The sequence below is a fragment of the Panthera tigris genome, chromosome F3 (assembly GCF_018350195.1).
Source record: "Panthera tigris isolate Pti1 chromosome F3, P.tigris_Pti1_mat1.1, whole genome shotgun sequence".
In the NCBI taxonomy this organism is placed as follows: domain Eukaryota; kingdom Metazoa; phylum Chordata; class Mammalia; order Carnivora; family Felidae; genus Panthera; species Panthera tigris.
This window is the reverse complement of record NC_056678.1, coordinates 49,100,638-49,244,816: the sequence shown is the minus strand read 5'-3', so window position 1 is coordinate 49,244,816 and position 144,179 is coordinate 49,100,638. Positions and strand designations below refer to the sequence as shown.

General features: G+C 34.6%; 1 protein-coding gene, 1 long non-coding RNA gene and 1 other non-coding gene across 4 annotated transcripts; 1 reads left to right on the top strand and 2 right to left on the bottom strand.

Annotated features, from left to right (window-relative positions):
• Window positions 1–35,077: 35,077 nt before the first annotated feature.
• Window positions 35,078–77,340, bottom strand: LOC122235780. Its single transcript, XR_006213818.1, has 2 exons — window positions 77,202–77,340; window positions 35,078–35,343 (listed from the first exon to the last, which is right to left on the bottom strand). It is a non-coding gene; the product is annotated as an uncharacterized LOC122235780 (long non-coding RNA).
• Window positions 77,341–77,617: 277 nt separating this feature from the next.
• On the top strand, window positions 77,618–118,855 carry RGS18 (regulator of G protein signaling 18). Of its 2 annotated transcripts, XM_042975808.1 has the most exons (6): window positions 77,618–77,681; window positions 96,552–96,679; window positions 97,144–97,245; window positions 98,317–98,378; window positions 115,769–115,935; window positions 117,401–118,855. In XM_042975808.1, exons 2-6 carry the CDS (start codon window positions 96,561–96,563, stop codon window positions 117,656–117,658), a joined length of 708 nt encoding a protein of 235 aa, XP_042831742.1. In that variant the 5' UTR covers window positions 77,618–77,681; window positions 96,552–96,560; the 3' UTR covers window positions 117,659–118,855. The 2 variants fall into 2 exon arrangements, with proteins under 2 accessions (XP_042831742.1, XP_007072890.1); XM_007072828.3 differs by lacking the exon at window positions 77,618–77,681 and having other exon boundaries at window positions 96,298–96,679.
• LOC122236084 lies at window positions 91,640–91,746 on the bottom strand. The gene has a single exon (XR_006214283.1). It is a non-coding gene; the product is annotated as a U6 spliceosomal RNA (small nuclear RNA).
• Window positions 118,856–144,179: the final 25,324 nt, after the last annotated feature.

The window sequence follows — 144,179 nt, the reverse complement described above, 5'->3', positions numbered from 1 at the left end:
CTAATATGTGGAATTTAAAAAACAAAACAAACTTAAGGGGGGGGGCAAACCAAAAAACATACTCATAGAGAACAAACTGAGGGTTACCAGAGGGAAGGTGGATGAAGGGAATGAGTTAGATAGGTGATGATGATTAAGAAAGGCACTTGTGATGAGCACCAGGTGTTGTATGTAAGTGTTGAATCACTAAATTCTACAATGTTGTACAATGTTGTACAATGGCAAAATAATTTTAGAACTACAGGCAACAGATAAGTAGGAGACTAGGAGTTCCCCTAAAATAACAGGGGTGGGTGTTGGAGAATGACAGTGAGTAACTGGTACTTGTGGTCTATGTAAATACTTCAAGAAGATCACTTTCACTATTTTGTGTTCTAGATACTATATTTCCATATTAGATTTCATTTGAAGAAATATTTTGTTGGTTAACATTTCAAGACTACTTGAATTCAGCATATCCAATATATGACGTAACTTGGCTGGTAATAGTAAACATATTTGAAGATCTGTATGTTTATATTATATAGTGACATCTTGATTATCACAGAAATGAGTTTGATAATGTAATATTGTTAGTAATCAATAGGCATAGATTTTGTTTGAAACTCTCTTTCTAACTTAGCTTGAGATGATAGTTAATGATTATTTGAGGAAGATAGTATGGCATTGATGTATAGCTTCTCTCCAGCCAGGAGATAAACTCAACTTCAGCATTGATGTTTTCAATTCAAAAACCAAATTCTTCTCAAGTCAGCTAACATACACTGATGTACTAAATATTTTACCCTAAGCTGACCATATACCCCAATGCTACATTTCTTAAACACAGTATAATACATATACATGTATCTTTACATCCTGTCCTTATATCCTTAACCTGTTATCTCAAAAGGTAGGTAGCAATCCATCCCAATGTATCCATCATGTACTATATACATAGTATGCTTTTTGTTACTGTCTTATTCCATTATTTAATCACTTCACTTAGGTATAATTCCTATAACATACAGAGAACAAGTACCTATACATGACCCAACAATCAGTGTCCATATGCACAAAAGTGTCTGAACAGATACTAATATTATGTGTATTTCCTCTGAAAGTACTATTAAACACTACAAACATAAAAGTTTGTTAAGAGGAAGCTGGGTGCCTCAGTTGGTTGAGCATCTGACTTCAGCTCAGGTCATGATATCACAGTTCATGAGTTTGAGCCTCTCAATGGGCTCATTGCTGTCAGTGCAGAGCACGCTTTGGATTCTCTGTTCCCCTTTCTCTGCCCCACACCAGCTCATGCACTCTCTCCCTCAAAAAACATTAAAAAAAGAAATTTAGGGGTGCTTGGGTGGCTCAGTCAGTTAAGCATCCAACACTTGGTTTCAGCTCAGGTCATGATCTCACGGTTTTGTGAGCTGAGGCCCCTTGTCAGGCTCTGTGCTGGCAGCACAGAGCCTGTTTGGGATTCTCTCTCTCCCTCTCTCTCCCTCTGCCCCTCCCACACTTGCACTGTCTCTGTCTCTCTCAAAATAAATAAATAAACTTAAAATAAAAGAAATGTATATTTAAAAAGGTGTTTTGTTAAGCCTGGTGTTTTTTGCAATGACATAAACATAAAAGAGTGGAGTGTTTGTTTCTAGCACAATATTATCAGTATGGAAAATAAAGCTAACCCTAAATTTTTAACTAAGCCATTTGATTTTGTTTATAATGATTAAGAAAATATGCTGTAAAAAGCATTGTGAATATCTTACTATTACAATAATATTTTTTAAATCTTCTTAAATAAATTTAGGACTCAGAAGATGTCACACTAGTACTTTTAGGTTTTCTCCCTGCAACAGATGACACAGGAAGCAAAAATTTTAAGACTAGTTGTGAAGTATAATCACATAAAAGATTAGCATTGTAGTTTACTTTTTCTCCATGGATGCTGACATTTTTCATAGTTTAACCTATTAGACTCTTTCCTTTTTTGGCTTGAAAAATGTATTCTGTGTTTTAAAGAAAAGTTCTATAATGATAATCTATTTGGAATCTTTTACGGTTCCCCTCCTAGTAAAAACTGTAATCATCTAGAATAAGTCCATATTGATCACTCCCTTCTCTGACCATATACTTCAGGCTGTGATGACTCTTAGCTTGAATATCTTGATGAACATCCTTTATGGAAATTAGATACAACCCTCAAATTTGTTTCTTCCCTGTTGTTAGAGCAACTTGAACCAGAGTCCTGGAGAACCTGTCAAGAATACCTTAAGGAGGGCTATCAACTTAGCATATCCCCATCATAACTCTTGCCAACTCCTGCTTTACATACTTTTTGATATTTTCTTTTACATCTTCCTCACTCTCTTTGTGACTCTTTCCCTAGTTATAGATTACTGCTTAGTGCTGGTTAGCTACCTGTTACCCAATTTACTGGTATTCTTATCATTCTGCAAGCACGTATTTATATCCCTAATAATACCCATATAAATATTTGTGAGTATAGATTGGGAGATGACACTGGAGTTAATTATATTCATCAGGGACTGAAAACCTGTTTTTATTTCACTTGTAATCTTCTAGCATGAAAATACAGTAGAGAATGTCTCAGCTGTATTCATAGGTGATCAATTTACAATAACCAAACTTGTAATAGAAAAATTCATTAACAAGCTATACAGTAAGAGCCCTTGTTAATAAGAAAGGAAAAGAAAGAAAGAAAGAAAGAAAGAAAGAAAGAAAGAAAGAAAGAAAGAAAGAAAGAAGAAAGAAAGAACATCTCTCAGAATACTAAGCATCTCCTTTTGTTTAGTAATTATAAAATTAGGAGAGAAAATCAATCCAGAAATGTATTGTATCAGAATAAATGAAGTTGATGATGTTGTACAATGTGGGAATATTAGCTTAATGAATTATCCTTCTCTATTTCAGGGATATTCCTACATTGTGGAGTAGTGATTAGCAAAAGCAGTAATACCCCAGTTTTGAGTAAAGAACACCTCTGAGTTGTTTGTCATTCTTTTGTTTTCCTTTTTACTAAACTCTAATGTAACTCCCAACCTTCCCTTAATATGATTTTGACATTTTGCAGTTACCAGTTAACTCCCATCAGCTATGTTTTGACTCATTTTTGAGAACTGGCAGAGACTTTGTCTGCATAAGCATAACATTTATCAAGTTAATTTTTGTTGTCATTTTTATCTTACTCATTTTATGTTGATTTTTCATCAATTTACATTATGGAGAATGACTTTTAGTGAGCTTACAAAATCTGAAATTGTAGCTTGTTTAGAGCCAGTAGCTCTCTATTCACAGATTATGGTGACAAATTAAGTTTTTTGTACGTTTAAAATGCCTCCCTCTGCTTTGCCTAGAAATACCACCTTAGGAAAGTTTGCCTAAGATAGGTATCATGGAGGTGAGTAATAGGATACCGATGATGTAAGATTGTCTGTGCAATCCCAATACTTGTCTGAAACATAAAACCATTTCTTTTTTTCTTTTGTAAATGTTCTCAAAGTGAAAAGTGATATTTGGGCAAGCAAATTATTAACTTTGAAAACAGAACTTTAAAAATAAACAAAATTAAGGACCTTGATGTTTATTGCTTCAACTTTAAATATTATCATGAGAGAAATGATTGGCTTTGAGGATAAATGTTAAATGGAAATAGTTTATTTTTAAGCATTATAAAGTTGCAAATTATCTCCAATAAAATATATTGAATTTCATAATGTTTACATTTTTAAGTGAGAGAAGAAACCAAATTGGCATAGCATAAATTAAAACTTAAAATATAACCATATTATTAAAAAAATAAACTAAACTCCTAGAGTTGATAATCTAACAACAAAGCATTTTTGCATATGTTTATACTTCTTTCAATTCCAAGAACAGAGTCAGCACCCTAAAACAATTCAAAAGCCCTTAAACAAATCTTTTAGATTCTCAGCATTTAAATTTTGGACTCAACGTATTGCTACAAGGCTTTGCTGTTTATCTCTTAATCCTTTATTGTTTAATAATCTTTCTTCACAGATGGTGACATGCAAATTATATTTTCCCAATGTAAATAGTGCTGGGAATGCAGATTTAAACCTGAATAAATCAGATTTGTCTTAGGTGGCATTGACAATGAAGAGAAGGACACATGGAGGTGCCAAACAAACTTCTTGTTTCATTCCATTCCTTATGGCCTTTTGATTCCTAAGCAGGTGGGAAATCATCCAAACAGATTGTATCTCAGTATTAACTCAATCTTATCAACTGTTTACATTGAATTAAGAGTGAGTACTTGTCAATTCATATAATTACTTGAAGATGTTTGTGCCTGCATTGCCATCAGTGAAAGGAAAACTGTCTGAACTTTGGCACAGTTATATCCTGTGTTCAATAAAACCCCTCTTTATGAACTGTCAGCCCCTTTCCACTTCCAGGTGACAAATGTGATTCCCCACCATAATCTGGAATTCCTCCTCCTAAGTGATAGTACCACCAAAGAAAGCTATTCTCATTTAATTCAGTGGTCATATCCAAATTAAGCATATAATGCAATGCTAGGATACTAAATACCAATTTAAAAAATTCAGAAATAAGAGGAGATTTTGGTAAACCCTTACAACCAATGCCATTATTAAAACAAAACAAAACTTCTGAAAGCAGTTACTGTGTAAATAGCCTAAACAGTATTTAAAAAGAATAGACTTGGCACTTCAACTCACATTTCCATTCAGCTGACTCTTTCAAATATGGTTTTGGCTTACTGAGCATTGGCAGGTGATTTTAAAGCTGATTTGGATGTGTGTTATGAGTGAGAAGCAGAAAACTATTTTTTCCCTTAATTTCCCAAACATATTTTCTGCATAATGATGATGATACTTTTTCTCCACAGTATCTTTGGTTTTCAAGGAGCACAGGGTAAATATAAGCAAAAAGAGGTCCAGATAAAATATTTGACGCTGGTTTCCAAGACAGCTTAACATTCAAAGAATTTGTTTTCTGTAGAATCAGCAGGTGTCAAACCAGGAAACCACCAGCAATAGAACCTCAGTGATTCCAGTTAGCTGGGCATAGGCAGAATAAAACCAACAGGTATGAAGACTCAGTAATTAGAAAGAAAGACATAGGCTACAATTTGCCTAGGTCTGCAACAGCTATAACTTAAGTAAATAATTATCAACAAACAGGCAGAATGGCAGAAGTCAGAGATAGAACAAATTTGTATACAGAGAATAGAAGAAAAAGGGATATGATATCAGATCAACATTCAAAGCCATGATACTAAAATCTGTCTTCAATTTAGTACATTTGGCAAAAGAGAGAGGTCATTTGAAAGATACCAGCTCTTAAATTTAACTACTGTAGATTTTGATTAACTGTTCCAGGGCAGTCTTGGATTTTGGTATGTTTTTGAAGATGCTTGGGTGATTTAAATTGCAGCCAGAGTTAAAAAGCACTTGTCTAGAAAAACATAATAAGCAAATCTGAATGAAAAATAGCCAAAATTGTATGCAGATTGGCTATGGCTTTTTACATAAAAAGACACTAATGGATCCTTACTGAGATATTTAAGATCTTTCCTGGCAGTCCAACTTGTTGGAGTCTGTGTATTGTAAATCTTAATAAGAAATATGAATTTTGTCTCCAAATATGTATTTTGCTCAGAGTTCTTAAAACGCTTGGAATTACCTAAGGGATAAGAGTGATAAAGTTATCTTTTGTTATTCATAACAAGCCCCTTTCAACCATATCAGAGTTAATTGTTAACTTTTGGAAAGCCCCTAAAGATAGAGGCTGGTTGCCAGGGAAACCAATGGACCATTAGAGGCCTGGAACTTTCAGCCTTACTCTACTCTCACCAGATCTCTGGGAAGAGGAGAGGGACTGGAGATTGAAACAGTCATCAATAGCCATTGATGTAGTCAATCATGCATATGTAATGAAAACCTCCAAAAGGAGGGGATTTGGACAGTTTTGGGATTGGTAATATGAAAGTAAGCAGATTAGGCCCACAATGGAGTCGCTCATTGCTAAGCCCTTATCAGCACACCAAAATTTACCTGAGTTTCTGTGCTTTGCTTTCCAAGAAAAAGAAGCTCTGGTTCAACCAGTCAGTGCTTGCCGACTCAGGACAGGCCACCTGACCCAGTTCCAAGACTTTCTTTTGCTCCATATGAAGAAGGCAACCTTGTTTTAACAAGTCAGCAATTGCTCAGTATAACTTTCTTGTTCCCACTCACTTTAATCTGTAAAACTCTCTTTCTTGCATTGTATAGCTCTTCGGACCTCCTTTCTGCTAGATTAGATGCTACTTGATTCATGAATTGCCAAATAAAAACTTAGATTAGTAAATTGTCTGTGGGAAAAGAAATTTAACAGTGAACACGTAGAGGTGCTGGGAAGGTGGTATGCCTAGAAAGGAAATGGAAGCTCGGTACTCCTCCCTCATATCTTGCCCTGTGCTTGTCTTCCATCTGGCTATTTCTGAGTTATTTTCTGTTATAATAAGCCAATAGTCTAATTAAAGTAACTGTTTCCTGAGTCCTGTGAGCCACTCTAGAAAATTTATTGAATATAAGGAGGAGGGTCTTAGGGAATCTCTGATTTGTAGCCAGTTGGTCAGAAGTATAGGCAATAACTGGTACTTTTGATTAACATCTGAAGTGGTAGTGGGAGGGGACAGGTTTGTGGAATTGAGTCTTTAACCTGTGGGGAATGACAGTATTTCCAGGCAGGTAGTCTGAGAACTAAATTGTAAGATACTAGTTGTTGTCCACAGAGTTGGGGAATTGCTTGGTATTAGGGAAAAACCGACACACATCTGATCACAGAGGTGTAAGAAGTGAAGTATTGAGAATGAATAAGAAACACAGAAGTGTTTTTCCTTTACAGGGTTCCTAAAATTATACACTCTCTTTTTCTCCCCTGTCTGCCACACCCATTTCAGGTTCTCCCAATTAGGCCTACGGGTGAGAGGATGTACATCATCAAACTTGGAGTCCCCTTAAGGAACTGGGTTTTGTTTGTTTGTTTGTTTTTTAATGTTTTTATTAAGTTTATTTATTTATTTTGAGAGAGAGAGAGGCAGACAGAGAGAATCCTAAGCAGTCTCCCTCCACACCCAAAGTGAGGAGCCTGACACAGGGTTGAACCGCGAACCGTGAGATCATGACATGAGCCAAAACCAAGAGTCACGCTTAACCAACTGAACCACCCAGGTGCCCCCCTCTTAAGGAACTGTTAACCAGTGTTGACCAATGATTGTGGCTTTTGAGTTCTTTATGGAATCATTGAATTCTTCTAGTATTTCAGCTATACTCTAATGTTATACAAAATGTTTGATGTTTATTAATGAAATCAAATTTATATATGTGAGAGGCACAGATCTTAATTCTATAAACAGTTTGAAGAGATATGATGAATGTACATACCAGTGATCATCAACCCAATCAATATATAGCACATTTCCATAATCTCAGATTTGATCACCTTATATCAACTTCTATTTAGTCAACATGCTCCAGGTGCAGCTCACCTATTTCTATCCCCATAGATTAGTTTTGCTTTTTCTTTAAGACTACATAACAGCAACTATACAGTGTATGCTCAATGTCTGACTTCTTTCACTCACCTTCATGGTTTTCAAAATCATCCTTGTTGTGTGGGTATCAGTAGTTCTTTCTTTCTGTAACTGAGTAATGTTTCATTGTATGAATATACCACAGTGTATTCATCCATTGTCTTATTGATGGACCTTTGACTAGTTTACAGTTTGGGGCTATTAGGAACAAAGCTGGTATAAACATTCTTGGAAAAGTCATGTTGGGGAAGTGTGTTTAAAATTCTCTTGAGTAAAGGGAAAAAGAGTGAAATTGCTGAGTATGGGTAGGTGTATGTTGAACTAAATAAGAAATTTCCAAATATTTTTCCAAAGAGTTTTACCACTTGGTACCCAGTGATGGTGGAGAAGGATCCTAGTTGCTCCATATCATCATTAGCGTTTGCTGCTATCAGTCTTTTTAAATTTTTTTTGATGTTTTATTTTATTTTTGAGACAGAGAGAGACAGAGCATGAACGGGGGAGAGTCAGAGAGAGGGAGACACAGAATCTGAAGCAGGCTACAGGCTCCAAGCTGTCAGCACAGAGCCCGACGCGGGGCTCGAGATCACAGACTATGAAATCATGAACTGAGCCGAAGTCGGATGCTTAACAGACTGAGCCACCCAGGTGCCCTGGTGCTATCAGTCTTTTTAATTTTAGCCATTCTCGTCAGTGAATATAGTATTTAATTGTGGTTTGAATTTGTTTTTCCTTGATGACCAATGATGAAGAGCAGAGCTTCTGAAAATATGGTTTCTGGACAAGCAGCATCATTAGGAAAGTTGCTGGAAATGCAAAATGTGTACCCCACCCTAGGCTTAATGAATCAGAAACCCTAAAGTTGGAGCTTAGCAATCTGTGTTTTAACAAGCCCTGATTCATGATTAAATGAACTCACTTAATCATGTGATTTTTCATCTCTTAAATTCTATAGCAAAAAATATAGGTAAAAGTTAGATATCATAATTTGTATTTAATAGGGATTATTTTGCACAATAGAAAATAATTATGCTTATATAGATAATTTTCTTGGTTATTCCTACAAACAAAACTAGAACTCAACCAAAATGCAGACACACACACACACACACACAACACACACAACACACATACACAACACCCAAGCAAACAAAAGCAAACAAACAAAAAAATAAAATAAACTAGAACTCAGCCAATTTGAATGTCTTCAAACATTTAGTGCCCATATATGTAGGTACCTGTTTGACTTTCTGAACAGTAAAGCTTAAATAATTCCTTTGAATCAAGGAATAAATTAAGAATGAGATTTTAAGGAAGAATACTATAGCATCTCAGACATGTAGAGCCCTGTAAATACTATTATTTCCTCCAATTTAATATTATTATCCCCAATTAAAACCATATTATGCTATACAACATGTAGCAACCTTTCAATTAGCACCTACATTAATGTTCAACGTTTCTAATATATATGAGAACATGGCACAATAGTGGGCATATTACAATCTTTATCATTAATTTAAAACACTGTTAATCATCATAGAGAAAGTTTCCCTTGTACTTTAAGATTTTAATAAAAGTAGGAAAAAGTTATTTAACTCGGGTTTGTGCAAAGTCACATTTCTTTACAGTTTTCCAAAATTCACACGGTCTTAGGTACTTAATGTTCAGTGGTATTCCAGATTATTTTATCCACCCTATTTTTGATTTCACTTTTGTCCTTCATATTCTCCTCACCTTACACACATGCCAATCCACTTATAGAATTCATTTAACTCTGAATTTCCTAAAAAATATTTACAGTTGGGATTTATGTGTATGACAAGTTTAGAGTAACATTGTAGTAATGAGTTGATCTTTCAACAAAGTATCATAGTCGTCCTAGATAATAGACATTCTCATTCTTGGAAGTCTTTCACCCATGCCCAAACCGGAAATTTCTCAGCAACTACAGTTCTCCACAAAATCCAGTCTTTCATTTTGTTCCTTGGACTTTGGTTCCCCTTTTCACCTTTTCCAACAAATCTCCCACTCATATTATCTCCTTTTCTCTCCCCTACTCTTCAATTTCTCAGTATTCTTTACTGTCACAGTATAGCCATGTTTTTATTCCATTGTTCTGTTCAACCCATGCCTTTGAAGATCACAGATGTCAACCCCAAAGAGCATGTGAAACTATCAAACTGCTTTAGAAACCACCTACAAAATAAATGTTATATCAGCTATTAAAGTTTATATGTATCTGTACAATATATAATTACATATATGTATATATGTAAGTATTGAATGTGGTACATTAGCAGCTTATTCTTATTTGACAGATGAGGAAACTAAGGATTAGAGAAGTAAAATCATTTGTCTAAAATTTTCATACAGTAAGTAGCAAAGCTAGAATTTGAACCCCGAACCCCCTACGTTCTATTACAGCAAACTGCACTTCCAAAGATGGTGGTAGGTAGCCTAGATGGAAATTGCCCCCTCCACCAACACCAAACACACTCACCCATAGGACCAGCTACATAATTGGCAAGACTTAGTGCTAGATGAAATGAGGGACCCTTGTTCAAAAATGAACAATTTCAAGAAAACAAAAGTAGATCATCAAATGAAGTGCAGGCTCTTCTTAGCATGGAATCTTATGTAACTGAAGTTGGTCCTGCTCTCACATTATCCATTTAGTAATCCACTCATTTTCTACTATAGGATACCAGTTTTCCATGCAATTTCAACTCCCTCGTTAGACATTTTCCATTTCCTTATGTTAGTTTCTCTTATTTACTAATTTTCTATGTGCTTCCTGTGTTAGGTTCAGCACAGGGTTCTGTTAAGTTGATATAATTTCCTATCTTGTTTGCCTCATGAATTCCCAATAATATTCTCTCTTTTTTCAAATAACCATATATTTGAAGTCCTCACAGCCCACTACTTCAAGAAAATAAATTTTTTAGCTTGGCTGTGTTTCACATAAAGTGAACTGGGCCCATCCAACTCTGGAGCTATTACACAAGACTTGCTCCATGTAATGGATCCATATAAAACTATACATTAAAATGCAAATAGTAGTTTATTGCAAACTCCTGCTAATTCTGTGGAATGTATCTCTCAATAACTTCATGTAAATTTAATAAGAGTTTTTCTGAGGGGGGGAAACACTTTTTTTTCATTTTTGGCAATCAGTAATTACATACATTTTAATCATATGATGATATACTACTTTTCCCTTTTACCATCACAATGGAAATTTAAACCTAAGACATTTTAACATTTTAGAACTTAAGCATTCAGCTATATCACTATGAGGCTCAGTGGTTTTGCATTGCATAATTTTGAAAAGCGGCTTTTCATAAAGTGCATGCATGATATTGAATAGTTTAGCTGCTTTAGGATTGACTGTATAATTCTGAGGCATAAAAATAAAAATAGGGTTTTATCTGAATTTCCTCCTTAGCTAAATTTATAGTTTCATGCTTTTTCCTTTAATTTACATTGTTAAAATCTTTAAGGAGATCTCCAATAAATAGCACTCCTTTTCCCTGCCTGAGTTCTGATCCAATTGAGAAAAAAGAGAATATATGTTTTTAAATGTTTATTTATTTATTTTTGAGAGGGAGAGCACAAGTTGGGGAGGGGGAGAGAGAGAGGGACACAGAGAATCCCAAGCAGGCTCTGTGCTGTGAGTGCAGAGCCTGATGCAGAGCTCAAATTTATGAACTGCAAGATCATGACCTGAGCTGAAACTAAGAGTCAGATGCTTAACCAACTGAGCCACCTAGGCTCCCCAAGAATATTTTTAAAATGGGACACAAGATAACCCTTTATAATGGAAAAAGTGTAGGCTACAGCATATGACTTACAATTCTAAATCTCAGATTTATACAGATTACTCAATGCATCTCCAGGGCAGCCTCTGTCATGGAGGTTTTTAGTTATCTAATGCTATACAAGAATGTTACACCCAAAACTTTGTAAAGTAAAACAATCAATTAGTATGGTCAGAAATAATGGGAGACAGATTTGGCTCTCGTAACCTAACAGACCTATTCATCTAGAGCTGGGCTGTACACTCCCACGATCTGGGGAAGGAGATAAACAGTTTTGTTGCAAAGTCCTGTACCGATGTTATGACTAGCTCCTCAATGCCAATCTTTTGTTTTTCTTTGGGATTCTCCTGAGACTACTGATGGACAAATCACATTTACTGTTAGAAATCTCTGAAATAAGTCGGAATAGAATTAAAAAAAAATACAAAACTCCAAACCACCATATTTTATTACTTATTCCACATTTTGATATTATGTCTAGTCCAATATAATCTAGCATACATTCTGCAGTGAAATCAAATGGCAAGATCAAAATACTCCAATAATAAAATATCACCCTGATAGAGATGATCAAAATTTACATATAAACCTACTTTCATTATCAAATTCCATTATCTCTAATTTTTGCCTTTCCTAGCCCTTACTTTGTCCTAGAGGTGGAGAAAGGAAAATCCACCAATCAAACTTCTTTATAAGTTGGATTCTAAAATAATTAGTAAAATCAAAATCCCTTTCCCCCATGAGTTAAGTGTCCAAAGAAATTAAAGCCAACAATACTCTCTTCAAATTCATACGTTGTTCAAACTTAGCCAGAAGACTCTCAATGCTTGTGTAGATTTTTTAGGCTACCTCTCACTGGAATAAGATTTATTATGAAATTTTTATGGCCTCACAAATGGAATTAATTTCATGTCAAGTTTCTGATGTTCGTCACTTTTAAAGAACACTTAAAGATGATAACATATGCAAAATTAATGTAGAATTAGTCCCACGCTCACCAAATTTAAAAGCGAGCCAACGTTTCCCAAAAGCGGTTCCTCAGGCAAAATTATGTTCCTATAATCTGGTACTTAGTGTTGCCAAAAACAATGGCAGAAACTCAGTTGTTTCTGAGGAAAAGAGGCTTGGAAGAATAAGTATCAGATCAATCCTCCAGGATGTTTTCAGACTATAATACTTGTGAACATAAATTCAACAGAGAGAAATATCCTAGCAGAATTTTAATTTTGCCAATATGCAATAACCATTTCTGGGAGAAAACTCTAATCTGCATAATGTTTAAAGTCTTCTCTCCAAATGATTGAGTATTGCTGACTTCTTGCAAAGTTTAAAAATATAGAGTAATGGAAGTCTGTGTTGTCAGGTCTTAGGTCAGTTTCCCTGTAACCAGAGCCTGTGGATTCTTGTTCCAGGGATTTATTGAGGGTATGCTTTCTGGTAAAACCTATACAGAAATGAAGACAGCAGAATAAATCAAGAGATGATGCTAGACAAAGTTGTGGGTTTACCTGAAGTTTAGATTTAGCTTGACCCAGTGGAGAGCTCTGTAGAGTAATGGCACAGAGGATACAACTGGGAGTTATAATAGGACTCTCAGCAGCAAGGGAATCTGACAAAAGAGATCTGCATGAGGCGCCAAAAGCATCCACTAACAAAGGGTAAATAAAAGTAGTAAGTTTGAAAGAACAGAGTTTCTTCTGATTATTAAAGCCATATTCCATAAACAATTATCCCTGAAGTGGGTGATAATTTTGAGTTTGCAAATCTGTGAAAAGCTGTCACTGAACACCTTAAAAATTTGATACCATATTTTGAATTTTATTTTCAATCAAATGAAGATACATGAATAGGAAATTAATGAATCCAGAATCTATTTCTTCTGCCAGGAGATAATTTAAATGTAACAATAACTTTACAGAACAAATTGTTGGACCTGGCTACTAGAAAAGGTTTGGACATGAATTTTGAAAGTATAACATATCTTGGTTCTTTCTGAATAAGACCTAAAATGAATATTCAAGCTTTCAGAAACTGCTTTAAAATTTTTTCTCTTGTTCCTATTAACTACTTTTGTCAGACTGAGATCTACACTGTCGGAGTCGAAAGCAAAGAGAATGAAAAACAAAATAAAACATTGAATCAGTTTAGATATCATTTTCCCGTATAAGTAGCATTCATTCAACCTATATTAAATAAGTTAACAAGCAAAGAGAAAAAGAAGTTCATTTGTCACTATAAAACTTTTTAATACCAATGTATATAGAGTTGCTCCAAGAGTGACATCAGGTGCCTAACTTAGGGAATCACCACTTCATGTGTGAGTTCTGTTGAATCACAACTGAGGGACAAGTTATGACCATAAGAGAGATTCTTTATGTTAATCATGTGTACAAGTAATTTCAAAGGATGTCTTAAAATTTGTGTGTAATTCTTTATTTTTTCACTGTTTTATGTTCTGGTTATAGCTATTGGAGAATGTATATATTTTGTTATCTGTTGAATAGAATGACAAGAACACCGAGGCTTATATCTTTGTATGAATTTCCATTCATTTTTTTAAATAATTAATCAATATTATATTTTACAACAGTATTGGTCCAAGATGAATTTAAAGTTTAAAAAAATAACAGAATAAAATAATTTCTTTCACCAAAGCTAGTTTGAGAAGCACTGCTCTATAGGGTATGTGAGAATCAACCACCTTGAAGTTAAAAAACTAGCTCCTTGCTCTACCTGTGCCTATAAAGTTCAAGACTGAGCAGCAGCAAACTTGTACTCTGGAGCTGTCCAAACCTGACTAAAATAAAATAAAATAAAATAAAATAAAATAAAATAAAATAAAACTATGCTTTTGCTAGGTCAGCGCCCCAGGCTAAGCACCTCCCACTCCTTGTGGTAAGCAATCAGATAAGGTGCATCCAACACTACTGCCAAGGTCTATACCTTTCCTGATGCCTCATTGACCTTTAAGCTTCTGCTAAGACAACAGTTCACAGGGTCAGTACTGAGAATGGTGTAATCTTTTCTGAGGAGAATGTTTTTCCTTTTCCTCTCATCTCAAATGCCCACTCCTCACCCTAAAATCGTTATCTTACTTTCTTTTTCTTAGGAAAAAAAAATTAAAGAATCAGGAAAGAACATCTTTATTTCATCTACTACATATCCAAAAACCCAACTTTTTTATTTCAAAAAGGATGGATTCTCTCTGAGACTGGCTCTCCTTGTATGTACAAAAATTCTATCCCTTCTCTCCTCAACAACAAAATGTTTTATGATTATTCTTTTTTTCTCGTCTCTTTGATTTTCCTCTTTCTACTGAATTATTTACAAATATGATATCATACTTCACTCCTTAATATGGCTCATCTCCTCCAGCAAATGCACTATTTTTCTGTTCAGTTTTCTCTAAAACCAGGTTAGATCCATCTATTCCCCCCATCATTCCAAAGTCTTTGCTTCTGTTGAGGTTACCGATGGCCTTCATTGAACCAAATCCACTGGTTTACTCTCATCTTATCTGACCTGAGAGACTATTGATTCTTTTTTTTTTCTTTCTTTCTTGAAACATTTAGTTTTTTTGGAATTCAGGACTTGATGACCTACCAATTTTCCTTCTACCTCATTGACAAGTCCTTCTTAGATTCCTTTGTCCAATTCTCCAGACTACTTTCTAAATGTTGGAATGCCCTAGATTTCTGACCTTGGCCCCTTTCTCTTCCCTGGATGTATGCAATGCCTGAGTGAATTCATCTGGTCCTGTAGCTTTACACCTTCTATTTTTTGATATCTCCTAAATTTATATCACCAATACTGGCATTAACACTAAAATTTTCAACCAACTATCTAATTAACATCTCCACTTGAATGTCTTTAAGCATCTGTCACCTTAATATGTGCAAACTGAACACTTGGATCCTCACTCTCCAGACTCTCAGCCAGTGTTTCCCATTTCACTAAATGGTGCCAGGATTTGCACAGTGGTTCAAGACAAGAACTTTGGCATTACATTTAACTGCTCCCTTTGTCTCACAACCCGGAGAAATGTAGGTAGAAGCCATTGACATTACCTGCAGGTCTAGACCATTAAAAACAGCAGCAGATTTCCATTCTCTTTCTCTTTTACCTTCTTAGCTAAGCTGGAGGCAAAGTGTACTGAGGCCTTAGAGGGTAACAGAGACAACATTTGCAGGCACCTGGATCCGTGAATCATCAGATTGGAGAAAAATCTTCCATGTGGGTCATCCAGTAAAACAAACATTAGACTCTTGTGTAAATGAAAAATGAGCATTTGTCAGGTTAAACTACTGAAATTTTAGAGTTGTTTGTCAGAGCAGTGTGGCCTGTCCTTACTAATATAAAAGTTCCTACTCAGAAGGATGGTATTACTTTTCAACAAAAACAAAATTGATCATGTGCTATTGGTTTTGTGGTGACACAGCAGGAGGCAAAGGAACTGAAAAAAAATAATAAGCTTGAAGGCTGGTGAGCCATATTATTTTGTGGCAAAATATTTAATAGAAATTTACCTGCAATAACTTGAAATGAACACTATATACTTACTGAGCCTATAATCTTATAACAGTGCCTAGAAAGTGCCAGAATGATATTATCCATCAGCTATTATGAGTTCCTTTTTAGAAGTCCTTATAAAAGAGAGAGCTGCCCACAAAAGAAGTAGCTCATTTTCAGGGAAAGATCAAAGGGAATGGAGAAATTTCACCAATCAAGGGTATTAAAGTTTTGGAAAAATCACTACTCTGGACCCTAAATAGTTCAGAGATAAGACAAAACAGGAAAAAAGAAAAAGAAAAAAAGCTTTGAGCAACAAAAATCCAAGAAAGCTTTTAAACTAGGTGACTTAGTTTTGCAGGCAAAGTCAGATCAAGAATATTACTCAAGACCCTTAGTCTCTATAGCCTCAAGGTGGCTGTCATTAATCAGAGAGGAGGTAGGTGGAGATAATAAAGGAAAAAGTCAAGCATGGGAAATAATTTTAGGTACAAATTTGTGTTTATTGCCAAATAGATCTGTCTGGAAGCCAATAGATAAAAAGCTTCCTAAGTTTTCAAGAAAATTGTATTACCAAAGAAACTGCAAGCCTAGTTTAAAAAAAATAGTCTATGGCTGTCTACTATGTTCTAAACCTCTACTGTAATAACCTAACAGTAACCTGACAAGCAGGTGCCACATCTGTGTTTCTCTAAAGAAGACATACTTCCCATCATCTCTGTTAGCTGTGGCCATGGTGAATAGTAGACAAAAATAAAATAAAAAAATAAAAAGAAATTTAAAAAAAGTACTTTCTAAAGAGAGAGGAAGGAACCATGAAAAATATTGTTTTACGGGAATGTTATCAGAGAACAAAACCAGAATCTACATGACATTTTCCTTACCCCAGGTTAGGTTTTCATAATGCACATCCAGCAGATTCTGATAACTTTTGTGAAGCTATGACTGCTCTGAATAGCCCATTCTGCCCATTCTGAGCCAATTTTATTATAGTTGTTCCATCCTCAGTCTATCATTATATATTGGGTATGGAGATGCATATATTTTTAAATAACATACATTATCAGTTCATAACACAAACAATATCTAGGCCAAATAAAAATAACTGCTCATCACCTGGAGAACATGGGCTAGTAGTTAAATGGAGTTATTAGAATGGGGTCAACTAGTAGCTAGATAAGATTTTTTAGTTACCTCACATAGGAAGGAGGTGATGTGTCCTGTGTATTGGGCAATGGTGAAATGAATATTTGGTGGCCAAATGCATATTGTGGCAGAGACTGGCTAGATTTGAAATATTTTACCTTTTTCTTCTGCACACATAACTTGACTATATTTCATAGTTTTGCGTGCTGGAGTGATGAGATAGAGTACTGACCAATGGAATAATGGTGGAAGGTATCTACAGTTGACCATTGACCAACACAAGTTCGAGCTACTTGGGTCCACTTATAATGGATAATTTTCAATAATTATATATACTTACAATATTGATACAGTAGAGTACTAAGTATATTTTCTTTTCCTTATGACTTTCTTAATAACAGTTTCTTTTCTCTAGCTTATTTTATTATAAGAACACAGTACATGTACAAAAATATGTCTTAATTGACTGTTTACATTATCAGTAAGGCTTTGGTCAACAGTAAAATTATTAGTAGTTAAGTTTTGGGGGAGTCAAAATTATATGCCCATTTTTTTACTGCATAGGAGGTTGGTATGCCTAACATTTGCATTGTTCTAGGGTCAGCTGTATAATCTACTAAGCCAGACTCAAATAAACAAACAAACAGACAAACAACCCTATGAGATCCTCCATTCTTTCTTTCTCTGATAGGGATTGTTTTGACAGAGTCAAAAGAAGCAAGAAGCCTAAAATACTGCTTGACAAATAGAAAAGGAAGCAAAAAAGCTGTACATATCCAGGAGACTTGCCTAACTAGAAACTGGGCTAGTATTGGAATGATAAATAACGTTTTATTATGTTTGCCCTGAAAATGCTTTATTTGTTATAGTTATCTTTTTCTGCTAATAGAGTAGGTGGTATTATTTATGTTATTATTATTTTATACTTTTTAAATTATATTTTCAACCAATAGTTGACCAGGAGTTACTTGAGGGCAAGACAAAGCCTTAGTTTTTATTTTAATCGCTTATTAAAATATCTTTCAAAAACATTCACTGGCATGTAACCTGTTCAAATAATAGTATATGCTATACCCCATTACACTGTAGTGCTAACTTCAGAAGCATTAGAAGGTTAATATGAGGTATCTCATTTATTAATATCTAAATATATATTAACATATATTAGTATAAGATGCTATATATCATATGAGATATATTAACGAGATATGATATGGGAGAACATGTATTTCTATACAGATTTTTGAAATGTGCTAAAATAAATACTACCTGTCCAATATTTGGGCAAAACTTACTAGCTTTGGTGTGATAAAACCTGGAAAAAAAACCCTCAAGCTCAAGATAATATTAATTCAAGTGAAACAGAGATAAAACTACCCTGAAATTGATTTCATTGAAATCTTCAGCAAAATTCTTATTCCACTAAGGAAAAAAAACCACACTAAGTCCTAATTATAAACCCTGGATTTAGCTGTTAAGACTAAAATTAAAGTTAAATTCTCCAATGATAACATTCACTGCAGTAATCCTTATTTTTAGTGCCATAAGATACATGACAGAGTCCTATGTGTCACACCCAATCATGAATATATTTTGGATTAAGGTATCTAATTCCTATAGAAGAAGACAAATAGTAATTTACCTCTATGTTTAAAGGACTATCCTATATTTTCCAAACCTACATACCCATTAAAATTTTGTGTTATTTCTTAAAATATCCTGTCCTCTGCAGTTTTTTTTTTTTTTTTTGGTAACAATCTGCAGGTTTAAGTCAGCCTATTAAATATCTTCTATGAAAAAAAATTTCAGTTTATTTCAAATGATTTACCACTAATAATACATATACTTTAACCCAAACTTACCTAGAATAATGTAATATTTTATTGAAGTAGAAATAGAAGCTTGAAAACAAAGGGCAATTCCTGAGTCCATTTTTCTGAACTATAAGCTTTCTTTTCAGTGTTTCTTATAATTTTTCATTTATCACAAGTGTCTGATAAGATAATTTTCAAATTCTTTCATGTCATTTACTTCTATAAGGTGAGTTTTGGTGATAGATAATGCAGGTGATCTTTGTTTAAGTTTGGTTTGAAAAATAAGTGTCTAGAAATGTAGTGGGCAGATTTTGAAGGCAGCAGAGATGTAGTCTATGTGGTCACTGAAACTGGTGACTGTTATGAGGAAGATGTCTACACAGGCCACTTGAGATCATGTCATTCAGCTCCCATAATGTCTAATTCTCACCGAGACAATTGGGAAGCAATGAGCTTCATTTCACATATACTTCCTCTGGCCTCTCTAAGACCCTCTGAAAATTGGAAGCTGGTCAAATTCTTATTCTGAAAAGTAGATAATGGGAGAAAACTGTCAGTTATAAGAAAGTCAAGTAGAATTGTAGGTATAAGTTTTCTGTCTCTTAAAATAACTTAAAAATTTGAATCGATAAAGTCAGTATCTACCTTGAAGAACCCAATGACTGACTTTGAGGGTTTTATTCTATTCTACTGGCAGCTATGGCCATTCAAATCTGGTTTAAAAATTTTTTTTAACGTTTTATTTATTTTTGAGACAGAGAGAGACAGAGCATGAACGGGGGAGGGGCAGAGAGAGAGGGAGACACAGAATCAGAAGCAGGCTCCAGGCTCTGAGCCATCAGCCCAGAGCCCGACGCGGGGCTCAAACTCACGGACCGCGAGATCGTGACCTGAGCTGAAGTCGGACACTTAACCGACTGAGCCACCCAGGCGCCCCCAAATCTGGTTTTAAAAACTAAGAAATAAGAAATAAATGCACTGTTTAATTTATCCAGGCACAGGAGATGCTGGGCATGGTCAGAAACAATAGCCAAAAATCAACTCTGAGAGCAGAGCCCAGTTCTGCTTCATCTTTATGTTCCCAGCGCATTATAAATTGTAAATATTCCTGTGAATATATTAAGAAAAAAGAATTGGTATATTGGTCTAAAGGAGAAAGATGCACAGATGGAACATTTAGGGTTGGACTTTCAATGACAGTCTCACTCTGGTGGGAAGTTCACATTGATCTTCAAAAGACCTCTCCTGATAGCCGAATTTTGGTTTTAATGGAGTAGAATCTATACTTCATTCTCTGAAACCCAGTGTTTATTTATTATGGAAAAATAAAGTTATCATGGGTCAGAGGAAGTATTTACATTTAAGGAAAATAATGCCATGTAATGTTTTAAATAAAGATGTGACAAAGCCAAAGTAGTAATTACACAAGGGATTTACAGGAATAACACAGAAAGCAATGTTTCCATAACCCCTGGCTCCTCTTTCTCCCTCTTGCTGAACTTGAACTTGTGTCTGTGTATAAACATGTTTGCTTCTTTGTTGTACAGAAGATTGGGTGAGAAAATAAAGCAAACTTTATTAACTCAACTAAAAAGATAGGTGGGTCTGTCCAGGAAACAAGTTTGGATTATTGTCTGGAGGTAAATTTTCTTAAGGGAATCTACAAATAAATTATGCTAACGTTGAAATTCTTTAAATGTATTTTTTTTCCTGCAGAATCTTTAAAGGATATATCAGGTAAGAAACAAGTAAGGGAGACAAATAATAAAACAGTCTTTATGATGCATAAAAATTACCTGATTATGCTAAGGTAATACTAAATAAATTTAGTAAAATATGAACTGAATTTATAGACAAAAAATTACATTCACAAAAGCAAACAAAATGTCTCCCATGATAAAATATGTGTTTTTCTTTGAAGAATGAGTTATGGGATAGTAGTATAGGATAGTAGGTTATCATGTATCATAGGATAGTAGTATATAGTAGGATGTAGTATAGTAGTATATTGTTACATGATAAGCTAAAATGGAAAAGATAGTAGTAAGTTGAATAAAAAATTATTGAAGTTACATTGGAACCAGCCATATAGAAGATTGATGTGCAGTGGATGAATATCATCTAATTCATTATCAGGTCCACAAGAAAAAATAAATCAGTCCATTTATGTATTTATAATTTATTAATTTTAAATAAAATGATGCTTTAAGTTAAGCAATTTAATTGAAACATCTTATACCTTTATAAATTTAATTAATTAGTTAATTAATTTTTATTTAAAAGATTGATCTAATAATCCTGTACAATCACAACAGCAAAATGCAGTCTAAACTGTACTTTCTACTCCAAATAATGTACAATAAAACCAAATAAAATGAGAGAACAGATAGCCAATAATTATTATAAGGACTATTCTTCTGTCACATGTGCACACATATAGCAATATTATTTAGTATCATCCTTTGAAAATATAAACCATTAAATAAATTTTGTTACTTTAATCTAGTTTGCTAAATAAACATTGCCTGGTAGTCAATGTATAATTCACTTTCCAAAAACTTCTCAAACTGATGTTTAAGCCACATCTTCAATTCCAACTAAAGTAAAGTGAGCTTAAAGTTGCCCTTTGTTTTTTACCTAGTTAAAACTGGAATAAAATTAGTAGGTAAATTAAAGCAACAAATAGTTGCTGAGATATATTTTTTATTAGTAGAAGCGGAAGATGAATAGACATTCCTGGGTGGCTCAGTTGGTTAAGTGTCCAACTTCAATTCAGGTCATGATCTCATGGTTCGTGGGCTTGAGCCCCCCATCAGTCTCTGTGCTGACAACTCAAAGTCTGGAGCCTGCTTTGGATTCTGTGTCTCCCTCCCTGTCTCTCTGCCCCTCCCATACTTGAACGCGCTCTCCCTCTCTCTCTCCCTCTCTCAAAAATAAACAAACATTAAAAAAATTTTTTTAAAAAGATGCATGGACATTTCTAAATTCAGAGCTAACAAAATTAAATTTTAAAAATTAACTTTGCTTAATTCTTGCATATTTACCTGGGTAAGTAGAATTTTCATCTTTGAAAATATACTTTTATGGTTTATATAAATGTAGCAAAATATCTGGATGAAGAGTAAAAAATAGTATGGCCAATCATCCACTTATTCTAGTTACTCACATAAATCATACTATATGCTAAAATTCATGTATTAAAAAAAACAAGGTAGACATAAGAGCATTCTAATGTTTTATAGTAGCTGCATCAAACATTTAGTTTCAGATACATAGATTTGTAAATTTCAAAATGGAATTCCTTCCTTTCCTCCAGTATTTAGACATTAGTTGAAATTTATGAATTCTGAAAAACACATAACAAGATAATCTATAAAGTCAGAAATTTTCCTCCTCATTAGTGAAAACGGCCTTACTGTATAAAAGTATTATTATTTCTCTCTTTCAGAAAACATTCTGAAGTTTTAATTTGTTTGCTGTTTATTAAACAAGCTCTCTCAGCTTCCATTATATCATAGTCTTTTTCCTTGTATGCTACTTTTTGTTGCATTGCCTGTTTTTTCTCTGCTTAATTTGTTTTTCCTCACATTTTACTCATGACCACATGTTTTTCTCCCACTGTACGTCATTCAGTAAGTCATTCCCGATATACATGGTACATTTTGGAAATTTTCTGGAGTATTATTGGTTATCACGATCAGGAGCATGTTTAGTGGGAAGGGAATAATTAATTATGCTGGATGTCCTGCTCTCTGTGGGATAATTTTATGAAATGAGAAGTGACTCACAGCCTGAACAACTTTAAAAAGTTTCACCAGACATTCATGGTAGTAAACGTGATGAAATATTTCGAAGTGAGCATCTAACTCCAATTCACATGAAATTCAATTGATGTTTAACCAAGGGTACTATTGTAATTTTTTTTCTATTTGGCCTTTACCAATTACCAAGTCTAGCTTCCTTTGACCTAAAATGCCTAAAGTCTCCTTACCTCTCCTCTTTGCTCCCAGCAATTCAGTTCTGACACTACCCAGAGTTGGGACAAACTTTACAAGATAAGGGCATAGGCCTCCAAAAAACTGTCCTCACTTTAGATACCAACCTTGAGCCCAGGAGTTCCCATGACACCAGCCCTCTTGACAAACTGGCAACATACTTGGGGGTTTCCACTACTCCCTCAGTTTGAATAATTCACTGGAAAAAGTCACAGGACTCAGGAAATGTGCTATACTTACAGGGTTTTTGTTGTTGTTATTTTTGTTTTTGTTTTTAATAGAAGAAAAGGATACAAAACAGGACCAAAGAAGAGATGACTAGGGTGAGACCTGGGGGGGGGTTCTGAATGCTAAGTTCTTCATCAAGTCAAGATACATCACTCTCCTGTCACACTGTTGTGTAACAATACACACAGAATGCTGTTAACCAGGGAAGCTCACCCAAGCCTCCGTGTCTAGAGATTTATTGGGATATCATTACACAAGCTAATTGATTGAATCATTGGTCTGGCAGTTGAACTCAATCTTTTGGCCCCCTGTCCTCTCCAAAAGTCAGTCAGATACCAATTGGATCAAAGCCCCAACCCTCTAATGACATGGTTGGTCTTTCTGGTGTAGCCAGCCCTGATCCTGGTTTTCCTCATCAGCAGAAACCCAGCTATGGTCACAGGGGACTACCTTGCATAACAACGGTACACCTGTCACTTATGAAATTTCAAGGATTTGGAAGCTGCCTCCTAGGAACCAGGGATAAAAGCCAGCCAAATTCTTTATTACACAACACTCCCTATTACCTTTCCTTATTTCAGATTCTCATCATCTTTCCAAAGACTTGTGTTATCATCTAAGTTATGTTCCTACTTCCTACAATGGTTCTGCTTCAGATCCATTGTCTGTAATCTTATAGGAATAATCTAGCTAAAATGCAATTTGAGCAATCTCAGTCCTTTGTTTGAGTCCTTTAGCAATGCTCTGAATTAAGCAAATCTAGGTTCCTTAGCATAATGTACAACTCTCCGAAAGCTTCACCTGCCTAGTTCTCTAGTCATATTCATACCCCAAATTACCTTTTTCCATTTGAAAAAAAAAACATAGTTGTATATCCCTCCTAAAGTGACTGATATTTCTCTTTTGGGTGCGATTGCTCATTCTAATTTCTTTTTTAGAAGACCTTTCCCTCCCATAACTGCATAACTCTTTATAATTCAAGATTCAGATTAGGCAAAATTGAATCTTTCTTGCTCTACTCAGGTTGGGTGGGGTTCCATTTTTTGTGTGTGTGTTCTTTTGGTACTCTGTACACTATTTTTGGGAAGTCATTTATTTTCTATTAAAAATTTTATTTATGTAAATGTCTACATTGTAAAATTATCCCTGATACTTGTTTTCTTCTTTTTAATTTGTAAGAGAGACCCAAGTTTTTATATGGCTCTTAAGATTTCCCACAAGAAAGACTACATTTTCCAGCTTACATCATGGGTAGTGTGTCATGTGATTAAGTTCTGATTTAAGGGATATAAGTGTGATGTAAGACTTCCAAGAAGTGCCCTAAAAGGGAAGAATTGGTCCTGTCTTTTATGTTTTTTTCTGCGTGCTAAAGTGAAAATATTCAGAATGGAATCATATAGTGCCATAAGGTGGAAGCCATGTGTATTGGAAGCTGGTACGAACTGTTTCCTGAATAATTGTTGTCTTTATCATTCTTAGACTATCTTGATTTTTTTTTCCACAAGAGAGGAATAATGTCTGTCTTATTTAAGTAGCTATTGTCTTGGTCACTCTGGCCGAAATCCAGTACTGATTGCTATTCTTCTCACAAAGTGTAAGCTCTTATTATCTTCTTAATTTCCAAGAACAAGAACAATAGCTAGAACTGTATGTACTCAGTCATTGTTCACTGAATTGAAATAAAATATAGATGAAAGAGCAATTGATTTCTATTTATAAGGAGATAACGAAGTATTTGTTCAATAGTTTTAATAGATTTATTCCACTGAAATAGGTTTTTGGATAATGATAATTTAAAGTTTTAAATATATGAAATAATTACATGAAATTGGTCAAGTGAGTAAATATCTGTTAGATAAAAGAGACACATTTTGGAAAGACACATTTGGCCAAATTACCCAAATGGCAAAATCTATTATAAAAATAGATTGTATATTTCAAATAGATTGTATATTTCAATATTATAAATTGCTTATTTACTTTAGTATTGAAAAGCTTAAGGTAAAAACATAATTATCAATATACAAATTAATGGGAAAATATTTTGGTTTATTTATTTGGTTTGCTTTCAACAGAGTATATCTTTATCAATGTCAAACACAATGTTCCCACTTTTGGGCTTTTATTACATCACTTCTTCCTTGTTTTCCTCTACTTCATACTTTCCTCTCTTCTTAGGCTTATTGGCTGACTCTTCTATTTCTGTTCAAACCCTATGTGTTGCAGTAGCCCAGGTCCTGTCTATCAGCCCCTCTCTCCCTGGGAATCTCATTGAATCCATAGCTTTAGTTACCATCTATAAGCCTGTATATCCCAAATCTGTGTTTTCTGTCTGTACCTCTCCTTGAAATCTCGATTTGTATATCCAAATATTTACTTAAACTTTACATTTTGATGCCCAGTAGTCATCTAAGACAACATATTCAAAACAGAATTATTGAAATACCACATAAACTACCTTCCCAAAAACAAACCTGCTTTTTTTTAAAGCAGTTTTTTAACATTTATTTATTTTTCAGACAGAGAGAGACAGACTGTGAGTGGGGAAGGGGCAGGGAGAGAGAGAGGGAGACATAGAATCCTAAGCAGGCTCCAGGTTACGAGCTGTCAGCACAGAGGCCAATGCGAGCTCAAGCTCACAAGCGGTGAGATCGTGACCTGAGCTGAAGTCAGACACCCAACCGACTGAGCCACCCAGGCGCCCCAACAAACCTGCTTTTATACCTGTCTCCTATCAATGAAGTCCATTCAGTAGCTCGTATCAAAACCTTAGATCATGTTTTTGATGTGCCTTATTTATCATATCCATTTGTATTCAATGACAGATTCAACTCTAAAAGATATCCACATCTCTTGGAATATATCCAACTCTTTCTATCAAATCTACAACTCTCCTATATCAAACATCCATCTCATTCATTTGAATCACTACCATAAGATCTTAGATAGTCTCCTCTTTTTGTCTTGTTCCTGGGCTCCTAGTTTCCCTCAGAAACTATTCTCCACATATAGAGAAAGTCCTTTTACATGTAAGAAGGAACATGCCATTTCTCTACTTAAAATAAGACATTTAATATATGTTTCAAAAGAGTAAACACATTCTTATAAATGGATTGATTATTCTAGTCTTAATAATAGGAAGATGATACTTCTAATACAATTGAGTTAAAAAACACTAAAAGTCCCTTATACAAGATGTGGAATAGAATAATATTCAGCCATAAAAAAAAGAACGAAATCTAGCCATTTGCAACAATGTGGATGGATCTAGAGGGTATTATACTAAGTGAAATATATCAGGGAAAGGAAAATACTGTGTAATTTGTCATATACGTGGAATCTAAAAAACAAAACAAAACAGAAACAGACTCAAAAAATACAGAGAACAAACTGGTGCTTCCCAGGGGGGATGGAGTGGGAGGGATGGGTAAAATAGGTAAATGAAATTAACAGATTCAAACTTTAGGTTGTAAAATAAATGTCATGGGGATGTAAAATACAACACAGAGAATATAGTCAATAATATTGGAAAAACTTTATATGGTGATAGATGATAACTATACTTAGTGGTGAGCATTTTGTAATATATGTAGATATTGAATCATTATGTTGTACACCTAAAACTAATATAACATTGTATGTCAACTACACTTCAATTTAAAAAATTCCTTTATGTGTCATTCACCTATATATCTATAAAATACTATTTCAATGTCAGCAGTAAAGTCATATGTTTTACAATCTGTAGAGTAAAGTTGGTGAATTGTGGTACATTATCATACACAAATGATCCATCACATAAAGGTGTATTAACAGAACAATAATAATTTGAATCATATGCTAAAAATAAATGAAATTGGTGATTTGGTTTCTTGTTTATTGTTTCCTTATTAACATTTCTTATTCAAATCTGGTGATAGAAATTACTCTACTTGGATTGTTTTCCAGTGAAAAGATGGAATAAATAAAAAGAATTTCTTAAATACAGAACAATGAAAATTTTATTTTCATTTTGTTTCATTTTGTTTTAGAGATCAGCTTCCCCTAGAGGCAAAGTGTTTTCCCTTCCCATATTATCACATTATACCTTGATCAAAGTATCTCAGTAAACAAAGTTATCTAGCCCTCTATTACTAGGTAAACTCCCTATTACTGAATTTTCTTTTGTTCCCCACTGAATTAGTGTCCATTTGCTACTGTAACTTTTTATCACAAACTTATTGGCTTACAATAACAGAATTTTTTTTCTTTTTTTGCATGTAACAGTAGTTCATTCCTTTATATTTATTTTTTCAAGTTTTTATTTAAATTACAGTTAATATAATGTTACAGTATAACATTAGTTTCAGATGTAGAGTCTAGTGATTGATCACTTACATACAATACCCAGTGCTCATCACAGCAAGTGCCCTCCTTAATGTGATCATTCTGTAGCTCAAACGTTTAAAACCATCTTATTGGGCTAAAAACAAGGTGTCAGCATGGCTGCATTACTTCTGCAAACTACAGGGGTCTGTTTGCTTGCCTTTTCCAGCTCTGAGAACACCTGCTTCCCTTGGGTCAGGACCATCATTTTTTATCTTCAAAGCCAGTACTGTCCAGTCAAGAGCTTCTAAGGCTGCCACCTTCCTGGTTCTCTCTTGTGTTTCCCCCTTTCACTTTTAAGAACCCTGTGATTGTATTGAGCCTGTCTTAGTCTGTTTAGGCTGCTGAAACAAAATATCAGAGTGAGTAGCTTATAAACAACAGTAGTCTATTTCTCACAGTTCTGGAGACTTGGGAAGTCCAATATCAAGGCACTGGTGGACCTGTGAACTTCTCACTGTTAATTTCACATGGCAGAAGGGGAAGGGAGCTCTTTTGGGCACCAATCCCAATTAAAAGGACTTTGCCCTTATGCCCTAATTACATCCCAAAAGCTCCACCTTGAACACTATCACAGTGAGCATTAGGATTCAACATATAGGGGTGCTTGGTGGCTCAGTCATTTGTATCCAACTCTTGATTTCAGCTCATGTCATGATCTCATGTTTCATGAGTTCAAGCCCCATATCAGGCTCTACGCTGACAGTGTGGAGCCTGCTTGGGATTCTGTCTCTCAAAATAAATAAATAAACTTTTTTAAAAAAGGAATCAACATATAAATTTGGAGGGAGTATTACAAACATTCAGTCCACAGCAGGGAACAATAGTAATAACCCAAGATAATCACTGTATTGTAAGGTCAGCTGAATGGCAATTTTAATTCCATCTGTAACCTAATTCCCCATTTTAATGTAAGCGAACATGTTCACAGGTTTCTGGAACTGGGCCTTGAACATCTTTGAAGAATTATTACACTTACCGCCATCACCAACTGGTGGACTACTCCCGTTGAGTTGTCAGGGGATGGAGAGATATATTTTAGAACTCAAAAAGTGCAAATGATGTGTTGAAAATTAAATTTTCCATTCTCAGATTAAACACATTTTTATTCATCCAACCACATCTTCAGTAAAACATTTATTAGACATTTACTCTACCTACAACACTGAGGATCCCCTTGGAAACAGACACACCACCCATTCTGATGAAATTTATAATTCATTGGGGGAACAGGCACACTGGAATTGGTGTGAATGTTACAGAGATACACCCAAAATTATGGGATTTGTTACAGGTCCCCAGATAGTCAGTGGTAGCTAGTTCATTAAGAGAAGTGGGAAATTATTTCACCTAAAAGAATTATTTCCCACTAGTAAATATTAGACATTGAGGCAGATGGAGAAGTTATCCAGAGCCTTTCAGTATAGTTCAGATCACATCATGTAAAAGTCTGGCCTGATCTTAGCACTTTTTGAGATAAAATTCAGTTTCTTAAAAAATGACTGGAATGTTTGTTTTAACCATAGCAGGTAAACACTCCGATTGTTACACTAGTGATCAGATTGTTATCAGACACATCAAAGACAGGAAGAAAAGAGTAATGGTGGTTTTTACTACAATAACATAGCAGTATAGTGTATAGGCAATCTAGAGAGAACATTAAGCTCTGTGGGAGCAGTGCTAGAGTATGAAGCCATTTTCTTTGTTACCATAGAAACAGCAAAATGTCAACTATTTTTAGAGCTTTGTTCCAAGATTCAAGCATCCATGCTAGTTATCAGTATGTTTAAAGATGCCAGAAACATATGCCAAGTAATATAGCTAGAAATTTAAGTTTGTAAGGTAATTTATTTCCTCTAGGACATTTTAATAATATGCATGTCCCCCACATTTAGTGGTATTTATGCAAATAAATGTCCACACTTTATAAAAGATTATATAAACAAGTATTATTTTATATACACATACTTAATAAAATAAGTTACTTCCACACATGGTTTTTCAAGGGTGAGTATAACATTATAGTGTTCATAGCTATAAACACTATAATTAACTTGGTACACAGACACTCAATTAGTTGGCCTCTGTTATCACTTAGCTAATTTCTTTCACCTTCAATAAACATCTACTGAAAGCCAGGCACCCCACTAGGTACTGCAAATATAAGGATGACAAAAGTGCCATATTTTTCCCCAAGTACATATTTTCAAACATGAGCTTGACCTTAAGATGCGTTATATTATAAAACCTGACAAAAATTTTAGGACAAACAAATGTTAATTAAGGTGCCTTTCTCCAAAAATAAAATGCTGGTTCTTAATTTTTGCCAAGAAGCAAAAATGAAGAATGGATTCATGTTTAACTGTAATTTTCTTTGTGTTTGATGCTTAATGAAGATCCTCTGGCAAATAAGAATGTAAAATCCATCTGTGCAGAATGCTTTACATATTTGTATATAATGGAAAATTAGTAACTTTTATGTTTTTATGGGTAAGACATAAACCATGCAATTAGGAAGAATGATGCAGTTATCAAAATTTTGAATTACCAAAAGTACTGTTCTCTCATTACTATGTATATATAACATGTTTATAATTCATGACCTTCATCTTCTTTTTTTATATTTTAACTTAAAATGTGTATTTGGGGGTTTATAGACAAATGTAATTATTGAAAGCAATTTGAGAAGAAAGTGATCTGGCAAAATATTCTCACACTAAGATTTACTTTCTTAGATTACCACTGATGCCTCCTGAATTCTGTAGATAGAGACAACTAATTGAGAATAACATGGTCAGAAGACCTTTTGCAGGAAAACTATCCTCTCATTTGGAGTGACTTAAATACTGTTGTTACACAGTCTTTAGTAGCAAGTTATTAGGCAAATTTGTCTAACTTAAATGGATCAAAAGTCCATATTTAAAATTAAGAAAACAAACTTGTATGGATTCCTTCAATAGGATTGGTGTTTATTGGTTAAGAGGTAATAGGCAAGCCTTGATAGCAAAAAAAGAAAAAAAGTGGGGGAGCATGGCTGCAATAAGCTAAAGTTGCCATCTCTTTAACATGTGGAAAACATTTTACAATATTCCAAAAATACACATACAGATATCTGCATATTTTTTAAATGGCATTTGATGGTACTTTAATGACTCACATATCCTGAGATAAAAAGTTAATACAATTATCTAGATAATTGCACGTCAAATTATTTAGATATCTCCAGCAGAGAAAAAAAATAAAGATTTTACTCTAATTGCCAATTTTCATTTCCTTTTGTGCTAGAAAATATGTCTTTGCATAGTCTGTTCCTTCCTAAAGGTGAAAGCACGAACACATTATTCTTTAGATTGACTCTGCAGTTTGCTGTAGTCATAACTTGACCACTAAATGACCTCATGTAGTGCATGCTACTTAGGTTTGCCTTTTGGACTGAGAACTCATCTTCCAAACTGATAGAAGTGTTGACTGCATTCTCTCTAAGAATTGCCCTCGGTGGAAATCTGTTGTCTCGCCCCAGGCTTCATGCATTCATTGGGGCAAATAGCATCCAATGATGGAGGATATATGAAAGTCTGGTCTTTATTATTTTCTCAATCAATATCCCATATATTTCAAATGATACCTAATATTGATTTACATGACCATCCCAGGTTCAAAGCTCTCTGTGAGATTAATTGATGCTTCTTTTAAAACAAGTCACAGTTCGACTTCTCCCTCTACTGAATCTTGGTCCCTCATGCCCCTATAGGAAACTTTTCTTAGAGCTCTCCCGAATAAACCTCTTGCACTCAAATCACCATATTAGAGTCTGTTTCCAGGGAATTCCAATAAATACCTTAAAGATGTGTTTGGAGGACTAAACATCAGCTATATAACAAAACAAGCAGAGGGTTGAAAAAAGTAGGTTTTTACTATTTATTTACCTGTTATTGGTTAACACTTGTAGATCTCACATACTACCTGATTGCTTTATTAATAATTATCTATGAAAATGAATAAGTTCTTTTGCATACTTATTGCTACTATATTAGGTAATGTATAGGCAACTTCACATTCATTAGAGCTTATTTTTCTGCATTTATAATCTATGTAGGTGACACCATTGGTAATGCCTTAATTGGTAGTCTTTTCTTTTTGGTAATGTAAAAAGTATATATAACATAATTTGTATATTCTAGGGCCAAGAATTCCTCTCAGGAAATAATTCACATTTTTCCTTTAATAAAAAAATCTGATTATAAAAATGAGTTAAAGATGTATATGCTATCCTTATTGTGTAATTCTTATTATCTTCCTCTTAATAAACCATGTATTTCTGATCATCCTACACCTCTTTATTACCTAGCACAAAGTACATTTACAATAAATGAATTAATTATGAATAAAATAATTGATTCTTACACTGAGCTGCCATATTCATCAAGAACAGGCAAATAGCACAAGTTAAGGTCAACTAACATTTATATGTTAACTTCCTTGTGCTTTTCTTATGATGTAGGTTAAGCAGGTTGGTTAGTGTATAAGAAAGAACCTATTTGGAAGGTTAGATCAAGCTGAGTTCATACTTCAATTTTGCCATTTATTTGTATGACCATTGCAAGTTAGTAAACCACCTCATTTATTTTTATCTTCTTGGTTTGTCTTCATTCTTTCTTTACTCTCTTCCTTCACTTCTCTTTTTTTTCCTTCCTTAACAAAAATTAATTATAGTCCATCTGCTGTGGACTGAGTGCTATGTGGGTGTTTACAAACAGGATTGTGCACAAAATAAGTTTATATGCTTAACTTTCTTACTATTTTAAGTAGTAAATAAGAAGAAAATAAAAGGGTGGTGGTGGTGGTGATATTTAACTCAGTCTAGAGTTTTTAGGAAAGGTTTCCCAGAATATATATTGACAAAGATGGATTCAGATACAAGATTTTGGTAAGATGTAGAGATAGTGACTGAAGAGGAAGGAGAGGATCATTGACAGAGGTTATAAGCAAAGGAATATGTGGAAGTGTGGAGGCAAGAGAGCAGAGTGTAATGGGAACTTTGTGTATTTTAATTTTGGGGACTTATTTTACTATGAGCGAAAGAAATGCTCTTAGCTCTAACCAAGAAAGAAGAGGGACATGTAATAAGAATCCAGGAGTGTCTGTAGGTCCTTTGAATGGCTGCAGTCTGTCATACGCAAGCCATCATGATCTGATCCTTTGGACCACATGGTGTTTTATGTCTGCTGCATTCAGCATCTCTGTTTCAGTCATCCCTGTGTTTCTATTTTGCTCTAACTTTTTTTTCTTCTTTTTGTGTATAATGGAAACATCACTTTCCCAATCCCACATCTACATCACTGCTCATTTCAGAGACCAGCAGAATCTTGATAAGGAGCCCTATCTCCCCAATACAGTTTACTGCAAGTGAAAATTCCCATGGGATCATATGTCTTCCTGATATCCAACCTTACTCTAAATGGATTAGAAAGATGGTATGGTTTGGACATTGTGGGCCAACTTGAGAGCTCATTTCTGTAGAAAATGATTACTAAAGGAGGATTGCCCTTCTGGGACTGGGTCATAGAGTGGTTGGGGTAGAGGAGGGAGAGATAAAATATTTATTGCCTTGCAAGTTATAATAAGGACTTTGGACTTTATGCCAGAGGTATGAAAAATAGAGATTTGTAAGTGACATGACAGGATTTTCTTTTTTAGAAAGTGTACCTCATGTGTCAGTGCAGAAAATTTATTTGAATGGGTCAATATTCAGTGTAGGGAGACTTGTGTAGCCCAACTGAAATACAATTCACTAGTGGCAAAAGATTAATAGTTCGTAGAGACTGGAAATAAAACCAGGTCACAATGAAAACTGCAAGGAGCCTGCAGGATTACATTGTCCTCAAGGTTACTATTAGGATTTCTATCAGGAGCAGATCCAGGATTTGGTAATCCAAAACACTGACAATTTGGGAATATTCTTTAAGGAAAAGAATACATTATAAAAATAAAATTTGGAATAAGTGCAGATATTTATTTGTATCAGAAAGGAGATAACAGTGAATTTAAATGTGTTTCCAACTCAACTTCCCCTTTCACAATTTCACGAATGCTTAAGATACCCCATTGTCACCCAACATGAGGGGAAGCATGGCAGAGAAGAAGCCAAAGTGGAAATACACAATGGTCCTGACTGAATGCAGTAAAAGTTACTGAATTTTTGAAAAATTTAGCATACATATGATCATATGAACATATTGCTTAGGTCCCTTCTAGAGACATTAAAGGTTAAAGGCTATTGCAGCTTAGGCTTTATTAGTTTCATTATAAATCTACCTCCAGTTATTAAATATGACAGATCAAATTCTTCCAGGAAAGCTGAAAATTCCAGTGTCCCCACAAAGCTATAAATATGTTTGAATCAATCTAATATGTCAGGAAGAGAGTAATGTTATTCCACAAGACCTCAGATGTAACTTAAGGCTATATTCAATGACTATTCTTCTTGTATGTATAGTAAATAGAGCAATATTTTAAATGCTTACATGTGCCCAGTAGTCAATGCTCTGAAAATGAAAAATACATTGTTTTTTGGAACTATATGTTGTTTGAAATTTTTAGGGTTCAGGTTTACTTAGGATAATCTATTTACTTCTAAGTTACTTTTAATTTTTTAATATTTAATATCCTGAGTATACTTTGAGAAATATTCTCTTTCATTGTCTGCAGATGACTGAAATGAGTGAAGGAGTCACAGTTCACTGGTTGTATTCATGCTCCCCTAAAGGGGTAGCATCCAGGTTTAAGAATAATTATCCTAAAGTATTTATTGTCCTTTGAAAAGTGATTTTTAAATAGATATGCCAGGAATCCTTGTCTTACAAGAGTACTCGAAATAGGCAACTTTTAAAAACAAGTTCAAAGTTTATTTCCACTGAGTGGATAGGGAGTTCTTTATGGTCAAATGAGAAATAAGAGCCTAATTTCTTGGACTTAGAAAATATTACACTATAATACATTTTATAAAGGGATTTTAAACTTAAAAATTGATAGATTTTATATCTACATAACTTTTTATTCATCTGGTTAACCAGAAAGTTTCCTGTATGTATTTCTGAGCAAGATAACATTATTACTTGGTTTTTATAAAATACCTCCATGTAGAGCATGTCGTTTTACTTTTTGTAATTTGTGAATGTTTGATGCTCATGAAAAATGTCAGATTGACATCCCTAGATACCAGAGTCCTCAATTTGTGATTTATATAAGCCTTGGGGAAGCACAGCCTTCTCAATGATCCTAGCCAACATAGTTACAACAGAGCAGTTTAAGCAATAACTGGATGGCTCGGGGCTTGGCCTCTTTGCTGAATCTGTCAGCCAATGTACCAATTAACTCAAATACAATTTTTATGATGTGTACCAATTTCATTGGAAAAGTGAATACATGGCTGTAGGTTTTACAGTTGCCTCAAGAAACAAAGAGCCTAAACTAATTGCAAAAGCTGTCACTATTGTCATTGAGCCACTGAGTTGAAAAGTTTACTGAGCAATCTCTCACAGTTTGCTTTGTACCTACAGTCATGCTTTTACCTAAATTATATTATTTGCCTTGGAGGCAAACACAAAACAAGGAGAAATTAATTAAATAATCATATAAAGGCAGAATGTATTTTATTTACATGGTCATAAATTTCATTGTATATATTGAAAAATCTCATTCTTCTCAATTATAATGCTTACCAAATCTATTGCTAAAACTTCTTATCAAGGAACATTTGGCCTTCATAAAAATGTTGTTTTTAAAATGTGTAAACATATTCTATATAAGATCTGTTTCTGTGACTTGCTGATGATTCCTAAAAAGACGAAATGTGTGGATGACTTCTCTCTTGATTATGAAAATCAGACAATCTTGTGGATCTGTGAAATTAAAATAAAAATGAGACACTTCTAAGGAAACAGAAGAGTTTGATCTGAGGTTAATATTGGGTAGAAGGGAGGAGGGTCTGTGGACAGTTAAGAGTTAAGGAGAGTCTGGTTCCTTGTGGAGAGTTTAGGCTGAGGGAAAATGTACTTGTTCCTTTTTTTACTTCCATAATGCCATGGGTGGGTTATTGCTTTAAAAATGGCCACTGGAGTCAGAATAGCAACAGTGTCAACCCAGATCTGACTGGAATCAGAGACTATACTGTCTAGAATAAGAATTAATAAAATATGCCTAGAGAGACAAGACAGAAACTTTTTCCACCCCATCACCTCACAGGTTGGGCTAGAAGATCATAATTTGGGAATTAGAAACTTCTGGAAAAGAACAATACCCAAGCATGAAGCGTGGAGAATGTCCTGAAGGATAAGGTCACCTGCAAGATTAGGCTGAATGTTCAACTATACAGGTCTCCTTGCCCTGGAGCATATTTTTAAACCCCCTCCCTTAAATTCCAAGGACAGATGCTAAAACCAGACTTTTAGCCTTTCTTCCCTCCCTAACTATCTAAGGTAGCTGAAAGAGAGCTTATGGGGGTGGAGGGAATAATAAGAAATCTAAGGAACCAAAATGCATACAAAAATAAGACTACAAATTGAATGATTTATACTACACAAAACAGAATTAATGTAACTGTGAAATAAAAATAATAAATAGGTCTAAAATACCCCAGGGGCGCCTGGGTGGCTCATTTGGTTGAGTGTCTGACTTCGGCTTAGGTCATGATCTCGCAGTCTGTGAGTTCCAGCCCCATGTTGGGTTCTGTGCTGACAGCTCGGAGCCTGGAGCCTGCTTCGGATTCTGTGTCTCCCTCTCTCTCTCTGCCCCTCCCCTGCTCATGTTCTGTCTGTCTCTCTGTCAAAAATAAATAAACATTAAAAAAAATAATAATAAAAAAATAAAATACCCCAAAGCATTAAGTAAAAATAACAATAATATTAAGCAAAAACAACTAGAAACATCTATGGAATAGACAGTATTTAAATTTTAAAAAAATGGTAGCTTGGAAGAAAGGCAGAATGTATACAGCAGAAAATCATCTTAAGAAACTCTTTTAAAGAAGATAAAATGATGGGGCGCCTGGGTGGCTCAGTCAGTTAAGTGTCTGACTTCAGCTCAGGTCATGATCTCGTGGTTTGTGAGTTCCAGCCCACGTTAGGGCTCTGTACTGACAGCTCAGAGCCTGCTTCGGATTCTGTGTCTCCCTCTCTCTTTGCTTTTCCCCCACTCATGTTCTGTCTCTCTCTCTCTCTCTCAAAAATAAACAAACATTAAAAAAAATTTAAAGAAGATAAAAATGAATAAAAGTTTGGCAGTTCATGGCACTGTAAATAAAAATTAAGATATGTGGAGTCTAGTAATAGGCATATCAACATCCTTATATCTGAAGTTCTGGGCACAAAAAATGTAGACAGGGGAGAAAAATACTGAAAAGATAATGACTAAGAACATAGACTAACAACAACCTAATCTCAAGACCAACTTAAATTAAAAATTTTTGATAATGAGGGGCGCCTGGGTGGCTCAGTCGGTTAAGCGGCCGACTTCAGCTCGGGTCATGATCTCGCAGTCCGTGAGTTCAAGCCCTGCGTCGGGCACTGTGCTGACAGCTCAGAGCCTGGAGCCTGTTTCAGATTCTGTGTCTCCCTCTCTCTGACCCTCCCCCGTTCATGCTCTGTCTCTCCCTGTCTCAAAAATAAATAAACGTTAAAAAAAAATTAAAAAAAAATTTTTTTTTGATAATGAAATATAAAAAGAAAATTCTAAAGCTTCCTAAGAAAGATAGTATATTCTACAAAGAAACTAATGAAATTGACACTGAACTCCAACACTGGATGGGAAGTTTTTAAAGTGCTACTGGCAAAGTCCAAAGCTAGAATTTAAACTTAGCCAAATTACCATTTCAGTGGAAGGGTAAGGGGTGCCTGGGTGGCTCAGGTCATGATTCTCAGATCATGGGGCCTAGCCCTGCATTGGACTCCACACTCAGCCTGGAGCCTGCTTGAGATTCTCTCTCTCTCTCTCTCTCTCTCTCTCTCTCTCTCTCTGCCCCACCCCTACTTGGCTGCTCTCTCTCCCTCTCAATAAATAAATAAATAAATAAATAAATAAATAAATAAATAAGATGTTTTCTAGTGCTTCTCTATCTATAGATCTTCTTGCTTAGTAATTATATGTGAATATTGACTACCATGTTGGTAAGAGCAGTCCTAGATACTTCCATTCCACACAAAGACCATCTTCAGATTTATTCTTCCAGGAACTACTCTGGCAAGAAAATAAATCAAGGAGGATTCTATGAGATATACTACAAGTGTAAGTAAATTAATAGTTTAGGGTAGCTTATTGTTATTTAGAAAAGTAAAACAAAACCAACAAACGAAACATACATCTATTACAATCAGAACTAAATTACAAATAATGTCAACATATTTGGATAAAGAAAGAAGTGAATAAGATATAAGGAGATGAGCACCCTATATTCAAGGAAAAAAGATTTGTGAGCTTAACAAATTGAAACAGAAAAGGATGAAATATGTATGTATATAAATGTAAAATGTGTAACTTTTAAAATAGCATAAAATGTTGATCCATCTAATGGAAGCCAAGAAAAAGCCAGGAAGCCAGGAAGAAAAGAAAAGAAAGAACTGTGATAAATAGAAAATAGAAATTTCAAAAATAAGTTCTAATTTAACAATATTTTCTCATGAATTAAAAACACAGATTCTTAGATCCATGATAAAAGGCAAATCAGCAATGTTTTGCCCTAGAAGAGATATATTAAAAACTATATATGTATAGTTTTTAATGTTTATTTTTGAGAGAGAGAGAGAGAGCACAAGCAGGGGAGGGGCAAAAAGAGAGGGAGACAGAATCTGAAACAGGCTCCAGGTTCCAAGCTGTCAGTGCAGGGCCTGATACGGGGTCCGAACCCAGAAACCATGAGATCATGACATGAGCAGAAGATAGACGCTTAACCGACTGAGCCACCCAGGCATCCCAAAAAACTATATTATATTTAAAAATGAATAAAAATATGAGAAAATAAAGCTTCAAATAGAAGGGAATTCATGTGTAAAACAAAGAAAAAGAGAGATGACATCAAGTAGATAAAAGAAACAAAACAGATCTAATAAACAAAGGAATGTCAAAATATATAAAACAGCTGAAAGAATTATAGGAAAAATATCTCAAAATACCTTACGATATTCTTATATTTATTTGAAAAATGTATCAAACTAGCAGGAAAAATAACTGAAGTTATAAAAATTTGAACATAAGTATTAACTTTGAAATATATGCATATGTATATATGTGTATATACATACATATACTTTACATTTCAAAAAATACATATTCACACTTAGCATGTGAAAAACAAAACTGTGCACATAATATACAAAAGCAAATCTCAATAAATTTGATAGAATCAACAACTTAGAAATGATGTTTGTTGATGACAATGAAATAAAACTTTAAATTACTAAATATGAGTAAACCATAAAATCATATAAAAATTATGTAAAGATAAAGTATAAACATATTTGTATGTGTATGTGCATATACTCTTACTAAATATGTTTTATTTTTTATAAATAAAGTTATAAAGATCAGTTAAAAATACTTAGAAAAAAAGAAAATGAAAACACTACATTTCAAAAGTGTAAGGAGTAGCTGATAAAGTAGAACTAAAAAGGAAATAAATAATTTTATGTATATTTAAACAGAAACAAGATGAATTCTAAAAAAAATACCTGATTTTAAAAGTTAGCAAAAGATCAAGAGAGCAAACCCAAGGGAAACGGAAAAAATAATAACCGTAAAACTAGAGGTCAGTAACATAAACAATAACAACCAGAAGAAAAATCAATAAAGAAGATAAACAAAATTAAAAAACAGCAACAACTGTGTTTTAAGGAAGAACAATAATTTTGCCAAATCTCTGCAAAGAGGGATAAAATAAATGAGAACATGCAAATACAATTCTGAATGTAAAAAAGAAATAATTGCAAACACAACAGAAGATTAAGAGCTTAATAAAAGAACATAGTGAACAAATATACACCAATGAATTTGGAAACTCATGGAACTTAAGAGAAAACAAATAGCCTTTTATCGTCTTATATTTTCTATCTTTTCATTTACTTCCAGGGACTTTTCGTTTACCTCATAGTGCATAATTTTAAGATTGGCTTTAAAGTCTTTATCTGATCATTTCAACATCTGGGACATCTTGCTGCTGACATCTTTTTATTGTCTTTTTTTTTTTAGAATAAAACATTTTTCTGATTTGTTTGATGTTGAGTAATTTTTATTTTCATCTTGTGAAAATATAATATATATACTCTGGGTTATGTTGTAAAGCTGCTGCAAAATATTTCAGTCTTTGTTTGAGGAGACAGTCAATCCTGTTAGTCTTACACAGTAGTTCTGTGTTGCTTTTTATTGGAGTTGATTGTAATCTGAGTTCAGTTCTTCAAGACTTTGCTGAGCTTGTTTGAGTCTGACCCATGCATGTATAGATCAGAGGTTAGTCTGGAACTTGTAAGGGTTCATGCACAAAATTAAGGATTCTCCTTCTCTGGTTCACTACCTCTGTATCCTCTCTTCATTTTCCAACCTGTATAGGCTCCCTTTCCTGTTTCCTTTGGCCCAGAGTATATTATGATTTCTGTCAGCATTTTACCACTGGCATGGTATAGCTTCTGGACTGGGATATACTTATGGAGCATGACCTTAAGAAAAATAAAACATTTTTTTTTTTACTCTCCTCCATAATCCACCTGCTTTTGTTCACGTTTTCAAGCTCTCGGGTATTTGTTTCTGTGTTTTGCAGAGTTGGTAGTTGTAATCAGTGGGAGAGACAGACTGAAGCCATCACCATAGGAGACTCTCCTTTGGGTTTTATATTCATATTTCTGAATACTAGGTAACTAAAGAGTATACTGCTTTAATTCCCACCCCTTTTAAGATCTTGGAGATATTCACTGCATTTTGATTTTAAGCAGTGTGCCTTTATGGAGAAATTACCATCTGCTAATAAGCACAGGAAGATAGGGTTGAAAGATGCAGCACCCAATCTCAAGAACTTTGAAAATCAAGAATAAAGACAGTTTAGTCTTTAAAAAAAATAAGTATGATAAGGATAACAATAGAGACATGTACAGGATTCTATGAGAATTCAGAAAAAGAGCTGTTAACATAGCCTGTTAACTCTTCCTAGAAGAGGATATTTCTGAACTGAACCTTGAAGATGTGTAGTAATCACCTAAGTGAAGAAGTGAGGGATAGGGGAAGAAGTCCTAGGCATGAACAAACAAATCAAAAAATAACATATTGACTGGTATAGGGAGGCTGGTGAAAACTTTAGTGAAATCACATAAATCAGTATTAATACCACAGCAGGTATGCCAAGGTATTGATGGAGAGATTAGTAAGATTGTATAAATGCTAGGGGAGAGACTTGCTCTTTATGACATTGTAGAAACAAGTGGAAAGGCATGCTATGGGGAAAACTAAATGGCCTGGTAGGCTATGGTGGTGAACCCGATGGGGCTAGAGGGAAATATTCCCTGAATTAAGGCAAAGAAGGTAGAAATGGAAAGAAGTGAATGGAGTAGATTCAGGGAGATTATGGAACTGATGTGAGAGGGCTTGGTAGTGGACTGGATGCTCCAAGTATGGGAGAAGTCCCAGGATATTTCCAATTCTTGCTTGTTTTATAAGGAAAGTGGTTCCATCAAGGATCAATTTAAGAATTATGGGTTGAATCTTGAAAAAAGAGACTGTTTGGTTTAGATTATGTTGCAATTTGAGATGCCCATAATTTTCTCAAGTGAAGACACCAAATCGGCACTTAGATGAATGCAACTGGAATACTATCTATCTATCTATCTATCTATCTATCTATCTATCTATCTATCTATATGTTAGAGCTGCATGTAAATCTTTGTCATAGCATTATAGATGTTAGAGATAGAAGGGACGTTGGACATTTAGTTGATTTCTGTTATTTTTCAGAGAAAATTCTCCAAATAGAGAGTTAAAGTGATTTGTTCAGTTGGTAATTTCAGGCAAACTAGGAATCAAATACGGGTATGTTGTATTTATATCACACATATTAATACCATGCTGCCCTGCACTACTGTTCTATCTTTGTGGGGTAATACTGTTCTAGAAATTAAAAATCACACGCTCAGATGCAGGTACATGAGTGACAGCTTGATTTTATTTCATAGAATTTCAAAAGAGTAGATTTCATTCCTGCTCACAATTTATGTCTAAATTTCCAATGACAAAAGCAATGGACAGAACAAAATGGGAAAACTAGTGGAAATGAAGAAATAGAGTTTGAGTTTGACTGAACTTGAATAATTTGAAAAATAAGTACTTGAACTAGCTAACAATGGAGGGTGTATATATATATATATATATATATATATATATATATATATAGTGTCTAGAAGACAATCTGGCACAATAATAAGCTCCCACTCAAGCAATTGTAGCGTTATTAGTTTGAAAACACAGCCACTGAGGTTATTCCTACAGTGTTCATTAAATTGTGAAAGACTATTCTGAAACTAATGGTCTAGAAGAGCTAAAGCACTGAGCAATCCAAGGGAGACAAGAACTACTGAGGTGTGTAGTTATCACCTGAGGATAACTTTCTTGTTCAACAAGTTTCTTCTTGCAAATGAAACAAAATATAACCACTCATGAATTCACTCTTTGCTCCAAAAGCATGTGTATAATACTTGATATAGTTGGAATTTTCCTACAACTATTAGAAAACCAGCTTCTGGATCCAAACCAGATATATTTTTGCTGTCATAGCCAAGGTAATGTAGAAAACTTCAAGATTAGGGGATTCATTCTCACTTGTCGATGGAATTGACTCTGTCTTTGTCCTCCAACCTTTGACTAATATAAATGCCATGACTATTCAAGAGGATCTTGAATAGTTTATTCAAGCAGTTTATTATAGCAACTGTGAGATGGAGGGAAGTGGTTAAGTCAAACCTCCTTTTATTATGATTTCAATAGATCTACATTAAACCTATAGTGATCAAAACCAAAGATCTGTGAAAAGCAGTAGTGAAGCATAAAAGTGTAGCTAAACCATCGGAGTCACTCTGTTCCATACTTGGAGGCCTGTCCCGTGAAGCTCTGCTCCACTGCCAGGCTTGGCTAACTGACAGACTAGCCTGGAATGTTTCTATAATTGTGATATATTAAGGAAAGTCTGTGCTCATTTAAAAACAATAAGAACAATAATGAAAACAAAAACAGAAACAAAACAATGACAGGCCCCAATCTGGTAATTACCAGGTTCCGATAACGCGAGTGTGAATTTGTTTTCTTAAGTTCTATGAACAAGTAGGAGTTTGGATTAGATGGCTTTGAAGGATTCACTTCCACTGTAAGAATCTGTGATGCTGTGGTTTGTTTAGTGATACATAAAGATTCCTCTCTGGCCCTTCAGAAAACCCTTATCCCCAAGATACTGTTAAAATCTCTTGATCTAGTTAAGCAGAAATATTTTATCTTTCCAGACCTTATAAACATGTACTTAACAAAGTATATAGTTTCTTTACACTGACTGAGAATATGAAAAAAAAATGAAACTCTGGCTGACAAACTCACTTTGAGGAGATCTTTGAGGATTGTTATTTCTTTATGATCATGACTCTTAAACTCCTTTTTATTCCTTTAGCAGCTAAGACCATGTTTGGCACGTGTGATCCGTATCGAAACATATTATCACATATTAATCACAGTACTGAATTACAAGCAACACCAACCCTAGCTGATTTTAACAAGAATGAAAAGTATTGATTACATTTTAAGTCAGAGAATGTCTGGGAGAGCTGGAAAGTCAGGACACCAAGAAAGGGAAGCAATGCAGCCAGAACCTCAGCCAACATCATGTCAAACAGTGTCAGTCCTGGGTTGGCACTGCTTCCTGCTGCCATCACTGTGCACACTGGCACTTGAAGCTGGTGTCACTGTCACTGTTGGCACTAACCCCAGGATTCCTGTCATTGCTAGTCTTGCAACACATGGAAATGGACGTTGCTGCCTCTCCAGTTACTGCCAAAAGAAATTCTCTGTATTCATTTGAGTCCATTTCTTCGGGTTCAAAATCTCAAGAGACACATCTCATCAGCCACCCTTAGGTCTTGTGCATATGCCTCAGCTCCCAGGCAAATGTATGGCGTTCCTCTTAAACACACAAATGAAAGACTTTCTCAGAAGTAGACAGCCAAAAGAATTACAAATGTCTATAATAAAGGGGCCGAAGAAATAGCTGCTAAAATGAACAGATGAATAAAAAAGTGAACATAGTCACCTTGCATAAAAAATGCACTTCAAATAGACAACGATTTATACTGCAATGGAGAGATCAAAGAAGCCTGTCATAAATAGTAAATTTTATTTTTTTAATAAGATATCCACAATGAGCATCTTACTGTGCAATGTAAAAAATAACAAGAATGGTTAGTAGAATACTAAGGAGAAGAAAAGAGAAGAGAGACAAGGGTATTAAGTATTAAGTATTAGTATTAAGAAAAGTACATTGTATCCATGCCCTGCTCTGGTCTATATGCTTCAGAAATTTTAGACCAAGTTGAGAAACAAAACCGCAATCAGTAGCTGGGTTACTGATAAAGCCAGGTTAGGAGATGCCACTTGGAGCTGGAGTCAAAATGGATCTAATAATTCCCTGCAATATCTATGTTCTGGTGAAAGAGAAAGAAGAGAGAGAACTGAACACCTCACATCAAGGTCATTTGTGTGATTAGTCAACTAACTCACTTTACTTCTAAAGAGAAGAGTAAGAAGTAGGGCAAGAAATTCGGGTTATTTAAGGAAACATAGCATAGAATCAAGAGAAATTCTTAAAGGGTTTACCATATATTATTCTTAAACTTCATTTCGTAAAACTTCAGACTTCACTATTAACCCTAAGGACTAACCAGGGTATAACCATTTCACCTGTTAGTTGAATTGTTTTCCCCCAAAATTCATATGATGAAATCCTAACCCCCAATACCTCAGAACATGACACTATTTGCAAATAGGGTCATTGCAGATATGGTTAGTTAAGGTGACATAAACTGAAGTACATTGGGCCCCTAATCTAATATGACAACTGTCCTTATAAAAAGGGGAAATTGGAACACAGAAGCACACACAAGGAGAACGCCATGTGGAGAAAAAGGCAGAAATGTGAAATGATTCTTCTGCACAACAAGAAATGCAAAGATTGCTAGCAAACAACCAGAAGCTAGGGGGAAGACGTGGGACAGATTTTTCCTCACTACCCTCAAAAGGAACCAGTCCTGACAAAACCTCGGTCTCAGGCTTGTGGCTTCCAGAACTGAGAGATAAAAAATTTCTGTTATTAAGCCACTCAGTCTGCAGACCTAGCAAATTCCTACACAGTTCTAGGGAGATCGACAGAAGTCAGGACAGTCACGTTTCCTGTTTGCCAAAAACACTGCCCATTTATAACCACAGATCCTTTGAGGCTTCTATTTAGTCTAAATTGTCCTTCCTTCTACTTCCTTATTTCTCCCACTCTTCAGAGCCAACTTCCTTCAAAGAAGTATACACTTGCTGTTTCTACTCTCATTATATTCCCACTCCTCAAACGAGAGCAATCTAACTTGTTACTCTTACTCACCAGTTCACCGAAATTGCCTCCTTGAAAGTCATGAATGACTCCTAGTTTAAGATTTGTTACATGATGTTCAGAACTGTTTAAATCATTCCCTTCTCCAGCCTTATTGATTTTTTTAAATCTCTACTGACTATTATGACATACTCTTCAGCTATTTTGTTTAGCTCTTAGCGATTAAAGACCATTCTCATTTTTCTTTTCTTCTCCTTCTGTGAACTCACCTGTAAATGATCTTATGGACACTACCTCTATATTGATTACATTAGAATCGATATCTTTAACTGTGACATCTCTCATGAGCTCAACTATGTCTTTTCAAAGTTTTGGTGGACATCTCCACCTGATTATCCATATATTATATTGTGTATATACATATATATGTATGTGTGTGTGTATGTATATATATATATATGTATACACACGCACATATATATATGCGTTTGTATATGTGTGTGTGTATACATATATATACGTATATATATATATATATATATGTATACACACGCACACACACACACATATATCTTTTAAGACTGAACTTACCATGTTTGTTGCTCCCATCACCTGCTCCTCCACAAGCTCCTCCATAGGTAATTTTTTTCAAAACCCACTCAAAAACCTAGGTGTCATTCTAGATTCTTCCTTCTCTATCCCATCCCAATTCAGTAAGGCATCAGGACTGATAGAGGATTTTTCCTTACAAATAAAATTTCAAATAGCACAAAACACTTGAAACTCTCTTGTTATCAAATGCATGATGCATTCTTTAGCATATATAGCAATATTTGACAGTCTCCTAAGTACCCCAAGCTGTAATGAACATATTCTTCAATAGACTCAATTTGAGCAAGCTTTTTTGTTTACCTCAAGGTCAAGTATGTGTGCTTTCTGTGTGTTCCTTTAATGTATGTTCCATTGCTGATGGTACTAAATTTTAAACTCCTTGTTCAGTTGTCTATATATTCCCTGCATGGTGAGTTCCTCAGGAGCTAAGAGTCTTAATTCTATGGCCTAAAAACCAAGATAGTAATTGTAAGGTTGATTGACTACATTTGTTGAATAATTGGAAGATACCAGACTGTTTGGAAGCACTTGTTACTTTCAGTGATATCATAACTGGAGAGAGAGAGAAAGAGAAATTTTACTGTGACTGAACTTTAATGATTTCCTCTGAATGTCAGAATTCCCCAAATAGTAAAATATCACTGACATAAAGTAAAAGTATACTATTTATCCTCGGGGTTTCTTTGAGATATTAAGTAGCAATGACCTGAATTGTAGCACATCCCCATCCTGTAAAGAACCATATTTCAGGTTTCTCTTTCTCCACTTGTGTACATGACCAGAAACAAGGCAAGTTAAGTCCCCAAAAGGAAATCTATCTGTTGTGTATGCAGTTGACCCTTGAACAATGTGGGGGTTAGGGGTACCAACCTCTCATGCAGTCAAAAATTGGCACATAACTTTTGACTCCTCCAAAAACTTTACTAATAGCCTACCATTGACTGAAAGTTTTACCAATAACATAAACAGTTGATTAATACATATTTTGAATGTTATATATATTATATACTATATTCTTACAATAAAGTAAACAAGAGAAAATAACATTATATATATTATTTATTTGTTTATCATATATATATATATATATATTTTTTTTTTTTTTTGTAAAGGGAGAGACAGTGTGTGAGTAGGACAGGAGAGGGAAAGAGACAGAGAGAGAGGCAGAGAGAGAGAGAATAATAGCAGTCTCCACACTCAATACAGAGCCCAATGCAGGGCTCCATCCACAACCCTGGGATCATGACCTGAGCTGAAATCAAGAGTCAGATGCTCAACTAACTGAACCACCCAGGCACTCCAAAAAGAAAATATTAAGAAAATCATAGATTGGGGCGCCTGGGTGGCTCAGTCGGTTGAGTGACCTACTTCGGCTCAGGTCATGATCTCACAGTTTGTGAGTTTGAGTCCCACGTCGGGCTCTGTGCTGACGGCTCGGAGCCTGGAGCCTGCTTGGGACTCTGTGTCTTCCTCTCTCTCTGCCCCTCCCCCACTCGTGCTCTGTCTCTCTCTGTCTCAGAAATAAATAAACATTAAAAAAAGAAAGAAAGAAAATCATAGGGAAGAGAAAATATGTTTATAGTACCATACTATAAAAAATCCACACATAAATGAGTCCACAATTCAAACTCTTGTTCAAGGGTCAACTGTGGTAGAAAATGATGATGAAGGGGCACCTGGGTTACTCAGAACTGAGCATCTGACTTCAGTTCAGGTCACGATGAGCCCCACGTCAGGCTCTGTGCTAATGGCTCAGAGTCTGGAGCCTGCTTCGGATTCTGTGTCTCCCTGTCTCTCTGGCCCTCCCCCACTCACACTCTGTCTGTCCCTCTCTCAAAATAAATAAACATTAAAAAAAGAAAATGATGATGGATTGGCAAGAGACAAACAGAAATCTACCACATTCCTTTCTTCCGATTCATTTTACAAATTTAGCTTTTACAAATGATTCTATTTCAACAAATATTTCTACAACTATAATTAAAAATTACCAGACTAGACAAATGTAAATGATGAATGCAATACATAGATGACAAAATTTAGAATGCTGGTGAAGTCCGCATGACTTTGGAGAGAAAGCTGATATGACCAGAATAAAGAATTAATCTTCAAGGGGTGCCCGGGTGGCTCAGCAGGTTAAGCATCTGACTCTTGATTTTGACTGTTGATTTTGGCTCATCATCTCTCAATTCATGAGTTCAAACCCCACATTGGGCTCTGCACTGAAAGCATGAAGCCTTCTTGGGATTTTCTGTCTCCCTCTCTGCCTCTCCCCTGCTCTCTCTGTATCTCTCTCTCAAAATAAATAAATAGACTTAAAAAAATTAATCTTCAAAATCCAATATAAAGAAATAATATTTATCCCTTTGACAGTAAATATTTTAGAAAGTAGTGAAATGAAACTTCTAAAACTAAAGTAACAAGAAAAGTCACGAAGTGCAAAACATTAGATTAAAAATGGTTCCAGTTCTGGATCTGGTTCCTTCTGGTCGATATTTAGAAAACAGAGTTGTGAAATTCCCACTCTACTTTTTAATGATCTACCTTCCTGGGGCACCTTGATGGCTCAGTTGGTTGGGCATCCAACTCTTGATTTTGGCTCAGGTTGTGATCCCACGGTCCTGGGATCGGTCCTGCCTCAGGCTGTGTGATGAGCATGGAGGCTGCTTAAAATTCTCTCTTTCTCCCTCACCCCTCTCCCATTTGCATATTCTCTCCCTCTAAATAAATAAAAAAAGAATATACCTTCCTAAAAACCTACTTCTAGTTGTCCTGAAGTAGGAGATCCTAGATGATCCTTGTCTTTGTCTCAAAAAGATCAAAAGAAACATTAAAGGCCAGAGATATTTTTGTGAGTAAGCACTAGAGTAGCAAACCCAGATACTTTCAAGGAAAGTAACAAAAATGAAAAAGTAGTCTCATTTGGTGAAAGTATCTGTACTTTGGCGTAAAGTAACAGCCATTGGTGATCTCTGAAAAGGACTGGTCCAGTGATGCCAGGTTTTCTGAAATTATTTTCCAAAAGAAACAATAAAAATATATTCATAATTTTTAACGTTATTTATTTTTGAGAGAAAGAGACACAGCATGAGCGGGGGAGGGGCAGAGAGAGAGGGAGACACAGAATCTGAAGCAGGCTCCAGGCTCTGAGCCATCAGCACAGAGCCCGACGTGGGGCTTAAACCCACAAACCGTGAGGTCGTGACCTGAGCAGAAGTTGGTCATTTAACCAACTGAGCCACCAGGCACCCCCCAAAAATATTTTTAATCTAAAATCTTCAATATTTAAGTATTGATTTATTATTTTATTACATTGTGAAGGCAAAAAAATCCCAAGTCTGCAGTCTTGACTTAAGACAGCCAATTTGCCACCTCCGGTTTACAAAAGTCCTTGCTACTCTCCTTGATAACAAGAGAAACATTTTGTGTTGTAATTTTTAAGTAGGGATTTTAATTCACTAAATAGCTTAGCTTTTCACATTGTATTGTTTTGTACTGTCTGGTTGTCCCTCATGCGTGGGCCACTTGTCTCCAACAGCTGCCTCCTTCAGGGTAGAGATAAGCTTATGCTTCTTTGTTTTCTCTCTCAGAAATAATGCACAGTAGGTATACAGTAACTCCTTGTTAGTGGGATAAAATAAAGGTCCTGGGCTCTTTAGCTTGGCTCTTCTAAGCCCTTTGAACACATAACACAAATAACAAAAATGTTTCATAGAATGTCCTGCCAGATCCATGGCTTGGTCTATCATTTTACCCTTAAATCAAAAACAAAAACAGCAAACAGATACCTTGCTAGCCCCATTTTTTGTGTTTCACATTAAAAGGTCTGCACAGTATTAAATGCAGGTTTAAGCTTTTGATTAAATTAAATTCCATTTATCCATTCAACAGATATTTATTGAATTCCTGTTAAGTGTTCTGCAGACTTCTAGGTGCTGCAGATGAAGCAGCTAATAAAGCAAAGTTCCTGCCTTTATGCCCAGTAAATATTTGCAAGAGGTTTTGCAAATAATATGCTGATAATAAGATCTGGTTTTTTTTTCTGGTCTTTATTTTAATATTAGAAAATACTTGATGTTAAAGATATAATTTTTTGATTTATGATCTATTCTTAAGTGAACACAAGAAGTCCAGTTAGAAACTTTGAAGTAATTATACTCAATAATTAAACAATCAAGAAAAATCCATTCTATTTTGTTTAAATGATTCAAAGGGAATTGAAAGTAATGGTCTATCTGGCAGAGTTGTGTGTAATTATTTTCCATTAATATTTGCAGTAGACCAGAACTCAGGCTTGGAAATATACAGTGCTATGGGGGATATTACGAAAAAGACTAGAAACTAAGTAGGCTTGTATAATGTTGTACTAAGTAGCATTTTATTGTTGTTATATAAGAAAATAACATATTGCTATTGCCATTAGTGCAGCTAGCATGGAGATTCAGACCTTCAGGAATAAACCCTGATGGGGTGATCTCTGACTGATGTTAACATTTTCCTCTTAGCAACACATACTTGCAAACAAAACAGCATATATTTGCTATGACCTTGGGGAAACATCAGTTTCCTAAAGATAAATTGACCAACATATAAAAGGCATGTAATTCCAAACTAATCAAACATAAAACAACTTAAATAACTGGCATTCAGGAAATGAGCACAATAAAAAGGAGTGCAGAATCATGTCCTTATCTTGAATTCCTTTTACAAAAGTTGCAAATGTTAAAAGGATGGCTACTGCTTACACAAGTACTTCAGTATTTTTGCTCAAGCTGTTCAGAGCCTCCAGACCTCCCAGGCACATAGAAAGTTCTGTCATTGCTTCTGATTCTGCCCTTCCTTGTTTGCCTCTGGGTGAGTGTGGGGAAAGAAGTAACCCATGAGGTCTACACTAGAGCCAGCGTTTCCTGGCAAGCCTGATAAATGAACAGCAATTAGTAGAGTTACTTGCAAGTCAAGATCAAGCAGCAATGATGACTTTTTCGTCTCTGCTTCAGTCCCTACCTCTCCCTACTGTATTTCATGCCCTGTCACAATCCTCTTACTCCTTCAAGTGCCTTCCTACTTTCCAGATCATCAAATAGCACCTCTGCAAGCATGGTAGTAGGTAATCAAAATTAGCGAATGGACTTTTATGATTTTTTGTTAATATTTATAAATTTACCCAAAGGCATAGATGGTCTTGAGTCTGTACATGTTAAGATTGTTCTTGAAAAAGAAAGTGCACAGTATGGGAAATAAATTTGTTTAGGATATGACTTTTTGCTCTTTAATCTCCAAAATTACAATGAAGAATAATGCATATGTTGAGAAATTTGGTGATTACTTCTTGTCTCTGGCAATTAACACTCATTTCAAGGAATAATTTACTCCTCACACTCACAGAACAGATTATGAATTTAACATGGTATAATCTGGAGACTGTAAAACAGGAATCAATGGAATTAGGTCCTGTTTAAGCATTCTGTATTTAGAATAGTCAAAAGACTAAAAAAAGAAGTCCTATTTGGATTTCTTTTTGGATTTTCACTTTGGATTAGGAAAAGCCTAGGAAATCACCTAATAAGCTTGCTTAAATTCTGTGAAAACTAATTGTGAAAGGCTCATTATTGTTGCACTGTTCATAATTGTATTACAATCAGCTTTATTCATCAAAAAGTTCTATGCAAAATATGTCTCTTTGCAAATCCACCATTGGTTAAAGTTCTGCCTTTTAGAGTCACAAGAAGATGCAGGTTATGTCTCCATATATGGCTAGATTCACATATATTCCACATAGGTAATATTTAGTAAAATATAGGGTGCAAAAGGAATGGAAAATTAATACATATGGACCTTAAGTTTGGAAGTACTGCAGGAAAAATTTTAGTCCCGCAATAAATATTCATTAAGCTGTGCACTACACTGGTGGGCACTGGAAAAGGTTGTTAAAATAAATTGTGTGAAAAATATAGCTTCTGAATTCATATATATGGCTAAAATGCATAAAATTCTTTCAAATTTCACTTTGTTTTTATGAACAGTGTCTACCATTTATATTTCTTTGTATTTTACAATTGTATGATTGAGCTCAATAACCTTCTCAACCTAAAACCACATCTCCAGCTACTCCCATGCATGCACTATTTGCTCCAGGTGGCCTGAGCTACTCAGCCTTTTCCTAAACATCATTTTGGTTTTATTCATCTATGTCTGATTCCTTTCTTCCAATAGTTCCTCCTATCTCTTTGAAAGATCTATTGAAATTCTACTCACATAATCTTTATGAAGCCTTTCCTTGACTATAGTCAGAGAAGAAGTCTCATGGCAAAGTACACCATTATTAAGAACAACTATTCTGGGGGTGCCTGCGTGGCTCAGTTGGTTGAGCGTCCGACTTAGGCTCAGGTCAGGATCTTGTGGTCCGTGAGTTCGAGCCCCGCGTCAGGCTCTGGGCTGATGGCTCAGAGCCTGGAGCCTGCTTCTGATTCTGTGTCTCCCTCTCTCTCTGCCCCTCCCCTGTTCATGCTCTGTCTCTCTCTGTCTCGAAAATAAATAAATGTTAAAAAATATATATTAAAAAAAAGAAAAAAAAGAACAACTATTCTGCTTTTTAATAAACATGTATATGTGTGCATATTTATATACGCATGTGTGTAATTTCCATATAGCATCATAGATTCCCCCCCCCAATGCTATTTTCAAATAAGTGTTATCTTCTTATGGATAAACACATCAATTGGTTGTGTGTGGGCTATGCCTGGAGAAATGGATGCTTCTCAATCTACATGTCCTCATAAAGAAGCTCTGCGTGCGGTCTACAGACCAATTGCTTAAAAAGGATAGTCGAGAGGGAAAAGGTCAGAATATGTTTCATAACAGATGAGATTGTAGTGGAGAACTGTGGACAGATACACTTTAGAATGATAGTATCCACAAATTTCTAATCTCTGATTAACACGGTAGAAATAGATTGGAAATTTTCAGTCATTGATCAAGATTGGAAGAGTTACAAAAACACTAAAAACTTTGTAACTTTTGCACATATATCTTTAAAAAAAAGTTTTTACCTTTTTTTTTTTCTAGTTAAGCAAGGTATACTTCACAGCAGCAAGCCATCTGTGATGTGCAGCTCCCACTGTCCTGTCATCCATTCCTTTTGCTCCTGCTAATGTCCGTCAAAAAATGTTCTATAAATGAAGAATTTTTATTAAACTTGATCAGTGGAAAATTCCACTCTGGTCTTAGCCCTGATGACTCTCTCAGAACCTCACTTATTGGTTACTTGGGCCACCTTGCAGAATATGCAAGTCTCAGTAAGATGAGCCCACGTAGAACAGTTTAGCTGTAGCCATTGGCCTGGGTTGCATCTGAGAAATCCCAAGCTGGCCATATAGAGAGAGAGGGGAAGACTATAGCCCTGGAGAAATGGCTCGCCTTGTTAATAAAACCTGTTCTATACCATCTGATTTGATGCCAAAGCTCAGAGCTTCCCAATATCATATGAGCTATACCTATCTAATTGCAACACGTCTTGTTGGAAGGTGGGAAATGTAATCTATTTTGCTTTTAAACACTTAACGAAGATTGAAAAAGAAAAAGATGAAATTGAATAGGTGTAGGGGTTTTGAGGGATTTGAGAGCACATGTTTTCACATGACCACAAGAGGCAGTTATCACACAGCAAGGTTTGTTGGGGGGTGCTTGGACATGGTTGTGTCCAAGAAAGAGAAGTGAAGTCTCTCATGGCATAAAACTATCCAGACGCTTACAGTGAGGAGCGATGATCTCGAAGGGTAGGAGAGCAAGGGAACTCCCATGGGAAAGAAAGATCACAGAGGAGGCTAATGAGTGTAGGTGATGTCATTCAGCAGCATGCTGCGGAGACTCTGGGTCAGAAAGCCCCAGAAGGGTAGCAACAGCAATGTGGGGTCTTTATGGCCTGGGAATGAGGTCTTTATGGCCTGGGAATAACTTCTCTATTGCTAGCAGATGGGGGAGGTGAGGTTTTGCAGGGTATGCAAAGCAGGCATGCTCTAAATGGCTAAAAATCTGCTTGTTTCAGCTATTTTTAAGTAACTGGATATGTAAAAATTTGAGTTTGGCACTGGCAGGCTGAATCTTCCAGAAATAAACAACATAGGTGCTAATACGCAGAGGCCATCTTTGGCTTATTTATATAACAATAGGATCGCACTTCATAGGGAAAAGGATTGCACTTCATCTCTGGAGACCATTTTAACAGGACATGAGACTCTGGAATGTATGTTCTAGCATAAAACAAGAATGAAGGACAGGAGTTTAATGGGATCTGAGAAGCCAGCCTGAGTCTTAGCAGTGGAAAGGCCTTAAACGGTCCCAGTAAAGGTATACAGTACCCACCAAGGGCCAGTACCCTCTACTGAAAGTAAATTCCATTATGCTTTCCAAAGCCTTTCCCTGTTTCTTCCTTCAATCTCACAGGTACAGTTCTTTTCCAAAAAACACAAATAGAGTTCTTATCAGTTCAAAGCTAGAATTTCTTTTGTCTTCTTCAAAGTGGTTTAAACATTTCTGTAGATATTAACCATTATAACCAGTTCATACTTGATTTTATGCAAAATTATATGTGTAAGAATTATATCCTACCTAAAACAAAGAACAATATTTTGTTCTTTAGATATTTAGAGTATTACCTCTATGTATTTAAAGTAGATTATGTGTCGGGCTGTCTTATGCCACACCTTGGCAACAAATCTTGGGGTGAAAGACACAGTTCTTGGCCTCATAGAGCTTGTGTTAAAGAGTCATCCAGGGCTAAGGTATGTAACTAGACTGTCTTTCTAAACAGCTTGAGTGGATAAAATAGTGCCATGCCAATATATTCTGGGAGTGTTATCAGGTAAGCTTAGACATTCTAGTTATTGTAAGAAGTCCAGTAGATCAGTAGCAATAACTCCCTCCATTTTGTGTTTTGTGTGTCTTTTAAGGCTTCAAGTCTCTGGAGAGAAGTCTGGTCAAGATAACTTCCGTATAGGTGAGTTGACTACAAGAAAAAGGAAACTAAATGCTGAATGATGGTCTGCAAGAAGAGAACCTGGCATGGCAAATTTCCTGGCTCCTCCAAAGTCCACATGTACTAAAGCAGATTCCCCTTTTTGTGTTAGGGAATCATAGGAGAAAGTTTTCCACTCATATAACCCTTAAGGAAGGATTCACATATAATTAGGACCCTTGGGTACTAATTAGACCTGAGATCTTTCAACTCTCTGTTGCTTCATGGGCAGGTGGTTGAAGAGATTCAGGTTGTATGTTATCAGGGCCATTGAGTACCAAAGTACTCTTACTTAAATGAGGTATCTCAGAAATGGGGAGAATGCTATGGCATCTTCCTAGGACAGGCGATTGCTGCTTACTCCAGTGAAACCTTACCGAAGTGTTAGGTTTGTGGTACAGAAGTGTATTGGTTTGCTAGGGCTACCATAACAAGGTACTACAGACTGGATGCGCTTACACAATAGAAATTTATTGTGTCACAGTTCTGGAGCCTTGAAATCCAAGATTAAGGTGTCAGTGGGATTGATTTCTTTTTTTCTTGGGCTTGAGGATGGCTTTCTTCTTTCTTCTGTCTTTTCTTAGTCTTTCCTCTGTGCATGTGTGTGTCTGACATTTTCTTATATAAAGAGAGCAGTCATGTTGGATAAAGTCCCACCTACATGACTTCATTTAACCTTCATTACCCCTTTTAAAGCCCTATATCCAAATATGGACACATTCTCAGTTGCTGAGGATTAGGACTTCAGCATATGAATTTAGAGGGAATATCATTCTCATAATAAGGGGCCATGACTGAATCCTGCATTCTACTGATATATCTACTTAATGAGAACATTGTGTAGGATTCTTAAGGAAACAATAATTTGCAAGCACCTAGCTCAATAAAGACAACATCTCTTTGTCTTGAGCACAATCTCTATTTTAGTTCATTATTCATATATGAAATCACTATATGAAAGACAAGAATGCCTCAATAATACTAAGTTGTGGTTAGATAGGGTGTCTGCTCCTTACAAAACTGATAACCCTACCTTAAATCAAACCGATCATTCTTCTAAAACAATTGGCACCCTTGACCCTGTAGTCAGAGATTCTGTCTTCTGTAATGACAAAGGGTACAATTCTCCTAAAAGGTGACCTTCCATAATTATAAGGTGATTTTCTGTAGCTGCTTATTCTGTGGTATAATTGACAACTATGCTCATTAAAGAAAAGAAAATCACATATTTAGTCTTTGTTGGGGCCAACCACTTGTATGTGAACAATTAGTATGCAGTTGAAGACAGCGGTAGGTGTGTTCTAGGCAGAGAACAGCAGCTGTAAGAGCACACGCACAAAGAGGAGACAACTTAAAAAGAACTGCGGTGTTTGGTATGAGAGTTGTGTAAGGAAGGTATTTCTGAAGGCAGAAAGTGAGGCAGAAAGAAGGAAAAGTAAGTCATAAAGGACTTGGGACATAAAACTAAAGAATTTCAAGCTTATTCTGAGGCTTTTCCCCTATTATTGTCATTGTTTTCTTTTAAATGTAAATTTATTTTTGTTCTTTCATAAATGATCCATTACTCAGAATATGTGCCTCCTGGGAGTTATATGGAAAAACAGAATTGCAAGTTCTCACTGTTATCAACATACTTTAAAAGTTTAAAGTTCATGAAAATATTATGCAGGTGCTCAAAATATATGATGGATCACAATGCATATCATAAAATTATTCAGCAATGCAACCTGTGCACGAGAGGAATTGGAGTTAAATGATTGAATATTCATAAGCAAGAAGAGAATACTGAAAACAGATATGATACTTAAATTCTCAGTTTCAAAGGTCAAGACAATTAATTGGCAAAAACTCTCAAATACTTTATTAAATTTCTTTTAAGTGACAGTGGTTTCTGAATTCACTTGTAAGGTACTGTCATACCATGTGATAAATGATAAACTGTAATTCAGACACTGAATTAAACTCTGGAGGTTGTGTCTATGCCCTTAAAAATATTTATGGCATCACTTTATTCCTCATGAGTGAAATGCCGCTATTTATTTATTTATTTATTTATTTATTTATTTATTTATTTATATGCTGCTAGTTTACATCTTCACTTATGGATTTAACTTAGGAGTTTCCCAGAGAAAGCATTCCACTATGGGCCTGCAATGTTGTGATGCTTCCTTTTTTTGTGACCTCATCCATTGGCTTCACCCTCACTTCATTTATTTCAATAGAATGCTGACATTTGTCTAATATTATTTCTAGGTTATCCCTACCAGGCTTTTGACCTTTATTCTCCAATCTGAAATGTCCTTTTCATAGGTCATCACTGTACATTATAGAAAATCTCTCTTCTGCACAATACTCTCTTCCCCATACTTTCTCCATATGAGCAGTGAATTTGAAAGCTCCCTACCCATCAACTTACCAACTTACCTTATCATTTGTCTTCTTTATTTTAATGAAAGAGTATTATGTGATTACATAGTTGTATATGTTAAAGAAATAAATTATTCTGACACTTGTTAAAATGACAAGGAAGACTTCTTTCAGGACTGTTGCTATGAATGTCAATACTATTGCAATAGAGAATAAAAATGGGGCTCAATTCCGAATACAAGGACAAGCAAGAATTTATAACTAATGACCAGAATGAGGGGCATCAGTGGATGGAAAATTACTAAGAGATAACAAGGGTAGGAGGATTTTTGCTAACCCAGTTTAACAGAATTCTTGCTGAAGGCAGGCCAGAAGACCAGATATCAAGGGTGGGGGATGAACAGTTTGATCAGATATCAAGGGTGGGGATGATGCTCACTAAACTGACTTAGCAGGATTCTTGCTGAAACCAGAGTAGGCCAACTAAAGACAAGGCCCAAGGATAAGGCCTAGTTAAAAAGTGTTCAGAGGAGCCTGACTAAAGTTTGAGCAAGGAGACAATCTTTGTTAGTAATCTAGAGTTACTTCTTTTTATAGGAAATATGAGTTACCTCATTGTTTTTTGTCTTTTTTTTTTAATCTGTCGGCTAATTAAATGGGATTTGTTAGCTAAATTATCAATGCTTTCTCTGGAAACTGCTCTTCAACTGTTGCAAAATAAAATTAGGAACAGTAAATATGTGATATCTTATCTAGGTTTCTGGTGAAAACTTCCCAACCCAACCTTTGCATATTCATCTTTTAGCATTTGTTTCCCACTTTTAAAAATAAATTCTTCTTTGCCAAAATGTGTGTAAAGTTTTTGTGACTCAAAACACTATGCTTACTCCCTCAATGTTCTTGAATTTTAATGTTTCTCCTATTTAAACATTCTTTTCTTTAACTCTCTGTCCAGATTCTCTGACACATACATATATGTCTAAACTACTCAGATGTGTCAAAAAAATAAACTACTCAGATGTATCTGAAATTTCCTGCTGACCTGTTCTCATCTTACATTAATATCATGCACACAGCAATAAGTCTTTGTGAGGGGGAGATTTTGGCCTTCAATACTGTAAGGGATTATGTTGGCAGCCATTTCATTCTTCTCATTTTTTAAAGCTTTTTCCTCATTTCCCTCTCTAAACCTATGAAGAGTATTTTAAGCATAATATATTTTTCTTTCTTCCAGCAGTTTGCTTTTGGAAATGTCTATTGTTGCATAATAATAAGAAAAACAATCTTGACTTCCTTGACCAATAGTGCATTCTTTTTATAAAAATCAGAACAATTGTTCTAAACTTTCTTCATATTTCTATTTATTTCCCCAGAGTTCAACAAATAGTCTATAATTTTATGGCCCCTTGTGATGTACCACTGTGCTTAGTAAATCTTGACCTCTGACATTCTGGTCAACCTGTGTAGCAGAACTTTTGTAAGAATTCTCTAAGTCAATGTTGAATAATGTCAGAAACTGCAATGTGGATGGCCTCCCTCTTCCAGTGTAAATGCTACTGTTAACACACCTTGTATCATTGTGCTAATCATTGCATCTTCTTCTCATACATAACAAAAATCAGAAAAATTTCCCCCAAAAGCTCTAAAAGTCTTTGTTCATAAACAATACCGTTAGATGAAGCATTTTTATCTTTGGGTGTGTTGGTCTTCTCTGACTACTGTATATGTGTTTCTTCATTCCTTGATGCCTGACATTCACCTACTTAAATGTCTCCTTCAGCGACTATGACATGGCCTTCCGTCACAGTCAAACATCATGAAAAAGTTGTTTTCCTCTTCCATTCCCATCACTATGTGACTATGTACTGGACCAATCATCCCAAAATGAAAACAAGAGAAATACTAAAATACCAAAATAAAATTTTAATTTCTTATCAAATGTGCAATATGAAAGGAAAAAAAAAAAGGTTACTGGAGCCAAAAACTTTACAAAGACAGAAACAGGTAGCTGAACAATGTGCTAAAGTAACTTACACCTTAAGGAATTTTAGTATGAAAGGATCTACCTGCTCACTGAGTAACCTCTGCTAAGTATCTGCTCAGTTACTCTTTGTCAGGGCTGGATATTTTGTTAGAATCCTGACACATTCCAGTGCCAAGCACAAGCCTTCTCACTATCCTTGGTCCTGAAATGCTCCCTTGTCCCTGCTTCAAATATTTCTATTCCATCATTTTGGCACTTATGAGAATCAAATGAAGAATTCTCAGCTGATTGCTCTGTACCATCTGATATAGTACAAGATTCTGTGAAATTGTCCTTGGGACCAATCATCTTCCTCAGCAGTTCCTGTGCTACTTTTCTTCGCCATCTGAACTCAGTACCATGCCAAACATGAGAATTTTCTGAGAAACTTGCAAAAAATGAAAGAAAGAAGGAAGGAAAGAAGGGAGGGAGATAAAAGAAAATTGCTCACAAACTATTATTTTTAGATTCCCTCAAACTATTTACATCCTTCCAGCCATCCAGTACCTCAAGTTTAGATTCCAAGGTGGGAATGAGAGAATTATATTTCAAAAGTTCTCTTTCTCGTTCTCCCTCTTTTTCATGTTGTCTGTCTTGCCCTTGTTTTCATGTTCTCATTTTTATGCTCTCTCTTAAACATACCTCAACACAATACCAAGTTTTATTTTATCCTGTGGACTTCTTTAAAATTTTCCCTGAAAAATGAAATGTTTTTTTCTGAAATGTTGTCTAATTAAATGTAGCTAATTGCACAAACTGTCATTTACTTATTTATCAAAAATACATTGAGCATCTACCATCACCCGGAACTGTTTTATACCTAAGGACTAAGTGATAAATGATATAGGCAAGATCCCTGCTCTGATATAACTTACTTTTTAGAGGGTGGAGACAGATTAATATACAATTTCAAAATAGTACAAATAAAGAAAATATCACAAATTATTAAGTACTTTGCATATACTTATACCAGGGTAGATACATATAAAGTAACCATTGTCAAACAATTACATTATATTGAGGAGTCAGGGAAGATTTCCTGTAATGGTGACATTAATCTGATATTTTAATCACAAGAAAGAACTAGCCATGTAGAAATGATGGAGAGGAACATTCCAGGCAGAAAAGAAGACCAGAGTGGCTGAGTTGTAATGAGTAAGGGGGAAAGTTTATTGAAATTTTGCAGCAGTCAGAGCATATTAGACTGTAAGTTGGGGGAAAGTATTTAGATCTTATTTAGATGCAATGAGAAGTCAGTGGAGGGGATGATATCTTAAAATATTAGTCTAGCTAGTGCCTGTACAAGTGATTCTTAAAGATTTCGGTCTCAGTGTTTGGTTAAATTATTAAAACTTTTGAGTACCTCAAAGAGCTTTTGTTTGCATAGTGCATATCTATTGCTAGTTACAATAGAAGTTAAAACTAAGTAATGTGGTGTTATTTATTAATTAACTTAAAGACAATAAAAAATTACATGTCAACAAAAACAATTTTTTATTGAAAGTAACTAAATTTTTTAAACCATAAAAAGAATGAAAATATTAACATTGCTTTACATTGTTACAAATCATTTCAAAGTCCGTCTTAATGTAAGAGCTATATTTTTATATATGCTTCTGCATTAAATCTATTGAAATGTACTTTTGGGTTTAATTATATGAAAAACAAATCTTACGTCCCATAAATATATAGTTATAAAAGGGAGGAGTAATCCATTATTTTATGTTATTTTATTACTTTATGTTATTTATTTATTTATTTATTTTTGAGAGAGAGAGAGAGAGAGAGAGAGAGAGAGAGAGAGAGAGAGAGCAGGGAAGGGCAGAGAAAGAGGGAGAGAGAGAATCCCAAGCAGGCTTAGTGCTGTGATCACAGAGCCTGATGCTGGGCTTGATCATGAGATCCTGATCTGAGCCAAAATCAAGAGTCGAACACTTAACTAACTGAGCTAACCAGGCATCCCATAAATTAGGGGAGTATTTTAATAGCCCTATCAGATTTCTGTGGATATTCCTCTCTCATACCATACCAAACTTGCAAGTGATAGTTCCTTCAAAGTTAGTTTCAATGTGCATTTCGAAACCATTAGTGAACTTTTCGTACTTAGCTCCTGTAAAATATCTTGATCTATCTCACATTTAAAATGAACACTTTACCATGCATAATTTGATAGAACAAACATTATTCAATAAAAAGATGTAGTTGCATGAGCTATGCATCTCTTCTTCTTGACACATTTAACCAAACATTTTTTTAAGTCATACTTATTAGTATCAGCACTGACTTTACCAGACAAGTGTTTAAGTAGTGGGAAGTTGTTAAACTCATGGTAGTAAGTAGATTCAGTTTTGTAAACTTCTGACTTTTCTCTTGAAAGATAAAATTTTATAATTGGCAATAAACACTATCAGTTCTCCTTGAAGTGAAAATCTTGTTTAGTTCATTTTAGAGAATACCTATGACTAAATAACTTCAGTTTTTCTATCATTCTCTCAAGTAAAAATATTCTATGAGTCAGAAGCTGTAATTCGTCTCACGTCACCAACAGTTGAGTAAGTTTTACCTCATACAACTATCATACCTTTGAATGTAACAAAAGTGTTTTGTATGTACGTCACACAGATATTTAAAAGTCATGAATTTATAAGCTGAAGTTTAATAAATTTAATATTTTTCCAGTTTATCAAGGATATTTGTAAATTAAACTGGCTTTTTTTTAACTGTAACTCTGTTGGTGACAAACATAACGACCAGCAGTATAGTCTTATGTCATTGCCTCCATTTGTGCTAATACACCAGCTGTTTACCCACCATTGCTTTTGCATCACCTGTACAAATGCTCACACAGTGAAAAAGGCAAATAATGTGTTAGTATCATGATAAAAATGGTTTTGACCTCAAAGACACGCTGAGTCTGAAAATCTCATGGTCTCCCTGAAGTCCATGGATCTTACTTCAAGAAGAAACTGGCTTAGAGAATAACTGAGGTGGAGGGTGAAAACAGAAGCAGTTGGGAAGCTTTGTGTAGTTCTTGAAGATGGAAATATGAGGTTTTCATTCAATTTGGAGGTAATGAAACCATAAAGAAGTAAACAAATACAGATTATATTTTGTAAATAGGGCCGACAGAACTTGGTGTTGGATGTGTTGTGAAAAATGAAGGTAAGAGAGGAATCAAGGATAACTCCAAGATTTTGCTTTCAGGAAATAGAGAGCCTTCAATGACACTTATTAAGATGAAGAAGATAGGCAGGGACAGATTTAGTGTGAGAAAATGAAAAGCTTAACTATGGGAGTTTTAAAGAAACCCTTTCCATATTCTCAAATCTTGGCTTTTTCTCTCTAGATCTAAAAAGTCTAGTGTCTAATTTAAAACCTGAAACTGGACAAAGTCTTCTTCATTATAGACATTTTCTTCTATCCTTTTCACCTTTCCTATTTGCTTGATATAATGGTAAATAGCTAAATAAATGAATTTTTAAAAACCCTAACTTTAAAACCACCCTCCAAAAACCACTTTAATGAGAAGGTATAACTTTAGAGAACAGTTCTCCAGCTACCCTCATTTCTGACATCAGTAGCGAATTCAGGGATTCCAAAGACAACCCTCACTTCTGACACCAAATGCAACTTTGGGCTCCTTAAAACCACCCTGAGGTTTGATAACCCACTAGAAGGACTCATATAACTCACTGAAAGTTGTTATACCCACAATTATAGTTTATTATAGTGCAAAAATACAGACTAAAATCAAACAAGGGAAGAGACACATGAGACCGTCAAGGGAAGTTCTAAGCATGGAGCTTCCAGTTGTCCTCTCCCGGTGGAGTTATAAACAGTGCTAACTTTTCCAGCACAATGTGTGATAATCAAATTGTCAACAAGGGAAGTTCACCCAAGCCTTGGTGTCCATAGTCTTGGGGCTTGGTCATATAGACATGGTGGACTGTTTATATAGCTGACCTCACTTTCTAGGCTCTCTGGAGTTTGAGCTGATAATAGATGACCCAAAGTCTCCACCATATATCACATTTTTATACTACTTGGCATAATTTAAGATCTTCAGGTAAACAAAAACACTTTTATCTAATAAAACATCCCAAGGGTTTTGAGATTACCTTCCATGATAAAAGGGCAAAGTTCACATCTCTCCCTGAGCAAAGGTAAATCATTTACCACACTGACAATGGGTTGTTTTGTTCTAGGTAGTTTCTTCTAACCCCTTCATCCTTCCTCTTGGCTTAGCCTTAATGGCTAAATGACCAAATAACTAAAATGCTCGCTACCTGTCTAACTCCTCATTCCTCAAAACAACACTTAGTGAGAAAGGAAAACATATTAGGTGATATCTTAAAATATTTTTTAAATGTATATAAACAAGTTCGCTGTCATACTTGGCTAACATATTTTGAATATTTGCTATGTGCTACGTACTGAAATTTTAATTCTTATGATCTTATAAAAATAATATTTGCATCCTAATGTTATAGGTAAGGAAACAAGGCCTAGAGAACTTAAGCAATTTGACAAGAGTCATACTCAAGGTGTATTTGTCAGAGCCAAGGTATATATGACAGTGGGACTCCACAGAGCCTTCTCCTGACTTCTAAGCTATATGTATCAATAAATGAGAGGTATTGTATCTGTCTTACAGGTATTACTATTATAATCATTTACAGTTCCTTCTCTTAGAGTCCTAAATTTATTCTTCTCATTCATTTAGGTAAAATTTATTCTTAGAGATTTTTATTTCATTTAATTCTGGGCACTTGACTTTCTTAGCACTGCCTATCCACATTTTACATATTGTCTCTGACAATGTGCATGGCTATGATAGCTTCCTTCCCACAAAAATACAAGGTTATACACTATTACTCTTCCTTTAAGTACAAAGCCTAAAGTACTCTTAATCTTTATTCTTCTTGCTTAGCATACTCTACATACTGCACATTGTTCTCAGTGTGTAGAGACCCCCTTAATATATCTTTGAGTATTTCCTACATCTTCACCAGTTTCTTTTTCTAAGTGAAAAGCACCTTTTAGGTGGTTATTCCCATTTTTCCTTGTCATATTTCCCATCCAAAAATGTCTTTCACTAAAAGACTTTCACTAAAATTATAAAAGTAATCACAGGATTCTTTGAAGTAATTATATCACCTCTTGCCCTCCCCACAGTTTTTTTTTTTTTTTTTTCCCGTGAGAATCATTTAGTGTCAGCCTTCAGAAACAAAATACTATTCAATACTTTTAATAGTCATGTTCTCCATCTCCTTTTTATGGATAAAATTTCCAGGACAAATCTATCCTTTCAGTAGATCTTAATTTCTGAAGACCTTATTTCCAGTGATTTCAAACACTGTCAACTGTTTCTACATTAAATGAAATAAAAAGTGGATAGAACAATCTGGCAGCATAAGTACTAACAACGGATACCCTCTCAAAAGAGCTCCAAAATTATCTGACTAGGCACCTTCCCTATCTCCTGCTCAATTTTATTCTCTTTCTTGTCCTTTCCCTGTTGTATTTTTTTTTTCTTCATCATTCCTGTTCTGTTACCCCTACCCACATTACTACATTATATCCAGTGTAAAGTTGTGGAGGTTTTTGCTTTTAATCCTCTCTAGTATCCCTCTACTTAGAGGTTTCTACATGTGTCTGAGAAGAGAAGTTCATAGTGTTATTACCTACAGCTAGATAAGAACTAGTGTGGTGTGGTTAGAATTCCAAATGTGGGTCTCCCACTTCTGATGGATCTGCTTCTGTTGCTGTCACTTTACATTCATCTCTTCACCTGGTTCTTCTATATCACTTGTAAAACCATCCATTATTATCCTCAACCCTGGATCTAGTTCTTTGAACTTGTGTAAGATCTAATTTGACTCCTCTTCTTTTTTTTTCCTTTCTCTTCTCTTCTCTTCTCTTCTCTTCTCTTCTCTTCTCTTCATTTCTTTCTTTCTTCCTTCCTTTCTTTCTTTCTTCTTTCTTTCTTTCTTTCTTTCTTTCTTTCTTTCTTTCTTTCTTTCCTTCTTTCAGAATGCTACTTATACACCCAGGTAAAAATTGTTTAAAACCATCCCATTTACCAAGGTTTAAAGGGGAAAAAAAAGAGGTTAAATTACCATCTCAAGGTCACTAAGCCAGATGATGATAGATAGGCCTAGTTAATAGAGTCCCTTATTTATCAAGCTGCATTACTTCTAAGTTGCAATATAATAAATTTTATACTTTCTAATATCCTATACTAAATTAAATCACTAAAGCATGATTTTTATAAGAATTTAACTGAGGAAGATGGTATTCTTTCCAAAAATGCTTTATTCCAACTCAACTACCATGATCTTTCCTTTATGTAGTTTCTAAAAATTATTTTTGCCTTGAAACTTCTTGATTAGACAAACATAGGTTTTCTCTGGTGACAAATAAAATGATGTTATGTTGGTTCTTCATCACAATCACATCATCATAAAGATGTTGGCACAATTAAGGTTTTTAGTAGAAGTAAACTTATAATGAATATTCATGTGATTTTTGATAAATTGCTGAAACATTTCCTATGAGTAGTAGACTTAATTCATAGGTAAATTCATTCAAAACATGTAATTTTAACTTTCAGCACTTCAACTTACATTGCAGTTAAAATGGGATATTTAAGCTAATCTCTCTTAACATTATAAATAGAATCACTTACATCAACAAGCAGTTTCTATGTTAATTCTGGCACCACCAACTTCCCCTTCATTTAAATGTAATAATATTTAAGAGTTATTTCACTGTAGAACTTTTAACCAGATGATAGCAATAATTTCTTGTGAAAACAAATTTAAAATTAAATATCAAAATTCCATTCTATCAAATTTTGAAGGATTCTAACTAATGAGCAGATCTTCTGATATCTTTCCCTATATGATATATTTGGGAAGTGATTGAGACTTCCTTTTTGTTTCTCTCAGGATGGATGAAGTTACATTGTGGTAACAGGTAATTCCCAAATCACAGTGATTGAAACCTAAAATGAGATCATTTTAGCTTGCACTACATGTCTATCAAGGGGCACAATATGGGACTCAGCTTATCACCATCACCCTAGGTTCCTTACCAATAGAGCCACCCCCGTCACAACTGGTCCTAGTATCTGGAAATATTGCCTGACCACTATTTACTTACCACCCCCAACCACCCCTTCCCTCCTAGTGAATTCTTTTCTTTCCCCTTTTTTTGCAGTTTTGTGTTCCTGTTTATTTTTTCTTCGTCATTCCCAATATCTCTCCTTATCTTTAACTTTATAGTTCCATCATCCCCAATTTTGAATTTTCTAGTTTACTTGTGATCTCTCCTTCCAGAAGTTTCCAGTTACTACTGAGGATAGAAGTACACCATATTTATGTATGAATCTGAGAGGATACAGAGAGTTCTGAATTTGGTTTGACTATCAATTAAATGTTCAGCCTTAGAATGGCATATGCCACTTCTATTCACAATTTATTGCCCCTAGCTAGTTATATGACTGCATGTAGCAACAATAACCTAGGAAATACAATACTACTGTAAAACTGGAATGAAGAGAGACAGAAATATTTAGTGAGCAACATCAATGCCAGACAGTCCACTTTATGCCTATCAACTTGGTTCATTTTTGTTTTCAAGGCAAAAGACATTTCTTTCCTTCCAAAAGGAGATAACCCTAAAATTCCATAAATTCAAGACCCATCCCTCAAGCCCATGATCTCTAAGTGATGAGCAGTAGTCACTACAGCAGGTCCAGTTGTGATCCTCTCTTGATCCACAGATATATCAGAAAACTGTATGCCCACTTCCAAAAAATCCACAGTGATTGAAAACAAAGCAAAACAAAACAGGACTATCAAAGTAAGCACTCCCATTCACAAGTAGTAAAAAAAGGAAAGGATGTTAATGGTCCAGAGCAATTCTGAAATCCCATGGTCAAAAGCTCCAAGAAGACCCTATACTGTTGTGGCAAGCATATCTCAGTTGAGCCCTGATTCCAATGTCAGGAAATTCTGGTCATTGGCCTCTTAGATCCTTAGCTCTTTCTCCAAAGATATCTTCTCTCTTCTATTATTCTGGCACTTCTGAAGAGGGTATTGAAAACTTTGATGTCATTAGGGACTGATCTGCTTTCTTAGCCTACCTCTCATCTATAGAAAGCTGAGGACTTCAAGTAAGCACAGATATTTTTTAGCCTAGGCTCAGTGGTTACTTTGGCAGGATAACTCTCTCAAGAAGTTAGCTTCAAATCTGTTTGATTCCAGCCAGTCCCATGAGCCATGAGCTATATCCAGAGTTAATTTATCTCTCTTGGTTTAACTATAGGAACCTTGAGCCTCTTCAGGCACAGTGGGAGAGGTGTACCCTTAGACTTGTTCCCTGAACTCTTTTGTCCAATGAAAAGAATATACCTTCTATCACCTTAATCCATCAAGTAGTTTTAACAATGGATGTGACAGCCAAACCATTGATTGCATTCTTGCTGCACGGCTGAGTTTTAATCAACCTTTGTTGTTTGAGGAATTTCTCAATAGTATCTTTTATTGCTTGGGATTGAGAAGCAATTGCTTTTTCCAATCCTATAATTCCTTACATTTTTGGATTCTCTCTATGCTCTCTCGTTTCTGCTTACAAACTGGCCAGTTATTTTTTAATGCATTTCTTCATCTCTTCTTTGTATTTCTCAAATGCAGCCAATGATAGCTAGCACACATTACTAATATTCTATTTTCCAAACACATTCCCTAAAGTGACAAGGTCAGAAGATTATCTGCATTGCACATTTTACAGCTTTATCATCATGTATTTCTCCATTGTATATCATGGATGAATATCTTTCTAATCTCTAATAACAGTTTCCTCACTACTAGGCAAATTTCTTATAGCAATGCAAAATATGTTATTTTGTTATTATAGCACTTGTCTTTCAGTGCCAAATTTGCATCAGTTAAGATAGGCTATCTTAGGCTGTGAAAAAAAGAAAGATAGGAAGGAAGGAAGGAAGGAAGGAAGGAAGGAAGGAAGGAAGGTAGGAAGGAAAGAAGGTAGGAAGGAAGGAAGGAAGGAAAGGAGGAAGGGAGAAAAAGCCCCTAAGTATCAGTACTTAAGGAAACAAAGTTTTAGCTTTTGTTCTCCTTATATGTGCACTGTTGTTTAGCAAGAGTACTGTATACATACATAATCTTAGTTCAGGAAACTAATCTATAACAGCAATCTTGTAAATATTGCTGCTTATGTGTTAGGGTTTTTTTTTTATTATTGCTTTGTAAAAAATTACCACAAGCTCAATGGCCTAAAATAACACTTAAAACAATGTACATTTATTATCTTATAGTTTTTGTGAGTCAGGGCCTGGGCACAATCTAGCTGGGTATTCTCCCATCATATCAAAAAATGGCAATCAGCATTCTTTATGGAACCATGGTCCTCATCCAAAATCACATGGTTGTTGGCAGAATTCAGTTCCTTGTGGATGTAGGACAGAGGTCTACTTATGGTTGTTGACTGCTACTCAGGGTTTGCTCTCAGGTTCTAAGAGTCACTCATAGTTCTTTACCACTTACCCCACTCACAGACAACATGTCAGCTCACTCTCTTAAGGTAAGCAGGAGAATTTCTCTTTTTAAGGGATTCCCTGATTAAATCAAGCCTGGCCAGAATAATTTTTTTAATTCAAAGTCAACTGATTAGGGATGTTAATTATATCTGTAAAATCTCTTCAGATTTTCCATATAATGTAACCCAATCACAAGAGTGATATCTCAGTGGGTCTTCTCCACTTCAAGGGAGAGGGGATTGTACATGGAATGTATACTAGCAGCAGGAGCTTTAAGGCCATCTCATGCCTACCATGTGTTATAGAAAGAACAAGAGAAAATTTGAGGGTTCTGTCCTGCCATTCAATGCCCAGACCATAGTTTCCTTCTGCTCACAACCCATTGGCTAGAACTAGTCTCATATCTCTACTGAAACATAGGCCATAAAATCAATCGTATCATATTTCTGAAAATATTAAGTCTTTGATCAATGATTCCCACATAGCCTGCAGATAGAAAAATGTGTATAAATCACTATCTACTAAATCTTTTAGATATCTATAACACAGACTCAAAACCAGTGATATGAGAAAGCAACATTATACACTTGTTTTTTTGTTTTTTTGTTTTGTTTTTTAATCATACATATTAGTCTGAGTGTAGAGCCCAGATCTGGAATATGGAAGAGAAGGAAACAGCCTCTCTGAGGTTAAAGAACTTGCCTTTGGTCATACTAGGTGTTAGTAACAGAGTTAACACTTAACCTAGTTTCTCTATGCTCTGTCCACTGTCCAAGCTATTTTCTATGTACGTGGACTGTGTAGGAACACTGTTCTGTGAATTTCCAGAGTGCTAGAAATTTGAAGTAGAGATTTTTCATGCTTGATAAACAATAATCATCTAGTAATTTTTTTCATTGATTTACTCAAAAACAAGTATTGATCATCCACCACATTTCAGGCATTAGCTTTGAAGTAGAAATAAAACAATATTAAGATACAAACCAGTACTTCAAATTTGTTTCATTAAATTTAAAGATAACTGTGTAGAAGACTCTTCTGAAGTTTCACAGTAAAAAAGTTTCATAGTTTTTAATAGTAAAGATAGAGACAAGGAGCTATCTTACTTCAGCTGTCCCTTTCCTTCTTAGTATGAGAATTCTTTTATTCTACAATGTAGGAACATAACTACATTCTGCCTGTGAGATGTAAGTATAAGCCTTGGAGTCTGGTTTAACAGCCAAATCTAATTCTGACACCCTTCTACCATTCAATGTTCTTGTCATCATTCTTAGAGACTTCAGTACCCATGAAAATGATTTGCACAATATTATGACTTCTCAATTTCTTAGTCTTATCAACCCCAAAGATCTATGTTACTTCCTGATCTCACCCAATCATCCACATCCCCATCTTGATTCATAGTAAGAGTTTATTTCTTAAGCTTCTTTTCATTTATTATTAAAATGTCACATTACTTCCTCCCTGTACCTTACTCTCAGCTGATGACCTGACACACTCATTGAGCCTTTGCACTTACTGTTCCGTCTTCATGAGTGCTTTTCTGTGCATGACTGGTTTGTTCCTGGGACCTTCCCACAGAGTCAGTTAAGAACAGGAGTCTGAACAGGCTGGAGTTACAGTTGAGTGAAGCATGACCAAAAGCCAAAAGTGAGAATTGGCATTATATACAGAAACAAACAAACAAACAAGAAACCCTCAAGTTAAAAAACAATGCAATAGCTTTCTTACAAAGTAAACAATAGTTGAATAAGCAATGCTGGAACTGAAAAGATAAGACATAATAACACCTTTGTCAGAAAGATATTGAGAAAGAAAGGCCTGGAAAATGTAGTTGACCAAGGTCCTTACTCTCCAGCAACAGAGATGAATTGTGTGAATTCCTCCTCAACTATATAATGGACTGAAATACAAATGTTAAAATATATATAACTATATTTATTGATTTAGAAAAATGTCCCTGATATATTTTTAATGAAAAAGGTTTAAAAAAAAAAGAATGTTGGGGCGCCTGGGTGGCGCAGTCGGTTAAGCGTCCGACTTCAGCCAGGTCACGATCTCGCGGTCCGTGAGTTCGAGCCCCGCGTCAGGCTCTAGGCTGATGGCTCGGAGCCTGGAGCCTGTTTCCGATTCTGTGTCTCCCTCTCTCTCTGCCCCTCCCCCGTTCATGCTCTGTCTCTCTCTGTCCCAAAAATAAATAAAAAACGTTGAAAAAAAAAATTAAAAAAAAAAAATGAAATCTTGCCATTTACAACAATGTGGGTGGAGCTGGAGGGTAATTAAGCTAAGTGAATTAAGTCAGTCAGAGGGAAACAGATATATGATTTCACTCACATGTGGAATTTGAGAAACACAACAGATGAACAAAGGGGAAGGGAAGGAAAAATAAGATGAAAACAGAGAGGGAGGCAAACCAGAAGAGACTCTTAAATATAGAAAACAAACTGAGAGTTGCTGGAGGAAAGGTGGGTAGGGAGATGGGCTAAATGGGTGATGGGCATTAAGGAAGGCACTTGTTAAGATGAACACAGGATGTCAGATCTAAGAGATGAATCACTGGGTTCTACTTTTGAAGCCAAGACTACACTGTATGTTAGCTAACTTGAATCTATTTTATTTTATTTTATTTTATTTTATTTTAGTGTATTTATTTATTTTTCAGAGACAGCATGAGAAGAAGAGGGGCAGAGTGAGAGGGAGAGAAAATCCCAAGCAAGCCCTGCACTGTGAGCTCAGAGCCCAATGTGGGGCTCAAACTCAAGAAACCATGAGATCATGACCTGAGCTGAAACCAGAGTCAGACACTTAACTGACAGAGCCACCCAGGTGCCCCACTAACTTGAATTTTAATTAAAAATAATAATAGTAATAAATTTTAAAAAACATTTTTAAAACTACTAAGAAAATAAACAATTATAGAGAAATCAGACTGGCAGTATGTAGTTCAGAGTGCAGGGGAATAGGCAAGGCCAGTCAAGTACAGTGAAAATAGCACTCTAAACTCTCAGGTTGAAGTCTGGCTTCAGCAGTAACTAACTGAACAACCTAAGAAAGCCACTTAATATCTCAGAGCTTCTGTTTCCTCATCATAAAAATGCCTACTTCTCAAGGTTGGTATGAAAACCAAATGAAATGATGTACAGTAAATATTTCACCAACACCCCCCCACACACACACACAAAAGAAATCTGTATAATATACTCTCCTTTTTAAAAAACAATGGAAGGCCATAACCCAATATTAAAACTTAATAACTTGGAGTAAAATTATGGGTTTTTCATGTCTTTCATATTTTGTTTTATACTGAATATACCAATTATGTAATAAGAAATAATGGAGAATGACTAGTTTGGAATAAATCATCCAAATGGTCCATATGCATCCTGGCATATGAAAAATATACATTGGGACAGCAGATGAGAAGGACAAGACAAGATCAAGAGTCATAATCTTCATTGTATGCATTAGGTATACTCTGATAGAAAATAATATCCATGTGGCCAGCCTGAAATGTAAGAAATAACATGTACAGAACCCTAGAAAGATTCACTAGTATAATGACAACAACAAAAAAGGCATTTTCCTAAATGCCAATATTTCCTAAATGCCAGTTATTTTTATAAGTTCTAAAGCTCAAAATAAGTTTGATAGATCATAGTGTTTGTTTTAGTTCTTTATATTACCAATTCTTAGAGTTTACTTATTGGGACTTCTGTTTCAATGATACCTTCAAAATCTATAAAAATTATATTAGAATTATGTTTTTATTAATTTAATTTTTATTTATGGGTGGAATTAGTATATCTACCTTTTTTTTTCAATAAGACTGTTTATAGGATGCCTGGAATATAGGCTATTACTAGGAAAGAATGTGGTGACAAGTCAAGGAACTAAAATTTTTAAAAAAGGGTTTGGTTCCTTGGACAATATGACCTTTGCAGCAGCCCAGTGCTCAGTGGGCATCTGCACTTGATTTAATGCTCTGCTGTTGCCATCTTGAAATTCTTAATAATTTTTTAGTAAGAAGCACTTAATTTTATTTTTCCCTGAGCTACACAAATTATATAGCTGATTCTGCTTATAGTAGTATAACTTGTGATTTGCATTGCTCTAAGATGAGATGGGAAAACTCACACCATCAAACATAAAAGATTAATTCATTGGATGTCAAATATACAGATATTAGGAATAGTCAACTGACAATTTGGGCAATGACCAAAGGAAATATTAGTTTGGAAGATATCGGGAAGTTTAGTTTTAAAACTTGATAATTACATAAAGATTATTGTTTAAGATTTGTATAGAGCAGGATATCAAAGCTATGCATGCATTTATGATTAATTTCAAAGGTGTTTTGAAATTGCTTTAACTATTTCCTGGTATAAAAAAAAACTCTTTTGCAAAGGATTTAAGGTAACAGAATCAGAAAATAAAGTAGGATTTCTAGAATTACATAGATTATTTCAGCATGACTTTGTCTATGTCAGGACTTGTTACCATCAGAAGCTGGCAGTTACAGGCAACCCCTGGACCTTGTGAGTGGTAAGAAGCAATTGAACAATTTTATGTTTATTTATTGCCTATAGGATTTACCCAAGTATTGTCCCTGTTGCGTCAGCATTTTTTACAAAGTCTTTGGAAAAACAGGACATAGGGGACAATGGCAATCTTTAAGAAGAACATTTTTTTTTAATGTGAAAAGGTGAGAAAGAAGAAATTTTGTTTTTCTAATAAAAACAGAGCACAGCTTGGTGAATATGATACCTTCTCACAAACCCATAAAGAACTGAAAGTTTATGCAATTTTAAAATACCTCAGGAAATGTTCATGAATATCTTTTAATTCCAAGTCATTTAACTTGCATTTAAACATGCTAGCCTAGCAAAATCATATTGGTAATTTCATTGGTACAAATGAAATAGATCTGAATGGAGTGGGATTTGGGGAAAAGAAAGAAAATTAAAATTATTGCCTTTAGGAAATAACACTTTTATGACATAAGAAAATTTTAATAACTTTAAGTTTATCTACCAAAAAAATCTTTTTAAAGAGTTTGAATCCAAGCAATTAGTTGAGCTGGAGAGACTATTGTAAAAATTCTCGCTCCTTTAGTTACAAGCTGACCTAGGGTATGTGATACAACCTTTCTCAAGAGCACACTGTTCATCTGATTATAATGCTTTTTTTTTTCAATGCTATTGGAGACTGAATGTAAAAATATACGCAAAATGGTTGGCCTGTTGATGTACAAAAGATGCAACTTCTTGATCTCCATTTTTATTTAATAAAATTATATATCCATATGCCACATGTATACATATTTGGCAATCAGTTTGTTGTCTATCCACTCTGTGGGCATAAAAGAGAACCCAGGGTCCATCTTTCTCCCTTCTCAACTATCCTCTTAATTCCTCCAGTCTCCCCCAAGATCTGACTTGTTCTTTTCTCAGCCTCTGGCCTATGTCAGTCCCATCAGGTACTGGAAGGGTTTAATGGGCTTTAGCAATCCCAGGTGGGAGGGGAAGGAAAAAGATATATATATTTTTTCCCAATCCAACTTTAAAATGAAACAACTAGCAGGCAAATATATCTTACCATACCTAAGTTTGTTTGGCCACTTAGCATTAACTTTGGTATGTTCATATGCTAAAAAGAGTTCCGGTTTTTCTTTTCCAACCATCCTAGAGGCTCCCTTCTGCTCTCCTAGATTGATCAGGTGGTGGGTAGGAGGTAGTGTGGTGGTACCCTGCACTGAGAAAGGGATAATCCTGGGAGTCAGAAATTCTGGAAAATAAGTATTTAGAGAAAGGTGCATAGTTAGAGTGTATTTTATATAATCAATTAGTTGGTAAGTGAGATACATCTTTGAACATTTAATGGATAAATGGACTATTCTGAGGGGTTTGGATAGTTTTACTGCAGGAAGATGAACAAAGCAAAGTATGCTCTATAAATACTGATCTCAGTGGAATCAGACACAGACTCCTCACTATTTAAATCTTCATAGGGTCCAAACTTCCTGCAAAAATTACAAATTATTTACATTAGAATATTGGACTAAAAGCAGTAAGGCTTTTTACAAAAAATGATTAAGAAAGCCTGAATGATTAAAAAAAATAGCAATGGAAAAGAATAATGATTGTGTGGTAGTTCTCCTCTTTGAATCTAAGGGTGTAAGCACTAAGGAATAGAGTAGAAATAAGAAATTTTAATTTGTCCAAAAATGACAGAGAAAAGACAAGCAGTTATATTATTTTAAAAAATTACTTGAACAATTTAAGGTAGGAACACTTCAGTGTGCTTTTGTTTGTCATTGGGACAGCACAGTTCAGATCATAAATTACAGGCCTGGGAAATGCTATAGTTTAGTGAGGTTAATTTTTTTAATGTCACACAATGTTTTGACATTGCAATCTGTGCTTGTGTTTGTGTGTCAAAGGCCTTTACATTACTTTGTACTTACTTTATATAGAGAAACTGTGTTTCAACTTGTCTAGGTGGTTAATTGCCCTGATATTCCTAAAGGAAGAATCTTTATAAAGGAAGCTCCCTTTCCTTCTCATGAACGCTGTATCAGGGACTGTGCTAAGCTACCTAAGTCCATACATTTGGGAATCTCTGTATTCTATCTAAGCCACATGTACTGTCTCTAAGTTGGCAGATTCAGACAACAACTTCTTCCTCCACATCATGGGAAATTAGGAAATAGATGTCTTTCATGGTTAAAGGCTAGTATTTATATGGTTCTCAACAATTAATCAATGAAAATAAATATCAACTTAGAAGTTTAAAAAGCTATGAGATATATCCAAAAAGTGCAATATCTTCCAAAGTAATAATAGTGTGTACCTCTCCATAGGTACACATAACATACACATTAACACATATTCCAAGGCACATACATACACACACCACATATAAGTGAAATAACATTTTTAAGGAAATCAACAACAGCTATTTTAGATATTAAATATAATATAGTCAAATACACGAGTAGTCTTATAGGACTAAATATATTTTAGGAAACATGTTCAGCTTTATTTTAACTGATTTATGTATGAATTCCTCACATAAATTATATCTATCCTAAGAAATTAGTGTGGTTAATACGCACCTTAAAAATGCTGATGGGAAATACAGAGAAAGTAGTATCTTCCTCTGTCAAAGGACGTGCATTTAAGATTAGAAAGCAATAAATAGAATTTTTATAAAATAGAAAATAGTGTTATTAAAGGGATTGTCAACTGAAGTTCAAAATACTAAATTAAATAACTTGGTAACACTCTTTAAAAATCATTCCTCTGTTTTAAAAAATATTTTTAAAGCAATTACTCATTCATTAATTTTATAAAATTGTTGGTGTAAATCAGTATTAAATCCTGTAACTGATGCTATACTGTCCGGAGTAAGTAATTTATTTTTTTTTTTTCTTGCACTCGTTTCTATGCAGTGTCTCCACTGTCTGGGGACAAATAGAAATATGTACACCTAGAATATTATTATGAAACTATCTTATCTTAGACAAATACTGTATGGTATCAGCTATATGTGGAATCTAAAAAGTCCGACTCATAGAAACAGAGTAGAATAGAGGTTACCAAGGACGAGGTATTGGAAGAAATGGGGAAATGTTGGTCAAAGGGTTCAAACTTTCAGTTATATGATAAGTAAATTGTGGGGATCTAATATATAGCATGGAGATTATAGTTAATAATACTGTACTTGTACTTGAAAGTTGCTAGGAAAGAAGGTTTTAAATGTTCTTATTACAAAAATGAAATGGAAGTTTTGTGAGGTGATAAAGGTGTTACTTAATGCTATGGTCATAATCATTTTACAATATATAAGTGTATCAAATCAACTTGTACACCTTACACTTATATAATGCAATATGTTAATTATGTCCCAATAAGACTGGAAAAATAAAATAGCATATGATTATAATAAAAATTGAAAAGATAGATTGCTTGCATTCATCAGTTATTATGCATAACATGTGGCCCTAAAAGCACTCATTCATTAATGTAGGTGGTGCATCTTTGCATTTTATTCAGCATGTGACATCATGATAGAGTGATACAATTTCATAAAATGTAAAAATATGTAAATTTTACTCCATGCTATAAAAAATACTGTGATTTACTTAGTCTTTCAGAAATTCAAAATATGTTCAAATGTAAGTTTGGTTTGAACTAAATTATAATACAGAATCTAATTCTTTTTTCCTTTGCCAAATCTCAGATCTCCATGTGTGCACCAAGACCCATTTTTAAATCACGTTCAATAAAATAGCTAAATTTATGTTATTTTTCAGTTAAGGATGATGTTTGCAATCTAAGACAATTATCCAAGATGCAAATTGAAAATTTTACATGCTATTATATTAAAACCATTCTGAAGGACTTTCTTTATAATAATACAAAATAAATTGCAAGCATTAACATGGTCTGTGAGATGTTCAATGATATCTCCTCTCCCTACTTCTCCATCCTTATCTCAAGTCTCCAGTTAGCACCTGCTTCATTCTTCATATCAGGGGCTACAGAAACAAAAGTCTTAAGAAGTTTGACAACTTACCTAAATGTGTGTCCACAGTTGGTCCCTCTTCCTTAGGTCCACCTCTGAATTCACCTGCGGCTATAGAAAATAGTTCTTGGCATGTCAGTAGCATTTCACTCTAAACACTGCATCTCTCTCCTTTGCTGCATGAGGGCTAATTCTAACCCCACGGAAGCTTGCTGACTAGGGGCAGTTACAACTGAAATTCTTGAGAAGGACTGCTTCAAGGGTGAACCTTCACCCAATGGTGAGTGTGGACAGGTGGAGGTTGGTGAATAAATGCCCGTCTCTCCATCTTCTTGTGAAACAATTCAGAAGGATGTTCTACATGGTTTCTCAGAGGGTCCCCATTTTGAGCTCCAATTGCCTAAAATGGAAACCCACTTATTAACACACACCTATTTGTGTTTCTTTCTGTTTCTTTTTCAGCTCTTTTTCATTTGTGCTTCTTAGGATCATCTCTCAAGCAAGTACCTATTCCCAAGTTCTTGTTCCCAGGTTTGCTTAATTTAACTTAAAAGGAGTGGGAAGCATTGTGTTCATCTGAAGAATCAATGACCAACACCAAAACATTTGATTTCTTTTAAGCAAACGAAGGTGGGGAGGAGGGTGTCTTCAGAGGTATAAGTCCTTATGATTAAGCTTTCTGATACTGAATTGCTAGAAGTTCCCTGCATATATTGTTTTACTTCATGTGTCTATGTCTTTTGTGCTATTTTCTGAATGAAATGCCCTTCCTCAGCTTTTCACTCAGGTAATTTCTTACCTTTAAGAAGCAGTTCAGGTATTCTGAGAAACCCAGAGCCAAATTTCCTCCATAGAAACAGGCATGGATTTCATACTCTACACATTATATTGAGATGATCAGGCTAAGTTCTTTGAAAATAGAGGCCACAACTTATTCACCTTTGAGACTCCAGGATAGCACAGTGCCTGGTATGAACTCGGTACCTATAATACTAAATGAGTTAATACCTCCCCACCCCCTAAAAAAAAAGCACATAGATGTCAGGCAATGCTTTAAGTGCTTTCCTATATTAACTCATTTAATCCTCATGACAACCTCTTGAAGTCTGTACCATTATTATCACCATATAAAAATGAAAAAGCTGAGGCAAAGTGAGGCCAAGTGACCTGTAGGTCACACAGCTTGCAATTTATGAGCCCAGGACAGACTAAGGCTGGAAGCTATGTTGTTCACAGCTCCCTGTCATTGCTTCTCATGAATTAAATATCAAACTATAACACCTAACCAATATAAAACACCATTTCCCAAGGCGCCTGAGTGGCTCAGTCGGTTAAGCATCTGACTTAGGCTCAGGTCATGATCTCATGGTCCGTGAGTTCGAGCCCCACATTGGGCTCTGTGCTGACAGCTCAGGGCCAGGAGCCTGTTTTGGATTCTATGTCTCCCTCTCTCTGTGGCCCTCCCCCATTCATGCTCTGTCTCTCCCTGTCTCAAAAGATAAATAAACATTAAAAAATTTTTTTTAATTAAAAAAAACACAATTTCCTATCATTTTTAGAGACCTCTATATCTAATCTGAGATAGTCCTTATTCTGTGTCTCTACCTAGTTTTCAAAAGAAGAAGCAAAAATCCTCTCTCAAAACACAATACTATTTACAAAAGCACTAGTAAAAAAACATTTGAAATGCAACATTCCTAAACATCATATGATTTGTAAGTAATCACTGTAGATTTCCTTGTGTACCAGAAATTTATTTAAAAAATTTTAACATTCTATGAAAAATAAGATGCTCTGGGTGTTACTGGTTTTTAGAGGTCACTATTCTTTTGAGAAAAGATTCAATGATTATTTCTGAAAAGCGAATGACAAATGATCAATTCTCAATGCATTGTTTTGCTATGTAAATAAAACCAAAATGTTAGGCTCCTGCTACAGATGCTGTTAATGGCAATAGACTTGGTAAATTTCAGAGAACAAGCCTCAAGTGATACTGCAAGTCCTGTTTCACACTGTGTGCATCCTGTTTCCTGTCGACAGTGGCTGTAATGGGCACATAAACTAAAATTTACACACTATTTAGTCTGCAAATGTTCTGTGTCCTTAGCCTTTAGCAATGGAAATATGCCAGTATCTTTTTCTTACATAATACCCTATCTTTATCAGATTTGAGGCAATTTTATCTATCATGGAATTATAAACTGTTAATGTCATTTGTACATTAGGAGGCTCCTAATAAACTTAAATCCAGATAAAGAGTTAAACTTAAATTATACCACAGTTATCTGATCAGAAAAGCCTACAGTACATATCTAAAATATATTGCATTAAAAACAACTTTAAATGCATAACCTACATAAACTTGAGAAATTATTTACAAATTTAGGAGTCCTTGGCCAAATCTCCACTGAAGGATGAAACTTATAAAAGCATTATCTAAATGAATAGGGCAAAGTGAAGAGATTTATTTTGTTAGCCAAATCATATAATTTAACATTGACCTTTACTTTTTTCCTTTCCTAAATTTTCTATAATCTCATTTAAGCCATTATTTTAGGCATATGATTTATTCACCACATTCTTCCTTTCTAAGTAAATCTTAATAAGCAAACAAGATTTTTTAAATGTGATGATTATTTAAAATTTCAAACTCTTTTATTTTTTCTAATAAACATTCTAGTAATAATTTACCAGAAACTACAGAGCAGAATAAAAAGGAAAATTAAATGAAAGGCTATGACCATACGTAGAGTAGGATATTGACTTATTGACAGCTGAGTTTATATATCTCACCAAATACATTATTTTTATTTTTCTAAGAGTTATTTTCCAATTATGTTTGTCATAAAGCATGGTAATCTCTCCAGCATAGAGAACTACTCAATGAAAGAATGTACTTTAGGTTTTAGGTAGAAATTTTAGAATTGTTATGAATGCCTTTCTTCATTTGTATGGAATTGGGGTTTATCAAAAGTGGGCGTACTATTTCTTGAAGGCTTAAATCAGGGATGAAATTTGAAGACAGATTTGGCTTAACAATTTTAAAAATTTTATCTGAGAAGTTATGAGGTAATTATCAAGTAGCATTAATGAGTATATCTTAATTCTGTAAAATAAATGAATTTTAAATTATTTCTTTAATGTTATACTAGACAACTAGTAGATGGGAATAAAAAATCAATTTATTTGCATATTTATGTTTCAGAATTATCAACACATTTTCCTCGTAAATTTCCAGATTCTTGCTTATTTTGAAGTGTCAAAAATGAGGCAATAGTATTTTGCAATGCTGTGAACAAAAACTGTGTTGTTGATGGAGATTAGGAAGATAGACTTGAAAGGCTTTTGACTTGTAGGAAGTGGTTTGCAATTTGCATTTACCATGTATTTCTGCAGTTCAGAGTTAACTACAAAGGACCTGTGAACTTGAATATCTATGTGTACAAAACTGCATAAAATGAATACATAGATAACATCACACACTTCTTGTTCCATTGCCTAAAACATATGCATGATAAGGAATGTAGATACTTACTTAAAGCCATTAATTAAATCACAGTATTTTTTGTTATGATATATTTCTCGATCAACATATGCTGTAAGTATCACAACTAACTTGGTATAAAATTGCATTGATATTATAAAAAAAATCTTCATATTCAAAACACTTCGGAAACTTTCCACCAAAGGGAAGACTTGCCACCAAGGAGAAAATTATCTATACGTTCAATTTCAGAGTATTTACTGTTCATATTGACTGATGTAGAGAATAACTTCAGTATGTCATTGTAGTAAAAGAACCACTTTCTACTAGGAGTGAGGAGGTCAAGGACATGAATGGATTGTAGAAACAAAAAATTCCTCTTCATTCCACATTTACATTTTTACTAGAGATCTGAACTGTAATATTTAGGCATCAGTCAAAGAGACCATAGAAGAAAAAACAATTTAAACAATGAAATGTATGCAGACTCAAAATCATTCTTACTTCAAAAGTATACACTGTCATTAAACCAAACTCTCAACTATAAGGATAATTGAAATTTACCCTAATCCTGTTTTATGGGCTTTTCTTGTTGTGAATGTATGTGTGGTAGAGAGACTAATGGTCTTCCAAAAATGTCCGGGCCCTATTCCCTAGAGCTTTTTGATATGTTTCATGGCCAAGGGGAATTAAAATAATAGACAGAATTAAGATTGCTAGTCAGTTGATCTTAAAATAAAGAGATTAGCATGCATTATCCTTATGGTACCAGTGTAATCACAAGGGTACTTAAATGCGGAAGAGGGAGGCAGAAAAGTCAGTGTTAAAGTGATGCCAAGGGAAAAAAAAAAAAAAAAAAAGACTTGGGGATCCTGGGTGGCTTAGTCAGTTAAGCACCTGACTCCTGCTTTCAGCTCAGGTCATGATCTCACCATTCGTGAAATGGAGCCCCGTGTCAGGCTCTGTGTTGACAGTGTGGGGCCTGCTCCAGATTCTCTTTCTCCCTGTCTCTGTTCCTCTCTCTCTCAAAATAAATAAACATTAAAAAAAAGAAAAAAGGGTCAACTGGACATTGCAGTTTTTGGAGCAGGACCATGAGCACCTCTGGAAGCTGGAAAAGGCAAGAAGATGGATTTACTCCAGAGCCTCCAGAAAGGAATATGGCCCTGCCGACACTTTGATTTTAACCCAGTCAGACACATTTTGGACTTCCAACCTCCAAAACTGTAAGAGAAAAAAATGTGTGTTGTTTTAAGCCACCTGGTTTGTAGTAATTTCATACAGCAGCAATAGGAAACTGATAGAGTATGCTAAGGTCTATGCATTTGATAAATATATAAATTTTCATGAACATAGAAAGAATTCAAGTGAAATAACAATGAATTAGTTTAGCCCTCTCCCAACATAATTGCTTAAAGATAATGACATTTTTTATATAATGAGAAAAGATACCCTGCTTGTCCTTAGAAAAGAACATTTGAGCCAGTAGGATGAGGCAGAAATCTGGATAGGTGTAACAAGTTTATGGGGGTGAACAAAGCACTGGGCCAAAAATGTTCAATCAGGGCCATTCCAGGACCACCTGGTCTTTGACTTGATCATCACAGCACTGATTCTGCACAGAGACAGGCAGAACAACTTAATGAAACTACATGATTCATAGGCAAGTGTGAATACTCCACAGGAGATAATGGGACTTTCTGTGGGAGAAGAAATCCCTGGGTAGGGGGAGGTAAAGTTAGAAAGGAAATTATGAATTTATTCTGGAAAAGGCAGAAGCAGCTCTAAGTATAATTTTATTATTGAAAAGACTTACATACTCAAGGGTAGGAAGGGCTAGGCATTTGATTTACATTTGAACATGTCTCAATGGATTAATTAAGGAGGAAAAAATGCAAATAATAAATGAGGAATGTAATTTATGTGTTCAAAACCAGAGCACTTCTTCCCTGGGTCTTCTGTCAAGAACACTTCCTTTACAGTGCCAAGGCAACCAGGTACTTGAAAGCTCGTGTTTGCTTCATGGACAGAGAATAAGAGCAAAAGAAATAGATGTCCTGAAAGAATATTTTATCTGGTCATGAAAAAACACAATGAACTAGCCTTGCTCAAAAACCTTGCTCAAAAACTTTCCAGTGAGTCAAACACTAATGTCACTTGAAATACTACAATATTTCTCTCAGTGTCTTGGACTTAGACTGACCTGGAAAGAAAATGTCAGATTTTAGTATTTAAATTGTTAGAATAAGCAGTTAGTTAGGTCTAACAAGATGCCTGGAGGCCAGCAAGGAGGAAGTCATGGCTACTTATGAGAAAGTTAGAGGACTGTCCTGGTAGCATTCCAAAAGAAAGCCACAAGAAAAGAGATCAAACCAGACAAGCCCAAAGTATCTGGCAAAGTAGGCTGGAATCCCCTGAATAAACAAGGAAGAAAAGGCACATAACCCACATTCTTGGAAGAGACCACCCTGCTTCAAAGAAATCCCCACCTGAAGTAATGAATATTCCACCCATCTGTTAACAACTGTCTATAAAAATAGAAACCTAAACCAAGCATCCAGCTCTCCCTTGAGCTTGTCTGATCTATGCTTTCACTTTAGTAAGTTTTCCTGCTTGTACTGCTTATCCGCTGTGTTGTCTGTCCTTTTAATTCTTGTGACAAGACCAAGAGACTTTGGCAAATCTTTTGGATGGGCTGGGTTGAGGCCTCAGGGTCTAGGTCTCCCAAGTCCACCTAGCAACAGAATCACCTTTATGAACTTATATGAACCATATTTAAACACAAAGTTATGAAAAATGGCTTAAAACAAAAATATAATTTGTTATATTTTATATTTAGTTTTACTTTTGTCCTAAGGGTAAAACCTGGTCAGCTGGAATTTGAGAGTCTCCTGTCTTCATTAGGAATTCAATTATATAAGCAATATTTTAAGTTGGATTTCTAAAGATTGTCTGTCTCTCTCTTTTTTAACTCTTTCTCATTCTTTCTCCCTGGATACATAGGTACTTTGATTATTATCGGTATCCTTTTCAATTTTGACATCAGCTCCATATCCTAGATATTTTATTTTGTCCATCTATATTCTAATATGAAAAAATAAAGCAAACAAACAGCAAAACTTTTTTGACTAATGCTTAGGGAATATGCATATGAAAGTTACCAGGTTCCAAAAGCAGAGTAAAACTAAGACCAAAGAAAGTTTTCATTAAAACTGTTTCTCAGAGGTCATTTCTTTCACACACTTCCTAAGAATGACAACATACTGATCACAGAAGGAAACTTAGAATCATAGGTAATCAGTGATAAATGTCAGCACGTCCAATCAAGACCACAAAGGAAATGTAGAAACATCACCCAAACGGTGGCCATTTTTACCCTTAAAAGAGTGGTGTGAGTAAATATGTGCATGTGGAGCTGGGAGGGAATTTCATTATAAAAACACTCCAGGACTCTGTGTGAAATGTTCATGAAATTAAAAATAACAGAATTATGTGTAAATTTCCAACAGAGATGCCTACAACTACAATATATACTTAGTCATTACTGGCCTCCTCTGACTGAGACACTCATTTATACTAAATGTGAAAAAATCACCACAATCAAGCTAAAACACTTATCCACCCCTCCATATAGTTACCATTGTGTGTGTGTTTGGGTCCGTAAGATTTAAGATCTATCCTCTTAACATATGTAAAGCAGACAATGCAGTATTATTAACTATCATCACTATGCGGTTCCTTAGATCTCCAGAACTCATTCATCTTGTATAACTGAAAATGTGTACCTTTGGGAGGTACAATATAATTAACTAAATTATTGACTTCACTCAGATTTCCCCAACAATTCCCTAAATACCCCTAAATGCTTGTTTAATTTTCCCTCGTCCAATGACTAAGACTGAGCATAGTTTCATGTATTTAAATCCCACTTACATTTATTTTTCTGTGAACTCTTTTTATAGTCTTTTCCATTTTTCCATTGAGTTTAATCTTTTTTATTTTTAGTAGCTCTTTAAATTTAGGGATATTAACCCTTTCTGTGTGTTCTATATTTTATTTGTCCCACAGTTTGTTTTTTGGCTTTTGTTTATGGTTTTTCAGTTTATGTTTGAATAAAATTCTGGTTTTATTTTAATATACTCAAATTTATTAAACATTTTAAAAACTAAAACACTTTCAGATTTTGAGTTATTTTTAGGAAGAATTCTATCCTCTCCCAGATTTTAATGAAATCTACCCATGTCTTCTTTTAACTTGTAAAGGGTTGTATAGTTTCATTTTTAATATTTAAGTCCTTGGGGCATTTGGAATTTATCATCTTATAAATAGCAAGGTAAGGATCTACATTTATCTTTTTATAATGGTTATACATTTGTCTCACCATAATTGTTTTTAAAACGCCAATCTTTTCCCACTGATGTAAAAGGTACTATTATTAAATATTGATTTTCTCTAATATTTAAGTCTACCTCTAAACTTCAGATTTTTTTCTATCAGTCTATCAAAAAATATAACAAACACATTTTTTTAAACTGTGGAAACTTTATGATTTGTTAAGCATAGGCTTCTTCTCTTTGTTATATGACTTTCTTGACCATTAACATGTATTCTTTTTTTTTTCTGTGTCATTGTTTAAATAGCACTGGGTTGGGAGGCAGGGGCACTGTTTGGATATAACTGAGATTTTATTAACATCGTGTCCATTTTTTTTAATTAAAAGTAAAGTCTTTATTTGTATTTCAGGAGTGTTTTAAAGTTTTTCCCCAGATATATTTTACATATTTTTATTATTATTTTATGTTATATTTCAAAAGGGAACAAAAAGAATATAGAATGTTTTTCTTGAAAATCATCAGTAGGTGGGAATTTTAGAAATTTTATCACAATGGTAATGCATATATAAATACTATACCTCAAAATGGAATTGAATTATTTAAAAAATAAGGACAGGGTGCTTGGTTGACTCAGTCAGTTGTGCATCCAACTCTTGATTTCAGCTCAGTTCATGATCCCAGGGTCATAGGATCAAGCCCCACATCAGGCTCTATGCTTAACATAGAATCTACATAGATTCTCTCTCTCCCTCTTCCCCATTCCCCAGCTTATGCTCTCTCTACAATAATAAATAAGTAAATGAATAAATAAATAAATAAATAAATAAATAAATAAATACATGTAAGGACATAAAGGATAAATAAAGTGTGGCAACACATTGCTGGTTTTAAAACTGAGCATTAAAGTGTATGGGGAATTATGATATTCTAATTCCAAACTATAGCAAACATTGTATTTTTTTTTCTCAAAGTTTTTTTTTGTCAGCAAAATCCATCACATTAACTTAAAAAGTTATTTCAAGATTTATTGATATCAAAAAAAATTTTGCTTCCCATAGTAATAGTTAAGAAATGAAGTGTATTTAATTACTTAAAAATCCTGCAACAAGGAACTAATTTGAGTTACCAATGACAAAAGCTGGAACTATTGGATATCAAAATAAATCTGCGGTTACTAGATTGTAACTGAAAATGTAAATACACATGAGTCTGTATTGATGGAATGAATTATTGAATAAATAAATGTAAGAGAAGAGATAAATCTTCTTTACAAAAGAATTAGAAATAATTTGTGTGGATACTTCCTTCCTCTTCCAGAGGTAGAACTTAATTCTGCCCCCCTCCCACTTGAAGGCAGGCTGAACTTAGTGACTTTTTCCTAAGAATAAAGCATAAAAAGTTTGGGAAAAAAACTTTCAGTGGAAAATCCTGGCAAATTCTACCTAAGCCAAATGATCAAGGTTAGCATCACCAATGCAAGTCATGTTGATAGTATATACCCACTGATAGGTTGTGATAAAAAGGCATTCCACTTCTTTGGTATTTTTTTCCTAAACTCATCCAGTCTAGTCCTGGTAAAAACATCAGACAAACCCAAAGTAAGAGATACTTTACAAAATACCTCACCAGTATTCCTCAAAACTGCCAAAGTGGTGAAAAACAAGGAAAGACTGAGATATTGTCATGGATAGAGGTAACTAATCAGGGATGACTAGTAAATACAATGTGGAAAAAATAAAATAAGTGCAATGGGGAGTTCTTGATTGGAACTTGGAACAGAAAAATGGCATTAGTGGAAAAAAGTGAAATCCAAATCAAACCTAGTTTAGTTCATCATCTAGGCACCAATAGTGATTTCTTTGTTTTCACAAATATACTATGGTAATGTAGGACATTAACAATGGTGGAAACTGAGGAAAGAATAGGTGGGGAACTCCTATACCTTTGAATATCTTTGCAATATTTCTATAAATCTGATTCTTTCAAAATAAAATGTTTATTAAAAATAAAAATTTCTAATCAAATTGAAAAACTTAAAATATATTGAGTCCTAGTATAATTAGCAATAAAGGATCAGAAAACAAGCCTGTTACAGGTCTGCAGGTGGGGAAGACCACCATCAAACTATGATGTAATAGTAGAGCAAAAAAAGTGGGAGAACTGTCAGAGGACTAGAGGCTGGAAGAGAGGCAGAATAATGGTAGCTCTTTCTTTTAATGTTTCTTTATTTATTTTGAAAGAGAGAGAGAACGCACAAGTAGGGGAGGGGCAGAGAGAGAGGGAGAGAGAGAGAATCCCAAGCAGGCTCCATACCACCAGCACAGAGCCCAAAGCAGGACTCGAACTCATGAACAACGAGATGATGACCTTAGCTGAAGTCAGACACTTAACTGACTGAGCCACCCAGGCACCCTGGTAGCTCTTTTTCTAATCTAGCTTTTTTTTTTTTAAATCCAGTTGCAGGTTAAAGCCCCAGTGGAAGAAAAAAAGGAATCTTGTAGGAGGCTAGTAAAGTCACAAGCAAACTGGAGTGCTTAGACATGGGACATGAGTAGAGCAATTTCCAAGCCAAAAGCTTTTAGTCACTTTCAGATGAGCTGAGGGAAGGCCCAGGAGTTATAAAAATCTTATTCCATTTTCAACTCTGCCAGTAATATGCTGACAGTGAGCAAGTCATTAAATTTTTCTCATCTTGGTTCTCTCATCTATGGGTTGAAATCCATCCATAGTTTTGATTCTATTAATTTACAAAGACAAGTTTCTTAATCCTTTTGGAAATGTTAAATGAAGTTGTATATTTGACAATGACATAAAAATTAAAATAGGTTGCAATATAAAAAGGAAAAAAAGTTTTGGTCAATATATAAAGGTTTAAATTTTCATTTTGGCAAGTCCTTGGACATGGTCCAAGGTAATTTGTCATACGATTACAGCATAGGCAGGTTTGACCATAGTCATGCCTTTAATTCCTGAAGTATTCATCATGCTTGCTATAATAATACCTGAAAATATCATTCATAATCAGAAGAATATGTTGAACTGCACCATGAATGTGCAATCAGCAAGATTCAGATAGTGGGGAAAATTATAGCTCAGTTTTTCAACAGATAAATTTTAAGGAAAAGAAGGGGATTGATGAGGGACCTATTAAAAGAGACTTAAAAGTCATAGTAAGTTGAAAAAAGGGAGAGGATAAATATAATATCAAAGGATACGTATCTGGGTTACAAAATTAAAAATCAATGATCTTTTTGAAATTCAGAATAATAGTTACCCATGAGAAGATGGAGGGCTGGTAATTGTGGTGTGGCACATGGATGGGGCTTCTGTGTGGCTGGCAAAGTACTGTTTTTTTTTACCTGAATAATGATTACAAGGGTGTTAACATTTAAATAATTTTTATGGCATGCATTTGTTTTGTGTGGTTTTCAGCACTTTTTGTGTGTATTACAATGTGTGATAAAATGTTCAAAAAGGTAAAATTATGATTCTTTTCCAAATGTAAAATAAACATACATCTAAGGTTTTATTTAACTCACTAGTTAATGAGGGAATCAGTAAGACATTATAGAGTGTTCAAAAGAGAATTGAAAACATTCACACATATACTGGTCATCAAGAATACTAAAATGAATTTACAAATAGATGAAAAATTATCAACATCCATAGGGCAATAGTCAAATGCATCTCCTTAGGGCTAATCTGCATATCTGTGAACAGGAATCACAGGCATTGCTATCCGTGTTCATAATTTATAGAACTGTAATATGCTTCAAAGACAATGAAAAGGGAAGACAACTCTGAAGGGTGAACTGGGCAGGACACTCAGTAATCTTTTCCCTATTTTAAAGTCTTTTACTATTATTCCTGACAGTATAAATACTAAGTATTGCAAAACAGCACCATCCATTGTAAGAATGGCAATGATTTTATACAGCTGGGGTTAAAAGGACAGAATGGATGGGGTGAGAAATGAGGCTGGAAAGATGGGCAGGGCCCATATCATGAAGCTGAGTGATGCCTTTTATTTTGTTTGGCACTGGGGAAGAGGTAGAGACAACTCTGGATGGCCCTGCTTGTCCTCTCCTCTTCTTTTTTTCTGTAGGATAGGAATAATTTAGCATCGCAGTTATGAGTTAGCTCAGTAGAAGAGTGTGGTAGACTCTGGAGATTCTTTCTTTCAAATAAGGGCATTTCCTCAACCAGTGCACTCCCATTGATACACAGCTGCTATCTGTCCTCCTTTCCTTATAAATATTTTGATGATTGAGGTAAAGTCTCTGTCTTGAAGCTCTTCTATGAAGTTGTCAAGTGCAGCTATGCCCATGTCAGACATACTTTTAGGTGAAGCAGTGCAGGTGTGGGAGATCTTTTACACTTTGCTGTTTCTCTGCCTGTGAGCTTCCTCAGTAAAACATAATATATAACATTTGCACTGAGGATGTAGGAACTTTTTCCCCCTTTGCATTAGAGGTAGTCAATGAATTTGCTTTCTGTTTGGTTTTTTTATTGCTATTGCTGGTAGTAGAAATATCGTGATTTTTGAATTAGTATAATCCTGTAGAGTATTGGAAGAACTAGTGTGTTCCAGTATTCACCCTGAGCTGCTGTGTTGAAAAATTACCAAATTACTATGATTGAGAGTAGTTGGGGGTAATTATGGAAAGGGAGACTTGATTTATTTTCTGATATGTAAGTTCTTACAGAATTTCCTTACCCCAGGTGTTTATGCAGTTACTCTTAAAATGGCTAGTAAAATCATATGTCAATTTTGACCACGTGATTAGTAGTAGAACATGGGTGTTTTCTAGATAAAAATCAAATAGAGTTTCAGGTCGAACTAATGAAGCAATTAGTTCTTTATTTGAAAATACATATTTGGTTTATAGATTAATATTTTTCAGTCGGTCCACAGATACAATTCTAATTCCCCCTTATTTCAATCACCTTTTCCTTGAAGAAGTGAACTATGTAGTTTCCCCCAGTCTGGATCTCACTGATTGCACATTCAGGTGCGGTTCAACATGTTCCTCTGTCTTCTCTCATTCCTGCTAACTAGAAACTGGGTCCAGAGACTGGATCAAACTCTGATCTGATCTCTTTGGAAAACTGTAAGTGGGATATGGCAAGGCTATAGGAAACCTATAATGTTTGTCTCTTTTTGTGACCTTAGCAACCATTGAAGCTTAATGCCTATATTTAAATATTTGTTTAAAAAGTTGAAATACTTCTTCTTATCTACTGTTTGATTACTCATCGCAGAATTAATAGGAAAGGCAGGAAAATGGCTTAATTCTTATTTTAAAATTTTTATTTAATTTATTTTTTAAATTTACATTCAAGTTAGCGTATAGTGCAACAATGATTTCAGGAGTAGATTCCTTAGTGCCTCTTACCCATTTACCCCATGCCCCCTCCCACAACCCCTCCAGTAACCCTCTATTTGTTCTCCATATTTAAGTCTCTTATGTTTTTGTCCCCTTCCCTGTTTTTATGTTATTTTTGCTTCCCTTCCCTTATGTTCATCTGTTTTGTCTCTTAAAGTCCTCATATGAATGAAGTCATATGATGTTTGTCTTTCTCTGACTGACTAATTTCACTTAGCATAATACCCTCTAGCTACATCCACATAGTTGCAAATGGCAAGATTTCATTCTTTTTGATCGCTGAGTAATACTCCATTTTATTTATACACCACATCTTCTTTATCCATTTATCCATCGGTGGACATTTGGGCTCTTTCCATACTTTGGCTATTGTTGATAGTGCTGCTATAAACATTGGGGTGCATGTGCCTCTTCAAAACAGCATACCCGTGTCCCTTAGAGAAATACCTAGTAGTGTAATTGCTGGGTCATAGAGTAGTTCTATTTTTAATTCTTTGAAGAACCTACATACTGTTTTCCAGAGTGGCTGCACCAGTTTGCATTCCCACCAGCAGTGCAAAAGAGATCTTTCTCCACATCCTTGCCAGCATCTGTTGTTGCCTGAGTTGTTAATGTTAGCCATTCTGACAGGTGTGAGGTGATATCTCATTGTGGTTTTGATTTGTATTTCTCTGATGATGAATGATGTTGAGCATTTTTCATGTGTGGGTTGGTCATCTGAATGTCTTCTTTGTAGAAGTGTCTATTCATGTCTTTTGCCCATTTCTTCACTGGATTATCTGGTTTTTTTGGGTGTTGAGTTTGATAAGTTCTTCATAGATCTTGGATACTAACCCTTTAACTGACATGTCGTTTGCACATATCTTCTCCCGTTCGAGCAGTTGCCTTTTAGTTTTTCTGATTGTTTCCTTCACCATGCAGAAGGTTTTAATTTTGATGAGGTCCCAATGGTTCATTTTTGTTTTTGTTTCCCTTGCCTCTGGAGACATGTTGAGTAAGAAGTTGCTGCGGCCAAAGTCAAAGAGATTTTTACTTGTTTTCTCCTCAAGGATTTTGATGGTTTCCTGTCTTACATTTAGGTATTTCATCCATTTTGAGCTTTTTTTTGTGTCTGGTGTAAGAAAGTGGTCCAGGTTCATTGTTCTGCATGTCACTCTCCAGTTTTCCCAGCACCACTTGCTGAAGAGACTGTCTTCATTCCATTGGATATTCTTTCCTGCTTTGTCAAAGATTAGTTGGCCATACATTTGTGGGTCCATTTCTGGGTTCTCTATTCTGTTCCATAAAAATCTGGAACGCTTCACAAATTTGCGTGTTATCCTCGCGCGGGGGCCATGCTAATCTTTCCTGTATCGTTCCAATTTTAGTATATATGCTGCCGAAGCGAGCACGAAAACTTCTTAATTCTTTATTATTCCTTTTATTAACAAGTTTTCATGATAATAAGTTAATTTCTATAATCTTCTGAAGGTAGACAATTATTTTTAGATAATATTATGTACCCCACAGATATAAATAAGTTTAATGTGTTCAATCCATTCTAATTATTAAAATTCTTCAAATTCAAAGGATTTCATTTTGTTTAGTGGAAGACTTGCAGTGTCAGCCCTTGAATATCTTTTATATCTATTCTATTTGTCTTTGATAGTTACTTGCTAACTGACATGACAAGATTGACCAGTTCAGCATGTTCATTTCCTGTCTCAGACATCAGCAATATCTCCACTAAACCTAAGCTGCTTTTAGTAAGGGGTGACATTTCAAAACCACAATCTGGGTCTTAATGCTAATGCATTAGTAATTATATATAGGTCTTTATAGTGGAAAGAGGTAGGAAATATTTACAGGTAGGAAAAATATATATCCTGTGTCCAATATAAAAGACTAGAAACTGTGACCAATCAAGTATCAACTTGCAAAGTTGATACTGATTCTTGCCATCAAATTTCAAGACTAAGGAGATTTTAATTAAACTGTTTCCTATTGCATCTATGTGTCCCTTATTTCACCCTAAGAATTCAGTTTCTCATTGGCACAGGGAATGATAAATTAGAACATCCACTAATTACTCATTTCTTAAATTATTCTCAGAATAATATAAATACTACCTCCACTCTGATTACTGAAATTTAATAAAAATAGAAAAGGTTCCTTGAAACCTGGTCCTTTCTAAAAGCACAAGAAAACTAATTTCACAACAAAAATGTATCAAAAGAAAATAAACAAGAGAAATATATCAAATTTAAATTCCATACAAAGTTATAGTAAGGAGAATAAGGAACATAACTGTATAAATTGTGTAAGTTCACAAAAGATAAGTATGAAACCCAGCCTAATTTTAATGGGCCTTAATTTTTCCTAATGCAATGGAAAAGAAGGTGAGGATTCCAACTATCAACTTACTACACTGAAGTTATAAACCAATCATATTAGACTGGAAAATAAATTAGAGTATAGCAATTTTAAAAGGGTTTGTTGAAACTACTAATATTTATACAGAATCTATTTATTGATAAATTTAAGAAAACTAATTGAAAAAAATCTATGAGTTAATTCTATGAGCAATAATAGAATTCACTAAGGTAATTGGACATATATATGTCAGGTAAAAGATGGCCAGGATCGTGACTAATTGGCCATGATCATGATGGCCATGGCCATGATTAATTAATAAATACATTACCTTTTGCCAAAAAAACTACAAAACTGAAAAAATAAATGTAATATAACTGTTTCTAGACACTGAGGAATCTGAGATCCTTAACATATGAGAGACAATGAAATGAACCATACAACATCAATCACTTTCTTAAAAGACTTTAGTGTGGGGAAGAAATATCAGTCTCATTTAGAAACTGAGAAGTTTACAGGGGTATTCCTTAAACAGAAAAAAAAAATACAATTTTAAGCTGAGGAAATATCAAGAGTAAGGGGGGCAGAAATTTGCAAGACAAAGTATTAGAAAGAGTACAAGAAATTTGTGCAAGGTTACCTTTGAGTCTGGCTTATTACCAAGCAGCTCACATGCAGGATAAAACTCCATGAGTATTGGCAAAGAATACTTACCATAAGATATAAGTTAATAATATTCAGAGCTCATGCAGAGCTGAGGGACATTCAATTTCTTAACATCCAAAATAGGAAAGCTTTAATGAACACCCTGGGAATTCATTATAAATTTAGGTGTCATCATACCTCAGTAATTAAGGCTTATATGCACCCATAATATCAAGCTTTTAAATAAAAGTCTTTAAAGACAAAGCTGATACTTAAATAACTGCTGATCAATGTTAACTCCATCATCATTAATGAAGACCAACAAAATTCTGATATTTAACATCATAAAATTCAAATACCCAGCATCCAATAAATAATTATTGGACATCTGATGGATTGAGAAACTGTGCTGTCATCAGGGAGAAAACAAATATAAAAGCAGACCCAGATCACAGAGATGAATTTTCAGAAATAAACTTCAATATAGGTATTTAAAATATGTTCAAGAACATTAAAAAACATAATGAAGGTAAAATATTCAAATTATAAAAAATCAGATCTCTGGAGGTGAATTAACATTATTGGATAAGCTTAACAACAAATAAGGCATTGTGGCAAAAAAGATTGGCGAAGATTGTTGTGAAGACATAGCGATGAAAAATATCCATGAAACAGAGAGAAAAGAGGCAAAAAACTGAATATTTCCTAAGTGCCTAATGGGACAATATCAAGAGGTCAGACATACCTGTAATTTGAGTCTCTGAAGTTGTGAGAAATGGAAACAAAAAATGGAGAGCTAGTACCTAAAAGTTTCCAATTTTGACAAAAATTATAAACCCACAAATCCAAAAGGCTCAACGAATCCCAAGTAAAATGAACACCTTTCATATCTTAATCAAGTCTTTAAAAACCAGAGATAAAGAAGAAATCTGAAAAGTGGTCACAGTCTTACATTAGGATGTAAGAACTCTTAAACGAATTAGCAGTGACTTCTTAACAGGAATAATGGAGGCCAGAAAACAAAAATACAACATCTTTAAAGTTGCTGAAGGAAGAAAAAACAACTGTCAACCTAGATTCTATCTTGTGAAAATATCCCTCAAACTGAGAAGGAAAAAAAAAATTTAAGAGACATTTTCAGAATATCAAGAGCTGAGAAAATTCGTTTTCAGCAGACCTTCACGACAACAAATGTTAAAGGTGTTCAGGCTAAGGGACTTGTGCACTTCTGCACAAAGAGGTGAAGAGAACTGGAAATCATTAACTTGTAGGTAAATATAAAAGACTGTTCTCATTTAAAATATATATTTAAGAGATTATTGTGCCCAAGAATGCTGGCCACCATGCAGCATCCACCCTTTTCTTTCTCTCCTGCTTCCGACTGTTTGCATACAAAAAGAGTAAATCCACACATCTCATAGTTCTCTTTCAGATCTTTACACAGGCCTTTAATGTAGTTTCCTTGTGTCCATATTTTCACAATATCTCTCTCCTTAGTTCTATGAGCTTGCACACAATTTCAACACATCTAATGAAAACACCAGTAAGTTTCTGTCTCTCCTCTGGATATAGTACTTCAAATATAGTCTCATTATAGTCAACAGTCAAGATGAATTTAAAAATGTGTTCAGGGGCACCAGGGTAGCTCAGTTGGTCAAATGCCTGATTCTTGGTTTCGGCTCAGGTCATGATCTCACTGTTCGTGTGTTCAAGCCCCACGTCAGGCTCTGTGCTGACAGCGCAGAACCTGCTTGGGATTCTTTCTCTCTCCCTCTCTCTTTGCCCCTCCCCTGCTCTCTCTCTCTCTCAAAATAAATCAATAAACTTTTTAAAAAATTACAAAAAATATGTGCAAAATAAAAGTTATCGAATCAGGAGGGTGTGTGTATAAATATATACTAAATATTCTTTAATTTCAGTTCTGTAAATGTTTTGAGCTCCTAGGTGGCATCCCTGTCAACTATTTTCTTGAAATCAATAATTTGAAAAGACTAAAAATAAAACAGGTTTATTATACATTTGTTAACTTCCTTTTTAATAGACAAAATTTTAGAGGAATTAAAGCATCCACTACTGGAGATCAAAGACTTTTCGAAAGACTAAATCACATGCTCCTGGTGATCAAAGGCTCCGATAATTCCAGATCTTTTCTTCCACTGACCTCTGGGGCTTTGCAAGAATAAATCACTTAATATCTATCATTCTTGGTTTCCTTTTCTACAAAATGTAAACTATGGACTACATCAGTATTTCTTAGATATGTAGGTGTCTTAAAACAGTGGAATAAGTGGATGTTTAACCAACTTGGAGTTGTCATTTTTTTTTAATAAGGACGTAAAATAAACAAACACAAAACCTGCCATCTCTAGTTAAAATGTTTCATCAAAAAGAATTTTTTAACAATCAAAAAGGTAGAAGGGCAACTTCAAAATAAGTAAATTCTTCATATTAATATATATGTAGTTTAAGAAAAAATTTACATATTATCTTTTTATCCCCATTTTTACCATGGACTGCTTAAAAATTTCTTAAATGTCTAAAATCATTCCATGAAACTATGCTTAAAAATTATTGAATTAAATACTTTCTACTGTCTCTTTCAACTATAAAACTCCATGATCTATATTCTTATTTTGATACAATATGTTAATCAAAGGTAATTTACATTACATAGCATTATGTCAAGTAAATGAAATTTACTTAACTCCTTGTAATCAAAATATGCAAAAAAAAAAAAAATTAAGAACAAGGGAAAATATCTCCTAATGTTTGATGTAGTACTTCACCACAACATATTTGAATACACACTATACACATTTAAAGATGTTTTAAAAAGTTCCTGTGGGAAATGACAGTGTCATTTGGGTCGATTAAAGCATCATTCTGGTTGCACAAACTAGAAAGAGAAGTTCCACTGTGGTAATACTAGTCTTTATCTTAGGGACCAAGAGTCATTTTGCAAATTTGTAGTATCATTTCCCTAAACAACTCAGAACCAAATTGTACTTCAGTTCCTCAGTTCTACTTTTTTGTAGAGGCAGACACACAGCTCTGGACTCTTTTTTTGTTATTGTTTTTTTTGGGGGTTTTCTTTGGCACTGCTGACAGAGTTGAGATAACTTTTTATTGTACCATGTATAACTATGAAATACCATTAACAAGTGAAAGATGTAATAAGCTAGGCATCTCTTCCTTTTAGAGAAAGAAGATGGAAACATCTTTGGTTTTCTTTTCTCAATTAAATATGTGTGAACCAAAGGAAAAAGCTTTTTTCAAGTTAATACATGGTTTAGGAAAAGAAGAAACCAGCAAAGAAGCCAAAATCAGGTAAAATCAGTTTTATACTTCTAAAAACATGATTGATGTTGAATATTTGTTAGCAGTTGTTTTTAAAATATCTGGTTGAAAGTATATTGACTGTACTGTTAAAACTGGAGGAAAAAGGTCTCTTTGTTAGGCGTAAACAACTGTCAAATCTAAAGTGTTTTTATTTTTTTTAATGCAACAATTTTAACCACACAAAAGAAGTAAAAACAATCTTAATTAAAATATAGCCTCAAATACTTCCTAGTCACTGTGGGAAAAAACAAATATATTTCACATATGCTCTCCTAATTCCTCCACAAATTGAATGAAATTCATTAGGAAAACCATTTTGAGTGTGTGGAGAGTGGGTGGTGGATGAGAAGGGATGTTCAGGTGATTACCAATTCCAAATTTGTTCGACAGTCAGAAGGAAAGATTTTAATTGTCATCCAAATAGTCCTGAAGCTAATGCGTTTTCATTTCAGAGCTAAGGAAAAAAGAAATAGGCTAAGTCTTCTTGTGCAGAAACTTGAGTTTCATGAAGAACCCCCCTCCAGCAGATCTGGGAACTTGGCCAAAGAAACAAGGTGAATAACTTTTAATTATTTCAGGGAAGATTTTGCTGATTCTAACATTAAAGGTTTAAGAAAGAGGAAATTAGGGATTTGCATTTTATTGGAAATTACACCGTAATATAAGGAAGGTTAGAGATCTCATTTCAGAAAAACTAGGAATATTCCATAAAACTAAACTATTTTAATAACTCAAATTAAATAACCTTATAAAAATTTAAAGGTGCTCTTTTAAAATTATATACCTGTCAATTTTAAATGATATATTTTACTCCTTATAAACTGATGAAATACTCATTAATTTAAGAGTTTTCACAATGTAATATTGTCATAGAGGAGAGCTATTCATCTCTTCCTTTAGTAGTTTGAAAAAAAAATTCCTCTAGGTATAAAAGAAAGAAAGCACAAAAAGGGATGTTTTGTCACTTTAGGCCATTTCTTCAATTCAAACAGAAAATGAAATAGCCTTATCTACTAGTATAATACAGATTCTTCCAAGAATGAAATATGACCAATAAAAGATCCAAAACAAATATATTATACTCTGTAAATTATAACTCTAAAGTACTTGTTGTATTGCAGCTTTTTAAATATATTTCTTATCCCTTTAGAACTTCATTAGCCAAACTTCCTGTATCTGTTTTTTTTTTTTTAAATTGCTGCATATTGTGGTAAGAGCTTCAAGGAAATTGCAGTTAAAAAGTTTGACTAAAAGATACCGTCAGTTTATGTTCTTCTAATTGTTGAATTAAACTGGATATGCAGAAATGAATAAATTGTTTTCTTAAAAAAATAAAAAAGATAAGTGACCTGATTTCCTTTCCTTTGTTCTTAAGCTAACACATGATTAATTTTAAATAAAATGATTCGCACACTCATGAGAAAATAATGAATGTTATTTTATTATGTTAAACTTGACCAATGATTTTGAAATTTCCAATGTAAAAACAACTTTCATTGAATAATAATAGAAGAAGAAACCCCATGAAATATGACTGTAAAGAGCAGTGTAATAGCATATGTTAGAGCAGATCCATAAACAGACTTTCTGCATACTCCATTGTAAACATTTTGTTTCTTGAACAGAGTCTCCCCTGAAGAAGCAGTGATATGGGGTGAATCATTTGACAAACTGCTTTCCCATAAAGGTTAGTGGTATTTTCCCCAAATGCTTTACATCTTAATGGAAAACTGCACAAAATATGCATGTAACTATACAAAACAGGCTGCAATAAAAATGTAGTCTGATTGGTAATTGACGGCAATCTGAGTTTCTGATCAAGAGAAATAACTAAAAGAATAGTCAACAAATGGAAAGTATTTCTTCAATATTCTAATTTTACTGAGAAATACTTATTGTGGTTGAAATATTACCTCTTTGTGTCATGATTAACAGTTTCAAATGTTTCATTTATTGATTTTTTTAATGAGATCCTTGGGTTTTTTTATTTTTAATATTTATTTATTATTTATTTTGTGTGTGAGAGAGAGAGAGCAGGTGAGGGACAGAAAGAGAGAGGAAGAGAGAATCCCAAGCAGGCTCTGCACTGACAGTGCATAGCCTGATGCAGGGCTGGAACTCACAAACTATGAGATCGCGACCTGAGTTGAGATCAAGGGTCAGACGCTTAACTGACTGAGCCACGCAGGGACCCTAAGATCCTTTTTTTTCTTTATTAAAAAAAATTTTTAATGTTTATTTATTTTGAGAGAGAGAGACAGAACATGAGTGGGGGAGGGGCAGAGAGAGACAGAGACACAGAATCCGAAGCAGGCTCAGGTCTCCAAGCTGTCAGCACAGAGTCCCACGCTTCAAGATCATGACCTGAACCAACATCAGCTGCTTAACCAACTGAGCCACCCAGGTTTCCCAATCCTTGTTTTTTTTAAATACTTGATTATCCTATGTTACTTTTATTTTTAAGTGATCTAAAATGTAAAGAAATTCTTTTATTGGAAATTCAGGAAACCCTCATGAAAATACTTATTTTTCCAAATTTTGTAAATATTTCACTCCTCGTATCAATAATCTCTTATGATGAGTTTTGTAGGTGACATGGAAGGTGAGGACAAATATTGAGTCCTTGTTTGACTATTCAACACTATGATAAAGCATGAGTCAGAAGATAGGCTGCCTAGATTGTTACTCTGTAGTGTCAACTTACATAAAGCAGGGGTGTGAGCATTTTTTGTCTTTACTGAGTCCCTGATTCCTTTCATGAAGCAAAATTGATAAGTTTAACTGAGTAAACGATGGGCCTATGAACCACAGGGTTGATCATTTTCGGCAACCAAGCAGAGTTGTTTCAGAAACACTTTACCATTACACACTTCCTCAAGTGCACCGCTTTTACTTGTATCTCACAATTTCCCTGGTTCCTCAGCTCATTCTTTGTCTAAAACACAAACCCTCCTTGCTCTTGCCCAGACCATTCCAAGATGAGGCTAGCTAAACTACTGTACTGTCACTCTACTGTTTATAGTATTCCTAGTGGAGTTCACATTCTAAGGTTTCTGTTGGAAGAAGAGGTTTCTGTTGCTAGGACAGCTAAGAGTGCACTACTTGTAATTCAGCCTCAAGTACTGTGCTCTGTTTGACGAAACACCAACTTTTCTTGTCTGTCTTCATTTTCTGTATTTTTCTCCTTCCTAGTTGTCCATCTCTGTAAGGTCCTGGTGTTCTGATAATGCTTCCCTGAATTTATTGACACAAGAATTCTATTTCTGTACACCATCCCTGAATACTTTCCCTCTTCCAATGAAAATACATTCTACCTCTGAATTGTAATATGGACTGAGAGAAAGAAAAATATAGGTAGAAAAACCAAGGCTTGCATTTAAGCAAGAATGTAATCAATGAAAATGACATAAGAAAGAAGTTGATGCTAAAAAAAAAAGTAACTTCTTACTCCTTTCTCCTTATTTCACCTTAATACTGTATCGGTCCATATTTTGGAGAAGAGTAATTTAAACATCTTTCCTCAACTGCTCACTTTTCTTCATCCCCGATATCCAATCATTTTTTAACTATTATTCCAATTCTTGCTCAATATATGTCAAATCTGTCTTGTTCTCACTAACTCCACTGTCTTGGTTCAGGAATTTGTCAGTGCTTAAGACTAATTACAACAATCTGTATAAAACTTTCCTCCATCATTAATTATGCTCCCCAAATTTGTTTCTTTTCTTATTTCTTAGTATTTCCAACATTTGAACACATCCCCCTTTATTCTCTTCACCAGTCACAGCAAGAGAAAAAAGGAATGGAATTCTTTCTTTCTCTTTCTTTCTTTCTTCCTTTCTTTCTTTTTCTTTCTTTCTGGAATTTGATAGTTTATTACAAGGAAGCAGATGTCTTTTCATCTGTGGAGGCTCAGCCCAGTCCATCACCTGATAAATATTAAGTTCTTAAATAATATAACCAATTTTGTTGCGAAGAAAAAGTTAGCCCACGTTTCCTTTGACATTTGAGTTCTGGTTCTCTTCAGCTACATAATGATTGCATAATCTTAGGTAAGCTTCCTTATGTCTCTGACTTTCAGCTTCTTCAACTGTAAATGGAGATAACAGTGTCTTTAACTCCAGTAGGAATGGGTTTCTCTCAGGATTAAATGAGATGATGAATACGAAACCAGTAACTGACACTCCATAAATGTGAATTATTACTGGTATTATGAAAAAAATAGAATTATAAACAATGAATTTAATAATCTTTTTCTATTTTCCAGTTCATTCCCAACAGGGTTAAATTTCAATTAAAAGAAATATATAAGCTGTATTTATTTATTGAACTTAATAAATTGGTACATAATAATTTCATCATATTCTCACGACTCAGAGAGAAGAAAGATTTAGCAAGGCTAATTAGTCCTACAGAAAATTCTCCCCTGGCATTCTGTAATCATTTTGCTTTGCAAGTAGTCAAACCTGAATGGAAAAAATTGAATCTGCTGCTGTCTCTCTTCTCTCTGCTGGTGGAAATATTAAAGAGCTGTAAAATAGCAATTTGAATCAAGAGAGTTCAACATGATAACAAAAGTCAGCACCGACCCACCTGGACATTATTATCATTGTTCATGATCAAAGTGCTAATTAAATTATATGGCATTCACAAAAAAATTATGTTACTAGTATTCGTTTAATCAATCCCTCAAAATCCAATTATTTTTAATTGCAAAGCTTATCATAATATTAAATAATAAAGCTTAAAATAATCAGCTAAAAAGGTCTTTTTGGTTACAATGGTTAAATTCAGCTCAATTCTACTGACTTGACTCCAGACCAAAAAAAAGGAAAGACCTTACTCATTAGTACCCTCCCCCCTCACACACACACACATATGCACACACTTTAAGAAAGATCTTACTCTATCAAATTTTATGTAACTCCCCTTTGGTTAAATGAGTAAGTTTCTCAAATTCTATATGTCATGTCTATATAAAGGAAATAGAGATTGTATTAAATTTAGGCAAATAGGAAATGTAGTGATACATAACAAAATGTAAAATCAAAATACGATGGAAATTTGAGTATTTAGTTTGACAAAAATGGCTGATATTTAAAGCACTGTATGCTGATTATTAGTATCTTTAGAAATGGAGCCACAGAGTAGATGGTTCTTACGCTAGATTTTAGGGGATTAATCAAAATTCACCAGCTGGACAAGAAGAGAGAACACCCAAGTGGAGAGTCATCATAGGCGTGGGGCATTAACCAGTTTAACTTAGGGAATTAAAAAGAAAGTAATTCTCTGCTGAGAAAAATAATTTGAAAAAGGAAGCATGGCTTACAGTGACACACAATAGACAGATAAGACTAAAACAGAAAAAGCATGATTTTTACTATATCTTCCATGGAAGTGACAGAATCCATGGAGTATTTAATAACTCCACTATTTTATCCAAATTTCATTCTTAAAATGTAGTTTTACTCTTTTAAAAAAACAGAAGATAAAATACAAGTAAATCTAAACCAAGTATGCACTTTAGTTAGTAAAAAGTTTCAGTATTTGTTTATTATCATATATGTACCTTACCAACGTAAGATGTTAATAATAAGAGGGAACTGGTTGTGGGATATAAGGAAACTGCACTATCTTCATAACTTTTCTGTAAATTCAAATCTATTCTAAAATAAAATATTCCTCATTTGTTTCTATACAGATACTAGGATACATTTTTTTCCACCATCCCCGTTTATTGACAAATTTGTCTGGAATTGTGAAATGAATCCTAAAAGTCTATAATTTAACTATACATATAAAAATCAGTAATTTTTTTAATGTTTTTAATGTTTATTTATTTTTGAGAGAGAAAGAGAAAGAGAGACAGAACACAGCAAGGAAGGGGCAGAGAGAGAGGAAGACACAGAATCCAAAGCAGGCTTCAGGCTCTGAGCTGTCAGCACAGAGCCTTGATGTGGGGCTCGAACTCATGAATGGTGAGATCATGACATAAGCCAAAGTTGGACACCCAAATGACTGAGCCACCCAGGCAGCCCTCCAAAAATCAATAATTTCCAAATGCTATTTAATAGAAATAAAATTTATGATTAAATCAAAAACCAATGTCAGATTATATCTAATTCATAATCACCAATTTCATATTTAGTTATCAGTCTCCTCATTCACTGATTGACTTTATAAAAGTAAATGCTATTAATATGAAGTTAGCAAACCAATTAATACCAATAAGATTATATATATACATATATATACATTATACTTACATATATATGTGTGTGTTTGTATGTATATAGGTATGTTCCATGTAAGCCATCTTTGAAAATAAAATCATGATGTTGATCAATATATGTTTGAAAATGATTAGCTAGTTTTATAAATGTTATATAACTTGCAATGTATCATGTAGCCTTTCAAAAAATTTTTAGAGATTGGATAAATGGGTACAAGGTTTCAACAGGCAGAAGAAAAAATAATTCCTGAGCTGAGAAAAAAAGGCAGGAAAAGTGCTAGAGATTTTGTTGTAACTTGGAAAAGCAACCAGTTATCTTTCACTGAGGCAGAGTACTGAAAAAAACACATTGGGAAATCCAGTTGGGGACAAATTTTGGAAGAGTTTGTCAGAAAACTCTGATGGACGGAAAGGTAGAATTCTATACATGTAATATGGACTACCCACAAGGTTGTTAAATATAAAAGCTAACCTCACAGTAAGTGCTATTTTGGAAAGAAAATGGATAAACCTGGTGATTGATTGAATGTGTACGTGTGTTGTAAAGTGAGATGGTGAAGAGATATGAGACGAAGAAAAAGGATGAGCCAAAGGTCCCTAGATTTTATTCCACATTAAATAGGAAGATGACAGTGCCTTTTAAAGATGAGAAAAAGAGGTGGAAGAACAAGATTTGTGAGAAGATAACAGGTCAGAGTTTGAACTTATTTAGTTCCTGGTAAACTACATCACAAGTTTTGCAGGGTTTTATAAGCATACACCTAGAATGTGGAAGAGTAATCGATCATAAATAGAGATTTTTCTAACCATCTCACATAATTAATAACTGAGGATGTGAAAGAGGATGTTGCTTCCTGCAGGGAGTCTCTATCAATAAGAAAATCTTTCCACTACATAACTGTATATTTTCCTATGCACCCTTTTTTCCAGTCATTACAAATAATTCCAATATTTTTGACCTTTTCATTAATGAGTATTTGCTTGACTTTTTGCACCCTGAATTGTGGTTCAAATAAACTTAATTCTGGGAATAATTCATAATAGATGAGAGAAATAGAATATATAGGTCATTGCACCCCCTTGATTTAAAAGTATAAACTAATTATATTGTGGAAAATACTTATTACTGACTGAGTAAAGGCTGCAAGGAAATGAGTACTTCACTTTTGGGGAAGGAAATGAGTACTTCTCCTTACACTTTCTACCTTGTGGCTTTTCAACGTGCCCTTCCCGATTTTCGGTTACTGATTTTCTGCAAGATGAGGGATTCCAGTGTTCTGCAAAGTTAAATTTCTGAGTCAAGCTGAATCAAGCTAAACACTCAATTTCTTAATCTGTTTAACAATAAAAATAAGTAAAATCCAGTTAAAACTAGGAATGGATTACATAAGTAAATCATTATTGCAAAAGTAACCACAACATTCTGAGTAGGGTCAAGAGCTATAAAGCCCAATATTAAAGGGGAAACAATGCAACCTAGTAATACCGTACTTGAGTTTCCAACTTCAGAGTTTCTTGACTTTTTGTTTCATTTGGTTTCTTGGCATCAGAAAAATACTCCAACAGATGCCAGCGTTTCAATTTAGAAACATGCAATCACAAGTGTTTCATATTTGTATGACACATTGAGCCAGCTTCTTCCAGTGTGAATTCTAATCCCAATAGGTTCCATCAGGCACTTATGGCAGCTGCATTCACCACTGCTGCCTTCTAAAGGACTGTTTGGTCAGTTACTCCGTCCGTGTGAGCAGTGGTTCCATGGTGACCTGACAATGCAGCTGCCCAGAGTAAGAGAAACAGGAAGTCACTCATGTGCTGGGATAATCTTTCACAACATTGCTTTTTACTGTTTTTTTTTTTTAAGTTTTTATTTAAATTCTAGTTAGTTAAGCATATTACTTTTTAAAAAGTAATTTACTTAAACTTTTAAAATTAAATACTTCTCATTCATTTTTTCAAAAAAAAATTTTTAATGTTTATTTATTTTTGACAGAAAGAGAAACAGTATGAGCTGGAGAGGTGCAGAGAGAGAGGGAGACACAGAATCCAAAGCAGGCTCCAGGCTCTGAGCTGTCAGCACAGAGCCCCACGCAGGGCTCAAACTCACGACTGTAAGATCATGACCTGAGATGAAGTCAGAGGTCCAAGCGACTGAGCCACCCAGCCACCCCTCATTCATTATTAACTCATTTCTTGAATCAGTATTTCTTCTTTTTATTGTATTCATATATGCCAACAAAATCCATTCACTTTGATTTTCCCACTTATCAGCACTTTTTAGCACATAGCACTTCTCCTATTCAGAGTTGGACTTCACTCTGAGTGTCCATATCAAACTCAAGACCAATCATGGTAACAAAGGCCTTTTGCATGATATTTCAGAGCACAATGGCAGGCACATAGTCAACACTCATATTTTATGAATTACTAAAGGACTGTATTTTAAGAAACATTTGTGCTATTTTCTGAAGTCTTCGATTTGAATTCCATACAAGCTGATTTTCCTGGGCTGCTCCAAATAGAATAAATCACCCCACAAATATCCTTCCTTAGTCCTTGGTATATAAGTGCGTGCCTTGTCCATTAACCTTCATATTACTCAACACTAGGGATTTTGTTGTTTTATGGCAGTTTATAACTTTGAACAAAATACACTACAGTTCAGACTTCTGCTCTATATTTTACCAGCTATAAATTTAGGGCAACTTAACTCTTTGAATCTCAACTTCTTTATTTATAAAAATGGGTATAAAAGGACTTACTCCACAAGGTTTACATGAAAATTAAATGGAGCCGCACTAATAAAAGTCATATAGCAATGTGCCAAGACCTTAGCAAACACTCAAAACTTCCATTATAATTAATATTATTGCATTTTCAGTATATAATACAGTTCTCGGGCTCATACTAGGTGTTTCATAAATAAAATAGATGAAGAAAGTTATTTTTAATATGTAGCAATTTCAGTTGCCTGGCATATGGATGATTCCTTTTGGATGTTAGTGCAAAAATTGAGATATATTAATAGGAAAAGTAATGATCATATTCTCCCAAAATTATGACATTTATTAACTCACTTTAGGAATAATTTGGCATTTAAAAATTGATCAACCATGCTTATACATGTCATGTGGATAGAATAAATTGAAATCTGAAAAGTTTTTTCCTTCACTTGGGTCAATGTAACTTTATTCACAAACCCAATAAAGCTTATAATTTATTTCCTCTTTCTAAACTAGGTTTAACCTGGAACAGATTATTGTCTCATTGTAAGATAGCAGGATTTTTTTTTAATTTTTTTAACGTTTTATTTATTTTTGAGACACGGAGAGACAGAGCATGAACGGGGGAGGGTCAGAGAGAGGGAGACACAGAATCCGAAACAGGCTCCAGGCTCTGAGCTGTCAGCACAGAGCCCAACGCGGTACTCCAACCCACGGACCGCGAGATCATGACCTGAGCCAAAGTTGGCTGCTTAACAGACTGAGCCACCCAGGCGCCCCATGATAGCAGGAATTTTATTTTTAGTCTGAAACGTATACATTTTAGGTATTTGAGGAAAAGCTTCTGTGTATCAAAATGCTTCAGAGAATCATTACCCATTCATATTTCCCTTGCACCTTCTGAGAAAAGCACACCGCTCAATATGAGAAATAAATCTTGAAAATGAAACACAAAGTGAGCTAAAGAAATTAGGAAAGTGGTTAAATATCACCTATATTGATCATTCTTGCTATTCTCAGTGATAAGAATTTGTTGACTCACTCAGGAACTGCTTAGCACTAAGAGCTTTTTAAGAAAGTTCTGTTTAACCAGGAATTATCTTACCAGCATCTAGTGACTGTAGACAAGTTCTGAGTTGCTTGTCAGTCTTAACTGATACCTTCTCAAATCTTGTAAGCCCGATCTTTGCTTGTCTTCCTCGTTTTTCCACGAACAGTTAACCATCAACATCTGCTCAGTGTTAATTTACTGAGAAAGAAAAATGGCAGAATCTCCCTCTTTATCTCAGTAAAAACGCCAGCGGCAGGAGCAGTGGGTAGAGACATGATTCTTTTGTCATGGTTGTGGTTGGAGTGATGCCATAGTCAATATTTTGGAAATACTTGTAGGTTGTCATTTTCTGTTCCTGTATTTCAAATATATGTTTTAATTGCTTACAACATTAAAAAAAATGATGCTTCATGACAAAGAGGACAAGTTCTATATATAGGAGAAATAAATGGTGAAATGTAAAGCATCATTTGAGGATTGTATTAGTTTCCCATTGCTACTGTAACAAATTACTATAACTTTAGTGGCTTCAAACAACACAAATCTCTCTTATAACTTTGTAGGTCAGAAGTATGGTATGGGTCTCATTGAAAAAAAAAGTCAAGGTGTGAATAGGCTATTGTCCCTTCTGGAGGGTCTAGGGGAGAAACCCTTTCCTGCTATTCAGGGTTTTAGCAGAATTCAGTTATTTGTAGTTTTGGACCAAAGTCTCCATTCTCTTGCTGGCTCTAAACTGATGGCCATTCCCACCTTCTAGAAGCCACCACATTTTTTGGCTCATGACCATCTTCTTTCATTTTCAAAGTCATTAACAGTCCTTCTTGTGTTGTATCTCTCTGACCCACTCTTCTGCCTTTTTCTGCTTTTAAGGATTTATGTGCTTAGATTGGACTTGATTATCCATCTGGGTAATCCAGGATACTCTCCCCATCTCATGGTCCTTAACCACACTCACTTTTTCCAGGTAAGGTAATGCATTCACAGGTTTTGGGGATTAGGGCATGGACATCTGTGGAGGGCTGTTGCTCTGCCTACCATAGGAAGTGTTACCTTCCTGAGACAGATACACTTCTACAATTTGTTTTGTTTTGTTGTTTGAAAATGAGATCTGGGGAAATTGAACTTATTTGAAACTCAGTTTCCTCATCTATGAAAATGAATATAAGACATATTCCAAGCAACTGTTGTAAAAGTTAAATGGTAAATGTGGTAGTGCATATAAGCAGCACTTAGCCCTCAGAACCTCTAAACATGTCACAAATGCCAGATCTCTTAACTGCCTTCATTCTACCAATAGATTCATTATTCTTGCTTCACTCAATATGGAACTTTTTTTTAATTAAAAAAATTTTTAATATTTATTTATTTTTGAGAGAGAGAGACACACACAGTGTGTGTGCCCGTGGGGGGAGGGGCTGTGAGAGAGAGACACAGAATCTGAAGCAGGCTCCAGGCTCTGAGCTGCCAGCACAGAGCCCAACGTGTGCCTCAAATCCACAGACCATGATATCGTGACCTGCTTATCCAACTGAGCCACCCAGGTGCCTCAGAACTTTTTATATTAGACACCATCACTGACCATAAGGAATAGTGCTAGACAGAAGTGAGTATAAGAAATTAATATAGGTGAAAATGAATCGAGGGGAAAAAAAAGCTATCACTTTATTTCACCATAATGCTAGAATGCTTGCTTCTTTTAATATATTACTAAATTTAAGTCTTTAATATTTTTTCAGAATCTTTGCATCTGTGATCATGAGGGATCTAGGTCTGTAATTTTCTTTTTGCTTTCTTTCTTAATATTTATTTTATTTATTTTGGAGGAGGCAGGTTTTGTTATGAGAGTTATCCTAGCTTCTTAAAGTGAGGGGGAAAGTATTCATCCCTCCACTGTTTTAGAATACTTTCTTTTTTTAGGGAGAGAGAGAGAGAGAAAGAGAGAGAGAGTGCACACATGTGAGCACAGGTTGGAGCAGAGAGAAAGAGACAGAGAGAGACAGAATCTTAAGCAGGCTCCACTCTTAGCTCAGAGCCTGACTCAGGGCCCCATCCCATGACCTTGGGATCACTACCAGAGCCAAAATAGAGTCAGATGCTCAACAACTGAGCCACCCAGGTACCACTAGAACACTTTTTCTTAAATGTTTGATAAAATTCACCAAGTCTGGGCCCAAAATTTTTGGGGAGAAGAGAGAATATTTTTATTATAAAATCTGTTTATTAATTGGATTAGGGCAATCAGATTTTTCACTTCCTCGGCGTCATTTTGGGTAGGTTTTCTTTTTTTAATGATTTTCTCATTTTATTTAAGTTACATTTATTGGTGTGAAGTTGTTCATAATATTTACTGTCTTTTTACTATCTGCCAGATATGTGGTAATATCCCTGATTTGCTTCCTACTATGAAGCAGGCTTACTAAGGGTTCTATTTTATTAACGTTTTCAAGGAACCAACTTTTGGCTTTTGTTAATTTTCTCTATGTTTTTTTTTTCCTTCATATAGATTTCTGCTCTGTTTTTAATTATTTTTCCTTTCTACTTACTGTGGTTTTAAATTGTTCTTATTTTCAAGCTTCTTAAAGTAGAAACTTAAATCTTGATTTTCATACCCTTTTTTTATTAGTACAGCTTTACATGTAATGAATTTTCCTCTAAATATTGTTTAAACTCTACCCCACAAATTTTGATGTGCCATATTTTCATTATAATACAATTGTAAATATATCCTAATTTCTCATGTAATTCCATATTGACCTATGAATTTATGTGTGTATTTTATTTTCAAATATATAGAGACTTCTATAGCTATGTTACTAGTTATAATTTTTTATTAAAACCCTTGTGGGCAAAGGAGATACTCTGTAAGGTATCAGTCTTTTGAAGTTTGTTTAGATTTATCTTATACCCTATCTAGCATGTGGTCTGTCTTGGATAATCTTTTCTTGTTCTCTTGAATTTTATAAGTGTTTTATAATTAGCAATTAGGTCAATTTGGTTGATAATGTTTTACGTTACTTTATCAATATTCTGTCTACATGTTCTATAAATTTATACATGAATACAATTAAAATCTACAATTATATTATAATTTTTTTACTTCTTTCAGTTCTTCCAGTTTGCTTCATTTATTAAAGCTCTTCATATGTTAAAGGTCTACAATTAAGATCATGTATATGAAGGATTGTTATTTACTAGTAACAGTTGACCACTTTACAATTACGAAATGGAAAGATGCTATTTTGAAGTCACTGTGTCAGGCCACATCAAATTGTGTTTTTGGGTTTTTGTTTTGTATTGTTTTGTTTTGTTGTGTATTGTTTTGTTTTGTTTTGTTTTCTCCTTCCCTCCCTCTCTACTGAGAGAGAGCCATATCAAATTGTTTTTATACAGATTTCTTATGCAAAACACCTTGTGAATCATTTTCATCTTTTTATACTACCTTCCTGGTATTTTATTTTTAGCATGTGTTTCTTATAGCCAATATATAGTCGTTTTAATTTTTAATAAAATCTGACAATCTCTGACTCTTAATCAGAATGTTTAGTCCATTTAAATGTAATGTCATCATTGATATAAATGAAATCTATAGGTTACATCTTATTTCCCGGTTGTCCCATAATTTTGTGTGGTCATTATTCTTTTCCTCCTTTCCTTTTCCTTAGATTAAATAATTTCTATTCAACTCTGTTCTAGTTTACTCGCCCTTTCTTCTTTAATTTGTTGTCATGCCCATTCAATAACTTTTTACCCCAGATATTTTCAAGATTCAGATCTAGAATTTCCATTTGATTCCGTAGTTTCAGTTTCTATGCTGAGTTTTTTGCATTTATTTACTCATTATGCCTTAACTATTATGTTCTTCAACAAATTAATAATAGATTTTTTACTGTCCTTGCATGCTACTTCCAATATTTTGGATACTTCATGGTCAGTTTCTTTTTTTTTTTAATTTCATTTATTTATTTTGAGAGAGAGAAAGAGAGAGGGTGGGAGAGGAACACAGAGAGAAAGAGAGACAGAAAGGGCTCACTTCATATGTTTCTTTTCTCACACTGTTTCCAGTTCCTATTACCAGTTGTATTATGCTTGAAAACTCCTGCCTTGATACTGGGTCAAGTTTTATGGTTATGTATGGTCAGAGGGCAAATTTGGTTCCTGCTACTCTGTCATGACCCTCTTATTTATAGTTTAATAGTAAATATGTCTTCTAATTAACATGGGGCTCTGTAGATTAAATCAAGAACTTTGTCGACTTTGTTTAGCTAGATTCTTCAGTATTGAGAACAGTGTCTGGGATATAATTAGCACTCAATAAATATGTTTTACTTTTTTTTATTTATTTAAAAAAAATTTTTTTAACGTTTATTTATTTTTGAGACAGAGAGAGACAGAACATGAATGGGGGAGGGTCAGAGAGAGGGAGACACAGAATTTGAAACAGTCTCCAGGCTCTGAACTGTCAGCACAGAGCCCGACGCGGGGCTCTAACTCAGACCGCGAGATCATGACCTGACCCGAAGTCGGCTGCTTAACCGACTGAGCCGTCCAGGAGCCCCAATAAATATGTTTTAAATAAATTAATGTGTTGCTCACTGGAGAATTTGGGATGAAAACAAACTTATTTAATAAGATAGTTGACCAAAGTTAGGAATACAAAATAGAATTAGGAATATGCTTGAATAGCCCACAGTGATATCCAAAAGGGAGCAATGTACCCCCAGAAAAATATTTCAGCTTGTCTGAAATTACATAGGATGGCATTTACCACAAACTCTAACCTTGAAGGTTGTGAATATTGATGTTGTCATTTTGTTAACACACCATGGACCCAATTCTCAGTAGAAGGCTCGCATTGGCAAAACTCATGAGGCCAACCTCCAACTTACTAATAGAGATTCAGAAATAAAATTCATCAGTTGCCATTTCTCTCCCTTTCTGTTTGCTCAAACAAGTAAAATTATAATAAAAATTCTGCTTGACAAGCTTGAAATTAGAACATTAATTAAATATTTAATAACATTAGGCTAAGATAAGTTTTGACTTTTAAATGAATATATTATTAATTTAATACCTTATGTATCCATATTTATAATATGACAAGATTTTTTGTTTTGTTTCTTTGTTTATTGCCTTTTTATACGTACTGGCTTTAACAATTTCTTTCCTAATTATTATAGAATTGATGTTTTATGAAGAACACAAAACATTTTCCAAAACTTTTTTTATTTTTAATGAAATTTTTTCTCATGTATTTAATTATTTGTAGATCATTTATTTCAGTAAGTAATTATTGAATGTTTTCTTCATGTTGGACATTTGGTGGCAAATTAGACAAGGGTCTTCATCTCATGAATCTTAAAAAGTAGCATGAGATATAAAAGCAAGCAAGCAACTGTAGCACAATGTTCTAAGTTCTTGGATCTTAAAATGTGAAAAAGAGAGTGGAAAGAGATGAAGGGCACCTGGAAAATTTTAAACAGTGAAGAGACATGATAAGGTCTATACTAGCAAGATAATACTAACCAGACTGTGGATAATGAACTAAGAGGTTGTGGGAAGAAATAAGGGAATCCTGGAGCCAGAGTCACTAATTAGAAGGTTGTTATAATAATCCACGGGTAAAATAATTCTAATAAGTAAAATACGTTTAAAAAAACCAGCCTCTTTATGTTTTTCAATGGGCAAATAGTTAAACAAATGGTGGCATATTATTATCTTACTTGTGATACTTACTGTATTACACTTGACCCTTGAACAACATGGGTTTGAAATGCACAGGTGTACTTACTCTTGGATTTTTTCAATCAACACAGTGCAATACTATAAATGCATTTTTTCTCTTCCTTATGATTTTCTTAATAATAGTTTCTTTTCTCTAGCATACTTTATTGTAAGAATACAGTATGTGATACACATACATACAAAATGTGTGTTAATCAACAGGTTATATTAGCTGTAAGGCTTCTGGTCAACAGTAAACTATTTGCAGGATAGTTTTTGAGAAGTTAAAACTTACAAGTGGATTTTTGATTGCATGGCACCCCTAACCCTTGCATTGTTCAACAACAACTGTATAGTTTTGGAAGATGTTACCTTGGTGAACACTGGATAAAGAGTACATGGGACCTCTGTTCTCCTACAACAACATGTGAATTTATAATTTTCTAAAATAAAGAAGTTTCATTTTTTAAAATGTATATAGGCCAAAAAATGTAGACTATCAGGGAAACCTGGATGGCTCAGTCAGTTAAGCATCCAACTCTTGATTTCAGCTCAGTTCATGATCTCACAGTTTGTGGTTCGAGCCCCACATCAGGCTCTCTGCTGACAGTGCAGAGCACTCTTTCTCAAAATAAATAAATATATAATCTAAAAAAAATTTTTAAAAAGTAGAATATCATAAAAAGTTGAATGAGCATTAGTTTTAAAGTCAGTTTGTCTTAGAGAGGAATTCTAAGCCTGCCACATTCTAGCTATGAAAACTTAACCTGACTGAACCTTAAATAAATAATAGTCATCAAGACCATTATCATCACCACCACCACTGAAACCCGTACAGTATACATACTATGTGCCAGTCACTGATCTAAGCACCTTGCATGTTTTAACACTTTTAATTCTCTCCTCTCTTGTTTACTTCTCTCATGGTTTGCTGACTTACTTTAGTGATATACTTGTATTTTGTGTCATAATTTACATCCTTTTATTTTCTTAATCCCTTGACCTATTTTTTATAGATATACTTACTTTTACTGTTTTCGTGCTTTCTACTTTTCTTACTTCTACTTATGGTTTTCCTTTCCTTTCATAGAGTTCCTTTTAGCATTTCTTTTAGGGATGGTTTAGTGGTCATGAATTCCTTTAAATTTTGTTTGTTTGGAAATCTCTTTATCTATTCTTCTATTCTGAATGCTAGCCTTCCTGCATGGAGTATTCTTGGTTACAGGTTTTTGGGTTTTTTTTTTTTTTTTTCTTTTAGCACTTTGAATATATCATGTCACTGCATTCTGACCTCCAAAATTTCTGCTGAAAAATCAACTGATAGACTTTTAGAGTTTCCCTTGTATGTAACTGTTTTCCTTTTTTTTTTTTTTTTTTTTTTTTTTGATGCTTCTAAAATTCTCTTTTTATCTCTACTTCTTCCCATTTTAATTTCTATGTGTCTTGGTGTGGACCTCCTTGGGTTGATTTTGTTGGGTCTCTCTGTGCTTCCTGGATCTGGGTTTCTGTTTTCTTCCCCAGACTGGCAATTTTTCAGCTATTATTTCTTTAAATAAAATTTCTTCCCCCTTTTCTCTCTCTTTTTCTTCTGGGATCTGTATAATGAAAAAGTTATTATACTTGATGGTATTGCTGAGTTCCCCAAGTCTATTTTTCTATTTTGTCCTGCTCTTTTATTTGGGACATAGCCCCTGTCTCCTCATTTTGTCTAGCTCTATGTATATCTTTCTATGTGTTAGGAAAGTCAGCTAGATCTGCTCTTGAAAGTAATGGCCTTATGAAGAAGTCTTGTGGTTTCCTATAGTGCGATGTCCCTGTTCAGCAGAATCTGGAGCATTAGGGGTGTCTCCTATGTGTGTTATGTGTGTTATACTATTATGGCTGAGCCTGGGGTGCCTGACATGAGGGTCCATTTCTCTCCCCTTTCAGGGCCTTCAGCATCCCTTCCTCCTACAATCGTATGGATCCATTTGACTCCTAACTATGTCTCTTTCCTTCCTACCTACTTCAATGTGTCCTCTTCCCTACATTCTCTACATTTAGCTGTGGAGTGTCTGTTCTGCCAGTCCTGAGGTCATTCTCTTGGTTATTTACACTGATGTGGTTGCTATTTATGGAGCAAAATGAGCTTAGGGTCCTCCTTCTCCATCGTCACCTGAAATCAATGCTTTTAATTCTCTAAACAGCCCTATCTGGTAGGTATCATCATTATCTTAATTTTAAATATTGAGAAAATGAGGCAATGAAAGAAAAGTATTTCACTCAGGACCACATAGTAACTGGCTGAATATGAACTTGAAACCCGGTTGTCTTCCAAAAGGCTTGATACCAATGACTAACATTGAAGGAGCTCAGGAAAAAAGTAAAAATGGAGACCCCCATACTAAATGTCTAAATGCTTAAGAGCTATAAATCAAGCTAACAAACTGTCAAAAATGTATATATTTCATCCTTCTATTTAGACAAATATACTGTGTAACCATTAAGTTTAAATTTAAAATTCTCAGACTTTTTACAGTTCTACTCTGTCAACATGGACTGCCTTTCTTCTCTTTCCACTCATGGTTTGGTTCCACACTGTGAAAGTTCTTTTTGTACATTTTTTTGGACACCCCAGCCTGCAGATCCAAGTCCTGTCCTAATGATATACATACCATTGAGTCAGTGTGCCTTTAGTGGATGAATTTAGGGAAGAAGACCATGCAAACCCTGGTAACACAGAGCTTTTAGATAGGGAATTCCAGGGTCCTGTATACAAAAGCATAGTCTAGAATTGGGGGGATGAACTCCAGATAGAATGGTTTCTTGGCTCTGTAGAATAATGCCCACACCCCTGAGAGAGGCGCTGAGAGATCTGAAAGAAACCCAAGCAAGGTCCTGAATAGGGATTTGTCACTCTTACTCAGATCTAAGTGTGTTACCAGCCTCATTTCAACAGGAATGATACTTACCTTTTATAATTGTGAAGATTACAGCTTATTTACATGATGTCCCTCATTATATTCTTCAAGATGTGTGTTACTTCATTGCATTAGAGGGAAGAGGTAGTTATTCTGTTAACATTTGCAATTGTACTTTAATATCAAGTAGTACATTACTGGAGGGGAGTTGGGCAGGGGATGGGTTCCATAGGTGATGGATATTCAGGAGGGCACTTGTTGTGATGAGCACTAAGTCTTATATGTAAGTGATGAATAACTAAATTGCACACCAGAAACAATATGACACTGCATGTTAACTAACTGGAATTTAAATAAATATTTGGAGTAAAAAATAATATTATGTAACATAATTTCTCAGCATTTAATTAATATTTTATAGTTAAAATATATCACTTCTTTTCTTGGTAGATGGACTAGAGACTTTTACCAGATTTCTTAAAACTGAATTCAGTGAGGAAAACATTGAATTTTGGATAGCCTGTGAAGATTTCAAAAAAAGCGAAGACCCTCAACAAATTATCCTTAAAGCAAAAGCAATATATGAGAAATTTATACAGAATGATGCTCCACAAGAGGTATAGTAAAGATGATCATAAAAATTTAAAACTGTTTGAAAAATTTTTTGAGAAAGTCTGCCTTGATCAAATTGATATCCTCATACATTCCACCAAAAGGTCAATATTTCACTGAAGTAAAAATGGGTATTAATGTAAATTCCTACATACAAACAAAATTCACTGTAAGACTTTGCCATGGAAATAAAATTATAATTGAAGTCATTCCTTGGGGTTATTTTTATTCTAGACTAAGAGTCAATACAATTATTTGCAGCATTTAGATTCATTCACTTATCCATATTAATAACCTAAATATAAGCAATGTCTCATCAAAACTAATGATTTCTATAAGTGAGGAAGGCAAGAGAAATTAAGAAGTTTGTATAATGTGCCATTTTAGTGTGAACTCATCTACCAATGCCAAGTTTTGATTGCCCCAAAATAATTATTCCTCCACTTTAAGATAGACTAAAGAAAATTTCATAATAAATAGTTGAGGGAAACCTAATTTGGCAATGGTTCAAGTAAAAAAAACAGTTGTGATTTTCTTTGACCACAAGCTCAGTGTGAGATAACTGTGTGATACAACTACTAAAACAATAGCTATAAAACTAGCCAATATTACCTGACTACCCTCAAAAGTAATTTAAATAGGGTTTCTATATTTCTGTGTGTTCAAAAAATAGTGTTTCTTCGCTAAAGGAGTAGAACTGGTAGTCTATCACTGGTAAGAGTTCTGTTTTACTATAAATTACTATTGTCCATGAGGTAGCATCGTCTATGTGGATATCATTTCACATGGAATGATGATAGTTTTTCTTGTTTCAGCATGTTTCAGTTGGTTCTGTGTTTCAGTGCATTATTCTGTTTTTCCCATGGCCAACCTTATACATGGATTTTTAAAAACAGCTAGTTTTATGGTGCTACCTATGAGGGAAAAGGAAGGACCCTTACCTGAAAACACCTCTACCAGAATCAGATATAGCAGTAGTAGTTTCATAAAACCATTGGAAGATTTTATATCTTTATAAGATCTCCATTTTCAGCACACATTTGCTTGTAAGAAAGCATCATAATAAAATGAAAAGAGTATGGTGATTTAAAAAAAAAAAAAGCCCCACATTGAAATCCTAGATATGCCCCAAACTCACTGCCCTCACTCAAAATAATTTGATTTCTGTGAAGCTTAGTTTCCACTTTGAAAATGAGTTACCCTGATGGTCTTTATGATATTTACTATGTTTCGTTATCTTAAATTAGCAGAAGTGAGAAGGACCAGCAGCATAGGAAGAGAAGACCCTGATGAAATGCCAACCCAGAGTAAATCATTGGATCCCTAGACCCATAACAAAGAAAATCACCCAAGCATTCAAGTACATTATGCCCACTCCAACACTGGATCAGTCCTGCACTTTGTTTTTCAAAGGTGTTTACTTAAGTGGATTGACCATATTCATGCTTTTTTGTTATTATTATCATCTAGGTTAACCTTGATTTTCACACCAAAGAAGTTATTACTAAGAGCATCACCCAACCCACCCTACACAGCTTTGATGCTGCACAAAGCAGAGTGTATCAGCTTATGGAACAAGACAGTTACACACGTTTTCTGAAATCTGACATCTATTTAGACTTGATAGAAGGAAGACCTCAGAGACCAACAAATCTTAGAAGACGATCACGCTCATTCACCTGTGCTGAGTTCCAGGATGTAAAGTCAGATGTTGCCATTTGGTTATAAAGAAAATTAATTTTGTTCATTTTGATGGCAAATTTGTAATCTGCTTTTAAGATATAGAATATTTACTTTTTACAAGTGGGTACATCTTTTAAAATAAAATACACCATGTCAATGGATTTTTAAAATGTAAATCAAAATTTACATTCTAACAACACATACTATATCTGCCAATTTATCCTGTAAAACCTTCCATTTGACTTCATTCCATTCATAATCACAAAAACATTACTTAATTAAAAAGAAGTAAATAAGTAATAATATTTTATGAGACTGTAAAGTTGAATTAAAGTTAAGCTTTTGCAAAATTGTCAATGGTTAGACCCAATATCTACTTTGGATTATTTTTCTAGATTAAACAATTTATTGTTCAGATATCCATATATTCAGAACACAGTTTCCATACTGATGAAGACTCTTTCTTTCTCTTTCAGTCATAGAGAGTGTAGAAGTGATCTGGTTCTACAATAGGAGAAGACAATCATTTGCTCTTGTGTTACTAACACTGGCTCATGAATAAGCATTGTATCACCTCTAGTTATAAACCAGAAACGGGAACTTTGGGGAAGACACATTCACATCTATAGAACTTCCAAGTTCAACATAACCCATATTGATAACTGAGAATAGGATCCACATGTGGGCTCATTCCTAAATGAACATGGGCTTACCCAATAAGTGGAGCACATTTCTGGTGGTCACAGAAACATGACCAGGTCATACATAGCTCCAGGTCGAGACTAGGAGCATCTTCTTACCTGCTAACATAAGTAACCTGCTATTAAAATAGTGGCAGTCAGTGGTTTGAATGACACCCAGAGGAAGTTTACCCCAGCTGTAGTTAGGTTTCATGCTTAGACTTTTAGGATTGGGATGAAAGTTAGAAATGAGAGGAGGTAAAAAAGCAAGGAGTCAAAGGCCCTGGAGATTCATGCATCTGCTACATTGGCTCATAGAAAGAAAGTGTTCCCCATTGATCATGTTCTTATTTCAAGTCTCATTGAATCATTTAATTCTATCTTATTCAAAATAAGATTATGCTAATAAATATATGTCTCTACTTTAGGGAAATATTTAATTTTCAATGTGTGCTGCATGTAAATGCCTATATAATTAAAGATGTCATACATTTGGCTTTGGCAAATGTTATATTAGTTGAAATGTAAAATATAAAAATCATGGATTACCTATAGTAATAAATATTTTTAATTTCTTCTTTTGTACAGTTAATGTTTATTTTGCCATTAAGTGTTCTTGCTAATTATTGAATATTCTTTCTGTCATCAAATTACACATAGACATATTTTCTTATTTTAGAATGATAATGGAATAGAAAGAATTAAAATGTTTTGTCACTGATCTTAATGCTATTTCAATTCTTTATACAGTTATAGATATGAAAACAATGTATCATGCTTTTCAAAAATCAACCAAGAAAGTGATTTTTAATTTTTCTTTGGGTGATTTGTATTTTATTTTTTTGTCTGATTGCCTCATGCACAGTTAAGACTTGATACAAGGTACCTTTTTTACGTTTATTTATTTTTTGAGAGAGACAGCACATGTGGGGGGTGGGGAGGGGCAGGGGAGGGACAAAGAGAGAGGGAGAGAAAGAGAATCCTAAGCAGGCTTTGCACTGTCAGCACAGAGCCAGACACAGGAGTCAATCCCATGAACCATGAGACCATGACCTGAACTGAAATCAAGAGTCAGGTGCTTAATCGACTGAGCCACCCAGGCATCCCTGCAAGCTTTCTGATATCATCAGAAAAATCATGGGCTGATTTTAACAGCATTGTTCTAGGACTACAAATACATATTATGTAGGGGTTTTTTTATTTGTAATACTTCACAGATGTGTCCAATATCTTGTTTAAAATATTCAATGGGACCCTTCAAAAACATACCAAGGATAATGTGGCCACAAACAGAAAACAAAATAAACGTTTGGAGAAGTGAAAGAAGCCGAGTAAAACTGTGCAGACAGTACTGAGCAATGGCTGAAGGAATTGCAGAAATATATAATAAAAGTCTGAGATCTTGAGAACCTCAGTGCCTGGGCTCCCTAAACAGATGTATAAGCCTCAGAAATTCATTTAACTTCTAAACATATCTATCTTAACCATGTTTTGTTTAATAAAAGGGCTCAGCATTTCTAATTCTAATCCTCTTTATGGTCCCTACATTTACTGATTCTAAGTACATCACCTGATATTCTCCAAAGCACCTCTTGATTAATGCCCAAGGAAGGAAAAGAGGCAAATATGTACAGTTAATGAAGGAAAACTTCAGACTAAAAGTTAATATGGGATATTGGTCTAATAGTAAGGAATAATTTTATAGAAAACTTAGAAATACATGAAAGGAAAGAAACCACAGGAAATGTAGTTTACGTTTTTTTGACTGATCAAATGTATAAAACAGAATGTCTTTAAATGGCTTGAATAAGATAATTTGGAATATCTTGAAGTCCATAGACAAAAGTCAATACCTATGCTGCCATATTTTGTACATAATAGAAATTCAATACGTGAATATGGAATCAAATGGAAGCAAAAGGAAGCATGATGAGGAAAATTCACATTTCAGCAAAGAATAAAGGCATACTTTAATTGAATGTGGCATATTTTATTTGAATCCTGGGTCTGCCACTTATCAAGTGTAGTATGTTGGGAAAGTTACCTAAATATACCTAAATATTTTGAACTTCAATTTCTCATTTGTGATATTGAAATAAACATTCACAGTGATCTTAAGATGATTAAATTTTAAAATATTTGTAAAGTGCCAAGTATAGATTCATTGAGTTAGTGCATGAACATTAAAATATCAGAATTATTCTCAATATTTACATAATACATTTTAATTATGATATAAATTTTCCTGAATTTTATGTTAAAAACAAATATATGTCCCTTGAGAATAAGGAGATTTTTCTTGAATAAAATATGGGGGCGGGAGAACAGTTCTTGCTCTCACTTAATCTTTTATAAATTTGCCCTCCATTGAAAAGTAAGTAATGACATTTTAGTCATATAAAAATATTGGAAAATTATAAGTTAAAATATTCTTCTAAAGAAAAGCTGAAAAAAACTTAACTTATTAATTATGTGCAATGAAGTCCTTCTCTAGGAGAAAAAAAAGGACAAAGCATATTAAAGATACATACTTCCAAAAGTGCTCACAGACTTAACAATAACATCAGCTAAAATTTAAACACATTAATTTTATTTTCACTGTGTTACATTGATTGGTCTTCTATTTAATTTCCTTGCTTTTTAATTATTATCTATCTATAAAAGAGAAAACAAATACAAAGATCCTTGCCAATTTAACCATGGGTTTATTCATAAACATTAACTGGAATCTTTTCAATAATGAAAATTAAAGATAATATAACATAGCCAAACCCAGCTTCTGTTGCATGTTGAATGAATGAACAAATATTTATTGAACACTTTGTGTTTGACTGGTACAGTTAACTGCTGGACATTCAGAAGTGAATCAAGCAGAGTGAAAGGGAGAGAGAAAGAAACTTTCTTCATGGTATGTTCTCTGATAAAATTTGCATAATACAATATTCAGCTAAAAGCCATGCTTTACACAAGATGTTCCTTCATATTTATACCAGATAGTAAATCCATCCATGACTGATGATGCAGATATCATTTATCTTTTGAAGCTAAGAGTTGGATAGCTAATTTCTTCACTTGTTTAAGAGAAACACAGTAGTCCCACTAACTTGTACAAATTTCGTGCACCTTTTATAAAATGAAAGCGGAACTAAAAGCATACACATATCTAAGAATACATTTTATTTAAGACTGAGGGGTTATGTTAATTTCATGTGTTTTTACTTTATAAACAACCAATTGTACAAAAGTCCTTTGTAGAGTAAAAAAAAAATCTAAACAACATTTTAAAAAATCATATCATTTGAGGAACAATAGAGAAAAATGAACAGCATAAGTAGAAAAATATTGCATATGAAAAATAATGAGCCAGTATTAACTGTGCTTTTAAAAGATATGACCATTTTACAGAAAATACAAATATTTTTTGAGGAACCTTACCTTCAAATTGAATTTTGTAGAGTGGAAATGAAACTTTTAGAAGTAGTAACCAAGGGAAATATTTTAAATATCATGAATTTAGTAAAAACAACAGTATTAACTTTCAGATAGTCTGTTTACAGTCCATTTCTGATATCACTAGCAATACACAGAAAATAAATAATAATCAAAATAAATATTCTTTTTGCTAGAGCAAGGAAGGAGATAGAAAATATTTGGAAAGATGGCCGTCAACATGTAAAACCCAATAATTATCTTCTGAACATTGAACTATTGTTATCTGTAGAGAAATTAGAATATTTAAATATGAATTCAAATGATGTCAAATCAGTATTAACAATATCTGTAATACATTTATTTAATAACCTATAGTTTGGAATACTCTATACCTAATTTATCCTTATTTTATCATACAGAACCCCTGAAGTTCAGTAAGTATTGGCTATACTTCACCTTTGTTCCAGTCACTGTACTGGATGGTAGGAATGCAAAAGTGAAAAACATAGTGTAGAGTATATTGTTGAGGATATTACACCTGATGATACTCCTATGTAGGCAAACACATAAACTAGTCATTTCAATCCAACATGCAAAACAGTCACAGATAACTTGCTATCCCTATCTCTAAAAAATTGCCAGACATTTTCATGTGATGTAACAAAACACCGGAGTCATATCTTTGTGTCTTCACAATACGTCTGAATATATTTTGTAGTATGAGGTGAGATATTGAATTGTTATCTTGCCATTGAAACTTGCTTTAAAATGCTTGTCTCTATAAACCTGAGATCTCATGAAAGAGATAAATGGACTTCATTCACATTATGACTTGATTCATTAAAGGCTACCTTTAAGTAGGAGATTTCAGAAAAGTATTTAGGTTTTATTGACAAAAAATTACTCAACATAGAGGCTTTGGAAGTAGATCTTTAATAGAAAGTGACAAGCAGAGTATTGAGACTCTGGTAAATGAATATCAACCAAAAAATCAGATGAATGATATCTGAAATTATGAAATATTCATTGAAAAATCATTATTGAAACGATAACATTTTACTTATTTATATTATTTATAAGCATATTTATTGTGAAATAAAATTAACATTCTCTAAAAGGAATCACATGCTTATGAAGGAAACAATAACCTTGCAATTTGGTCCACTAACATTATTTGCTAGCCATTTATAGTGTATTGTCTTGTTTGTTTTTTCTCCAGATGGCTATTTTGCCAAGAATTTGTAAGTAAAAGATGATTTCAGGATGGTATACACATATATATAAATACACCAGTAGTGTGGTTTTTTTAAAAAAATAATAATAATTACCATTATTTTTCAGTCTACTGGGTAAACTGTATTCTCTCTGCCACACAGTATCACAGTTTCTTCATCATTGAAGAAAGTCTTATAGGCAAATGTTTGGGGTGATATAAGACAATATTTATACTTTGCAAAAAATTTTAACTTGAAAATTAGAATATTTAAACAGATAAAAATAGAGAGAAATCAATAAAATAGTAATTTTTGTGCTTTAAAAATCATATAAAAAGAAGCATTTTTTAAATCCCTGAATATTGCAAATAGTATTGTGTTTAGCAACTGTATCTGCCTAAGAAAGGAAATGATATCATTTAATCTTCATTTTTTCACTTTTCATACAGAATCTATGAATCTTTTAGAAATTTAGGAATAACTTAGATTGGGGCCTCCATTTTCTTGAATGGCTGAGTCAGAAAGATTACATAAGATTACATAATTATCATAGAACATATCATATTCTCAGCTAATAAATATCTTTCTCAGCTAATTTTCCAGCAAATATTTGAAACATGTCCAAGTGATCTTGAAGTCATCGGCAAAGGTTAAATGGGGGGGGGGGGGGGCTGGGGCGCCTGGGTGGCGCAGTCGGTTAAGCGTCCGACTTCAGCCAGGTCACGATCTCGCGGTCTGTGAGTTCGAGCCCCGCGTCGGGCTCTGGGCTGATGGCTCGGAGCCTGGAGCCTGCTTCAGATTCTGTGTCTCCCTCTCTCTCTGCCCCTCCCCCGTTCATGCTCTGTCTCTCTCTGTCCCAAAAATAAATTTAAAAAAAAAAAAAAGGTTAAATGGGGGGAAAATATCTTAATTTTAAGAACATGCATATTGGCAACAAAAGCAATGTATACATTATGGAAAACAAGAATGCATTATAGAAAACTGAAAATCATCATAATCTGAATCACAATCTCTGATATCACATCATAGTTTTAAAAAGTACTATAAACATATCTAAGAGAAACAGTTTTTAATTCTACATATGATTTGAAGACAAATATAATGTATGAAGAAAATAAATTGAAGAAAAAAGACCTAATCTTTCAATTCAGAACAAGCATTTTAGTGCACGTGTATATTTCCTTCTAATTGTTCTAAAATCTATTTACTATTGTCATCATTCTAATGATGGATTATAAACATGAATATTAATTAAGAGAATTCTGTTTGTTGATAACAAAAAACTAAATTTTCAAAATAGTATTGAAGTTTGGAAAGAATAAATTCTCTTTATTTTAAAAATATAATTTATAATATCAATTTGAACTAGAGCAATAAAGCCATGAACAAAATATAGCCAAATCTCAAACATGACAGGTGATAATAAACTTGAGGTAAATCCTAAAAGCAGTATGTGAAAAAAATTAATGGATTACAAGGTATGAAGATAAGGGATGAGGAAGAGTAAAGGAAGTCCAAAAGCAGAAAGATAGACATGACGTATACAATAATGGCTTTTAAAAGTCAGTATATTTTTAGTTATAATGCTCTGGAGAGGCACCTGCCTGGCTCAGTCTGTGGAGCATGTGACTCTGGATCTCGGGGTGGTGAGTTCCAGCCCCACGTTGGGAGGAGAGATTACTTAAAAATAAAATCTTTGGAGCACCTGGATGACTCAGTCAATTGAGTGCCTGACTTCAGCTCAGGTCATGATCTCATGGTTCATGAATTTGAGCCCCACACCAGCCGGCTGCTGTCAACACAGAACCTGCTTCAGATCTGCTGCACTTCTCCCTCTGCCCCTCCCCCACTTGTGCTCTCTTTCTCAAAAAAAAAAATTTTTTTAAAGAAAGAAAACATTGCATGTTGTTTTTGAACAAGGACAAATTGGCAAGACTTGAAATTTTCTATTCAAAGCATGACATTGTTCTGGTAAGGGAAATCCACTCCCTTTATGGGGAAACTGCATTGGACAATTTGCAGATTTCTTACATTTTATTCCAACACTTAACACTAGTGCTGAAAGGAGATTTAGAGATTGTGTCCATCAATTTTCACATTTTATAAGTCAGGATAGTAAAGTCATCTCTAGAACAGTTAGAACAATAATAAAGAATTTGTGTGAAAACAAGATTCCGATATCAACCAATATAATTTATTTATTCATCTCATCAATAAAAATTTACCAGTACCTACTATCAGGATTTTCTTCTGATATAAAATACGTTATCAGATGAGTATACCAAATACACCATCCTTTCAAAGAAGTCATCTAGTTTGCTTTACTGAAAATTAAACCTTAATCAAAAATCAAAATAAAACTAGATTCTACCCTTCAAATCTATTTTTGCTGATTTATATAAATATATAAGTAAATATAAGTATATAAATATATACATAAATTTTAGTGAATACACACATGTACATATATAATTGTTTAAAGATATATTAAACTCATTATTTTTGTTTTATTTAAAAATTCTAAAGACATAATTAAATTGAATGGCAATTTTTGAAGCAATGAAAATTCACAGAAGTTTATTTTATGGAAGAAATGAAGTAAATTAATTTCCAGGCATACCTCAGAGATATTGCTGGTTCAGTTCCAGACTAGTTCAATAAAGAGAATATCACAATAAAGCAAGTCAAGTGAACTTTTGGGTTCCCAGTCATATAATACTATGCTCACACACTTCTGTATTCTATTAAGTGTGCAATAGTGTTTTAAAAAAAACAATGTACATATCTTAATTAAAAAATACTTTATTGTTAAAAAATGCTAACAATCATCTGAGCTTTTATCAAGTTATAACTATGGATCATGGATTACCATAACAAATAGAATAATATAATGAAAAAGTTTGAAGTATTGCAAGAATTATCAAAATGTGACACAGAGATAAAGTAAGCAAGCACTCTTGGAACAATGGTGCTGGTAACTTGCTCAAGCAGGGTTTCCACAAGCCTTCAAATTCTAAAAAATGCAATATCTGCAAAGCATAATAAAGTCAAGTTCAATAAAATAAGGCATGTGTGTGCATTTATTAGCATAGTACCTGATTTTTTAGTCATAATTCATAACAGTATTATAATTTTAATCATATGTATAGATAGATAGATAGATAGATAGGTAGATAGAGATATATATGTGCAATTCCCAACTTCTTGACCTTTTTAACCACTGAAATACTTACTGTTATGCTTTACATTAAAATTGTTTATTTAGTTTATATGACTACTCAGTTATAACATACTAAGCTACTAAGCTAAGTAGTTTGGTATTTGGCTCTTATACTGAGGACGTGTGTCATATATTAAATGGGCTAATCGCTTAAATTAATTTTTAAATAGAAACTACCTTAATTTTTAAATATTTGGTAGAATAATTTTAATAAAACATAACTGGAGCTCTGCTGATTTATTATTTTGTTTTATAAAAAATCTCATTCCTTCTTTCATACTTTATATATACTACATATACTTAAATGTTAGAATGAGTAATGCCAGTTAAAATTAATAATATAAAAAGTGAACATTTAAATTATAAGTTTTGGAGCACCTGGGTGGCTCAGTTGGTTAAGCGTTCAATTTCGGCTTAGGTCATTATCTCATGGTTTGTGCTTCAAGCCCCATATTGGGCTCTGTGCTGACAGCTCAGAGCCTGGAGCCTGCCTCAGATTCTGTGTCTCCATCTCTCTTTGCCCCTCTCCCTCCTGTGCTCTGTGTCTCTCTCTCTCAAAAATAAATAAACATTAAAAAATTAAAAAAAAATAAATTGTAAGTTTTGACCATAGGCATTAATTTTTCTCTTCCATATTATAAGGCTAAGTCTTTAGCAAAGATATAAAATGGGTTGTTTGCTCAAGTCTCCTCAAAGGGTAAGTGATAATTCTGACCAGACTTGACCTCAATAAGGAAAAAAAAGGGCGGGTTCAGATACTAAATGTAAAATCACAATTATACATTTGAAAATTTGTGATTAAATATTCTTTTTAAAACCTCTAATTATGCTACATAAAGTAAAGGAGCACGTAAAGTCATAGTAAAACAATGGATTGTATAGAAGGAAATGTAGGATTGGACAAAAATGGCAAGGAGGAGAAGGTAAGTTCTAGGAGAAATGACAATTAATCTCTATGAAAAGTTCCTCAAGTGGGAAAGAATTTTGTACATGTATTGATATATGTAGCTGAATCATACAATTTATTAAACAATTATGGAATCTACTTATATATTTTTTGTTTCTCAACCCCTAACGTCAACAAGCTTGACAATTTTACCACTTCATATATGGCTATTCTTTCTTTAATTCTTTTAAAATTAAAATTCCTAAAAAAAATAAACTGGATCTGTTGATTTTATAGATTTGGTTATTTTATCTCTCAGACTTCATCTTCCTAAACTAAGTAATAACTGAAATTATTCTAAAATATGTAAACTCTCTTTTTATAGGTGTGTTCCCTTTAAACCTGGCTTACAAACAAAACTTTCTGGGTGCACAAGTAAACACCAACGCTTCTATTTTTGATGCCATGCATGATGTTACATTAAAAAATACTTTAATATGAAAATTGAATCAGGATGTTTGGATAAAAGAAATAAAGTCCATGTAATATGATTTCAGAGTGTTGAAAACAAGATGCTATGTGAATTTAAAATAAATGGTGCATAGGAAGCTCAAAGTTTTTCTCCTTCTTTAGTATACAAGACATCACTGCCGCCAGGCATCATGAGGTTACACTTGCAAATTTTAGGAGAAAGCTGAGATTTTGTGCATAGAAAACACACATCCTGTATTTTTATTTTCCTCAGAAATCATCGAGATTTAACAACTATTCTGAAAGCACTCTCAGATAAAACAGAAAACAGTTTATTATTTGTAGTAACATGGAAAATAGCATATCTTTTTTGTTTCTAGGTATTTAAGGTATTTTTTATTTCTTAATATGTGAATATATTATTGGAAGTACAAATTGAGGATTTTTAAATATTTCCAGAATTGAATGTCTTTGTTTCAATATGTGTTTTATCAATTTCAAGCAGCCTGAGAAAAATGTCAGCTATGCCAGTATATGGGTTGAAAAGCACCTTCAAATCCTGAAAATATTAAGAGCCAATTGTTGCAGTTATTCTTTTTCTTATCTACTAAATTCTAATATTTTAAACACTGTTATTCATTTTCATCTTGAGAAAAGCAAAGTATTTTAATTTTTTATCAATTATCTCAAATTTCATTTCATTATATAATAGGATTGATGACTTGGAAGGCTAAAGGCTTCTGTTAAACCTCAACAATGTAGAGCAAGAGACATTTTTTTGAAAAAGATTTTCCTAAGCAGATTCACTTTACAATTTAATTTCCTTCAATGAGGTAAAGGTCAGTGTGAGGCTATAAGAAAGTTAATTTGCATGAGGTATGCACATGGAATATGAAAATAATATAATATGAAATATTCATAATTCAAGCTTTAAAAACCAACCTCAGGGCTAAAAAAGCAATTATTATAGGAAATGGCTCAACAATTACAACAAACTTTTTGTGATGATGTCAACTAGCATACTTTCATTCTGAGAGACACGAAGAGACGATCCTGTAGGATAAAAACAAAGTCTGAGAATTAGCCATTGTTTTCATTGTCTCTTTCATTTATTCATTGGCCTTAGAAAATGTTTATCAATGCTATTTGTCAACTACTAACATAATTCTCTATGCAATTCTACTAATCATGTAAGTCTATGTCCATTTTACATTTATGCTGATTGTCTCTTCGTCTCTCATTAAACCTATATTAGTATTTTTTCAACCATGGCAGCCAACACATACATCTTTATTGACTATGTTCCATGTTTATTGATTTGAACAAGATTAAAATTGCATTCTTATTCACAGAAGTGTGGCAGATGTCTGTTGATCTGTTACTTCTTTATCTTAAAATCAAATTGTTTGAATAAAAGTTTCACAAAATTACAGTCTCTCTCCAGGTCACTCAACTGATTCCTATCCTGTTCCCTTTAAATCAGAATAACTAATAATTCTCTACATTTCTTGATAAAGAAGTCTGATTTTCATGAACCTTACTGAGTATGCAGATGAGTTTCTTGAAATTATATAAAGGGTCCTGCAAAATATTAATTCAGTAACATGATCCTGTGTTTCTGTTGATCAGAATGAGCATAATGCCTAAAAAACACATTGCATGACTTGTCTTATTCCTAGGTTTCTTCCTGTAGCATTGGGCTCTTGGGTATTAAACTTTTTAAAATGCCTCTTTGCCTCCTGCGGCCTCCTTTGTCCTTCCATAGCCACCTCCAACTGCTAGAGCAACTGTGACATAGAATCTGATTCCTAGTTGCTTGTTAGGCTTTGTAGTCTGTGCTGAGATGGGAAAAATAAAAGCATCAGGGGCAGAGTGCACGGTAATAAGAGATGAGGAAAAGGCACGGTACTGTTGTTACCTACAATCAACCGTGGGGAGCTGGAGAGGTCATTACCTAGATTTCTGCTGGCACAGCCAAAATCAAACTTTGAGAGAAACACATCATCTTCTTGCATGACCTTAGCTTCTTTACCATGAGGTCAAAGTTAGGTTACACCAATAAATGAAACCTGGATTAAATGCTTTCCATTCACTATCTTTTTTTTTTAATGTTTATTTATTTTTCAGAGAGAGAGAACATGAGCGGGGTAGGGGCAGAGAGAGAGGGAGACACAGAATTCGAAGCAGGCTTCAGGCTCCGAGCTGTCGGCACACAGCCCGATGTGGGGCTCGAACTCACAGAGTGTGAGATCATGACCTGAGCCAAAGTCGGACGTTCAACCGACTGAGCCACCCAGGATCCCCTTACTATCTTTTTTTTTAAAACTAGTGCAGATCCTATCCTGGTTTATTTATATTATATAGCAAACTATGATAGGATAGCCACTTCCATAAATACACAACCCTGACAATTCCCTTGATTTCAGCATGGCGAGACCCTAAGTAGAAAACCCAAGTTGAGCCCTACCCAGAGTCCTCACCCATGGCTAAGTTTGTTGTAGTTTGTCATGCAATAATAAAAACACTAATACATTTCTTTAAACTTCCAAACACTTATGTATACACATTTATGACACTTACAGAGTCATCATCTGATATGAATGAAGATATTAAGTATTTATTGAACAACTATTTTATATCATAAACATGCAAGAAAGATTTGGGATACATGAATTGATAAATTAGACAGGATCAATTACTCCTTTTTAATGTTTTAATGTTTTAAAACATTAGACCTAAAATTGGTTAAATACATTAGATTATTTCAGACCAGTGCAAAGTTCAATGAGACCATTGATCTGACTGTACACTTTGAGGGAGACAAAGGGAGCAATAGATTTTCAGAGCTATTTATTCAACGTTAGGTCATTTATTCCCATAGAGAAAATTCTTTTTAAAATGACATTTTTTAAAGAGATCTGTTTCATTTTTCACAGAGTTAGCGTGAAGCAGTACAAAGATATTTAAAACATACTTTCAGCCTTTTGAAGGAAGCACACTTTACAAATGCAAACGATTACTGTTAACAAAAGCCATTTTCATGATCTTATATATAGAGACATACTTATCTAAATATTTTGGATATATAATGTACTATTTATTTAAGAACAGACTTAATTTTTAGTTATTGAATCAGGTCAAATATCCTCCATCATTTTAAAAAAATATTTATTTATTGTTGGGGAGGACAGCATAAGCTGTCCCTCGGCAGAGAGAGGGAAACAGAGGATCTGAAGTGGGCTCCCTACTGACAGGCTGACAACAGCAGCCCCAATATGGGGCTCAAACTCACAACTGTAAGATCATGACCTGAGCTTAAGTCGGACTCTCAACCAACTGAGCCACCCAGGTGCCTTGTCTTCCTCCATCTTTTAAAATGTTAAGCAATGATTAGTGCTAGAAATGAATATTAAATTACATTTTTATAAGCATAATTTTAACTTTAATTTCCACAGAATCAGACTCAGTTGATTATGGCTTCATAATTTCACATAGTAAAGTAGATTAAAATGCAACCTTATATTTAATCCTAGCATTAGTATTCACATTTAGAATTTTTGAGATGAATGTCAGACTACAATATTGTCTAACCTAACCACTTTATTATTATTTTACCACCAACCCTTGTAAGCCTCCAAAAGAGACAATTATAATGTCCAATTGCCTGCGGCCACACTTACTGACTACAGGAAGCGAAAGCTTTCAGTCATGTTGCAACTAGAGATGGAAAAAAGGAGCACTATGGAAGAGAAGACAAACACTTTTTCAAAAAGCCCAATGAAACCTATGATTTACTTTGAAAAAGAATGTTGGTAAAAAAATACTTGCTTTTTATATCACATATGTACACACTTACCTGTCTTTAGCTTGTAGCAGAATAGTAAAATACCAATTAGAAGCTACTATTGGTGTCATGGAGTGAATCTAAACCTGAAAGCAGTGGACATTTCTGGAAACATCTATTGTAATTGTTTCGAGATTGACACATAGTAAAAATGTTTTATAAACAGCTTGCATAATACTATATATTGAACTTCTGAACACTTTAATGTACATTAAAACTACTAACATTTAAAATAATTTTATGACCTCTGAAAATAAATATACAAGAAAAACCAGGCATGAATTTAGGAAATAAATATGTTTCATGTAAAGCCCTATGTTTTTTCTAGCCTTTTTGAGTATTTTCCCTCTTTATCTTGTGACCAAATTTTATCTCGCTCCCTGGGACACACATTACAGGAAGATGAGGGGAAGGTTTAGAAGATTGTAGGAGAGCAAATGAATTATTCTGAGGTTAGTTCTCCAAAATACAGGAGGCTGTCAAAAAGGATCCTATGTGGGGGAAAAACAAGTGTTTATGAAACTCTGCTTATAATAGAACAGCAATATCTGGGCCATAATAACTCTAACCATTCACTTGCCTGTCTTCCTTGAAATCTAGGAATTCCTTAAGGATATCAACACAGTTTGGAAAACAGAAAAACATACTGCTGTTGGAGTTGTTCAGGCCCGTGTTTTGTGCTAGCCTTTCACGTTCTACCTGTGTGATTTTATTAGTCAGAAACTAGCAGTAGCTTTACAAAAAAATTACAGCCTTGTTTTTTCTCACATAATAAGCAGGCCAGGACTGGTCTGTTGGCTCAATCTGACATATCTACAAGCTAGGGTTCCTCTAATTGCTCTGTTATTTTTTAAGGCCTTTTGTCCTCATGATGGCAGTATGCTGCAGCAATAGTAGGCCTGAGGTCTGCTTGTCCAACAATGAGAAGAGAAAGTGAAGAAAGTGCTAGGGGCTTCCTCTGATCACAGCAGGACCCTCTTTTCTGAAAGGACACCCTCCCAAAGGGCCTCTGCCTATCCACCTGAACCAGAACTGTATTTCATGGCCACAGTGGTTTAGAGACCTGAATTTCAATTTTATAATTTTAAAATGGGTGAAAATTAAATGATATAATATATATGAAAAACCTATCACAGCACCTGACTCATACTGATACTGATACAAAATAAATATCAATTGCATAAATTAATACATAGAACATATTTATTTAAAAATAAAAATATATATTTGCTGAATTACTATTGGTTTTTTTTCCATGTGGTGAAGGTGGGAGGTGTCAGGACAGGGTATGGTGGTTTGTATTTCAGTATTTCATTAGAAACCTGAGTTTTTAGAACTAAAAGTAGATTTTCCCAATCACATAATTCATTGAGTAGCTTATTTAACACAAAATATGCATACTTCGATTTTACCTATAGTATACTTGAACTGTGTCTGCAGAATTATGTACATGTTGTTCTGACTCATTGGTAACTGAGTTAAAATGAACCACATCCACATGGGAGGAGGTATCTTGGAATGTATATATTGAGATACTTATACATTTGTCCATGGAAATATTTATATAATTTGTATGACATTTTTATATATGGTGTATACGTATGTGTTTATATGTATTTACCCATTTAAATGGTAGTATCTAGGGTTTTGTTTTTAATTAAAAATGTGAATTCTATTTGCCTCAATTTATTTTTATATTACCTTTTGAAAGTCATGAGTCAGAATAAGTTAATAGATTTATAACTAGTAGATGGATTCTAACATGTCAGTTAAGGGTAGATTGAACAGACCAGGTAAGGAGAACTCTTTATAGAATAATGACTCAAACATCCATTCTTTTATACAAATTAACTCACTTAATGAGTATACTGTGAATTTTTGGATAACAAAATTATGGAAGCAACCTGTGTCCATCAATAGACAAATGGATAAAGAAGATGCAGTAGATATATGATAGATGATAGATAGATAGATAGATAGATAGATGATGGATAGATGATAGATAGATGGTAGATAGATAGATAGATAGATAAAAGATAGATGATAGATGATAGATAGATAGATAGACAGATGATAGATATTTTTAAGCCATAAAAATAATAAAATCTTTCCACTTGCAACAACATGGATGGGGCTGCAGACTTAAAAATATATGCATAAGTAATGCTACAATAAGTACAATAAGCATATAGTATTCTAACTAATAGTATATAGTATATATGTATAATAGTATATAGTATAATAAGTATTAAGAGGTATATAGTATAAGTATAAGTATAATAAGTATAAGGGAAAGACAAACACTATATGATTTCACTCATACATAGAATTTAAGAAACAAAACAAAGGGAAAAAGAGAGAGAAAGAAACCAAGAAATCAGACTCTTAAATATAGAGAAGAAATAAACAGTTACCAGAGGGGAGGTGGGTGGGGCGAGGGTGACATAGGTGAAGGGGATAATGAGTACACTTATGATGAGAACTGAGTAATGTATAGAATTGTTGTTATATCGTATACCTGAAACTAATATAAACTGTATATTAACTATAATGAAATTAAAATAAAAATGTAATTTAAAGAAGTAATTTTGGCCATTCTAATTACCTATCTACCTTACAGTCCCAGCCCAGAGCTTAACTATAAATATCAGGTGTACTACAACCTCAGGTCAGTGAATTACCAACCCCACATTAAATCGTTCTTGTGGTAGATCACAAAATGACTTTGGTACATCATTGGCCTCACTTGATTTCTCTACTTTACACTCTAGTTCTTTAGTGACAAATACAGCTTCCAACCTATAAGTATTACAGTATTTTAATTGTCTTCCTGGGGTACACAAAAATGTATACTGTTACAAGTGCAGAAACTGAAATACAATGAAGCCAACTTTAAATCTCTGTTCTAAAACTTAATTGTTGTATAGATTTGCCCAAGTTGCTAATGACTTTTTACTCATAAGTTTCCTCATCTATAAAATGAAAATAATTATTCTTCCTTTATTAGTTGTTTGGAGAACTAAAAGAGGTAATGTATTTATCCAATTAATATTTTTTAATATCCATTATGTTCATGGCTCATTTTTACTTAGTATAGGGAAGCTTTTTTAGTTTATCATCAATACTGTTTTTTAATCATCTGTCCTACTCGATGTCTCTTGATTTTGGTTTTTGCTGTATATTGGTGGAAGCTTCATAATCTTTCTAGTCTTATATCAACATTCGGATGCAATCATATTCTACACATATGTTTTCATAAATTTTTTAAAGTTTATTCATTTTTGAGAGACAGAGACAGAGCATGAGTGAGGAAGGGGAAGAGAGAGAGGGAGACACAGAATCCGAAGCAGGCTCCAGGCTCTGAGCTATCAGCACAGAGCCTGACACAGGGCTCGAACTCACAAACTGTGAGATCACGACCTCAGCCAAAGTCAGATGCTCAACCGACTAAGCCACCCAGGCGCCCATCTTCTACACATATTTATGGTTATTTCTTTTTTTTAACGTTTAATTTTATTTTTTGAGTAATGGAGAGAGACAGAGTGCAAGCAGGGGAGGGGCAGAGAGATAGAGGGAAACACAGAATCCAAAACAGTCTCCAGGCTCTGAGCTGTCAGTACAGAGACTGATGTGGGTCTAGAACTCATGAGTGCAAAATAATGAGCTGAGCCAAAGTGAGACACTCAACTGACTGAGCCACCCAGGCGACCCATATTTATGGTTATTTCTATTACATCTTCTCATTCTCTATATAGAAATCTAATTTATGGTTTATTCATCTTTATATTCTATATAGGGTATCATATAGAGTAGAAACTGAAAAAAGTTTCAATGAATGAATGAATGTCTGGACTTAAAACAGAAACAAACTTTTTAAAAACTTTACACTAAAAATTTTTAAATATCCATCCCTGTTTTAACTTAAGATGATAGTGGTTAAAATGGGATTCAAAATCAGATCCCAACTCAAATCCAATTACAATGTCCCTCCCTATGACTTTCCTAATCAAAACAGTAAGTGCAAAGTACAACAATGGAAATATTTAAAGCTATAATTATACCATTGGTGGAAGGGCTTATTTGGGGTTTTAAATTCAAATTAATTTTATATTAAATACTTTTCGTCTTGTATTAAATTAAAACTACAGAAAAAAATATAACTATAACTTTTTTTAAAAAAGGGAAAAAAGTAATAGGTAATTTCATATGCATTGTCATACATCAGACCCAGCATATTTTGTTTTTGAGACTTTTATAATGTGGAGGTGTCTGATATTCTTGTTCGGATTCTGCCCAAACAGCTGCCATTCACCACCTGCTGTGCAAATCCCACTCATACTTTTAAAAGCCTCTAGAATTATGTAAAAAAAACCTCTTCTTCCAAATCAGTTAACCGTACTTCAAATGTCACCCACACCTTTGCTTGGCAGTCAAAAAAAGTATCAAAGTGAGAAGGTAAATAACACTAAGATTTACTTCTTACTCTCATCCAAACCCACAAAATCTTTCACATGCTAGCATAATTTACTTTGAATTATTCTGAAGAGTTAAAGAGTGAAATGGGCACAGGACAAAAATGTGCACAAGGAGCTACCTATATTTTCATAGTCATGTCTACCTGGAAGCCAAGTTGTTAATCCACAGAAGACATTAGTGGATCCTAATTATAGGACTGATGCCAGCTTTCAGGAGGAGACCCTTGTATCTATCAGCTTTATAATGCTTGTACTGCTGAAGCCAAGTTTATACTTATTTTCATATAAATTCCTGGACACTCTTCTGCAACATCAGCTTCTCAGGGACAATCCAGACACTTCCACCAACATCTCAAAGCTGGGGTAGGCACGGGTTGTGTGGGCTGTGGGTTCAGCTAGGCTACTGTATCCTAAAACAAATAGCACATGTTTTTAGGAACATAAAGGGACTCCTTTCTCTTTCACAGTTATGACACTCTGCTTCTTCATGGGACTGGATATGTTTGGGAGACAGAGACAAAAGGTGGTCAGGTTGAGAAGCTTGGTGTGGAAGAGACAGTGGCAATTTGTTTTAATGGATATGCACACATACACACAAATCTATATACATTTGAAGTTTTTATAAAGATAACTTTCTATTGTTTAGTCAGTTTCCAAGGACAAGTGGCAGCAGAGGAAGAGCAGGCCCAGCACACAATAGCTTCCCTGATTCATTTTTACTAAAAACGTACCACTATTATTCTGTCACTGCCCCATATACGTGACTTGTTACTTGCAGTTTAGAAAACTACTAGAAAGACACTTCCTTCCACATGACAGGAGAATTGTAACATATGAATAAGGAAGAAAATTTAAGAGAAAGATTTTCCTGGAATTTCAATTTTCAGAAATTCAGATATCTGTTCCCATAATTTCCAAAGTTTACCTGCAATACTGACTCATCCCGCCATGGAATTTTTATATGATTGCCAAAAGTATTGGAAGGGCATTAAATTGGGGAAGTCCCGCCAAAGGAAAAAATAATAACCATGAAGAGAGTTAATTCTGAAAGATAATTTCTTAGCAAATAATCTGATTACCTGTACAATATCAAAGGAAGGAACACACAGTTTTATTTCATTTCAAATATGCTAACAGGCACAGTCTGCTGAAAAAATAAAGATTTGATGCTCCTTCAATCAAACAGGAAAGATTTATTTTTAATCTAATTGGAAGTTATTTGGGCCATAAAATATTATAAGAATGACAAAGAATGCATAAAACATGGGTGCTATACACTTATGAGGTTGTTGTCATTATTAAAAGTCACTAAGCATGCTCAATGTATTGGGCCACGTATATAAAAAAAAATGTTGGACCAGATCTTCCCTCAGAATTTAGGAGGTTACAGGGAGGAGTTAAGATGGCAGAGAAGTAGAGGGACCTGGATTTCCCTCATTCCTCAAACACAGCTGTACTGAGGTCAGAACACTTGAAACACCTAGAAAATCAGTCTTCACAGTGACAGAAAAATCTCCACAGGTAGACAGAGACAGCTTGGTGGGACAGAGGTGCATGTATGAAAATTGGGGAAATAAAACAGCATGGGCACAGAGGGTGGGGGGACAAAAGGCAGAAAAAGAGAGGCTGTGGAAGGAAGTATGGTGTTGCATTAGGACAAGAGAAAAACCTCTCTAGACCGCAGACAGGGGAATGAGAAATACAGAGAGTGCCAGTTTCTTCTTTGGAAAAAAGATCTAAGAAGCTGAAGATCAGAGTTTTCAGGGGTGCATGACTTTCTGCCAGCCAAAGCTGCCCTGGTGTGCGTGTGCGGGGTAGAGGATGTGGAAGGGAGAGCCAGTCCTGGGGCATGATACTGATCTCCCAAGTGCATTGGGAAAGACCAATCCACTCCCTTGATCACTGTGGGAAGAGGGTATATTGCCCCACCAAGGACAAAACCTTATAGTCTCCAACCGTATAGGCAGGGCAGAGTGGCACTACCCCAGAACCAGATCCTCGAGGTGAGGGATCCTTTAAGATGTCAGTTACTGAATCCCAGTCAAGCACCTAAGAAGCACCAGGGACCCTGTGAGGACAAGCCATGCCCGTGTTATCCTGTGAGGGCTGCCTGAACAGCATGGTTTGAGGCACCCGGTCCAGGGAGGTTGTGGTTTTTTTCCCCTTTCCTTCTCTTCCCCAACATGGTGGAGCTTCAGGGGACAGCGCAGCAGCCACTAATGGAGGTGGGACCTGCTTACAAAAAACCCTACCCCTCTGTGCCTGGTAACTGTTTATTTACTGGAGCGAGGGACACTGAATGAACCAGATGGCCTCTCCTCCAGACCAGCAGAGTCACTAGTCTCAGGTACCAACAGACAACTGTCTTGCAGTTTTATATGTTAGTCTGTATTTGTTGTTTGTTTGTTTTGTTGTTGTTTTGTTTTTCTCTTTTCTTTCATTCTCTTCTCTTTCCCCTTCTTTTTCTTTCTACTTTCTTCTTCTTCTTCTTCTTCTTCTTCTTCTTCTTTTGTCAGTTGGAATCAGGCTCATAGTCTCTGATTTTAGTTTTGGTCAATTCATATTATATATGTATATATTTGTTTGTGTGTTTTTTTCATCTGTTTTGGTTGTTTGTTTAATCAGGCATTTTTACTCTATTCTTTTTATACCTTTTCTGTATTTCCTTCTTTATTTACCTCTCTCTCTCTCTCTCTCTCTCTCTCTTTGGATTAAGACATAGTTTCTTTTATTCTCTGCCTGGTCTTTTTTTTTCACCCCTTTCATTTTTCTCTTTGTATAGGATCAGTTTCCCCTGCCCTCCTTCCTTTTTTCCAGTGTTACTTCACTGAACAAATCAAAACACACCTGATGGAAGGTCCAAAGAATCCATCACTATAAGTAAGGAGGAGTTTTGTAGAGGGCTGACTAGTGGAATAGAGCAGCCAAATATTCAACAACAGAGTGCATGCAGCACACTCTAGAAACACTTACTGGAATGTCAGGCCCTGGACAGTGTATGATACCTTTTTAATATAGTAGCACTCACTGGTGCAGGACACATAACAAGCTATTAAAACAAGTAAAAGACAGAAATTTAGCCAAAATGATGAAACAGAAGAATTCTCCTCAAAAGAAATTTGAGGAAGAAATGACAGCAGGAGAATTGCTTGAAACAGAAACAATATGTCTGAACAAGAATTTAGAATTATAGTCATGAGACTAATAGCTGGTGTTGAAAAAGCAGAGAAGACAGCAGAGAATCTATTGCTGCAGACATAAAAAAAACTAAGAATTAGTCATGATGAGTTAGGAAACGCTATAAATGAGATGCAAAATAAACTAGATGCAGTGACAGCAAGGATGGAAGAAGCAGAGAGGATAGGTGAAATAGAAGATAAAATTATGGAAAATGATGAAGCTGAAAAAAAGAGAGAAAGGAAATTACTAGATCATGAGGGGAGAATTAGAGATCTAAATGATTCCATGAAATGAAATAATATCCATATCATAGGAATTCCAGAAGAAGAAGAAAAGAGAGAGAGGAGCAGAAGGTTTATTTGAACAAATTATAGCTGAGAACTTCCCTAATCTGGGAAAGGAAACAGGCATCCAAGTGCAAGAGGCACAGAGAACTCCCTTCAAAATCAACAAAAACAGGTCAACACCATGACATATCACAGTGAAACTAGAAAAATGCAAAGACAAAGAGAGACTCATGAAAACAGCCAGGGACAAACAGGCCTCAGCCTACAAGTGTAGATATAGGGGTAGTGGCAGACCTGTCCACTGAAACTTCACAGGCCAGAAGGCAGTGGTAGGAAATATTCAATTTGCTGAATAGGAAAAATATGCAGCTGAGAATCCTTTATCTAGCAAGGCTGTCATTCAGAATAGAAGGAAAGATAAAGGCTTTTACAGACAAACAAAAACTAAAGGAGTTCATGACCACTAAACCAGCCCTGCAGATGACCCTAGGGAGAACTCTGTGAGTAGAAAGCAACAAAGACTACAAAGGACCAGAGACATCACCACAAGCATGAAACCTACAGGTAACACAATTACACTAAATTCATATCTTTCAATAATCATTGAATGTAAATGGACTAAATGCCCCAATCAAAAGACATAGGGTATAAGAATGGATAATAAAACAAGACCCATTTATATGCTGCCTACAAGAGACTCATTTTAGACCTGAGGACACCTGCAAATTGAAAGTGAAGGAATGGAGAATTATCTATCATGCTACTGGATGGCAAAAGAAAGGCAGAGTGCCATATTTATATCAGGCAAGCTAGATTTTAAAACAAAGACTGTAACATTAGATGAAGAAGGTCATTATATTATACTTAAGGGGTCTATCCATCAAGAAGAGCTGACAATTATAAATGTTTATGCTTCCAATGTGAAAGCACCCAAATATATAAATCAATTGATCATGAACATAAATAAATGTATAGATAATAATACCATGATTATAGGGGACCCTAATACTCCACTTATAGCAATGGACAGATCATCTAGGCAGAAAATCAATAAGGAAACAATGGCTCTGAATGACACACAGAACCAGATGGACTTAACAGATATGTTCAGAACTTTTCATCCAAAAGCAACAGAATACACATTCTTCTTGAGTGCACATGGAACATTCTCCAAAATAGACTACAAAAAGCCCTCAATAAATATAAAAATATTGAGATCATACTGTTCGTATTTTCAGATCACAATGCTATGAAACTCAAAATCAATCACAAGAAAAAAGTTGGAAAACCCCCAAATACATGGAAGTTAAAGAACATCCTACTAAAGAATGAATGGGTCAACCAGGAAATTAAAGAAGAAATTTGAAAATATATGGAAACAGATGAAAATGAAAGCATAACAGTCCAAACCCTTTACAATGCAGCAAAGGCAGTCCTAAGAGGAAAATACATTGCAATCCAGGCTTATCTCAAGAAACAAGAAAAATCCCAAATATAAAGTCTAACAGCACACCTATAGGAACTAGAAGCAGAAGAGCAAACAAGCCCCAAGGCCAACAGAAGAGGAGAAATAAAAAAGATTAGAGCAGAAAGAAACAATATAGAATCAAAAAAACAAAAACAAAAACAGTAGAACAGATCAATGAAACTAAGAGCTGTTTTTTTGAAATAATAAACAAAATTGATAAACCCCTAGCCAGACTTCTCAAAAAGAAAAGAGAAAGGACCCAATTAGCTAAAATCATAAACAAAATTGGACTTATCATAACCAACCCGGAAATACAAACAATTATCAGAGAATACTATGAAAAATTATATGCCACCGAACTGGACAATCTGGAGAAAATGGACAAATTCCTAGACATCCACACACAACCAAAACTCAAACAGGAAGAAATACAAAATTTGAACAGACCCATAACCAGCAAAGAAATTGAATCAGTTATCAAAAATCTCCCAACAAATAAGAGTCCTGGACCAGATGACTTCCCAGGGGAATTCTACCAGACATTTAGTGCCGAGTTAGTATCTATTCTTTTCAAGCTGTTCCAAAAAATAGAAAGGGAAGGAAGGCTTCCAGACTCATTCCATGAAGCCAGCATTACCTTGATTCCCAAACCAAAGACCCCACTAAAAAGGAGAATTAGAGGCCAATATTCCTGAAGAACATGGGTGCAAAAATTGTCAACAAGATACTACACTAGCAAATTGAATTCAACAGTATATCAAAAAAATTATTCACCACGATCAGGTGGGATTCATTCCTGGGCTGCAGGATTGGCTCACAAGTATTCACAAATCAATCAACGTGATACATCACATTAATAGAAGGAAGGATAAGAACCATATGATCTTGTCAATAGATCCAGAAAAAGCATTTGACAAAATACAGCATCCTTTCTTAATAAAAACCCTCAGGAAAGTTGAGATAAAAGGCACAAACCTTAATGTCATAAAAGCCATATTTGAAAGGCCCACAGCTAATATGATCCTCAATGGGGAAAAACTGAGAGCTGTCCCCCTGAGATCAAGAACACAACAGGGATGTCCACTCTCACCACTGTTGTGTTGTTTCCACACACTGTTATGTTCCACATAGTGCTGGAAGTCCTAGCCTCTGCAGACAACAAAATGAAATAAAGGCTTCCAAACAGGCAAAGAAGAAGTCAAACTTTCACTCTTCATAGTTGACATGATACTTTACATGGAAAACCCGAAAGACTCCATCAAAAACCTTCTATAACTGATATATTAATTGAGCAAAGTTGTAGGATACAAAATCAACTTACAGAAATCAGTTGCATTTCTATACACCAATAATGAAGCAACAGAAAGAGATATCAAGGAATCAATCCTATTTACAACTACACCAAGAACTATAAAATACTTAGGAATAAACCTAACCAAAGAGGTAAAAGATCTATATGCTGAAAACTATAGAACACTTATGAAAGAAATTGAAGAGGGGCACCTGGGTGGCTCAGTCGGTTAAGCAGCTGACTTCGGCTCAAGTCATGATCTCATGGTCCATGGGTTCGAGCCCCGCGTCGGGCTCTGGTGCTGACCGCTCAGAGCCTGGAGGCTGTTTCAGATTCTGTGTCTCCCTCTCTCTCTGCCCCTCCCGTGTTCATGCTCTGTCTCTCTCTGTCTCAAAAATAAATAAGTGTTAAAAAAAATTAAAAAACAAAAAGAAATTGAAGAAGACACAAAGAAATGGAAAAACATTCCATGCTCAGGATTGAAAACAAATATTGTTAAAATGTCAATACTACTGAAAGCAATCTATACATTCAATGCAATCCCAATCAAAATAGCACCAGCATTCTTCACAGAACTAGAACAATCCTAAAATTTGTATGGAGACGTGAAAGTCCCGAAAAGCCATAGTAATGTTGAAAAAGAAAACCAAAGCTGGAGGCATCACAATCCCGGACCTTAAGCTGTATTAAAAAGCTGTAATCATCAAGTCAGTAATGTATTGACACAAAAACAGACACATAGACCAATGGAGTAGAATAGAGAACCCAGAAATGGACCCACAAATATATAACCAACTAACCTTCAACAAAACAGGAAAGAGTATCCAATGAAAAACAAGACAGTCTCTTTAGCAAATCGTGCTGGGAGAACTGGACAGCAACATTCAGAAGAATGAACCTGGACCACTTTCTTATACCATACACAAAAATATATTCAAAATTGATGAAAGACCTAAATGTGGGACAGGAAACCATCAAAATCCTACAGGAAAAACAGGCAGCACCCTCTCACTTGACATGTCTTTGAAGGCAAGGGAAATAAAAACAAAAATCAATTATTGGGATCATCAAGATAAAAAAACTGCATGGCCTATGAAAGAATCAACAAAACTAAAAGGCAACTGATGGAATGGGAGAAGATATTTGCAAATGACATATTGGATAAAAGGTTAGTATCAAAAATCTATAAAGATCTTATCAAACTCAACACCTGAGAAACATAATCCAGTGAAGAAATGGGCAGAAGACATGAATAGACACTTTTCCAAAGAAGACATTGAGATGGAAAACAGATACATGAAAAGATGTTCAACATTGCTCATCAGCAGAGAAATACAAATCAAAACTACATTGAGATGCCACCTCACACCAGTCAGAGTGGCTAAAATTAGCAACTCAGGAAACAACAGATGTTGTCAAGGTTGTGGAGAAAGAGAAACCCTTTTGCACTGCAGGTGGGAATGCAAACTGGGAATACAGCTACTCTGGAAAACAGTATGGAGGTTTCTCAAAAAGTTAAAAGTATAATTACCCTACAACCCAGCAATTGCATTACTAGGTATTTATCCAAAGGATACAGGAGTGCTGTTTCAAAGGGGCACGTGAACCCCCATGTTTATAGCAGTGCTAATGACAATAGCTAAAGTATGGAAAGAACCCAAATGCCCATCAACAGATGAATGGATTAAGAACATACACACACACACACACACACACACACACACACACACAATGGAGTACTACTCGGCGATGAAAAAAATGAAATCTTGCCATTTGCAACAACATAGATAGAACTGGCGGGTATTAGACTAAGTGAAATAAGTCGGTCAGAGAAAGACAGATATATGATTTCACTCATATGTGGAATTCGAGAAACTTAACAGAAGACCATAGGGGAAGGGAAGGAAAAATAAGATACAGAGAGGGAGACAAAACATAAGAGACCCTGAAATTCAGAGAACAAACTGAGGGTTGATGAGGGTGGGAGAGTTGGGGGTGTGGGGAATATGGGTGATGGGCATTGAGGAGGGCACTTGTTGGGATAAGCAATAGGTGTTGTATATAAGTGATGAATCATGGAATCTACTCCTGAATCCAAGACTATACTGTGTGTTAGCT

Excerpts from the sequence above, each read along its gene's own strand:
- RGS18 (XM_042975808.1), top strand. The coding sequence starts at position 96,561 with ATGGAAACATCTTTGGTTTTCTTTTCTCAATTAAATATGTGTGAACCA. Across the intron at positions 98,379-115,768 it reads CAAACTGCTTTCCCATAAAG|ATGGACTAGAGACTTTTACC; the intron begins GTTAGTGGTATT and ends TTTTCTTGGTAG. Across the intron at positions 115,936-117,400 it reads AGAATGATGCTCCACAAGAG|GTTAACCTTGATTTTCACAC; the intron begins GTATAGTAAAGA and ends ATTATCATCTAG.